The sequence below is a fragment of the Ammospiza caudacuta genome, chromosome 4 (genome assembly GCF_027887145.1).
Source record: "Ammospiza caudacuta isolate bAmmCau1 chromosome 4, bAmmCau1.pri, whole genome shotgun sequence".
Classification (NCBI taxonomy): Eukaryota; Metazoa; Chordata; class Aves; order Passeriformes; family Passerellidae; genus Ammospiza; species Ammospiza caudacuta.
The window spans coordinates 7,099,225-7,243,403 of record NC_080596.1 but is presented as its reverse complement, the minus strand read 5'-3'; the positions used below and the strand labels follow the sequence as shown (position 1 = coordinate 7,243,403).

The 144,179-nt window shown below is 39.4% G+C and overlaps 1 protein-coding gene across 1 annotated transcript; it reads right to left on the bottom strand.

Annotated features, from left to right (window-relative positions):
• Nucleotides 1–32,922: 32,922 nt before the first annotated feature.
• Nucleotides 32,923–137,321, bottom strand: DCHS2 (dachsous cadherin-related 2). The gene is made up of 20 exons (XM_058803703.1): nucleotides 135,510–137,321; nucleotides 94,067–94,258; nucleotides 87,676–87,907; nucleotides 74,428–74,664; nucleotides 72,090–73,109; nucleotides 70,092–70,714; nucleotides 69,749–69,848; nucleotides 64,202–64,359; nucleotides 62,276–63,110; nucleotides 61,119–61,358; nucleotides 57,087–57,221; nucleotides 56,637–56,846; nucleotides 54,530–55,387; nucleotides 49,710–49,817; nucleotides 46,705–46,916; nucleotides 45,071–45,222; nucleotides 42,110–42,240; nucleotides 40,364–40,650; nucleotides 37,546–37,684; nucleotides 32,923–36,142 (listed from the first exon to the last, which is right to left on the bottom strand). Exons 1-20 carry the CDS (start codon nucleotides 137,319–137,321, stop codon nucleotides 33,516–33,518), a joined length of 10,308 nt encoding a protein of 3,435 aa, XP_058659686.1. The 3' UTR covers nucleotides 32,923–33,515.
• Nucleotides 137,322–144,179: the final 6,858 nt, after the last annotated feature.

The following is a 144,179-nucleotide window of genomic DNA, read 5'->3' as shown; positions in this document are numbered from 1 at the left end:
TGTGAATAAAAATATTCCCTAACAGGAGCTGCATGGATTTTAAAGAAGTTACCATGAGCACACTTCTGGACAATTTTTTTTTGTACTGAGCTATTAGATGCTAAGGAAAGTAAATCACTAAAAACTTATTATTCCTGAGTTCTCATATGAATGTCTGTTATATTGTATTTTTATGCTGCACAGTTGAATAAAGAGGGAAATTGTATCGTGTACTGGAACGTATGTCAGCAAAGCAAGGCATTGGCTGTACGAGGCATGGAGAAAGCAAAGCTACTAGTAATTTTGAGTCAGTTAAATACCTTTTGATGTTTCTCAAACCAGATAGCAAAACAGATCCTGAGAAAGCCAGGCATCTGATAAAAAATGATGACTAGAATATAATCCAACAACAATGGCCACATTTCGTCAGGGGTAACAGACCAGGCTCCCCCAGGTTACACCTACAAAAGTAAATCGAGCAGTGTCAGGGAACTTACTGTTTTAACAGTTCCTACCTGTTGTCTCAAACAGTTCCTGGACATAGAGGAGAGAGATTTCTGTCTCCACATTGTCTTGGCACATCCATATTTACCAGTGTGCATCTTCTAAAGGTGCGCTTCTTGCTCTAACTGCTCCTATAAAAAGTCTCTCTGCCATTGCAACAAATAGGTTGATGAAGAAAGATGGAAAAGAGCCTGAGATCAGAAGAAGAGAGTCTTTTTAGAGGTTCCTCCCGTATTTGCTGCAGTTTCATCTCATGGATATTTTTTTGAGAAGTGAAATTCTCTGAAACAGAGGGCAGAGAGCTGGCTTTTGTCAATGCACCCAACACTCCTGCCTCTGGCCCCACTGTGCTTATCAGCTTCCTTCAGCAGGTTTTGCAGGTGCTGAGGAGCAATAGCTGCATGTTTCACTGTGAAAGGAGCATTATGCACTGAGGCTGTGTCCACTTCCCTCAAAGCACCTGGTGGCCTTGTATGAGGTGCAGAAATGTATGAGTATTGTATGAGTAGACAGAAATGCTGCAGTGATGAGTGGATGGTGCCTATTTCCCTTGACCTGTGTTTCTGAGATGAGTTGACCAGCTGTATGACACCCCAGGACTGCACTCCCCTCAGAGCCCCCAGGCAGGGACAGTGCTGGTGTCACCCTCGCAGGGATATAGAGGATACCAAAGGGAGGCACAGCTGCTGCCATCAGTGCCAGGCCAAGGACTGCAGGGACACGATGGAACCACCTCTGACTGCAACACCTGATTCCCTGCTTGCTCACACACACACTGCACCACAAGGGACTCCAAGACAGCACCATAAACAGTCAAGAATCAGACCAAACAGTATTAAGGTTTTTACAAGCCTTACTATAGTATTTTGAGTAGCTTACAAAAGTTTCCTTCCACTCCAGTCTTGTGCCATCAGAGTTCGCTTGTCAAAATTGGAATCTTTTGTTTTGTTCCTCTGTATATGTAGGCTTTGAGTAGCCTTTTTTTTCTCTAAAAACAATCAGCACAAATTGAAGGCATCTCAGCACTTGCTGAAGTACCAATAACCATTGGAAGGCCCACCTGAAGTACCAACAACTACATGAGGAGGGCCTAGCTACCTCCACACCCTGGCTATTCAGTTCTGACACATTTGCAAGTGAAGAAATACCAGGCAGAGCTGAAATGCTGAAAACCAGCTAAACCGACTTTGTCTTGGCAACACAGATAATTGTATTCAAGGTCTGTCTTTTTGTGTCATCTGAAATTCATAACTGTCTTCATATCTAATATACCATTTGAATGTGCAGTTTACTTCTACTAAATACCAGTTTGCCACAGCTGAAGGCCCTTGAAAAAAAAAAAAACCAAACAACCCCTGTTAGATCATGGCTTACCTGAATTCTGTTTTTCCAATGGTACTATACAGAAAAGAAATATGTATGGCAAAGTACACACTGCAGCTGGCAGCAAAATGAGGCTTGCTGTAGTATTTTAGTGGTGAATCTTGGGGCCAGCCCATCATCATGTAAATCCACACTCCTTTGTTGGTGTGGTTTTGTAGGAACCTGGTACCATTAATGTCTCCCCAAGTCCAACAAAACAGTTCATCAGTGGGGAACCCACCAGTCCTGCTTTGCAAGTGAAAGACTCATCATGAAGTCTTTCAATATCAGCAGGCTATTTAAAAATGAAATTTGTGGCAGTCTGCAAGAGACTTCTGTAATTTCAATTAGGCTTTCTTTGGAATGGGCTATCTGAGAAAAGTATGGCTTTGGAAAATAAAGGCTTTATCTACTTATTAGCAAGTCAATAAAAGCCATGAAGACTCCAAACTTCTGCTTTGGCTTTGTGTGCCTTAACAGACCAAACAACCTAGCTTCATTTGAAACTGGTTTCAAATTACTTGCAGATGGCTGGATGCAGATGAAAGACTGCATAAAGGTGTTCCTTATTCTATTCTCCACTCTCCAGACTATTGGGCTATGTGCTGACACTTGGATGCTTGTTTTACAATATCATTTGACATGTGGGATTTATGTGTCAAAATTTCATTTAAAGCCAAGAAAATGTCAACTAGCAACTAGAGAGAAGCAGCAAAAGACTGTGCTTTTCAAGACAGAAGTCAGTGAGTTGGACACTGCCAAGTCTTAACCCTGTACCAAGCACACACCGACAAAAATTTCACCCAAATGCCAGCAAACTAAGATTCCTTTGGTGTGTTCTGCTGAGATTCCATTACTGCCTTTATCATTAAGAAAATAATGTAATAAAATGAGACCTTTTCCCTGAATGCATTAATAAAGATAACTTGTTGGTCAAGCTCCAAAACCACTGGAGCCACATTTAATTTACTGCCTTTATGGATTTAGGATTTGGTTTGCTGCTATGTTCAGTCCACTGCAACAATATAATGGGAAATTGTAATGGCATGTTTAAAAGAAAGAGTTTATAATTTATCACTGACGCTTTAAAATGTCTTGTGCAGACATCCACAATTAAATGCTACCAAAAATGGGCTTTTCACTTGGTTTCACCACAGCTCACCAAAGGGGAAAGTGCAGAAGAGCCAAATAATCATCAGTATAGCTTTTTATGCCAGTTTGGTGCAAAGAACAACTAAAATAGCTTTTGAGGGCTTTGCAACTCCATTTTGATTCTTCTTATGTCAAGAGTAACTGTGTATTACTTCATAAAATATCAGATACCATACTGCTTTATTCCCAGTTAATAAAAAAAATTAGTTATGTAAAGGTCCTTCTGATATCTTATGAGTAGCTGCTCAGATAGACACTGCTATTTTGTCCATGCCTAGTTTAGACAGTGGAGGCTTTGCCATCACCAGCACATGAAACACTGAGAAAAGCAGAGCACCTGTGAGGTGAAGCTCCATGGGCATTACATCATGACAGAGATAAAGGTGACATAAAAGACCTGTATCCCAGTGTTATCCACACAGGAAGAGCATTTGCCTGTGTGTTCCTCTCCTCCTCCTGGAGCAGCAGGATCCTCCTCTTTCTCCTACTCAGGCTTCATGAGATGACAGCAGAAGTTCAGTCTTCACATGGCTGAGCAGTCTCTCATGACACCATGATGTGATCCAACCCCTGGCTGAGAACACATAAAAGCCCCTGACAGAGGGTGGTCACCAAACCCACACAGTTCATTTGGATTAATTTTAAGATTGCAGAATATAGTAAGGAATATCTGAAAAATTCTTTCAAATTGTCCTAGGAAATGCACCGAACTCCTTACTTTGGGGCAAGGCAGAAAGGAATTTGCCAATCTAAATTTGCCATCAGGACTGATTAAATGCTTTGTAGGTTGTGTTGGATAAGGCATTCTTCCACTCAGGTGGCAAAAAAGGCCTTACTTAGAAAATGCAGCTTGTCCAGAGACTTGCTCTTAGTGCAGAATTAAACAAACACATTTTTTATTTGCATTTAAGAGTTTCCATTTCTGCAGCTTTTGCCAGAAGACTGAGGAGGTCTGTGATGTGTAATTTACTGCTCAGTGATTTTAAAGATGAATATTTGGATTCTAATTGATATTTTGTTTTTGTTAGCTCATTTTGTTACTAGGGAGGTTTCCACAAGCAGCTTTATATAAACTCAATCTATTTTCTTGTTCTGTCCTCGGGATACAGTATGTCTTGCTTCAGGAAGAATTTGGAAACAAATGCTCTGGGGTTTTTTGGTTTCCTTTGCTTTTCTTTCTCTCCACAGCTCATGCTTATACTTTCTATAAATTCCTTGCTGAAGGTAAATTCTTTGTTGCTGGGATTTCTGTCAGTAGTTTTGGGATTCCTCCTCCTCCTCACAGACCTTGAGAGCCAGGCTCTCCAGAACGATGGGGTGCCTTGCCTGCATCCTCACTTTTCACATCCCAAAACCCACCTTGAAGCCTGTGGGCTTGTGTCTCCAATAGGGGCCCACCATGGCCAGTGGGAAACAGCTGAGACCCCAAACAGCCAGATCACACCAGGGCCCTGGTGAAAAGCTCAGCTTTATCACCGTATAGGTGCTGTAAAATCCACCACGGCCAAAGCAGCTTTTGGAACCTTTTAAGAAATGAAAGTCCACAAAAAGTAATGAGAGCCATAAAATCAAACTCAAGTTTAGAAGTTGAAATCCAAAATATGAATCCTGACAGCCCATGCTCAACAGGCAGCTGACCCTTCTGGGAGCACCAGGACTTGGATGGCCCCTTGGTAAGGGCTGAGCATGGTTCTCCTGCCCACACTGGGTGTTGCCCAATCCTTGGCAGCTTGTCAAGCTTAAGCCAAGTCAAGGCCCACAGACAAGACCCACTTAGATGGTCACTCCACTGGATGCCCAACGACATGCCTCACAGGAGTTTTCAGAACAGGACTTTTCAAAAAATCCAGCAGCAATGCTATTGAAAGGTGGGCAGGGGGAGGCGACACACCTTTGCACAACTGCCAAACAGCTGGAACGCTCTGCCAAGGACCAAGCAAATCCACTTCATTTCCTCCTCCCTGTGGAAGGCTTACAGCTCACCAGGTTCCCCGATTGTGTTTCACCTGGGCACCTAATCAAACAAACTGTTCATGAAGTAAGAGCTGACTGAGCAATATTTCAAACCCTGCAGCTCTATGTACAATAGAAGTTGTTTTAAAATTACTTGCCAAATTAGCTCAAGCGAGCCAGAAGCATGAACTCCTAGCCAAAGCCCTCAGTGCAAGTCTGAAAGTTGAAATAAAAATTTTAAGGCTCTTGAAAGAACAGGAGATGAGGGAAATGGCATTCACATTTATTACAGAAATGTAATTCATAATCCCAGCGGTGGGAATGTTAATGCCTTATGATTAATGACCGCGATCTCTTTGTGAAAGCAAAAAGATCTCTGGAACAGAGGACACTACAGAGAGCAAATGAAACGCCCTGTAATCATGGCAATGATTCAGAAAAACAGATAGGTATGTGCCCTACCTTAAGTACCTGCTTCAGTGCTTTGCTGCCTAAGGCTGTGCTTGAGTCAATGTGGTTTCTCCCTGTACTAACGTTTGTCTTGCCTTTTTCTTAGTGAATGCATTCTGTTTCTTCTTAATTTAATTTTTAAGAAAAATAGCTTTCCAGAAATGACTAAAAAATTTCAAATATTTATTCACTAATGCTTCTTATCTGCCATTATTAAAGCACACAAGAACTGCCTCTACAAATTAGCACTGACTTCAGTATGTCTACCATCCCAAACAAATTTGTATTCCAACAAAATACCTCTGAACTCCTCTCTTGACATCAGATATTTTCACCCAACAATTAATTAACCTGTAATTGATTTCTCCTCCCCTTTTTCTTCACATTTGTCTGTAGTATAGAAAGGCTGTGACAGGCAGAACAAGACAGGTGCTGTCCTATTCCATGGGTATTCCACCATGGCATATGAACCACTACGTATCTGTTGCTCTGCTCATAGAAAGTGAGGTTAATTAACTGTCACAGACACACACAAAAATAACACTATAGGAAGAAAAGACATCTAGCAAAGTCTGAATTACAATCTTATGTTGAAATCCACACGTTGTGCAGTTTCCTGTCATTGTTAAATCATTGAATTCTTATGAACAGGTAACTTAGCACTGAACATATCCCTGTCTGAGAACTAGATGTTTTCAGGGCCTGAGGTTCTAAACCTACACCATCTTTCAGTCAGTCTTGTACAAGAAATACAGTGAATTTTAATTCAATGGGAAAATTACTAAGAGGATTTTCCATGAAGTTTCAAATGTGAGAAGTATATGTCATTGTTCATTTGGAGAGAAGGACTCCTAACACCTGCAACTAAAGCCTTCAAAAGAAAGTGCCATGCAGAAATCTAAGCTGAGTGATTTCAGTGTCATCTCTGGGACATCAGCAGTAAAGCAAACTGTGAGAATTCAGGTAACTAAAATTCATGATTCCTGTAAATTTCTCCGATGAATAAGAATGCTTTCAGATTAAGAACTGGTAATTTATCTCAACTTGCTGCTCCACTGTGGTTACTTCAGCTACACTCCCACCCCTCGGAATCATAACAGGGGGTGACTGCTGGTAACTGACAGCTTCCCTCCCCCCAGTTTATTTATTTACAGCAGGGAGTGGGCAGGGAAGAGAGGAAGGAATATAATTGTTAAAACATAGGTTGTACTCAGAAATTGTTGGGTTTTTTCCCCAAGTAATATACATTGGAATCTCAAGTAAATGGAGTGTGTAATTCCTTGTGAAATGGACACAGAGTTGACACAGAAACAAGTACTCTGAAACACAAACCAACACATGCAGGGAAAAGCATATATATCTGTTTTGTACTCGGACACACACAGAAACTGAGATTGTTTTTATCCAGTTAACTGTATGTTTCCCCCTAACATCTTACTTTCTATACTTTCAAACTCTTATTTTTAAATTAAGAACATTTTAAAAATTAATTTTTTTTTTTTTTTTTTTTTAATGACAAAGCCACAGCAGACTTGTGGTAGGCTTCTGGAGTGCAATTACCCAATTCCACAGCACCAGTCCCTTTTCTTTTTGGATGGCAGTCACAGACTCCAGATGCCAATGTACTGAGGCTAATTTTTTCCATCAGCAACATCTAGCTGTTTGGCAGACAGCTCTAGAATTTTTGCTGGCTGCCTCAGAGCAGTTAAATGGCAGCACTCTCCATATATTGCCTGGGAAACTGATTTACCTGGGTGGTATTTTAACCAATGTTTTACCTTACCCCTACATTTTATGCAACGATTTCCTCCCAATAAACATACCTGTGAATTATCTTCACATTAAATTTCCGCAAAGATGTATTTTTATTTGTAGTCAGAGTCCTCTGCTTAAATGTTCTTTCATGATTCACAAGCTCCTGTGGTCACAAATCCAGGATAGCAGGATTCCTGAACTCCTGTGTGGAGGGACAGTGGAAGCCATGCACTTAATCTCCTCAATTCACCAGTCAACCTGAGAGAGACAAAAACTAAATGGTTTCAGCCTCTGATCCCAATTTCAAGTTGCATTTGTTTGCAGAATATTTCCCTTCTCAGCATTACTTCCACTGAACTAAAATGTTCCATCTGATTCAAAACTTTTAGAACACACTAACTTCCAAGTAAAAGGCTATTAAAAATCTATTTTTTTAAAATTTACTTAACAAATGTTGAAAAAAAAAAAAGTTGGTTTTTTTTTTTTTTTTTTTTTTTTTTTTTTTTTTTTTGTTGTTGTTTTTGTGAGTTTTTTCCTGACCAGAAGCATTCATGGAGTTTTTTTATGAATTCACAAGAAAAATTATATGCCTGTTATCTTAATTTCTTTTCCATAACATGTCATGAACTTCATATTATAACATACAGATCATACACAAATAAATATTGGTGCTAAGTTCACATGTATTTCTAAAAACACATAAATGTATATATAAACATAATGCATGCTATGAGGTGCCCAGCTTGAAAGTACAGTTTACTGGAAAATATATAATGCCTAAGCTGAGTGGCACAAAACTGGACCTCAGTAAAGGTGAGTAGAGGGCACAGTTCCAGCTGGGAGAAGGGCAGTGAGAAAGGAGAATTGAGGCTCGTGGTGCCCATGTGGTACTGGATCAATGGGACAGACCTGCACGTGGGGATGCTCAGGCATCAAGATAAAGGTTTTTATGACATACTTAAAATGTCACCCAAACTTGTCTGTGCAGGAGTGAGATACTCAAGATCAGACCCAGGAAGCGCCTGCTGGAAAAGGTTTGGGTTCAGCTGATGATCCAGTATGAAAGGGAAGAACATCTGGGTGGTTCATGAGCCCACACCTCCACCACAGCTCTGTGAGCCTGCGACTCCAGGCTTGCTCTCCTGACTGTCCTCACCTCTTTCTTTCACCAGTCTCACTCCCTTACAAATGAGAGATGACAGGCCATTGCTTACTTCCCCTGCAATCAAACCATCCGGCACTTTCCAGGGAATGATGAACTGTAGTCTTTCCTCAAAGGAAGCCAACAATCTGCTGCTGTTCAGCTCAATGCTGGATGTCTTTCTGTGAGCTGAGTCACAGTGATTAAGCCTTCTGCTGGTTTGTCTATTAAACCTTTGCATTTTAATTAGGCATCTGGGAGAAGGACTGTTTTCTTTGGAAGAGGAAGGATGTTATTTTCATTTTTCCCTCTGGTTTTCCTTCCTCTTGGGAAAGTTCCCCTGTGGAGCTTAAGTGTCGATAATTTGCTGTCTGCGTCAGGAAAAGCATCATGCAGAGCGGATATTCCAGTGGGCAAAGTGACCCTTGGCTGCAGGACAGATGCCTCAGAGCAGGCAGGCATCCATGGAGTGGTGGGCAGCTGCTCTCCCCACTGCTCATGATGGCAAGTGCTTGCCCTTTTCACTTGCCTGTGCACCACTCCAAGCAAAAAGAAGTCTCCTACCTATCCCTCTAGGAACAGGGACTTTGTGCATCTGTGCTGTGTGGTTGTAGAAAATGTCACATTTAAGCACCAGTGACCTGATGCTCATATACACTCAGAGCCTTCCACAACTTTCCATCACTGCAGTGTTGGCTTTACAGATTGTGATGGGCTCCCTCCACATGAGAAACAGGTTCTTCACAACACTGTTCCTTCTGTGCATCTTTTCCTGCAATCCCAGCTGGTTTCGGTGCTGCCAGAGCCTTCACAAGAGCTGTGCCTGCCTCCCCTGGAGCTAACGACAAGCCACATGAATGACCACAAGAACATTTTGTCTCATTCCTCTGCCTGAAGCCTTTCTCCTCTCGACCCCAAGTCACAGACTTACCCAGAGCTGGGGAATGGAGATGAAGAATTAAACCACATTTTGCTCTCTGCCTGAAAGATACATAGCAAGCGTCACATTTTGCAGAAATGTAGTAAAAAAATTTTTGTAGGACTGGATGCTTCAGAATGACAAGAAATACCTCTTGAGCTTTCTCTGAAGTTACATTTCATATCCATTACTGACATGGTTATTTACAATATCCATCTTTTTACCAACATACCATACTAGGAAATAAGATAATTACTGGAACTAACTGTAATTTCTACTTTAAATTTGTGGAGGACAGGTCCTCTTTAGGATGAAAAGTCTTCCTCTTGCCTTCACCAGGGATTCAGTTTTAGTGTGCTGCACTGTGCCCAAGTTGTGGCAAACCACCTGCAGGCTGATGTGTGTCCTTGCTGGAGTTGGAGCTGCTGGGAGGTCCAGGACAGTTGCTCCATCCATTTATCAGTTTCACAAGGAGCCTGCCAATAGCTTTAGGCACCTACATGCCCCTGTAAAGCTGACACCACTGCCAAATATGACTTCTTCTTGTGGTGTGAAAAATGTATAATTTTTTTTTCCTTAACAACAGAACTTAAGAAGCCTCATACCCATGCCAAATGTGATATTGCAAAATTCTGAGGAGCTATATATAACTTGCAGCCTGACCTCCAGATCTGCTTAGCAATCTCAATTCCCATGTAACTCAGTTGAGTCACCTCATTCTTCAGTGTCCTTGGCTAGGTCACATTGTCTTACAGAAGATAAATTTACAGATGGAAGCTCAAGGGTAAATTGCATAGGGTATAAAATCAAGATAAACCTATGGAGGCCTAAAGAAGTCATGGTTAGATGTCAGCTGTTACCTTGTGCTGGCATTCTTGGGTTATGCAGAAATGTAAATTCCACACACATGCTCTGTTGACACTGCTGTTTGTCCCATGAAGTGTTTCTCCTTGGACAAGTCGGATCCTGGGACATATATCCCACTGCTATGTTATCACTGACTGCTGCCACATGGAAGATAAAACTTGCGACTCTCCCTGCCTTGCTGTCAGCCCTTTCTCCCCCAGCAGCTTGTCAAACACTGTGTGCAGATTGCACAGCTTTCATCTACCCAGCAGCCTGCCTGCCTCCTGTGATTCCCCACGCTCACAGCTGCCAGCCACAGGGAGGACTGAGCACCATTCAGCCCCTGATGCAGCCAACCACTGCCCCATCCTGGAGCCCATTGGTAGGCCACTGGGAATAGGAAAATCCAGCATTTATGGTGAGCAGCAACACTGACATTGCAATGGTGCTGTGTAATTTTCAAACCTGAGGCTGCGGCTTCTCGTGTCCTTAGCCAGGAACAATTTGACAGCTGCCTTCATATCAGCTGGGCTCTAGCTCTGCAAGGCTTCACCCTTCCAAGAGCAGCAGCAGGGAAAAGGAAATACAAAGAAATCAGAGAGAAAGGTGTGACAGGTGGAGGGCTGTGCTCAAGTGTGGCAGTGCCTCATCCTTTATTTTTACTGCATTATCTGTTACAGATGTCTGTAGGCTGTGGCTTCCCAGTCTCCTGTAAGATCAGGCTCTGAACAGGAGACACCAGATGAAGGTCTTCAGGAAGAGAAATCAATTACCATGATAGATGGGTTGTAGCAGTTGGAGGTGAGGAAAAGAAAAAGAGTCAATGAGCTCTCCTACAGCACACAGCAATGTAAAGCAGCTGTAGTTCCCCTTCAGGAGGTGTTTCCAGCCACGTGAAGCAGCCACAGCCAGCAGAGCAAATGCCCACCACCAGCCATCTGTGCTGCCAGGTGCAGCTCCTGCAGACTCAGAGGCTTCTGAAAATTCAGCCTTGAAGAGATCCTCCTGGTATTTGTGTTCTTGTATGGCAAAGTGCTTAGAAAGTAGTCATCCTTCAGCAAGGAGAAGTGGTGGTGAACAAAAGATTTTCTCCTTTGATAAATCTGTTCACTTAAAAATATTTTTTTCATTAGTTTTTGAATGAAAGTCGGTAAAATTAAAAAAATAATGGCACTGAGGGCATTGCATCTTAGGTGTTCACATGAGAGGCTCTGACAATGTCTGGTTTTCAGAAGGCATCAAGAAGTAATCTTCTGAAAATGAATCCTTTCTAAAGTTATTTTACATAGGTATCCAAGAAAAAAAGTTATTTTACATAGGTAAATAGTTACATAGTTATTTTACATAGGAAAAATGCTATTTTACATAGGTATCCATTGCTTTTAAAAAGTCTTTGTAAAAACTTGGAATCATTCCACTATAATTTTGATGTACCAATAATTAATCAATCAAATTCTGTTGGAATATTTGTACATATAGTCATATATGAGATCTTTATTTTCTCACCTCATTATATTAATATTCAATTGCTTGCATAGAACAAGTTTAGTTACTGTTTTAGGCATAGAATAGATTTGTTTTATACTAACCCACCTGCTTATGTCCTCTACTTTCTGCCCAACAGAAGATCTAAAACACAGAACTTTTTTAATATCAAGAAAAATACTATATCTGACTTGCTTTTTCAATGAGAAAAACATGAATAGTGGCCATGTATTAGACAATGCTGCTTGTTTAATTTGCAATCATACACAAACTTAGCAGTAAACAACCTCAGCAAATAATGGGCAATTGATGGAGAGCATTTTTTACTTGAGACAACAAACATGAAAGTCAAGATGAATCCATTGCTTCAGTTTTACAGAAAATGTGAATTAGAAACAGGCTGCATAGATTCTGTTTTAACTTAGAAAATAAAAGGTTCTCATTGTCTAAAAAACTACATTAATTTTCAATAAAATTCAGAAGTTATTTTACTTCCTCCTAGTGGTTCTTCCAAAAATTTCATAAGCAGGGATAGCTGTGGTAAATATGGTAAATTAATTTTATAACTTAGATGTGAGACAGCAAATAACTGCCTTGCTATTACTTGATAGCTACAGAAAAGATGCAATGGATCACCTCAGACAGCTCAGATGAATCTTTTTGTGTTTCACATTTCTTTTGAAAACACGATTTTGCAAGTGATTGATGTGAAGGAAATTGGCTACTGTCTCCTTCTGCCCTATTAGCTAGAAGTGCCCATATTTAAAACTTAACACATCCCCACAGACATAAAACATGCATGGGAAAGAATGCCACTGCTCAGCAAAGCATGGGGAGAAGAGGCCACTGGGAAGAGCACAGAAGCAGCAAGAAGGGGATACTCCAAAACACAAACAAGCAGGAGGATGGTAATCAAGCCTCAGAAAAAGTGAAAGGAGACAAAGAGCAGATGGCAGTGAATAAATAAAGCCAGAAACATAGCAAGGATTATAAAGAATTTTTATAGCAGAGAAAAAAGCCTATAAGACTGGTAAAACATTATTTATTAACTCCCAGTCTCTGCATTTCATGGTGCCCACCTGACTGGCAGGTGTATGAGCCGAGTTCCCACAAAGAAAACTCACTTTTCAGGTGCACTGCTCAATCTGGAGGGGCGTGTTCTGTATTTGTTTTGATGTGGATTTTTGCCTACATCCACAGGCTGTCATTTTGCTGGGAGTTCCCCAAATGCTGCAGAGAAAAAGCCTGCCACAGGCAGTTCCATTGGGAACTCTCTGCCAAACCTTTCTAAAAAATGATATTTCTCAGTTCCTCAGAGAGGATGACTATAGATGTCGCACATGGGACATTCGAGTTAGAGGACGGAATTGCATGGAGAACATTAGGGGAAAGTCTGAGCTCCCTAAAACTGGAGAATATTCTTGGTCTGGATAAAAAGAGAGGAAACAAGCTATACTCAGTATGCTACGTATTTCTACAACAGAGAAGATGAGCTAATAACTACGTCACCTGATAGCTATTTATGAAACTGCAAAAATGTGTTATTTTTACCAAAGCAACAACAGTGAGACACATGGAAGGACAACACATCCTGGTGACTTCATACAGGGACATTTAGAAAGAAAACTACCCTGCGGTACAAATTCTATGTTAGATCCTTTCATTTCTGTATGGGATGGATGGATGGATGGATGGATGGATGGATGGATGGATGGATGGATGGATGGATGGATGGATGGATGGATGTACAGTCCCCTTCAGGAGCCATTATATTATTTACCAACATTTTTCAATGTGCAGTGGATCGAGCACAGAACAGGCTAAGATTACCTATCCAAAACTGCATTTTGTGGCAGACTGACTAAAATCATGCCTCCTTCCTTAAAAATGACAAGTAAAGAATTGTAAGAGCACAATAAAGCCCCAAAGGCTAGGTATGAAATGGATAGTGTTTAATAATAAAAGACAAGTTGTTGAGTCATGTCTGACTAAATTAGATGCAAACTATTTCTGTTTAGCTATATTCCCCTCTGGCAGGGGGATTATAGCAGTGGATTCACAAAACCTCTTTAAAATGAGAACACAGTTTTTGCAGTAGACCAAAACTGAGAGAAGCTTGATTCACCTCTGCCCCCTCTGAGGGAGCAGGGATTTTTTTTGGCCATCAACATTAACTCTTTCATTTGCCAGGGTTCATATCCCTGGCATGGGTGATCAGCTTTATTTGTTCCATCTATTCTTTTAAGGAAATAGTAAAATGTCTTTCCTTGATTTTACAATTTTGGATATACTTCCCTCCATGGCAATCAGGAATTCTAAGGAAATCTGATTCTGGCAGGTGGGAAGTGTAGTCCCAGCTGGCCTGTCAGCCTCAGTGACTTTCTAAAGCCTCTAAACCCCAAGGCATGACTGCCCACCATGGCCTGTACTCTCTCAGAGCCTGGATATTTTTGCAAATATTGCAAGGTTTCTCACATCCAGATGATGTGTGCAATTTCTCAAATGCTGTGAAAAATCCTTCTGCAGATACCAAATCTCTTCAAGGCCTGTATTAATTTTCTAGACATCTGTGTGTTTGTCACCTGGAGGTGACTGGAAGGCATTGCAAAGGCCCCTTTTGGCACTGTCAGGATGTTACTTGTGCCAGTTAACATGGGCTTCCCACAAATACAAACCTTTAGCTCCGGAGCCACAGCTGTCTTCTTTCTTTAGGAGGTATTTACTATAGAACACTCTAAGGTGTTTGTTGGTGTCTGCAGTGCATAATCTTCTGATCTAATGCTTTAGGTTTAAAATCAAGTAGATGCATCAGTCTTAATAATTCATTTGCAGTCACAGAGGAAAATTCCCAAACATACACATCACCTGAAACAACTCCTTTTGAATGCCACAAAGATAAAGGAAGGCCTTTTCCCAGAGTGCACGATGATTGGTGAAACACATTGTCCTTACCATATGGAAACCAGAAGTTTAAAGGAATTAAAAAAGAGATTAGGGCAGTTAACAGGAAACAGGGGAGTGCAGTGGCTCTTGAAGGTAGTTTTGCCCCTACACCTTGTAGCTTACCTTGTGTCACAGTGGATGCCAGGCCCCCAGTGGACAACACTGTTCTGGTTGTGGCACTCTTCTCCCAGATATCTGTAGTTGCTTGTGGCTGGGGCAGAATGTGGGATGGTTCCTGTGATCTTCACTGCCTTCCTTAGGAGCTGTGGATACAGCAAGCCTCCCTGCAGCTGCCTCTGGAGCAAAGTTAAGACTCTGAGAAGAGGTCACCAAGGCATTTGAGCTGTGTCCTTGGCAGCAGATGCCCTTTGCTCTTTCTTCTCATGGTACATACTCCTGCTCCAGAACCATCACAGAGTAACAACTGGGCTAAATACGCACAAGGTGCAAATAAAAGGTTTTGCAAAGCCAGATACTACCACAGTCCTGCCACTCTGGGACTATGATGAATGTTTATGCTCACAGCACTGACTGTTCATTAGCAGAGGCTGTCATTTTTTCATCTGAGATCACTTAGCTGAAGTGTTTTGGCAGCAAATTTCTGGCACCTGTCTTTGTGAGGAATGCCACACAGCAAACTGCTCACCAGCTGCTGCATCTGCAATTCTAAATAATTGACAGTTCAATTTTGTTGATTTTTACAGACATTGATGTAAGTGACAGTTCCTCAAGAGATGTCTCTGTGCTTAAACTGATGGCATATCTGAAGAAACAGCAGACTGGAGATGCAATACTTCTTTTTCCTCTTCCTTCTTAATGTAAATACCTTCAGCTTGAAATGTCAAATATAGGACTCTGCCATATTTTTATTTCTCTATGTATAATCAAAAGGAAACATATTTCCAAAGATGACATTTTTATTGTGAAATAACCTGTTGCTTTTTTAAATAATGTTTTAATTGTGGTTGTCAAGAGGTTTGGAGACTAGTTTTGTGAATGGCAGTTCTGAAGGCAGGAAAGAGGGAGGTTTTGCTGTGTTTTCTCATGGGAACCACTCTATGCTAGCCTGATCTCTGCCAGGTTCTTGTGACTGAGACATCACACAGCGTAGTTGGGTGTGCTGGTCTGCAGTGCTGCAGCTCTGCTGGTAACACTCAAACTGGAATTCAACCTTCTAATGTAGCTGGGACTACACTGATCAACATGGTGGAAGACTGGGACCTAAGGCCTGAGCCAGAATCCAGAGAGAGCTGAAGGGCTGGAATGCAGGCCCAGCCTCCTCTCCACATGGAGAAGGCAAGCAGCCACGTGCTGCAATCACCAACATCCTGTCCAATGGTCACACATCTAAATATCCTACTGGACTCCATGGCAACAAACAAAACCAGGACAAAAATGCAGAAATCTTGCAGATCAGTAGATGTGCTCTGAGCTCTTGGATACTAGACCACTTGGATTAAACTGTCTAGCTTCATAATGTTTGTGGGGCAGGGAAGGGAGGGACCTTAAATCCCTCAGTTTATTATCATACCTAAGCTCTTGCTCACATTTTCAAACAGATGGAACAGATATTCAAAAGAGACTATCACTCTCTGATGGGGTCTTTACACAGTTTTACATAACATATTAATGAGTTTACTTGGCTTGTTTATAGTGCTCTGTTGACTAAAAATCATGACCTTTTTTTAGAAATGCTTTTCTCTAAAAGAAGTTTGTTTAAATCAGTCAAAATTCTTTGTGATTTAACTGATATTTTTTGGCCAAAAAAATTGGACCTTCAAACAATTCAGAAGCCAAATGTTTTGATTTGTCATTAAGTTGAACTGTTTTGCCTCCTGGTTTACTAAGGACTTAAAAAAACCACAAATGCTTTTATTTGAGCTTTCAACTAAATCCATTTTTGGTGATGGTTATGATTTTACAAGGACGTAATTCATTGAACCTTATTCACTACTTCTACCAACCCCAAAAACTTACTGTCTTAACACCTCTCCCATGCAGGCAGCCAGGGACAACCATTTGTCCTGCTTGCTGAAATTTAGAAATGCCTTCCTAGTGAGACTTGCTGCTGTACAGCATTAATGCTCCCTAACCCTTCGGATCCATAAGGAAAGAGTTCATAGGGAAATGGCAATGGTCAAAATTATTTTGACCATATATTCATAGCAATGGTCAAAATGCTCAGGGAGTTTATGATCACTGCATGGGCGCTATACTCCAAACCTGGGTGCACAATCACAGTTTTCCTAAAGCTGGGTCTATTTTTACCTACATGGGACTGTCTGTTGTGTCTAGAGCTTTTACTTCATTAAATGTAGCACACAGGAAGTTACTCCAATTAAAGCCCTCTTGGCTCTACTCCTCATGCCAGGAGAGGCAGCCTCTCCCCTGTGAAAAGGTCTTGTGCTATTGCCTCCTCCTAAGGCTTCAGTGTTTTACAATAAGCAGTTCCTTGGAAGGTACAGGCCCCAGTGAGCAGTTTAGATACCTTTCTCATTTGACTGGATCTGGATTTATTTGGATCTGGATTTGTTATCCTTATCAGCAGGATAAGTTCGGCAGAAGGAAATGCATGTCACTTATCTATATTGTTATCATTGTCATGCCTCAACTCTAAACCCAACCAATATGCAACATTTTCTTGAATAACACGTGCTAGAAAAGGACAGACTTGGCACAGGAGTCTCTCTGCAAAGTACAAACATGAGAAAGTCCCCACACAATGTAAGATCTCCTTGATCACAGATGCAAGGCTGAAGGTCAGCTCACATTCACTCAGACAATTGAACAGGTAGCCTGAGTTAATCCATTAGCCACCATGATTCCCAGCTCTCTCCTCAGACTGCAGAATACTGTGACAAATGTGGCTGACATTGCACCAGGACAGAGTGCCACACCAAAAGTATCTGATTGACCCTGTTTTGCCATAACATTTCCCTTGGGTGCTCTTCATTCACTGGTCTCTTGGTTAAACTGCAACTCTACTCTTCGGGCCATTGATGAAAGGTAAGAAACTGCACAGATCCAAGATCTGATCCTGTTAATTTCATTGTCTAGAGATCATAGGGGTTTTACACTCTTCTTACGTCAAAACTAAAACAGTCAGGAAGAACAAGTAAAATACCAGGCATCTTGTATCAGTACAGCAATCATTAGCAAGTAAATTCAGAAGCTCATGACAGGTTTTGATGAGGTTGTGAATTTACTTCATGAATTATATTGTAAATTATACAATATATGCAGAACAAAAATTTTCTACTGAATTATATTGTAAACTATCTTTTCCCTTACCTCACCTTTGTGAACTGACATTAGGTACTTTATTGCTGTTTAATTCCCTCCTGAGTCACATTTCCAACATTTTGTTCAGCCAGGCTGACAAGCCCACAGTAATGACTCCAGTTGTCTCAATGTCAACCTTGACTTAATATTTACATTTATGAGCTTCCCATGGTGTGAGGGACAGCCACATCTAAAAACCAGTCCCTTCTCACATAGCTCTGTACAAGCTATTTATTGAGACCTGTGGGTTAATCTGTTTGAGTATGTCAGTGGAAAGCATTGCATGACCAGCCAGAATAAGAGCATCCCTTGCTTGCCTCTTCTATCTGTCACCTCCAGTATTTCCCTAACAGGAACTGCATCTCTAAGCTTTTCTGCTTAGCTTCATCCACTGGGGCTGACCCAGCTGGATCAACCAGTTTGAATCATTTAAAAGCAAAGCCAGCTGCAAAAAACAACTCCCAGCTCCTCATCTTCACCAAGCCATAAGAAGGCAAGACCTTTCTCCAGCCATCCTGTGCAGAGGAGCACCAAGAACAGACTCAGTATGTCTGTCTAACTCCAAAGTGGGGTGCTAGAAGCTCTCAGGATGTTTGCAATGACAGCAGCCACAGCAGGAGGGTGAAATCTGGGGTTTTGTTCCATGGAACTTAGGACAAAGCAGTAAACATTCAATCTTCTCACAGGAAGCTTCTTTTCACGCTACTGTTGTTTTGTTCACCCAAGTCTGAGTGAACTTGATCAAAGCTCCGTCTAACCCAGAAAATCTAGTTTTTTTCAGAATATGTTCCCAAGTTCCAGCCACTTGTGGCTGGAGGATTTCCTGAGCCAGAACAATGTCTTTCTATGAAGGTCTCTGGGAAGGGTTTTCTTCCACAAATTTTTGCTGGACATTTTTAAACTTTGCATACAAATACAAGCCTATATATATAGGCCTATAGCAGCACAATTTTGTTGCTATTTATACCTTAGTTCAGAAGAGACTACATATCACTGGTAAGCAAAGTTATTGTTAGAATAGCTGCTTCGTAGGGGCCAAATAGTTACATAAGCAAAATGAATCCAATTAAAAGTCCATTTTCCCCTCAACCACAGTCTTCTGAATCACTCATTGTTCAGGCTGAACTTTTCCATGCCTAAAGAGAGGTTTTCTTAAACCCTTAAAGTCAAAGCAAAATCCCTGCAACCATTTTTAGGTTATGGGAGAGTGATTCTAACAAAATTTTTTCCAGAAGAACTACAGTAAAAACAGATGAAATTTGAAACTAGGCCATGACTGAGTAATCAATGAAAATTAGTGCCCTTGCATGCTTTGAGAGTAATTTGCTTTAATTTAGCAAAGTTGTTGCTTTTCACAAACAGCATGCTGTGTACTCATGGCTAAGATGTTGTCTACAGGTGGACCTACTGAAGGGGTGAGTGAGAACATGCACTGATTTCAAGATCTCTGTGTTGCTGCAGAGCCTGCCGTTCACTGAAGTCACCCTGTAGAAGAAATAATTGTCTTTTATAGGTATGGAGATCTGAGCTAATCCAGCCCTTGAATTTCCTCCAAACTCCACCAGGTGTGAGGGCCATGTGCTCAGACGTAAGAATAGGGTAGCACAGCTAAATGGGAAGAATCAATAAACCAGCTATCTTTTCTAAGAGCTTTACTAAGTTTGAAAAAAATCTGCTTCTTACTGTTCCCTGTTTTAAGAAAATCCTTGCATCAGCTCAGCTTTGAAGATGGGAGAGTCCTCCCTCAGAAAAACCAGTGGTCACCAGGAAGTCAGGGATGTCCCTGAGACAAAAATGTTGGTAGTTAGAACTCCTTAAGATAGATCTTACCTCATAACTCTTAGTTCTTGGATGAGAGCTTTTACTCCTTTGCAGCCATGGAACATCAGGAGTTCTGGGTCAACAGAGGCAATCTGAGATTCCCACTGTATTCTGTGCATTCACTGGGACAGTGATGACAGCCAGGTCATCTTCTGAGCATGACTAGGGAGCCAACGAAGTTAAAAGCTGATTTCTCAGGGAACATCTCCAGAGGCACCTGTTGCCTCAGTAGGGAGTTCACTGACTGAGTAAATAATTCAACATAGGCAAGAACCTTGGCAAGACCAAATGCTTAGGAAATTGATAAGCCAGTGACTAAGCTAGCCTACTTGAACCTCCCACTCTGCTTTTGGAGGAAATATTTCCTTCAATGGTGGCCATATCTGATTGTTTTAAAAGTCTCATTGTGCTGGAAACAATATAAAAAATCCCATAAGGTCACAACCAGCAAAGGAACAAACAAAAATCAGCCTCAGCTTTACCCAGTCACATTTTCTGAGAGTTCTTCTGAAGTATCTCAATATCCCTACACATCACTCATCTGCACCTCTGTTTACATGAATAAATGTTTCCCACAATGTCAGAAAGGTTTCAATTCTGGCATTAATCTTCAAAGAAATTCTTATTAAGCAATTTCCTCCATGTCAATTTTTAGCACTTCAAAATAAGATTCCTCTTCTGGGAATCATTTCCTTGGACAACAAATTAAAACAGAAACTCTTGACAGAATTTATAAATGCAAGGATAAAGAAAATAACACCATTCTGACTAATCTGAAAATTACTGTTGTCTTTTACCTGTTTTTAAAGTCTTTAAAGCATTTGGATGATACACGACAGACTATTACCTTGAACTTATGCACCACTGGAAAATGCCATTATCCACCAGGCAATACTGAAACACAGAACTCTAGGAGTTATTTATATGATTTACACCTTTTGTATATTCTTCGTTTTTTTGTTTGTTTGTTAAGAGCTTATCAGTTTAATATATTTATCTATTGTGTCATTCATCAAAGCACACAATTTTCTCTGAGCCCTTTGAGAAAATGAAGTGAAGAAACAAGGTTGGCCAGGTAAAATCACATATAAAGTTATGCAGAAAAATTATGCTAGAATCACGTTCAATATTGAAAACACTATCACAGGTGACCAGGGAAGAATCAGATATGAAGAAAAAGTCTTCAATTCTGCAAAACATTAAGTTTTCACTGCTTTACAAGCTTCAATCTATCTGCAAAGTTGCAGCTATAACTGAATAAAACCTGCTATATAAAATCAAAGAGAAAATATCCATGACAATTCATATATATTTGAAAACACAGAATTCCTTTCAGTACTAATTTTAGCAGTATTCAAGACTGAAGTGTGAAAGGTATCTAATACAAAATAAGCAACTTATAAGTTCTTTCCAAAACATCAAAGATATTTTACTGCTGCGTTAATCAACCTCTAATAACCAGTGAAGGACCAACTGGAATTCTCCGAACCATCTCAGCACAGGCAAGCAAGAACCAAGTCAGACCCAAGAAGAGTAATTTTTAAAATTCTTTGGCAACATAATAAAGTAGTTTCTGTTAAAAACCCTAAATTACCTTTTCTTTTATAGCTCTCAATCCCTATTATTGCCACTTGCCATGGAAAGACTTTGATCATGTAAATGGTTTTACAGTGGGCAGGAGTGCAAGTGGCAAGATGCAGAACAAGGAAATTATCCTCAAGAGTTTCATTTCGATGGGTTGCCTTTGATCCCACAAAGACCAGATTACAAATTTAAAGTCCATCCTAGCAGTGAGTGCATCACCTCAGGAGCCCACCAGAGAACAAAGCACATTCCAAAGACAGAAATTGCAGGATCTGGCATAAAACTCTTGAGCTGCAATTCAGGAACTTGACCAAAAAAAGAAACCTCTTACTTATGCCAAGCCATCTAACAACTACAGAATTTGGGAAAGTGTTCAGTTCACTTCCTTTTTTATCTGTTTGTCCAGTCTCCAGCTTTCCCCTTCAAGATCACCAGGTTTGTTGACAGCAGCCACTGTCAAACAAAGTTATTTCTTGAATATTGTACTGAATTTTATTCTGTTTTGCCTAGAATTTTATTCTGTTTCGCCTATACCTTGTGCAAATGACAGGAGCTGTTTAACATTTATGGGAATGCAACAGAGAAAAGAATTTGAAATGCTTCAAAACTATGCAAGATGAAAAACATAAAAAAGCATTCAGAATGTCTACAATAAAAGAAAGAGAAGGAGACAAAAGAAGTCAAAAGATTTGTTTTTCCTTTGGTGAAAGCCAGCTAGGAATTCTTGAAATTCTTCAAGCTACATTGAGCTACATCTTCTAGATCTAAATGTGAAGCTGCACAGGATTTAAGCACATGTTCCCACAGACTTTTCAACCACTGGAAATTTTTGTTCTGACACAAAGACTATCTCTTATCTTATTGGGACTCTACATCTTTTACAGCCTATTTATTCAAGTTGCTTCTGACTCCTAAATTTGGTTTCTGAGTAGTGAGTTTCGTGAAAGACAAAAAGTGTTAGATTTAATGCAGAAGGAAGCATAAAATGATGTGATTTTTCATTCTGTGAGCACTCTTCCACATATCTAAGAGAACTGTCCTGGTTGAGAATTCCCACTGATGCCTTGGGAAAGAATTGGATTCAAATGAATAATTCCCAAATGGCTAAGTTACAGTCTGATACTTGCAGGAATTAAAAAGAGGGAAACCTTGTGGCTGATGTCTAGAAGAGGAAAAGACATTAGAGAGAAGGAAAGCAGTGGGACTTCTCTCTCCTGTGTCCCCTGACAGAAAATGGCTCTTGCCCTGAAGTCCATTCGAGAAAGAACATCATATTGCATTTGAATTGAGCACTCTGACCAGGAGGAACATCCACAGGAAAAAAGAACTGATTAAACCACCAGCAATTAATTTAGAACAACAAAGCCTGCTGGGAAAGTTCCTAGGGAGGAGGTACTACTGTTGAACTTGGGGCATTTCCTCCAAGATTTCCACATAAAATTATACAATTATAGGCTGAAATACATAAAAACCAGAGATTGTTTCAGCTACAGATGATGCTCTGCAGAGTATCAGCAGATAGGAACTTGGGATCCAGCTGTGGTAGTTGTGGATGCACAGAGGACTCAGACAGACACCAGTCCTGTGAGCAAGGTGATGCCTTCCCCAAGCTGACTCTTCTCTTGCCAAAATAAACTATGAATCTCATCCATGGAATTAGCCTGCTCAGAATAAAAACTACTGATAAGCCTAACGACATGCCTAGGCTGCAAAAAAAAAAAATTTAGTTTAATTAAAGAAAACAGGAAGCTCTTCCTACCTGTCTATGGTAAAAAAAAAAAAATCTGTCACTGATCATGAGATATTCTGCTTTAACAAGTGCCAAAAGTTCTGAAGATCCTTTTTAGAGGTTTCTAAATGCATTATTTATAAGTTCCCTTCCTCTCACAGAATTCTTTATAGCAGGAATTGTAGTATTAATGGAGCTTGGCTTTACAGGCAGAGACAGAAATAGAAACAATAAAACTTTAAAAGTTACTAAAATATTTTATGAATAAGCTGCTGTAAAATATCAGGCATCTACAGAGCTGTGGTGTGAAATGCATGGCTTCTTGGAGATGACCTACATAACTCACCCACAATATCTTCACTCAGAAATACTGAATCTTTCCAAATGCACACTGCAAAACTTTCTCAGGCCACATTCCAAAAATGTTACAATTTTTATATCTATCCCAAACACAAATCTTCTGTACTTACACATCTTTAAAATGGAGTGAGATGATTCAGTAATGCAACATTTGATAGCAAAATATGCTTTCAGCAACCTGACTACAGCTGTCTGGTTTGACTTCAATTCCCAAAATAATTTTTGGCAGGAAGAGATATTGGGGGGTGGGGGGAGAAAGAGAGGCAAGGAAACAGAAAAAGAAAAAAAGAGGCAGATTTGTGAAACTGGAAGCTTAAGGAAAATGTGCCTGCTTTTGGATTTTCATCCATTATTTATTAAATGTGAACATCTCCATTACATTTCAAAATACCTTGACGAGCATTCAAACAAAATATTTTGAAATATTTGAATCTCTGGCCAGATTTTGAAAAAACTCAATTGGTCCCAAACTCTCATCAAGAAATGGCAGTTCTAGATAGCCTAATGGATTAAACGGAGCTCTTTGAGTTATGGTACCCTGAAGAGTACTGAAGCCCATGCCAATATGCACATTCTCTCTTTAGAACTTGCATTCATGTTTTATGCAGCCTTTTCAAATGATAGTATTTTCTTTCCCTGCACAAATAAAGGTAAAGTCTTTCTTCAAATACAAGTGTGTGTAAAGCACTGTTAATTCAGAAGTGTTCAATACTTCTTTCTGGTTTGTTCTTCTGAAGGAAGAACGCAAAGAACCTCCAACATTATTTATGGATTATAATCATTGTCCAGTCCATTAGTAAGTGAAGGAATGGTGATATTATGAAGGTCAGATAACACATAACAGGATGAATATGGCTGAGTCAGAAGGTGGAGTACTTTGCATACAACAATCAAATAAAAATTGGCTGCAAATACTTCAGGTCTACAAATATAAAGTTGCAATTTTCAGTATTTAAGAATACTGGAATAACAACTGAATTAAATATATTTCAAGGTGTTGAAAATGTAGGTTCTGATGACAGCCACAAAAATTTCTCAAGGATTAGAGAAAATGACATATGGTGTGACAGTAGAAAAGGTTATAAAGATTAAAATAGATACAGTTACAATGAGCCATCATATCAGGTGCTCTTTAACCTAAAGCAGAAAAAAATATTATATGATCCAATAGTTGGTGGATGAAATTTGACCAATTCACATATGAAATTATTCCAAATTCCCTTTTTTAAACTGACCAAGCTCTGTTTCAATCCGGCATGTTTCTGTTGCTGACTCTATTGGAAAATATTAAACAGTCCAGAAAAATCTATCTGTCTCTACCAATGACCTCGCTCCAACTCTATTTTTCCCTGCCAGTATACTCTGCAATAAATGTATCATGTTGCAGTTCTAGAATTAACTCTTACTTGGCACTGTGTCAAATGTCTTTCTGAAACTCAAATACATGAATTCCATTGAATTTATGCATTTAGCCATCTTCTCAAGGAGTGCAGTGTTTGGGCACATGATCTACCCTGAAATTAATGCACAATACTATTGCATCCCTGTGTCCTGATTTTTCCCCAAAGCTGATTCCATTCTAGTGAAAGTAACTGTTGGAGAGCTGGGTGAATCCTTTTATTTTCCCCTTCTTTGCTAGGGGACTCAACCATGACTTCCATAGGCACACTTTTATCCTTTCCTTGGTGAAAAGCCACAGCATTTCATGCCTTACCATACCATGCTGTTGGGCAAGCTAGCTCTGCACCCACATACTCCAGCCTTAGGACAAGAACTATTATTTCCCTTCTATTTGAGTACAATGTCTTCACCTTAGGGGTTGTCTCTTTTCCTTCCCTGCCCTTATTATTACCTTTGTCCTGTCATTAATCTCGTGATCATCATTATCAGTAGCTTCACTGCAAATTAAGGTTAAAAATGCCTTCACTTTAGCTAGAGGAGATTATTTTTAACCTTTACCTTGATTTTCAGAGTTCCAACTTCTTTTCTTTCTTTTTATGAGCAAAAAGCCTTTGGCAGTTTGCAGGAATATTCTCAAGTCCATTCACTGAATTTTTGCAATCCTTACACATTGTCCCCTTTTAAACATAAGCACTTCTTACTGGACAGTCCATACCCCATGGGGATTTTTTGCCCTGAATAATCTTTGCTCTCCAGATAGTTCCAGTTAATGTTCACATCTTTGGCTTGATACAATTCTAAACCTCTTGAGCATTCAGACTGCTGTGTCCCAATGCCTTCACCTCTATATTTATGAAAGCTTGTTCTTTGAAGTCAGTAATCCTAGAATTTAGCTTATACAACACAGTAGGGAATATGATCAAAGCCTTCGTGGGTAGCGTAGCTGTGTCAGTGTGATGTTCCACTTGAGCTAGTGAACTTTGAGTCTGTTAGCTGGAGCAAAGAAAGTGGCAGAACAGCTTCAGATATTCAAATTAGCCCATTCAGAAGTAATCACTTTGCTAGGTAGTTAATGTTGTATAGAAGTAATTCCTAGTCACAGACCTATTTCCTCCTTTCTTTGGAATAGGCTTTTAATTTTTTTTTTTTTTATTTTAACCAAAGTAACGTTTGGTTACAGATACAAGTTTGTTTTCCACAGTAAAGTTTTCTATAGCATGCAAATTTTTATGAAAATAAAAATTAATACAGATCACCTTTTGTCAATAACTATGTGAATAAGTGTGTTAGCTCTATATAATTGGCAGTATCTGTTTACCAGCCATATATATGTTATTACAGAAAATACCCCACCAGTACAGTTACAGAAAATCCTATGTGTCCTTATATATCTGTCCCTAAATCAACCTTAGAGGCTACAGCAGACTCTGTAACCAACCAAAACGTGCTCTACCTGGACAGTGAGCATTTTTTGAACTGAATAATTACAATTGGAACTCATCTCACCTCCTCACCTGACTTTTCTCTTCTATTTAACTCGACCAGGCTTGAGAAATCATATGTGTGACCTTCTCCACACGGTCTTCCCCTATTCTTTCCCTCTGCTTGGCTGACCAGCAGAACTCTGCTGAAGGTCATTGTCATGCTGTAGGAATGGTGTTCTCCAGTTTAGTGCTCCTACACTGCTGCTCACTCCCCTCTCCACCCTCACTTCTGTGTTGGGACAGAGAGGAGAATTGAAGGAACTAAAGGCAAAAAACAAAGGTTGGGATAAGAACAAGTTACTGGAAAGAGCAATAGGATAAGAAAAGGAACAGTAACAATACTGGCAATGGAGGGCATAAGAAAAGAAACTGTTCACATGGAAAAAAACCACCTGACAATTGACAATATTGGCTCCTCCTGGCTACTGTCAAAGTTAACCTTGTCCTGGCTAGAACCAGGACAGTCATCTAGACTGCAAGGTCCTGAGGCCCCAGCTTTTCATCACTATCCTTGACAGACTCCAGCAGATAGTGTCATTTGTCAGGAGACTGCAAATGAGTGAAGAAGCTTTTTGGTTTCTCAGAGCACAACATTAATTTCCAAAACAGCTGAGCTGTCAAGTACTCAGTTCTCTCTAGTAGGGAGTCCTCACTAACAGAGATCTTCTCTATGTCAGTTATGTATCTTTGCTCTTCCATTCAACTCCAGTTTATCCCATCTTCTCTATTGTAAACCTTCATCTCTCCATTGCTGACACTCACAACCTCTCTGCTGAGGAGAGTCACCCAGTAAACAAATACATATATATTTCAAAGGAATTTAATCAGCAGTCTCTTGAAAGATTTTGCTCAGATTCATAATTAATTTCTTTCTTAGGAAATATACCCCAAAATCTCTCTTTTTATTATTTATTTTAGGCAGGTTTTTTTGTAAACTAAGAAGCTCAGTGAGTGACGGGTTTGATGGTGTTGTTTCAGTTCCCATTGTTGCCATAAGGCATCACTAATTCTGCCATGGGATACAGTATCAGGCACTTTTGTTTATACACATGAGAATTATCATTGCTACAAAACAAAAGAACTGTAACAAAGCACTAACAGGCCTGCACTCCTCAAAGTATTACCTTGCAGTATCGACACAAGATACTCCTAAGGAGTCAAGGTCGCAAGGATGTGGGTTAACTGGATAGGCCTTTTACTCACTATCATATTTTAAAATTTGGTTATCAAGATGTCCTCCTTGCTTCGTCATTTCACCTTTGCACTAGTTGCAGTAATCAAATCTCCTTGTTGCTTTTTGTCTTTGGGCTATAAACTTCACTATTTAACTCTGCAAATCACAGAAGACTTCATTAAACCCCACACAAAAGCAATTGGTAAGAGGAGGCTTGTGTTACTAAACCTGCATTTATCTCTAATTATAATGATAGAACACACCACATTCTTTTAACAGGAAATATTCACAACTTGGCTCCACACCTTAAGTGCTTAGGGATCAGAATGCTCAATTTTCAGTTATTAAAACTAAGTTAAAAGAAGTATGTGAGGGCTGAAAATGGTGAACAGTGAAACATTTTAGCTACATATGGAAAAAATCTGAAGGAAAAGTGGGGAGTTCAAACATATCAGCGATCAAGCCTAGAGTTTATGACATTCAGCAACAAAATTAAATACAGTTTACTGCAATTCTATTGCCAGAGAAAAGAGTAGGCTGCTGAAATTTACCAATCTCTACCCAGTGAATATATGATCAGCCAATGGCACGAGATGCTCCATTAGTGTGACAGAAGACAGATTTGAAAGTTCAAAAGCTGTAGATTTCAGCCTAAAACTGAAAAAACATGTGCATGTCTCAAAAAACACAATCAAAAACCAATGCCACAAAATCTCCCAAAACCTAGATAAATCCCCAACAACCACTCAACAATTCCCAAATCCTTCCTGTTTACCTTAACAGTAACTAGGATAATTTTGAAGACTAATTCAACCCTGTACTAGATCTCAAGTAGACAGGTAGAGAAGAAAAGTAGAGAAATCTTTGTCTGAAGGTGTAATTATTTTGTGTATTCAGTAAAATCAGTAGCAAATCCGGCAGCCAACCGTAGTTTACACAAAAGAAGAATAGGGAAACAGTAAATGACCTTTCCCTTACAGACCTTCCCAGATTTCTCTAAAAGTTGCTCCAAAATAAGCATATAAAGCAAGGTTTGCATCAATCACCTGGAAGCACAGAGGAAGCTCCCCTCCAAATCCCAGCCCCCTGCCCCATGGCTGGTTCTACTATTTTTTAGGCTCTCTATTTCTCTTCTCTCAATGCTCCCTCCTGAAGTTTTACAGCCCTGCACACTGGGGAGCCAGCTCTCCACTGCCACTGACTCTTGCAGGAGCATCAGCAAGACATATGTTGCTCATTTCTTCTAAGTGCATTTTTTATTCAAGTCCCAGTTAAATCAGTGGAAGAAGTCTTGGGATGTTGGATCAGAACCCAGTATTTAAAAAAAACCTCTTTTAAATTAAATAGAATCTACAGTTTGTTAAAAGGGAGATGCTGGAAAGTAGTCTGCAGCCAGCAAGATGGGGCTTGAGACAGAACTTTCAGAGGTCAACAAAACAAGTTTGACTTGCTATTCTTTTTTTTTGGTTATGGCACCAGTAACACCATTTTGGAAACTCTATTGAGTTTCCCATTTAAAAGTTTCCCACAAAAAGTTTCCAGCAAAATGGTGGAGGTGGATACAGGCAACAGCCAGGTATTCCCCCAGGTTGAGTTAGTGAGTAGGCACCATCTACCCCCAGCCACTCTGAAATGTCACTTCTATGCAACAGTTAATGGCAGCTGAACAGCTCTCACAATCAACAGCTTAACTTCCATTTTCTGAGTTTTCTGAGAGCTTTCCATCGGCAATCATCATGAAGTTTTAGGGAAGGTGACCCACATTATGTAAATACTAACTTTCAAAAAAAGTGTAAAACATAAGACTATTTTCAAGAAGGTAAGGGTACACAGATGTGACTGACAGTTTTCAGTGTGGTTTCTGGGGCAGAAATACCTTGCTTTAACATGATAGTCAAGAAATCTGAGTTTTCTAATTGTAATGAGATTTCCATTTGAAGTTTTGAAAACCATGATAGATTCCTTCAGCCCTTTACTAGGACATTTGCATTTTCAGACATATGGTTTGGCTCCTAAAGCTTCATCCAGTACAGGACTTACTAGGGTCAGTTAAACATTTATATAGTAACAAGGCAGCAATTGTGATTTTTGTGACTATCATGAGCTAAAGGATTTGGTACTTTCTTCATTGTTCAAATAACTCCTAAGTGTCAAGAAACAGAATAATTCTGTAATTCTAGCGTACCCTGCTGCCCCTCGGTATTCCTTACAGATGCTCTTCTATTATGTTTTACACATTACAGAAAAAAAGCATCTGATGTTTTATGAGGAATAGCCCTAGCAGCATTGTAAAGTGCAAGTCTTGACCAGAAAGTTTTAGATCTTACTTTTTTTCCCTTCTATAAGGCCCCTTTTCTTTTGCTTAGGCATCCACATTTTTTCCAGTGTTTTTTAAATGTTGTATGTATTTATGGAGGAATTTTCAAAGCCACCACAAGGATTTTGGTGTCAGACTGCAGCTTTTTGAATGAGTTCTGAACATACAAAGCCATGCACAGACTGAATATACATTAGGCTTTCCATACGTGCTAGCAAACAGCTAACAGAACTAGCAACTATGAGGCACCCAAATCTATACTCAATTTGATTCTGCAACACTTTATTTATTGCAACCAGATCATCTACAGGCAACTGAGCCACATATTGCCATGGTGAGTCGGTTCTGTTGTGACAGACATTAAGAGCAAGAAGCTCCAAAGTGATTTCACTTGCCAAGCAAGCCAAATCCTAAAAATAAACCTCCCACCACAGTATATTCAATTACAAAGTCACAACTGCCTCCTATTCCAATTAGTGCTTTTACAAGGTTTTAGGGAACACCCCCTTCCATTTGCAGCCAACCAGTGCAATTCCCTTCCTGCAAGGATTCAATTCCTCTGTGTTGTTCACCCCCAGAGGGCTGATTTTCAGGGAGCAATGTAGGCATCGCCATTGGAGGAGGTCTAATCCCACTGGCCTCACACATGCCTATGGTGGCCAACTGGATTGTCAACTGGTCTTTGTGCTGGAGAAGTATAAAGCTATAATATATTATTGGGCACAATTGTCAGTCTGGTACTAGCTGATGTTCTAGTAACTTTTTTTTTTGGTCAGGACAGCATGTTTGCAGTTAATAGATGTCCCAAAGAGAACAGTTAAATATAGTTTTCAGCAAGCTACATGTCAGTTATAGAAAAGAAGTGACATGCAGCACAGAGGATGGATGGCTACCAAATGTAAATGATACTGTTGTCAGTGCAATAGACTTAGCAACAAAGGTTCATTTTTATCACAACTATTTTAACCTAAAACTGCTTTAGAAATAATATTTGTCGCCAGCTGAAGATAAAATACAAAATAAATACAGACTTGTGTAGGTAACTGGTGTTTTTAGTATCATTTTAGAAAACAGGCCTACAATGTTATAATCTGTAAATAATGGGTTCCCCAAAAATATGAAGGTTTTTTCCCTTTGCACAGAAATCTGCTTGAATGTCTATAGAACAATTACTACCGGTAGATGGAATTTTTATATCCATTTGGTAGTGATTTACACCAGTGTTTTCAAGGCTGCCAACAAGCAAATCCAGAAGGCAGGCAGCCAAAATTCCAGAAGAGACAACAGTCTTTTATTTTATAGCTTATGCTTTTTGAGCTTAATATGATTTTCCACTAACAAGTTCTGTACCTTCTCCAAAGTGCTAAAACTGGTGTGCAGAATTGCAAAGTAACACAGCCTCTTCAAGGCAAGCTAATATTAAAGTCATGGTAAATTATAAAAGTTATACTGTTTACTTACGGAAAAAAACAGTAGGGTTAAAAGAACTGTGCATGGTTTATTGCAGGCACTTGTTTCAATGTTCAAGTTTTGGAGCTTGACTATATATGACAAAACAATATATCAGCTAAGCATTGTTTCCCATTCGATAAAAAAGAAAACCAATACATTCTTAAGAAACAATGAACAGATTGCTGTAACACTTAAATGGAGCACAAAGTTTTCATTGGTTATATCATGCGCTTGATAAATAGGATGCAAATCATATCTAATCTTCTTAGAAAGGCATCAAAAACAAGTTGAATTTGAAGGAGCTAAAAATGCACAAACAAAATTTTCTTGTTTTTCAAGAACTCTAGGAGGTGGGCACCCATTAGCAAGGTGAGGTCCAAATATTTTCCCCTAAATATGATTAGTGATGCTTTCTAATGATTTCTAATGCTAATAGCATTAGAACATTTGTAAGAGCCATATTAGCAAAGAAAAAGCTACTCATCCATTAGCCTAGACTGTATACATGAAATGAAGGCCTTGTTACCTGCTTCATATCCACCAATGTGAAGGATGAAACAATTTTGCCGTATAAAGCATTCATTCTTCCACTGATCCCATGCTGAAAAGGTGACCTCTCTAAGAATGGCACGTGCTCACTGCTCACCAGAGCAATAGCTGCCACTTGTCCATGACCATCTGAAACTAAAATCAAATTAGTGAAGTTGTTGACTTCACAGAAAAGGTAGCTCTGTGTGCCTCCTGATACTTTAACTGCACAGAAGTCAACAGCCAAAGGACACCTTTCAGTATATTAGAAATTACTTTACAACTTCACACATATAAGTTAAAGCCAATCAGGCTGTATACAACATAATGCCAACAGGCAGAGTGCTGACAGCAGAGAACAACATTCATTCTGAAATTATGTCCTTTAATTGAATCTCTGTGTTTAGATATGAACAGGTAATGAATTCCTCTTTTTTCTTTCTTCTCCCTAGCACAGTTTTTTGTCTGAGTACAAAACTTACCATCCCATCTTCTTTCTTAGTAAAATTTGTCTGTCCTAATGAATTCCTAAGCTCATTGCCAACTCCATGGCAGTACAAAGAACAAATGCCAGCTTTAAAAGACACATAGCATCGTGGATCCTGTTGCGTGTGCAAGATGTACAGTGACAGTGTAGCCTCAAAAATAGGATCTTATTCAAAGACTGGTTATGAGCCCACAGGCTGCAATTGTTGACATGCATGCTTGAGGAAAAGCAGCCACACATGCTACTGATCCCACAAAATCACTCAGCCTAACCACATTGCATGCTTTCCCTCCTCCTGTTATGACCTGTACAATATACAACTCTGTATACATCCAGCTTGTAGCAGCAGACTCCTATAGGTACCAATTACACACGTCTATGTGTGATGCAAAGGACATTGGAACATACATTGAAGAAAAACCAGAGTTATTCTAGATGTATTGTCTGTGTATTTTATTGATCAATATACAAGCATATACAGCACGTGTATGTGTCTGGATATACATACGTACACAAAATGCCATATGTATGATACATACAACAAACAAGGCCAGATTATCTGGTCTTGCAGAGATCTTTGGTCCAGCACAGAACCAAGACCAGGGTGGAGGCATACCCAACCTTCAGGACTGTAACACTGTTCTTACAGCTGCCTGAGCCCCAGGGTACCCCCTGTAATGCAACAAAATAGTAATAGAGAAGATGATTGCTTTTATCTTTTCACTGATTATTCTGTTTTCCAAAGGTCATCCATTATTCAGATTATTGTGACTTGCTGGCATTAAACCAGGAGATAAAACAAAAGGTGCACAGAACCTGGGTTCCACAAAGATAGCTAAGAAAGCCCACTGAGGAGCCATTGCCACACCAGACCAAACAGATCGTTGGGACCCACAGGCTGAAATGTGGGAAACCCGGGTAAACACTAGAGAAAGAGCTCAGTAGGTACCCAAGTTTTATCCTTTTTCCACCCCCACACCTGTACTGTACTTGCACATCCCTCCAGTACTCTCCTCTAACACCACCACAGAATCAGTCAGAACCCACCAGTATGCTAACAAATGCTTTCCACAATAGATAATTGCTTCCATTTGTTTGTTATTCATGTATTTTATAAGAAAAATGGTAAAATGGGTCAAATTGGTTATCAGGCACTTGGCTGTGTGTTTTACATAGAAACCAAAGTTGTGAACTGAAAGAGAAGCCTCATGGTCTCTCAGTGTATTCTGGGAAGAACAAGAAGTATAGTTACCAAATTTCTGACTACTTTATATTTTAACTTTTTAGGCTCATGAAAACAGAAAGAATACTGGTGGTGAAGTTCTGACAGGCATATTTTGCTGTTAAAAAGTAACAAAATACATTTTAAGCCATATTTTTTACCATTAAATACTGTCAGTTAATAACCTAGACCTGAATTTCTTCTTCTGTTGCAAGTTCGTAGCTTGGATCAATAAGACATGTTCCTATAATTTTCCCATCAGACATTACTGGAGAAGCAGAAGGTGTCTGCATGGTAAGTAAAGAGAGAGTAGGAGAAAACCTGGGGGTCATGGTTGGTGGAGGGTATCCATGATAATGGATAATGGGAGAATAAGGGCATTTCTTAAAAGCTTGCCCTGATGTTATATTTGGCATTCTTGGTGGCACTGTCCTTATGCCAGGCTGTGCTACTGATGTTATCAAGGGAGGAGGGAAAACAAGAGATTTCTTCTCCTGAGAGAAGCTGTGAATATGAACATTTTCATCTTTCAGTTCTGCAATATCATTAAACACTGAAGCAAGAGGTTGAAATCTGGGTTCACAGCTGAGCACATAATCCCAGTTATAACCACCTCTGAGATCCTCATCTGAGGTGCCAACAGTTGCAAGCAAATCATACCCAGAGTCTTTCCTATCTGGCATGAGGACATAGTCTCTTGTGAGGTCTGTCATCGTGCCTTCCTCTTTTATTCCAATTTCCGTAAGTTTTTGAGACAAGATTTTGTGTGCATAGGCTGTGTCACAGGCTTCTTCTCTGCTTTCTCCTTCAATGGTCTGCACATTCTCCATGCTTTGCATGGTTGCTGTGACATCTGTTTCTCCAGAATGATAGGAGAACTGATCAGACTGCCTTGGGATCCCTGAATCTGGCATCTGCGAGCCGTGCTTGCTCAGTGCTGAGCCAATGCCTTTTCTGCAAGGACACTCAGAGATCCGTTTGATTTCCTCGTCCTCTGCAGTCTCTCCTTCAGCAGAACCATGGCCACTGGAGTCTGAATGCCTGCAGGAGACATCATCATCTTTCCCCTCTCCAAGTCCTGCTAGGCTCAGCCATTTTGCTATAGCACCCATGGGAAGCATACTGCTCTCCGTACTTTGGATTTTCTGGCAGTCCTCGTCTTCTCTTATTGAATTCACATCAGCAGCTGAGGAGGATACTGGGTTTCTTTTCACACAAGCATTCATCAGATCTTTCTGCTTAAGTCTCAGAGTAAGCGTGATAAGAGTGATGGCAAGCAGCAGAAACACCATCAGTGAGATGGAAACACTCACTGTCAGGCTGTGTGCTGACACTGTGGGATCACTCTCAGGAGAATTGGAAACATTCACAAAAACAGTGCATGCTGTGAACCTTGACACAATTTTAGGGCTATGAGCTCTTACCAACAATTTCAGAGTATCATCATTCCTTTTGATGCCATTTTTCCTTCTGTGAACAGTCTGAGTCAAATAAATATGGCCACTGGTTTGATTCACAGAAAAGAATGGAGAAGGTTTTAGAAGGGAGTAATGAACAACTCCGTCCAGTCCACCATCACTGTCTGACGCTGTCACTCTACCGATCAACTGGCCTGCTTCATTCTTCTCAGGAAGATTAAAGAAATAATGTTCTTGTGTAAACACTGGATCAAATTCATCTCTCCCCTCAATATCTACCTGAACTGTAGTGGTAGCCAGTGCATCACCTTTGTCTTTTGCTTGGATTATGAGACAGTACGTATTTTGACTTTCATAGTCAAACATTTGCTTTGTATGAATATCTCCTGTTAAAGGATCAATGAAGAACATGTCATGGTCTCCAGCAGCTTCACGATGAGTCAAACATGAAGACTGAATGGAGTAGGTAAGGTGCCCATAGGAGCCTTTATCAAAATCCAATGCACAAACAGCACACACAAAAGAAAAGGTAGGCAGATTTTCACTGACAGTGCAGCTCAGACTGGGAAACAAAAAAAGCGGGGCATAATCATTGTCATCTAGGACACTAACAAGAATGACAGCAAAAGCCATATTTTTTACATCAGTTCCTCCATCTGTGGCTTGGATAACCAAAGTGAATTTCACGGTATCCTCATAATCCAGCGTTTTTGTCAAATTTACAGATCCTGTTCTACCATCCAAGTAAAAATGCCCTCTGTCATTTCCAGAGATGATAGCATAAGTGATTTCTGCATTAGTGCCTGCATCAGAGTCTTCTGCTGAAACTTCCATGATATGACTGCCTATGGGGATGCTTTCTTTGACATGAACATGATACTCTGGGCTGCTAAATACTGGAGGGTTATCATTAATATCCAGCACAGTTATTAGCACTGTAGCAGTTGAATTCAAGGAGGGTGTTCCACGATCAGAGGCAAGGAGAACCAACTGGTGACAAGCAGCTGTTTCCCTGTCAAGAGCACTGCTCAAAACAAGACTGCCGACAAGTTTGTAGGATGTTTCTGACCCCATGACACTTGTTTCTACGGAGAATAAATTCTCAGCATTGCCACCAATAATAGAATATTCAACAAACGTGTTGTCACGTGTCCAGTCGCAGTCGATGGCTGAGAACAGGAGGACACTTTCTCCAACTGAGGCATTCTCACTCACACTGAGATTGTACAGAGCCTTTGTGAAGCGAGGGGCACAGTTATTGACATCTTCTACCTGCACTTCTATGGAGGTAAGTGCACTCAGAGGGGGACTGCCACCATCTGTGGCCTCTATCAGGAGATGAATAATGGAAATATTTTTCAGCTGCATAATTAGTTCCGTGGAAAACAGTGAACCTGAAAATAAAACAGAATTAACAAAAGCCCACACTTCACAGGCAAATAAATGAGATTCCAGAAGCTGATTCTAAACAGTCATATTTGAAAATGACCCCAGCTGTAATGGCTGTACACAACAAAATTACTCTCTTGCATCTGGAGAGTAGTGGGTCAATGTCTGGATGAACATCAGTGACAAGTGGCATACCCCAGGGGTCTGAGACCAGTACTGTTTAATACCAGTGACACAGACAGTGGGGATAGAGTGCATCCTCAGCAAGTTTGCAGATTACACCAAGTGAGTGCTGCAGCTGACATGCTTGAGGGATGGGATGCCATCCAGGTGGACCTGGACAAGCTGCGGAAGTTGGTCCATGAACCTCATGAAGTTTAATAAAGATGAGTGTAAGGTCCTGCACATGAATCAAGGCAACTTTTGACTTTTGGTATTGACAGGGGGTGGGGGAGGAAGGGATTGAGAGCAGGCATGTGAACAAGGACTTGAAGGTACCAGTAGGTGGAAAACTGGACACGACCCATCAATGTGCACTTACAGCCCAGAAAGCCAATTGTATCCTGGGCTGTACCAAAAGCAGTGTGGGCAGCAGGGAGGAGGACATGATTCAATCCCTCTGCTCTTGTTAAAGTCCAGCTGGAGTGCTCCATCCAGCTATGGAGTTCTCAGCAAACAAAACACATGGACCTGTTGGAGCAAGTCCAGAGGAGAGCCATAAAAATGATCAGAGGACTGGATCTCCTCTCCTGAGAAAAGGCTGAGATAGTTCAGCCCAGAGAAGGCTCCAGAGAGACCTTATTTTGGCCCTAAAGGGGGTTTGTAAGGATGGGAACAGACATTTTAGTAAGGCCTTTCATGATAGGACTAAAGATAATGGTTTTCAACCAAAAGAGTGTAAATTCACATCAGATCTGAGGAACATTTTTTTTTGATGAGGATGATGAAACACTGGAACAGATTGCCCAGAAAGGTGGTAGATGCCTCATCCCCAGAAACATTCAAGGTCAGGTTGGACAGGACACTGAGCAACCTGGCCTATTTGAAGATGTCTCTGCTCATTGTAGGGGGGTTGAACTAGATGACAATTGGAGATCATGTCCAAACTATTTGATGATTCTAAGAAATCACAATGCTGTGAAGGCAAGATCTCTCCTCAATGATGCAGTATCAAATACACATACTGCATTTAGACCAGAAAAAATATGCATGGTTTGGGGACAAACTGAGAACTCCAGTCTTTGATGCAATAGTCCCCCACTGATAATGGCAGATTTAGCAAAAACACAATGGACTTCGGCCACCACAAATTCCCAGAACTCAAGTAACCACTGGCAACAGGTGAGAAAGGAATAGGACTCTTTGATTTATACTTAAAAAGCTGAAATAATATACCATGCAGACTCACCATTCTTGTGATCAATGGAAAATCCCTCACAGGAAGAGAGGATTTTGTAGGAAATCATTCCATTATGTTCAGAATCCCTGTCTATGGCAGAGAGTGTCAGAACAGTAGCATTCATAGAAATGAGCTCTGGCAAGTTCACCTGATACAAAAAGCAAAAATAGAGCTTAATAGAAGATTTTAAATATTAAAAGAATTTGCCTTTATTTGAGCTTATCAGTAAAACCTACACAGTTCCCAGCTTTGGAAGAAGTTTTACCTACCCATTTTCTTCTGGGACAAAACCAGAAAGAGTTGAGATATTGAAAACTATGCCTTCATTATGGCCAAAATTCATAGTAAGCTTTTAACAGTAGTAAAATCCATCTAGTTCATTATGACAGCAAGTTCAGAAAATAAATGAATCACTTTTTTCAAGAGTACACTTATGGACTGCAACTAAAAGCTTTTCCCTTTGCTTTCAAAACCCCCTTCATTTCCATACATGGAATACAGTCTGCAGTATATGACTGAATGCTAAAAAAGTCAATATGTGCACCCTGAAAAGTCCAGCACTAGACCACTTAATTACCACTGGATTATTTCTAGAATTTGACTTTTCAAAATACTTCCTTTGTTTTCTTCTAGGAAACCAAGAAAATCCATTCCCTTTTTAAGAATTTTCATTGTTTCAAGTTTCATACAGCACTTTTGTGACCAAAGTTTCCTTCCACCTTATAAATCAAATTTCAAATTAACAGTATGCTATAGCAGCTACCTCTGTCATAACTCGAAGAGTTAGTTTAATTTAAACAGAGAGATTATATGTATATAATAATCACATACATATATTAAGCTATATATGAGGAGCATAAATATGAAAACATTTGAAGGAACAATAAAAGGGTAAAAATACAGGATGATGAATATGGAATTACACACATCATCAACCAAAAAAGAAGCAGTGTATCTTACTTGCCAAGCAACACATCAAAATATCAGGACTGTGGAAAGAGAAGCTCAGCAGTTTACATTAAAATAGTAAATAAAGCTACACAGTTTTGAATCAATTAATAATGCTTCCTACAAGGTCTGCTCCAATCTACAAAAAAAAAAAAATTCTGGCACTTGTACAAGCAAGTACTTGCCTAAACTACTCTCCAAAATTAGACACATATGAGGATTGAGGAAAATAAAAGTCTAAATATCATTGAGTAACTAATAATGCATTTTTTCCAGAATGTGGATTTATGATTTTTAGTGGAAAATTTACACAAATTCTGTCCACTCAGGCACCCAAAAGTTTCACAGGTGTCTACAATTTGTCACAGAGGTATCGAAGTGACTAAACTACTGTGCCTGCAAATGCTCAGAGGTAGAAAAATTCTTTACTAGGCCAAATGTTTAGACTTGTTTCTTTACTCAAACTGTCTGAGACTTACAAATGGAGCATTATTAAAACCAAGTCTTCTGTGGTGCCTCATATTTTTGGCTCTGAGGACATCTACCACACACAAAAAGCACCAAGTCAAACAGCTCAGTTCCAGAATGGCTGGGGTTGTTGGGTACCTGCAAGGTGTAATCCTTGGTCAGAGTAGGGTCACCTGAAACAGGGTGCCCACGACTACATACTGCTGAGTTTTGAATCTCTCCAGAGATAGAGATGCCCCAACCTCTCTGGACAACCTGTGCCAATGCTTAATCACTGTCGAGTTTGAAGGAAAAAAAAAAAGTTTCCTGATGTTTAAACAGAACTTCTTGTGCATCCATTTGAGCCTACTGCCTCCTGTCCTTCAACAGAGAAGACTTTAGTTTGCCCATCTTTACTTGCCCACACTAGTATTTAAACAGATTGGTAAAACTGAGCCTCCTCTTCCTGAGGCTGAAATATTTCTTTACATAGAGGGTGGTCAAGCACAGGAACAGGTTTCCTCAAGAGGTGGTCAATGCCTCAAGCCGGTCCTTGTTTAAGAGGCATTTGGCCAATGCCCTTAACAGCATGCTTCAGCTTTTGGTCAGCCCCGAAGCAGTCAGGCACTTGGACTAGATAATGTTTGTAGATGCCATGCATCCCAAACTATTCTACGACTCAATGATTCTATTTTATATATGCTCCACTTTCTTTAATCTGCACTTTTCTTTATGGCCCACAGCCATCCATAGTCACAAAAAGATTTGCTTTCACTGTTGCACAGTCTCACTTCTACAACAGTACCAGTTCAAATGCTTGTCCAGGAGTCCAAAAGCAGAGCTCTGTACCCTCCTCAGTCTCAAGGGATGTTGGGGAGGTCAAAACTCATATCCTTCACTCCCTAGGTGAGTGCCATAGCCATAAGACAGCATTACACATTGCAAACTTGACATGCATCATCTACCACAAAGGCAATTACTACACCTGTGGAGCTGTGTAACTGAAAATGAAGAAATTCATGCCCTAGTAAGTGGGCCAGTATAAAGGTACCAAATTGATTAGCATTCTCTCAGAAGAAAGAAGTTCTGAACACTGGACTCTGCTCCCCAAACTGGATTGGGTTGTATCCAGTAACTCCTACTGATTAATGCATGGTTTATGAGCTAGCATTCACACCAATTGCCTTCTGAAGACAGAGACCACAAACATTGAAACTAAGCAGTTTCCTCAGTGCTTTTAGCAGAATTCTTAGGAAGGGGCTGGAGGTCCCTAAAAGAGCTCTGCTCTGTTTCTGCTCAGTAATAGTTTGCAGAGACCTTTATTCTCAGTGCTCACATGCATTCAAAGACAAATATGAACAAGCACTCCTACTATTTATCATCCTATATGGAAAGATACCACATGCAGATTGTTCATTTGCCATGTTCCCACCTGATAAAAATCTTGAATAAACACTGGAGGGTTATCATTGATGTCCAAAACAAGGATGGTGAGTTCTGCTTCTGTTTGATGCACAGAATCTGAAACTATGATATGCAGCGTATACACAGCAGTTTCTTCAAAATCTAATGGTTCCACCACTATGATGACACCAGTATGCTGATCGATGGCAAATTTCATTTCAGGACTCTTATCATAAATAAAACCAAACTGAAGTGCTGGCCTGGAGTCTGCATCACTTGCTGACACTTGAGTCACTATAAAACCAGGCAGGGCATCTGAAACAATCATTTTGAGAATAAGTCAGAGTTAAAAGATAATGTTACCATTTCTGAAGATTTTGCCTATTTCAATATTGGATCTTGGATAGATTTAATTTTTCTGTATAGCTTATGGTATATTCCGACTTTGTGTATTACAATAATCACAGTATCCAGAAAAGCCATGGAAACAGTAGTATATTTCTTCAAAGATATGCACTGTATCCCAATTTTAATTTGGATTTACTTTAGACTTTCCCAGATCCAGTGTAGTCATAACAGTTTCTTCACCAGGAGCAGGAACTTAGATGGTTTTCCACAAGCATTTACGTGACATGTATTTACTGAACAATGCCACAAGAATATTTAACTGAGGCATTAGACACACTGATCTGTGTAGAACCAGCAAATGCAATTCTGGAGCTTTTCCAAATGAAGAGAAGGCCACTAGAGAGAAACAAGGCCTTCAGACAGACCTACATGGCACAAAAATATGAAGAGATCAAGGTATAATCCTACAAGATTGAGAAACTGGATACAGACAGCTTTTGTCATGGGCCAATTTGACAGTACCAGAGATTGCAAACTGAACATATTAGTGATCATTTCATAAAGCCTGGAACTAACAGAAGCAAAACCATTTCTCATTTACATGCCTTGGGCATGAAGCCTCAAAAATACTGTGCCATGTCCTAAAGCAAGTTCTTATGTGGAATACAAAATATTAATTAAGTAACCTGTAGTTTAGAGCTGCTGTGCATCTATGAATTCTGTACTTGTCATTACCACTGGCAGGTAAACTTAGGAAAGACTAATATATCAGAAAAGACAAACTTGATATCATTTGTTAAGAGGAGTACTGTTGTTTATAATTTTTCTGCTGTGTATCTTAATGCATTCACTTGTAAGATGCCTGTATTTGAAAATTACAGGCCCAGGACTCAAGCTGTGCAGATTTGAGCTAATGTCACACAACACACAAGATGCATGCTGGGTTGAGAACTCAGGAGGTTCTGAGTCCTTCTCTTAATGATCATCAATTGGACTTAGCTATAGAGCTTATGTAACACTACATTCAAATTTATAGGAAGTATTTTTTCGTAACAGTGAAGTTCAAAACGTCTCATTTCTAGCAATGCTGGTTTTAACACCAAACATTTTTAGTGGAGAAGAGCAGAAATCAAAGACATACGAAGAATACAATAATGAAAATTAACAGATTCAAGTTGTATTTCTGCAGATTTTTCACTCCTTTTAAATAGCCTATGGTTTTATTCCAAACTATCCACAATATATAAAGATTAAAAATAATGACTCTGAGAATAAAAGCAGATCAAAATTTGCTTTGATATTTCAGCTTTAATATAATTTTTACTGCAGTTGTTTGGTTACACAAATCACCAAAAGCACTAAATCACTATCTGAGAATTCCTAGCCATAGGAGTTAGGAAGGAAACAGCTGTACATTCACACTTACTTTCTGGGACCTCGACTTCACCTAGTGGTTGTACAACTGGAGCGTTGTCATTAACATCTAACACTTGTATCCTCACAATAGTTGTAGAAGAGAGTCTGGGGTTTCCTTTATCAGCAGCTTGTACAACCAACCTACAATTAAAGGAGGCACTAATTGTCACTTTTGATCAGAAATCACTGAATTATGCACCACTATTATAAGCACGGGAAGTTTTAAACCCAATAAGAATAGTCACTTCTGTTCCTCACTGCAACTCTTAAATTCCATCTTTATTTCTTTCTGTAAGGTTGACTGTGCACCATTTTACGTTTTGGTTTTGCAGGAAAAATGTCCAGGAGATTCTACATGGAAAAAGAATAATAAAATCATACAAAGAAAAGGAAGTGTTTGTCTGTACTAATTTAATCCAGTTTCATACCAAATGTAAGTGGCTGAGCAACTCTTTCAAATAAGACACAGTTCTTCCATTGGTAATTCAGAGCAGGAATTAAAACCTTAGTACTAACTTATCATTTGCAACAACTTGACTCTCTTTGTTGTTTATAAAGGGGCAAAAGGGATGTGGAAATTGGAAAATACAAAAACATCCAAAATGGTATTCAGCCAGAATGCCTGCAGACACAGAGTAGCCCTTCAATTACATTATAAATGCGAGTGATAAAGTGAAAACCCTGAATACGTGCACCATTTGACAATGGCAAAGTTCCCACTGATTTTAATGGGATCAGAATCATGCTGTCAGATTAGAAGAGTTTTGACTTTAAACTTCCATTTCACATCTAAATAAGGATGGGTTGTGTATTCTGTAAACAACCTTTCCACAAAAAATGAAGCAAATAAACGGTGAACAGCAACATGATAAACATGGATAAAATGTTTACTCTTTATGGAAAGCAGCTTCTGAACAATAAAAAGCAAATGTAAACTGAGATTATTTGGAAGACTTTACCACTTCCTAGTGGGGGAGATTCCAGAAATGAATTCAAAATTAAATCTAACTCAAGAGGTGATCTTAAAAAGAAAAAAGAAAAAAAGGAAACAATGAGTTAGGCTAAAGGATATACAGGTCAAAGTTGAGCATCTTAATTAAATGTTTTATGTACTAACAACTGTTTTCATGTTGCACCACTTTTTTTTTTTTTTTGCCTCCCCAAAGCTCTTCTGAACATCTTATTTCTCCATCTTTCTTCTAAGTAACAATTAAAAAGTGTCAAAGAGATATTTTACTTCCTAAATGTTCACTTGACAATACAGAATGCCAAGGCTGTAACTCAAACTGTGGCTTACAGGATTTCCATTCCTTGACCACACCACCACTACTCTGGGTATCCTTGTGGTTTCTGATCCAACAGAAGATAACTTAAATTGCAGGCTAGTATTCAATCAGTGACCATGCATAATTCCATATAGAAAGTGTATTTTTTCTAGAATGAAAATTGGTAGGTATACATATGGAAATATTTTACTAAAAATAATCACTTTCTAAGGTTTCAGGAAAAAAAGCCTCTCATAAAAACATTTTAGCCGTGGCATTAAAATTAAGGTTCTGTCAACACTTTCATTATAAACCATGTTGTAAGGGACTTAGAACTTCTGGGGATGAAAATGTTCAATTCAGATATATAAACAACTCCTTGCAAATTGGAAAAAAACAGTAACATTTTGACATCAAACAGGAAATACTTTTGAAAGTTTCTTTTGCTATTCACTTTTCACCTAACAATGTCCAGATTAATAACTTGTTTTAGAGAGAAGGAATATGAAGCCACAGATTCCCTGAACAAACTGTCAAACTGACAGTCTAGAATTTTAACATAGATAGGGAAATAAATCAGGCTCCCACTTAAAGTGAGATATGAGAATTATTATGCTCCCATGTTGAACATTTCACCAACAGTAAACATCCTTCATTTGAAGGACTTAATCCAGGTGTTCTTTTAAAGTATTAGTTACAAATAAAATGCATTAAGTTTATGAAAATCAGGTTTGATGTATTTGATTCAGTGAAAAACTGAAAAAAATCCTCCAAAATAAGTGTCCTTTGTATTAAGTTAAAACAAAGTATTTTGGGGACATTCTTATCAAATCAGCCTGATACTAAAAAAACCCCCACATACTCTATCAATATTCTTGAATGTGGTTTTCTACAAGTTATTCTCATTCATAAGAATTCTTACTTATGAATTATGAGTTTAAAACTTTGAGGTCCCACAGGACAGGAAAACGTGCAAATATTTTAATTGATACCAGATGGGAAAAAAAAAATAATTTTTACTGACATATACACAGAAATACTACTTTTTGTGGAGACTGCAGTACTTAAAATCAGTCTGTTAATGAATCTTCATAGTAATATTTTCTCTTCAAGGCATTATTTATTTGCTTTCTGATTCCAACCATGGCGTGACCCATAAAGGAAATTTGTCATGTCCACTTGGCCATATTTATTCAGAGTTTCAGAAAAACTGGAAAAAGTTAATACTTAGTGCAGGACAGGTTATAGATAGAAATAGTTTAAAAAGAGTCTTTATCACATTATTGAATAGAAACTTTTAACTCTCTATCAAATAAAAATGAGAAAATATCCCTATTTCTTGGATTTGATTTGAGTGTTTTCACTGTGTCTTTATAAAGTACATTTCCAGAGAGGGAATGGTTGTACAGTTATTAATAAACTAAAATCCAGGAACTGTCATTGTTCCTATAGTGAATAATCACACTTAATCATACGTGTTGTCATTGATTAAACTAGACTATATTTCTTTCTCTAAATTTGGTAACTACACAAGAATCTATAGTACAAATAGGCAGCTTTAGAGCTGTTCTCAGTGCTGTCTGGCTTTCACCCAGGTTCTGTGGGTAATGGATATCAACAGGAAACTTTGAAATATGTAACATTAATATTCTCAAGTTAGACTAGACAAAAAAAAATACATTTTTATGGGAACCTTAAATACAAACCTGTAAGATGAAGTGTTTTCATAATCTAGGCCTGTATTAGTTGCTAGAATTCCTCGTGCTGAATCAATTAGAAATGTCGCATTTTCATTACCAGATACAATTGAGTATTCAGTTTCTCCATTCAGCCCACTGTCAAGGTCAGTTGCAAATACCTGTTTGTGAGCAAACCTGAGGCTTAATTAAAAACAGTAGAACATGATTTCAGAAGGAAAACCCTTATACTACAGTCAGATATTTCTGATTACTTTCCTTTCAACTGCAAGTATTTAAATAAATTATCTTTGTCCCCAGTTTGAGTGTTGTGTAAGGTCACAAAATCTGCTTGTGAACTGCAATGGGCTGCACATGAATGAATAATTTGAAATTCAGCTACATAAAGCATTAGGGCTGAATGCAATCATTTTACTATTAGGTTGCTGTTAGAATGCTCTCCCTGCTGAGCACATAAAAATGCACTTTTCTCAGTGGTACAGAACTGACCTTTAAAGTATTGCTGCTATGCAAACAGACAAAGGATAAAATAATTAAACTACTATATTTTCAGAGATTTCATAGAATAGTTCAATAATTACCTCTTAAAAATACCAACCAGAAAATGTAAAAAGGGCAGAGGCAATCTGTAAAGATTTGCCAACAGAATAAGGAACATTCAGCAGCAGTGAACAGGTTACTCAGAGTCCTCTTATTCTTTGAAGAGTCATCTTTGTATTTTTTTGTTGCTGAACAAGCATTATAATGAGTCTGGGATCCAAAACATAGCAGAGGCAACAAGTCAGATTGAATAAAAGAAACATAATAGAATGTATTCTGTCATAAAATTTTGATTACACATCTGGCTTGACTGCCTTTCAATTTTTCTCCATTCCTGGACATATGTTTCTCTAAATAGAATGTCCATCAGTTTCTAATCACTTTGCCCTGGAGGCATTTGTAGCTTTTCATTTATTTATTCTCTAGAGAGGGAATATCTTTAGTACCTAACATGACCCTCACCGTGACCTGACTTGCAATGCAAGAACACGTACTGAGGAAATTATATGTTCTTCTAGTCCAACTGATGTCTTCTTTTGCCTTAACACAGCCAGCTGGAAACATTTTGGGAGAATGGACCCATTCAGAGGAAGAAGTGTTTGCACATTTAAATTAAGACAAGCTGCTCTTTAGGCAGCAGATTTCAAATTGAACACTTGGGTTTGACTCTACTAGTCTGATCAGTAGAAAGTATTCTTTTTATTGCTATAGTCCTTTCAGTAGAGGCATTAATACAAGACCCAGCCTATATTGTAACCAGAACCACAGATTTGAATGGTATTTTTCAATTGCTTGAAGATAGAAACAGAATTTTTTTAAAAAGAGAATTTAAATTCCAGGTGCACAGTTGCCCAGAAGATACAGAATTCTCTTTCAGCTCAACAGACCTGATTGAATTATCTGATCTGAAATATAGTCTAGAAGAAAGAATCATGTAATATTTTAAATATCCAAGCAGACTAGTAGCAACACCAAGATCCTTACTCCCAGTTTTTAAGACAGAATGGTCCAAGACAGAGCTAACAGGATTGTAGTGATTAACAGATCAGCCAAACTTCTTTTGAACTACAGCACTGTGCTTGGGAAGATATACTTTCACTTACCTGTATGATGTCTGTTTTAGGACTCTGGCCTTCCCATACTGATGCTTTGTAATAGCTTTGCTCAAATTTAGGTGTATTGTCATTCACATCTTGAATCAAAACTGTCACTCCACAGAACACTGAACGGAAGCTATTTTCAGCCACAACTGTAAGATGTATTTTACATTTATCTTCATAATCAAGGTACTTTGGGTCTTTTACTGTGATTGTGCCTGGTTTATTATAAGAAGAAAAAAATCTCAAAATGTGACATACTCATTCAGGAAAAAACATGTACAAATGCAGTTATGTCCAAACATACATGGTCATGGTCACAGGACAGAATTCCAGCAAGCTTGCCATTGTGTCCTTTTTCTACCTACTATCACCCCAACATCCTAGGAACTGAATAAATCTTGGATAGCTAAATTTTTACCAACCACTGCTACAATGGCATTTTCCAAAAACTAAGCCAATTTGCTAGCAGAAGAATAGAGACAAAGTGTCTGCATGATGTTTCCTCCTCAGCACACGACAGTGAGACAGTCACATCAGGAGAGACTCTTGTCCTTCATCTGACAGTGGCTACATCTTGTCCTCCACCAAAATCCACATCAGGCAACAGCTGTAGCAATTTCTGTATCTGACTGACACACAGGCAAAACACTCACTCCTTCTGAAGCAGTGAGCCTCCTTCCCCTGAGCTGTTACTCCATCAAAAATAAACAAAGAATGAGATTTATTGAGATGACAAGCACAACTGGCCACCTCCACGTTAAACATGAAATGTTTTTGGAAATCCATAGACAGTTTCAATGTTCTAGAAACATACTCATAATTCTCCATTACATCTAAGCATAAAACATACTTCATTTGTATATTAATTTTAATTAGAATTCAAATTCAGTTTTGCATGACTTTTCAGTAATGATGTCATGAATCTTGTTATCCCAAACTTCGGCTATCTTAAGAATGTATCAACTGTGGCTCCCAAAACTAGTGCATTTTATTTTTTATTTTCTAGGATAAGTAAACTTTAACTATTGTTTATAGACCTGTGTCTTGAACATAAAGATTTCAAAGGTGTTTTATTTTCAGCACAACACTTCAAAATATCACATTCTGTTTACAGAGATAAGAAAACAGACAGTGGTAGAAGAAATACATTTCCAGATGACAGAGAACAAACTGAAAGGCTCTAGTGAAGACTGAAACAAATAATCAGTTTATCAAGTTTGAGGTACACCACCTAGGAGGAACATGTGAAAGAACCAGAACATTCTTCAGAAGTGCACTTGAAGAAAAAACAGCGTAACAATCTTAAAATATGCAAATAAAAGGGGGGTTGCCTTTGTCTTAGGTCTACTCTTACTAGATTAAGAAGTAACAAGTTTAAAACATTTCAGCAAACATTCAGACAAGTATGAATAAAAACTTTCCAATTGTCAAGACTTTTGCAGACTTTTGAGAGGGTTTGCAGAATCACTGTCCCTGATGGTTTTTAAGGACAGTACAAATTCCTGTCATATTTTGGCACAATCGATTCCCCTCCTGCATCGGAGGGACAGACTAGTTCATGTCTTTGAGTCATCTCCTACTCTTTCTACAACTCTACATCATAATAAAAAATTTGAAAATGGTATAGAGTCTTCTCCAAAGTGTGGTTAATTAACATCAGTGCTAGAAAAGGCAAGTAGAGCAGATCTTTGGCTGTTCAGAATATGAATTACAGACAGGGAAAAATTTTGGTACGGCTCCTAATACTTCTGCTGTAGAAGCAAGAGGTAGAGAATTACTGGCGTCAAAATTATGTTATGCAAGCACTGCTCTTCAAAAGTCCTTAAAGGTTGAACTTCAACTAATTTTTTCTAAGAAACACAAGAAAGGCTTCAGAGGAAAAGAAACAGAAGAAACCACAATGGATCAAAGGTCTCAAAAGAAGGCTTGTGACATTCACTGCTATAGAAATTCCACTCCTGTTGGTGAAGACAGTGCTTATGAGACCCTTCAAAGCATCACATAACCATTTTTCAGCCCAGCTTGATAAAAAAAGAGAAAATACCATTTGAATTTTCTTTTTTTTTGAGGTGATATTGGAAAAGATCCACTTCCTCAGTAAAAAGCCTGTCTGGGTCTAAGATGTTCTTTAAGGCCAATCTCTCTAGTTTTATTTCAGTGAAATAAGAAAGACTTGAAAATCAAAAGTATGCACTTCAAGCACCCCTCATCTAAAAAAATTATTCTAGTGGTACGCCATTTGTTGCCTGGAGAAATCATGATAATCAGAGGTAAAGTCTTCAGAATCTCAGGGATAAAGCTATTTATTAAGGGTACAAGTATTTACACTGTTTCTGAGGAAAAGTGCTTACACTGTCTATATGCCATCCAAAAAAGAGAGACTGCAGCTATTCAGAAGGCAAACATATTGCAGATGTTTAGGAGCTGAGAGGTAACCAGGGTAGCTGTGCTCTCTTAGGAGTCTTAGAGGAGAAAATATAAATGCACACGGGGAACACGTCACCCTCCTGCACCTGGAATTCCTGACAAAAGAGCAGGTGAAAGCAGAACTGCTGCAGAACACAAGTACAATCACAAAAAAAAATAAACAGGCTTGACTTTAAAACATGTTGATGTTTGCCTGAAACAAAGAGCATTAAAATCAACAAGAGTCTAATGCTTCTACTTTAGAAGTGTTTTGAAGGATTTTGTTTATTGAGTTTTTGGGAAACTGTATGATGAGAAACAAGTTAGAATCTCAGCTTGAATGACAAAGCAGTAGTTTATCAACTCCCAACACTTGGTGATCAAGAGTAAATCAGAACTGAGTGTTTTAAACAGGTATACTGGTGCTCAATTCCTTTTTACCTCAAGTCTACAATAGTGCCTGGATTTATTAATGACCTGCTCATTGCTACAGAATTATTACTAGGGAGTACTTTTATGATATCTAGCCCTTGATCTTGTGGTAGGAACTTGCTAATGCTCCAAAATACACACAGACACTCAAAACAAATTATAAAATGTACCTGTAACAGGGTGTATGGAAAATATTTCCTGGTCATTGAAGATGATATATTTTATGTCTTCTCCTGTAAATTTGTGTTCATAGGCTTCTACTGTTAGAAGTGATGTACCTATGGAAGCAATAAGACATTTTCATAGTGCTAACCTAGAAGGTTTTGTTCTAATATTATAGTGTTGATATAAATAGCAGAAACACAACTTCGTACTAGGTTAGGTGCTCATTCATTAGTTTAGTAGACAATAAGTCTCCATTATTTTTCCTATATAACAAATTCATAGACAAAGCACTGTCTATACCTTCTTCCTCAGTAAATTACACATCTGATAACAACTTTACCTGCCTAAATAAAATGATGAGATTTAACTTTTCCTAATTGCAAACTCACAGGAATCATTTTCTCTCTTACCTGAAGTCATATCTAATTCTTTTTTGGTTTGTGGTGCATCATGTCACCCACAAATGACAAAGTTTATTTTTTTTCTCCATTTATCAGGATTCAATTTGGCTTTTTGAACAGTACCTTAAATTAAATATCCTTCAGAATTTTAATTAGCCACCTTTTGATCAAGAGAAAGAAAAGATGAAACTATGTGCGTAGCTATGTGTCAATTCACAGATAATCCAAATTCCATTAAAAGACCAATAATTTAACATAGAATGCAGGAGACATGATTTAGAAATCCTGTTTGGAGTAAAATAAAAGGGGAAACGTGGAACTCAAATTATCCTGCTCAGAACCAACACATTTAACAAAAATATAGTAAATTCAAAAGGCATTATCACAACTTCCAAATAATTATTATTTTCAAGTGATTTAAAAAATTGTCTAGCATATATGGCCATTGATTTTAATGTTTTTAATTATTTAATTAAATTGTAATTGTTTCCATGCAGCTGTAATGGAACGAGGCATCATGAGCTCTTTCAAAATGCATTAGAGGTAACTAGTTATTTTATTGTATCACAAAGGTCATAGTCAGTGTTCGGGATGCCACAGGAAAAGACTTTAGTATAAAAAATGAGAGGAAACCTTGCTATTACAATAATCTGATACCTTTTTTACTTCAGCAGTTACATATTATATTTTAGAAACCAAAATTTTTCTATTAAGGGTTTACTATTTGCTTTCAAAATCTGTCTGCCGAAAGAAAAAGCATGCCAATTTTGACATGTGATTTTCTGTACTTGTCAATATACTTGTAAGATATTTACTAGAAAAGCTCTGGAATCAACATCTATCTGTTCAATATGTAAAGAGAGATATATGAATGCTGGCCTAGAGCTTTTTAGGAACTAAAAAAAGGGCCTGTAGGTTGAATTTTCATTGCCAAGCAACTTGGGTTTACTACAGAAAGCTGCAAGGACAATCATTCACACCATCCTCACAGCAGAGTTAGAGATAAAAAACCCCAAGGTCTGAAGAATATCCCTCTTTATCTTTTAACACTCTCCGCATCTTTTTGTTTGTTTGTGTGTTTAAGAATAAATACTATCAGAAACAAAGGAAGCAGCAGCATTTCTACTTGTATCCTTGTTTTTCAGAGGTTAGGTTAATAAACTCTTTGTCTGAGTCCTCCTATCCTAATCTTTAAGCTCCACATTTTTCAGGCAGATAGAATTGTTTACAGCTTCTTTTTAGCAGAGTACAAATCTCTTGCTCTGATACCCTTCACAGAAAACAATTACTCCCAACAGTGAATTTTTACAGTTCATTGTCAGAAAAATATGACCAAAGTGTGAGGTCAGCTGTGGCATAAACAGGCCCTATACAGATAAAGAGCAATAGAAAATGTCCATCTGCTGAACCTGCCATTCCAATCACACCCAATTCAGACATTGCCTCAAGCAGAGGTCACATCATGTAACTCTTAACAGAGAGAAATCAGTGAAAGGGAGCTTTCTCTCTGCAAAACACATTCAGCACTGAAGATAGAGCAAGGCAGCACGAAGATCAGGTCTGAAAGCAAAAGCAGTCAGATTGGCCTGAAAAGCTAGGCAATTGACCTCTGAATTAGTAAAAAATATTGAAAGACATGAAGAGTGATGTAAAATATGTAAAATCCAGGGTTTTTTCAATGTTTTTTTTCTGCATACCTTCTGACTGCATATGAAAGTATCTCAAACTGTTTTATACAGCCTAGATCCCACCATTACGCCTGCAGACTCAAACCCAAAATATGGCAGAGTGAACAGCATTTGCCTACCTGGCCAAATCAGCTCCAAAACACTTGCTGAATTCTTTGTTAGGGCATATATGTTTTATATATAGGGCTTTTTTTATATATATGTCCTAACACCAGCATCACACAGAGCTGCTGTATCACTGTAGCACTTTCTTCATTCCTCATTATAGTAGTCTCTTTTCACTGTCCTCTGCCATCTAACCTGTGTTCATCCTTGCCATTATTTCTTCAGACCTCTTAATTGCCATGAAATGAAAAGCTGAGCACGGAGATAACAATTCAAGAACCGTCTGGACACAATCCTGTGCCATGCGCTCTGTGATAACCCTGCTTGAGCAGGGAGGTGGCACCAGATGACCCTTTTGGTCCCTAACCCTAACCCAACCTCAGCCATTCTGTGATTCTTTGACTTAAAGAATGAGAGGATACATATCTGATATCTAATAGAAAAAGAAAATAGAGGAGTCAAGAAGTTTTACTGGTGAATCCATCTCCAAGTGTTATGCAAACAACCATTCAACTAAAAGTTGGGTAAATAATAAAGGTTTTTTACCCTCTGAAGAGCACAGTCACTTGATTATTTATTGATTAGCTTCTAAGTGCCTGCTGTAGAACAATTTATAGTATTTAAAGACATTAAATATTCAATATTAAACAAAAAAATATTAGAAAAGTGGGGTTTTCTAAAGGTCATTAAACTTGGAAGTTAAACACTTAAAGAAAATGTGACCACAAGGACCAGTTCCTGAGGCACTTGCCCATTTGATGGGTTTAGACTAAATTAAAACTAAGGACCCTTGGCTTTGGTTTTTTGTTGTTTAAATTATTCACATTTTTTATTCTTTTTAAAATAAACGTAGCATTTTTCCCCTCCATCAGTTAAGGCAGAAATAAAATTATGAAGAGAAGCCACATTTATTAATACCAGTTCTACAAATAATCAGTATGTAATGTAAATCTTCCCTGGACTGAATACACTGGTACCATTCACGTTTGTAGGGGTCCCAGGATCACGTCTATCCTATAAGCTAACTTCTATGAGAGTTTTAATTACAATCATACTTTTCTTCCCCACTGAAATGTAAAATATTTGATATTTATTTATACTTATGAAAAAAGGAAAATAGTATAAACAAAGACAAGCGGTACTAGTATTTGGTAAAATCTCTTATATTCTTAGAAGAGTTTGATCTTCTTAGCAAATAAGAGTATTATTAAACACAAACTAACATTTTGTGATCAAATCTGCCTGTTTACCCTGAAGCTTTGCTAAATTTCCGTTAATCAAAACAACTTAAATTGAATCTTAATTATATTTCTATAGATTGAATGGGAGAACACATTGGCATTCTGATACCACAGTTCCTTGGGGCATTTCTCTGATTTCAGGCTGGCTTTTTAGCCTGATCCAGGAACACATCTACACTTAAAAAAATCTAGGATCAGAGCAGTTTATCTATTGCCATAAAGCTCTGATCTTTATTTTCTTTCATTAAATGTAACAATTAAAAAATTTGGCTTGTAGTCCCAAACAAGCACAGAGGAAGGAATGGCTGAATAATCACAGCAGTAATTACTGCAACCATCAGTTGCATGAAGCCATTTTCACCCTTCACTCTCTCTTCTGTTTGTAATCATCCAACAATATTGATTGGTTTTCCAAAATTACTAACACACTTCTTATTTACTGATTCATAATCCAATATATAGGCTGTTACTCAAGATCTAGGAATCCACTAGTCTCACAAAACCTTTAGGATATAAGGGAATACTGCTTTTGTTTTACTGAGTGAAGTTTGAATTATAAAAGAGAAATTACTTGTTCAAGGTGAATCTCATGGGCTGTTTTAATTGAGAATATAGTGCAAGTCAGATCTTTAAATACATCTGGCCAGTTATATAGTGAGATTTGTGGACAGAAATACGCAAAAGCCATTCCTTTCTGCCCCTCATCGGGACAGAGCCAATCCCTGATGCAGGAGAAGATACCACATCTAATTGTCTGGAGGGATAACTATTAATGTTCTTTGAATGATAAAAAGTAGCGCAGTAATTGTCATCAATATCCAGAACAAATCCAAATAAATCTGTAAGCACCTTGTGACTGAAGCTGGTTGGTCTGTAGCTGGCATTCCATAGTGCAGTCTCTACCTAGAGAGACACTGTAGAAGCATGTCCAAGTGACCACGTATCAATAGCCTCCGACCTTCTCTACCCCATCCTACTCCCCTTTCTCCTTCTTCTGCAAAGTCTAAAACTTCAGCAAGGTATTTATGAAAGCTACAGTTTGTGAAGGGTTTTGTGAAAACAAGAAATGTCAGGTTGCAACTGGTTCCCAACACCCAGCTCCTCTGAGCTTGTGTGCACTGCCCAGCAAAACAACAAGTAAATGCTGTCCACCCATCATTAAAGCAATTTTGCTAAATGAATGAACCCACTGATGATGAGACAATGCCTCCTCCATTGCATCTTTTTCATGCTGGTGCATTTGAAAGGGGCAAACGGGTATTGGCTACATCCACATTAACTTTTCCCTGCTGCTGCACATAAAAAAAGGTTTCCCTATACTATTCATTACAATTTCAATTCCAAAAAGAGAGGAGATTGGCGACTACAAGAAGACAGATTTCATGCCCACCTGCTGCACTGTTCTCAGGCACACTTGCTTCATACAGGCTGTGGCTGAATGAGATCACCTCCTCTTGCTCTTCTGTAAAGATAATGACCACAGCTGTGGCTGTTCGAGGTGTGATGCCTTGATCTGAAGCTGTCACTAGCAGCTGGGTACTGAAGTTCTTGGAAGCCAAGGGCTCCCGAAGAATGATGTCACCTGTCTTCACATCGACCTGAAATACAGTTTCTGCCATCATCAAATTAAAAACAACAGCTCCATTTGATCCCAGATCCACATCCTCTGCTCTCACAGTGGCAACTGTCTCATTCACAGCAGTTTCAGCAGGCACAAAGACCCTGATCGGATTCTGCAAAAAGACAGGATTGTTGTCATTGACATCATTAACATGCACCACAACACTGACAGTGGTGCTCCTCGGAAAATGGGGGCTGCAGTCACTTGCCACAGCCCTAAAAGTGTACTGGGACTTGGTCTCCCTGTCCAGTGCCTTTGTAGTAACAATGGATCCTGTGGCACTATTGATGGCAAATGCTCCATAGGTGTCATCAATAAGGGAGTACATAACTTCACCATTCAGGCCAGCGTCTTCATCAGAAGCAGACAGGTCCAGGATGGCTGAGCCTTCCTCCAGGTCTTCTGTCACAGAGATTTGATACTGGGTCTTCGCAAACAAGGGGCTGTGATCATTTTCATCCAAGACTGTTAGATAGAGCTGTGCAGTGGAGCTTCTCGAGGGACTGCCTAGGTCATGGCACTCAATTACAAGAGTGAAATTGCTGATGTCTTCTCTGTCTAAGCTACGAGTGACCAGCAGCTTGCCCGATGTGTTATTTAGTGTGAAGTATTCTCCAACATTTCCACCTTTCAAACACATAAAAAAAGAAATTATCACTAACAACTACTTTTAAAAAAGAACCCCTTGTGAATGCTCTATACTAATTGCAATAACAAGGTCCAATACTCATACAGCTGGTGAGCTCATGTGCCTTTCACATATTATATTTCTCATACAAATTAAAACCTGTATTTCATTTAAATCAGTGAGAGGCAATGATAGCAAATGCAGAAAGTCATAACAATTTACAGACGGGCCTTTTGGCCAGCTGCATATCTTTTTTTCCCAAACCAGACTACCTTATAAAAGGTCATGCGTCTAGGCTGCTCCATGAAGTGACCTCTTCCCAACCTTAGTTACAAATTCCACAAATCTATGAAGCATTGCTGACAATTGTAATTGCTTGCTCCTAATTCTCTTCTACAAACCTATCTCTTGGAATTCAAGAGCTGGGCAAGGTCACAATTCGGGAGCACTGGGAATAAATATGAAGCAGTCAACTGAAAAGTCAGCAATTTTAGTAACAGTGAATGGCTTACATACTTTATAACATGCAAAAAGACCAAAGGTAACGAAATTAAATGTCATAGAGATCACAACATCAAAACCAAGGAAAAAAAGGAATTCATAACTGATTCTTCAAAGAAAAATGTGTTGGTTTTTACCACAGTAGCTCTCTGCCTACATTTGAGCTATTGCTGAGAGCCACAAACCAAAGTAAGCACAGCAAACTTAGCAAACTAAGCACAGCAAAGTATCCAAAGATACTACAGGAGGCTTTGAACAGCTGTGGAGCTTACATTGGCATAGTGGACTCAGGGAGAGTTTGTCAAGATGGAAGCCAAGTATGACATTATTAATTGCTGGGTGAAAGAAGCTTTCACAAAATAAAATTTAATAAATAGCATTAAATAAATAAATTTAAATTAATTCTTGGGTATATTTTCAAGGGAATATTTACATTCAGACTTCTACAACTATAACAAAAAGGACAAAAATTATGCCTTCATGATTAATGCCTCGTTCCAGCATTTGGTATTTTTTTTTGTTTCACTGTTCTGCACTATTTCAAATCCAGAACGCAGAATGAAAGTATGCCTGGGTAGTGCTTATGAGTGTTGACAAAAGGGTGAAAGATCTCTCTTTTCTTTTCCACTAAAAAAGAAGCATGGGAACTCAGGAGGCCTGGTAAAGTCAAGACTAGCCTAAAACTTGGATGCTGCTGTTTAAATATTTCCCTGATTTATACTAACAAAATGATGGAATATAACTTACCAGTTATTTTGTATCTTAGAGCTCCATTATTGCCAGCATCCATATCTACAGCCCGGATAATGTAAACAACAGAAAGCTGTTGGTTCTCTGGAATAAATATCTCAGAGGGAGGAAGAAGAAATGTGGGAGAGTGATCATTTTCATCCAGCACTGTGCAGATTACTGTCACTGTGCTTGACAGCAACGGAGTTCCACTGTCCCGAACCAAAACTAAGATCAATAAAAAGAAAGCAATTTTCATTCAGTGGTTGTAACAATAGATGTTCTTTAATAATATCAGAGTAGAAGAGTTATTTGTGCTATGCAAAAAAGCATATGCTCTTCTGTACTGGAAAATCCTACCACATGCATTGAATTCAGAAGGCATGAAAAAAAGTAATGCTGATAGTAACACCTCACTCACTCTCACTTCCCACTCTAGAGGCATTCACAGATATTTCACACTGCTACCTTTAATACTGAAAACCTCCTGGGTTTCCCTGTCCAATGATGCAGCTGTTACGAGCTCTCCACTGTCCAAGTTCATCTTGAATTTCTCATAACCAGCTCCTGGTAAGATTTCATACTGAAGCAAGGAATTCAGCCCTTTAAAACAGAATAGAAACCTTAGTAAAATATGGCAACTCTCCTCACATTCAGGTATACTTATTTCTCTCTTTCTTTCCCCTCAAGATTCTTCTGAATGACAATTCTATACAGTTCCTGATCAGACCTACCAGTTGCATATAGTGCAGGGATATTAGCCTTCCCATCTTCCTCTAGGGAATAGGTTAAAACTTTTAAATGTTTTAGAAACCTTTCTTTCAAAGTTGCCCACCTTAGTGAACAGGAAATGAGACTCAACATTCTTACCTATTATGGTTGTAAGATAATTCATTTCATATTTCTTTTCATTTCAATATCCTCCCAAGGAAAGTATAATGTCATCTCCATCACACCTATATTATTGCCTTTAATTAGTTTAATCCTACATTATACCTGAAGGATTTGACTATTGTACCCTAATTTTTTTTCTTTTTTGCAATTTTCTTACATTCCAATCAACAGTTCTGTGTTTTTCCCACACAGAATTAGTGCTTGAGTAGGGCAGGGACAGTTGGTACACCTGAAAAATTACATGACACTTCTAGTCATTTGAAAACACTGCCTGCCTGTTCTCATCTGCTCCAGTCAAGCACAAGACAATCTGCACTGGAGCTGATGGAGAAATACAATGTGAGAGAAGAAACAGAGTCTACAGGTTTTAACATACTCGACTTCATTTACTTTTGAATAGCTTTGTTAGGTGGCTGACAGTGCTACTGAAATTTGATTAAGAGAATGCATTAACACCTAAACTAAGGCAAGGGAGGGAGGTATACAATACACAGCAGGAGGAAAAATGACTTACAGAAATCCTTTCAGCTTTACAGAAGAAGGAAGAAAAATCACATCAGTGAGGACAAGTCAAGGTAAATGTCTTCAAAGTCTCAGGTTACTAAAATATATTTACCTGATCTGCCCATATCAGATAACATTCAACTAAATTTTAAAAGCTATTCACAGTTCTGCTTGTATTTATCTATCCTTTATTACCAATATGCTACAGATGAAAAAACAGAGACACAAAGCTGCAAGTCTGATAATATTAGCTTCTTGCCTCCTGCAATTGAGCTGCTTCAACCCAGTTCCTTCTCCAACAGATTCCACAATGGACACTATTCACAACCAGGGCTGAAAAAACATGGGTGCCATCCAAGCTGACTGTTCACACAATGCTGAAGTCAAAACTTTTAACCCTTAAAAAACACAGATATGTGACATCTTGATTACATTTATTTACCAAAGATTTACTGACTCCTTTCCCATATCCAACTGCTAGGAGTGTAAAGTAGCATTAGGAAAAAGCTGCACACCCTGCCCAGGAGAGGAGCATGATGACTCTACATGTGAACACAGCACAGCATAGCAGCTAGCACATTTGCACTCAATCCAACCTGCTGGTTAATTATTCAGTAGCACTGGTCACACTTTAGGAGATGAAATTGCAAACTGAAATAAAAAATGTCCCCCCTGCCCCAAATCCAGATTCAAGATCCAGATTTCATCTTTATAGGACTTTACAATAATGTCTAATGGATGGCAGTAAGCCCTGTCTCATAACTCAAAGTCAATGGTTTCTATTAACCTTTTAAGATTTTTTTCCTAAGGCTCCAGACATAAATATTGAACCACAGAGGTGCACATCAGATTAAAAGGAGACCTTGCCAAATGCTAGTTTGGTTTGCTAGTTTAGTCTTCTGCAAAGACCTACCTCAAGAAAAAACCCTGACCTATCTTAAATATGCTGCTGGTATCTTTGCTTTGTCATGTGTATTTTTCCAACATGCATATTTTCAAATGTTATTATCTTTTGCACTTCCATTTCCTGATGTTGAGCGTTCAGATGTCAGCTGGGTAGGGATAAGGGCATGGCAGGATCCCTAAAGGCTCCCAAATTAAGGCAACATAGAAATGCAGTAAGTGCAGGTGTTGTAATGTCCAGGGGGGAGGTAGCTGAACAAAAGTTTTCAGAGATATTCATGTGAAAGAAAACCATTCCAAAGTCAGAAGTTTTACTTGTGATTTCCTCAAAAAAAGACCCTCTTCCAGTCACAGAGAATGAAGAAGAAAGGAAAAGAAAAAAAGTTGATAATGACTGGTTCCTCCCAGTGGTCACTCAGGGAACATACAAAGAGAACAAAAAAGTGTGATGGGAGAAAGTTCTCCACTGAGACTATGCAAATATTAATGGGATGTGAACTGCAATTCAGAGTATGGAAAAACAAAAAAAAGGGACACCATGACAGGAGTCATTTTATTCCAAAACTGTGTTCCAAAAATGTAAGAAAATTGAGTAGCATTATATTTATATGACTCCTATACAAATCAAATTTTCTTACATTAGGAACATCACTTCAATATTAATTCGAAACAATAGTATGACACACCCACGACATGGGGCCAAATCATGCAAATGTAAGAAAAAGACCCAACAGAAGGACTGTGGTTACTGGAAAATGTACTTCAAAAAACTAGCAGGAAGGAACAATCAGCCACAACAGTGCTCCAGCCCAAAGTGTCTGCACAGGCAGGCACACACTGTGCCACCCAGTACACTTGGAATGCCCTTCCTCTCCACACTGCCAAGCCACCCTGACTCCCTCCCACTAGCTGCTCTGGAAAGCTCCTTTCTGCTGTATTTCCCACAAGATGTGAAGAAAATATAAGGGATGGAGAAGGAGGGAGAAGAATTCAAGTAAATTCTCAGTTGCCTCCTTTATCTTAGAACCTTTCTTCAAGTATCACCTTTTTTGTGATCCACAAAAGAAAGAAAATATTTGAAGAGTGAGATACAGAGGCAGACTACAGTACAGCTCAGCTGTTTTGGAGATCATAATAGACAGGGATACCTACACATTCCTAATTTCTAAATATTTTACATACTTGTGGGTAAATGCCTTTTTTATATAATACCTCTACTGAGCCCACATCAGCCTTTTGTAATCAATATGTATTCTACATTAAAATTACCAATCTTACTGAATGCATAAGATTATTTTGCTAACAAGTTCCATTATTTGTTTTTAAGATAGCACAATCTGACACAATTCTAAAGAAAGTACAGAAAGTGAACCCACAGTAAAAATTAGGTCATTCACAGAGCTGAGACTACCTTTGGGCCAAAGATGGCAGTATTGTAATATTTAACTCTCTTTCCAGATTTTATTATTTATCAAATAGACCTTGTATAAGTGCTCCAGCACACGGACTAACTAACATCATATGCTGTGCATTTTAGACAGTTCAAAAGAGCAGGTAGTTGAAGAACTGGAGGGAATTTTTTGTTGCTTAGCAGACTCTCTCAAGTTTAGTCCTTACATGTGATTCACTGAGGAGATGAACCATCCCCACATCTTATTTCTCCATTCTGTGTACTTTTGAAATGTATTGCATTAACACTCTATAGCATGTAAAAAGGCTCTTTAAAACCCGGAGCAGCTTCCACTATCCCTTCACAGCTCAAGCAGCTTGAAAATCTTGGATGACAGTGCCCCTCTCTGGTCAGAAAAGATAAGCGCACATTTGCAGGCTCTGTTACAAAACCAGGACTCTAGACTAACTGCTTTAAAACTATCCAAAATGTTCAGATATTAACTTTGAGTTGAATATTGTTTGCTGATTTATAACCAGAGAACATTGTCTTTCTTCATGTGAAATCTACAATATGCTGTGTCACACAAGAACACATTTTACATTTAATATATCCATCAGAGCTGAAGCTACCCAAAAGTGCAAGTCAGAATAGCTCCAAGCTCTAACTGAAGATTGAGAGTCTGAACCAAAACTCATATTTGGAAACTCAAAAGACATACATTACCTTGGGAAAAGCACAGCAGCTGTACACACAAGGCATCAAGATTCGATTGGTCTGTAAATTATGAGCAGGAGGACACAAATTACCTGCATCTCGGTCCACAGCCTCCACTCTTATGACAAACTCCCCTGGATCTCGGTTTTCAGGAACTGCAGTCTCATAAAGTTGCTTCAGGAATCCCGGGGCCTCATCATTCACATCAAGAACAATGATGGTTAGAACTTGTGTGGCAGAGAGAGCTGGGCTGCCATCATCAAGAGCCATGACTGTCAAACTGTAGCGCTCCTGAACCTCGCGGTCTAGAAACTGGGCTGTAGTTAAGAGTCCTAGTTTAAAGAAGAAAAGGTTTTAAAAAACTATCCTGCTCCAGGTTAGGATCCTAGCTGTTCCAGCACTCACAGCTCCAATGTAGCATCACTATGCCACTACTGCAAGGCTTCTGGACTTGCAGTCATTCATTACCTTTGATTCCCTCTACAGTGCTAATTGGCCCAGAAATACTGCCTTTGATATCCAGGGAAATTGGGATTCATGGAAAATTCAATAAGTTCAGAGATTGCTTTTTATTTAACTTTGGGCTTAACTTCTAAACTATATTTAACTTAAATATTTGTCTTCTTTTGCACATAAGTTATGCAGTTAGGAGCTCCACAAACCAGTGCAAGCTGCATCACCTAATAGATTCAAAATCAGAATGAGAACCAGAAAATACTACAAAAATTAAAGTGATATTAGCATTTGTGAGAGCATAGTATAATAGTTAGAAAGCAGAGAATTACAGAGAGCTGAAGAATGAAATTCATCAGCACTTTGAGCCTCCACTGAATATATTCCATCCACAGTATAATGCAGACTCTCTGATCTTAACTTTGCCTTTCTGCATGTGCATATATCGTAACGTACATGTGTGCACATGCTTTAAGTATGCATCATGCCAAAATCAGAATGAAGTATTTCACTGCTGCATTTTCTTCCCACCTTCCTCAATACACCATTGGAAGATGCCCCAGTACACCTACACAAGACAGTAACAGTGTTATGCCAAAATTTTTGAGCTGAGTCTCACAATGCTTGACAACTGTGCTCTGCACTGCTCTGCTCAAGGCAATTACCCCTGAGGACAATAAGTCACCCAGGCAGAGTGGCACACTAATGTGGTATTTCACCATTGTATGGTATGCACTCCCAAATGTTACTGTGAGAATCACAACACAAGGAACCCCAGAGAAGAGAAGTCATGTACCTGTGATTTTATCCAGTACAAATGCTTTGTTTTCATTGCCTGAAAGAATGTGATAAGTAACCTGTCCATTTGTTCCCTCATCAGGATCCTTTGCAACTATGTGGTGTACAAGGAAGCCCACCTCCACATCCTCCATGACATAGGAAAGAGGTGAAGACGTAAAACTGGGACTGTTGTCATTGATATCTAAAATAACAATTTTGACAGCCAGGGAATCCAGCCGACGATCAGTCAGGTTTATTGCCTGATCTTCTGCAAACACCGTCAAGATCACAGAACGAGTAATCTCCCTGTCCAGTGGAGAAGCTGTGGTCAAGGTGCCATACAAAGGGTGAATAAGAAATGGATTTTCACCTGTGTTACTTATTTCTAAGGAATACTCTATTTTGCTGTTCAGAAAACTGCCATCTCCATCCTTTGCATTGAATGTGTAAACTAGAGTGCCAACAGGTACATTTTCTTCTATGCCAATCACTACAAAGTCATCTTGAAAATGTGGGGAATGATCATTTTTATCTTCCACATCAATACTTAGGAAGACTGTGCTATTTTGTGGAGGATTATTATAATCCTTTATAATAACTTGCAAAAGAAAGTGTGAATCTGTTTCATAGTCAAGCTCCTTGGAAAGATAAAGGTCTCCTGTTAAGCTGTCTACTTCAAAATGAACATTATCATCTTTAGCAATACTGAAATGCAGTTTCCTGTTAAGTGCTAGATGGTTACTCAATGCCTTCAGAGAATCCAACACTTGTGCAGGTTTAAAATTTTCAGGTACGACAAAGTGCTTGAAGTTCTGAAAGAAGCCAGATCTCCCGTTGGGAAGTGGGATCACCTGCAAGCAAAACACAAGGATTGCAATATTTTCCCACTGTTATTATTAATATTGTAATGTGTAGTGGGCTGACCCTGGCTGGATGCCAGGTACCAGCAAAGCTGCTTTTTCACTCCTCTCTGCCACTGGACAGGGGACAGGAAACATAATGAAAGTTCATGAGCTGAGATAAGGACCAGGAGAGGTCACTCAGCAAATACCATCACAGCCAAAACAGACTAGAAATAGAGATATTAACTAAACTTATTGCTAACAAAATCAGAGCAGGATGAGAAGTACAATAAGAGCTTAAAATATATACCTTCTCTCCATCCCTCCCTCCTCCTCCAGGGGTGCAGGGAGACAGGGAATGGGGTTTACAATCAGTTCATCACCCGGTGTTTCTCCCGTTGCTCAGGGAGAGGAGTCCTTTAACTCTCTTTAATTGTAGGAACAGCATTTGCCTTGCCCGGACTGAAGCTACAAGCTATCCAAAATTAACCATCTTTAGGGTGACTTGAAAATAGCAGCCTCAATAACATTCAGCCTCTGACAAAGGAGTGCACAGTCGGCCTGGACAAAGCAGCTCCACTGTGGCTCAATGAACAGCAGGTGGCTGGCTATGGAATGAGCACATGCTGCATTTCACACTCCCATGAGGAGCCTGCCCCATATAAATCACCACAAAGAAATAAGATATCCTTATACAAAGTTCTAGAGACAGAATTTAGAAAAGAGAGCAACTTAGTGAAGGGAACAAATCTACTCTCTTCCCACTTTCAGTCCCACTTGATATTTTTCTCTCTGCCTACCTGGATATTTTCCTCCTATTTCCCAGTGTTTCCAATGATGTCCTAAAGCACAAGCATCATCTATTTGCAAGATGATCCCGAATGCTGCTGTGCATTCTTAACAAATCAAAATGATGTGCCCTCTCATTTCCTCCCTCAACAGAAAAACAGCTAAAGAAAATTACCATGAGACAAGGTGCTTACAATTTTGACCTTCTTCCTTTTTTCTGTCTATTTCCCAACCTTCTTCCAATTTTTTTTTTCTTCAAAGAAACTAAGCATTTAACATAATTGCTCTATCTGCACAAGGTAAATAAGTACCCGGATGTAAACAGCAGCATGGCCTTGAAGCGAAGGCATCCCCTGGTCCTTGGCTATCACCATCATTCTGTAGTCAGATCTCTCAGCATGTGACAGAGGCCGGGTTGTTCTTAACTCTCCACTGACAGCATCAATCTGGAAGTATCCTATATCCTCTTCTGTGGGGTAAAAATGGACATGTGTTATTGAAAATCAGTAACAGCTTGCCTCCATAGTACTGAACATTGTAATGAACAGTGAAAAAGAGCAGGACCCAGAGGATAGGAACTTGCAGCGCTCATTTGGATCTCTCTGGCTTTTTTGGTTCACCTCCTCTTCCTTCATTGAGTACTTACTTATTATAAACCACTTAATGTGGATTTAGAAAAATATGGAGAGAAACTCCATAGAGTACTAAAGCAACTGCCCAGTTTTGTACCAACTTTACTCACGCCAGCGGTGTGTGCATCAGGAGCGTGACAGACAGCCCAGGCCTGGTCCTCCTATTTCTAATCTTGCCAGACAGGGCCAGAGAAAGAATTAAGTCTTAGTCTCCAAAACTGGCATGAAGGGTAAAGTATTTCCTGTGACTCACAGATTACAGGGCCAGCAAAGAGCACTGTTGACCCCTATGATACGCCGTGACTGCAGCCATGCCACCTGCCCTCCCTGTGCTCTGTACCAGCAGCCAGATGGGGATAGCCACAATCTTACAGCAAGCTGTTGCAGAGCAACATGTGAATATTGGAAATTATGCTCATATCTTTCACCGAGGACTGGTGACACTCTAATAATAAGTGGCTTTTAATTAAAGTTATTACTTGCAGCCACATCATTTATTTGAGAGTTGCAAAGAATAATTTTACCACAGATTAATAAATAGCTCTTCTTGACTTAGAATTAGAGAATCATTTAAGTTGAAGAAAAGATCCTTAAGATGATCAAGTGGAACCTTTAACCCAATACTGCCAAATTCCCAAAACCAAGTCCCTAAGTACCATGCCTACATGTATTTTAAATACCTTTGGGGATGATGACTCCACTACCTCCCTAGGAAGCCTGCTCCAATGCTTGGCAAACAATTAAGTAAAGAAATTTTTCCAATCTAAACCTCCCTTGGGAAAAGAGACTGATACATAGCTCCCCCATGTTCAAGAAATAGAATACAAATTACTTTCAAATTTTAGTGGGAAATATCTACTACTCTGTATACATCACCAGAAACTGAGAAAATCACAATTGTTGTAAGTACTTCTCTCTTAGAATACTATCCAAACAGCTTTCTGTTATGTGAATTTTCAGTAAGGTGCGCTAGCAGGTTAAATAAAGTCCTGCAGCATAACAGCCACTACTACGTAAGCAACTGTGGAAAAATAAATTCAGTGCAGATGTAGCACACAAAACACACATAGCTATAGTTCCATAGACACCTAAGTGAGCATGAAGCTGTTTACGTTCTCCAAATCTGCACACTCAAATTAGTTAACTGCACATATAGATGTTCACTTTTGTATCCAATTATATCATCTGCAACTGTAAAATATTTGCACCTGTAACATTTGAAGAAAAAAAAAACATTTAGCAAACAAATTGGAAAACTGGGTTTTCACAACCAATAAATAGGAGTTTTTTCAACATTGTTCTGCTATTTTTGCATGAATATAGCTTTCTAATTCTCCATCAGTCCCTTCCGAGTTGAGTCTTGCTGTCTGGAACGTTACCACGAAAATTGCTAACAAAAGGAAACAATATATAAAGACAATTATATTGAATGAGACAGTCTTGCATTTTTCATTTTTCATGGTAGTTTCAAAATATTAATGCTATATCACTCTTTTCATAAATAGCTTTTGGTTTACTTTCCTGGTGTAGGTCCCAACAAGATGTCTACAGTCATAGATCTGCTACTTTGCTCCATACAATGTTTAATGACACAAAATCCCAGCTAGGCAAAAGTCATAGGACATATGAGAAACAGAACACAATGTGAATTGCATGCATATATTTTCAGTATTTTGCTAAAACTTGGAGTTACACTAAAAATCAGATATTGCATGAAATAGTTTTGTGCATATTTTGGTGGTAAAAAGTCTGAAAATATTGGAAAGAGACACTGTACAGAAGAAAAACCCCTTGGGACTTCCATTTTTTAAGTGTTTCATGTTTTCATTTTTTTATCTGATTACACATTATAAAGACAGTCAAAACTGAAATGCCTCATGTCTGGTTTTTTTGGTATTTTTGTCAATATATTTTTAAAATACTTTTATTTAATATTCCAAGTGTAGCCATTTGATTGAAATTCAGAAAAAAACTTTTACACTGGGAAAAAAGTTTAACACCTACACAGCATGTCAGTCATTGGTCTAAAAGCTCATGCTTGCTGCACTTCCACAAATATTTCCTTAGCTCTCATCTCCATAAGTTACCTGAATTAGACAACTGCTGCTTATATCGAACACTCTAAATATGTCCTTTTGCATCTGAGGGGAAAATGAAGGAAGTATATGAGAAATGGATAAGAAATAAGGAAAGTGGAAAGAGCAGATGAAGCATGGAACAGAAGAAAATTGACTCTCTCAAAAACTAGACTCCAATGGCTCCAGCCTCTTCTTGAGCTTGCAAAAGTAACCTGCCAATAAATATATATATTTTTACAATTAAATTTTTCAACTCTGCCTTGTCCAACTGTTGGCCAGACTTTCATTTACATGAGGTTCTCCAAAACTCAGACACTCTTTCAGCTCTGTGGTCTCAAAGATGTTCAGAGAAATTGTAGTTTAGAACCAATAAGAAAAAACCAATGGTGCCCTGAGAAATACCAAGCAATGCGTTGGTCTGAATTTTGGCTGGCTGAACATTCAGGCCTTACAGAAACTGGCATTTAGGCAAAATGGCCCAGAAAGCAGACAGAAAATAACACTAAAGATTTCTCAGAGATTAGTGACCTCAGCACACAGTCATAGTTAGCTATATGTATTTTTGAACAACTATTTCTTTCCTAGGCGTTAAAATACTTAGTGCCCGGACCATGTCCTTCTCCTTTGAGATCATGGACAAGTTGTTTCCTTTAATGGAAAAGAGGAAGGCAAGGCCATGGCGCCCAAAGAACCTGAACATGATGAGGGCTTGTGCAGAAATGCAGCCCTCTGCAAGTCTGTGAATGCTCCCTGCACGCTGCTTGCAAGTCATTCTGGAGAACAAGGACTTCTTCACAGACACGTAGACAGCACTTGCCAATTTGTGCATGTTAGCAGTGTAACTAGGCCTCTCTTGGCACTTGTGTAGTCAAGGGCTAATGTTGCATTCACATAATTGCTCCAAATATAACTGTAAAAGCCTCTGTCAATGCTAGACTCAACACACAAGGCAGTAGTTCCAGATGCCCTATAAACACACACTAATTTCTGTTATAAATGCTATACTATATCCTATTGATAGTCATAAAGAAGACCAGGCAACTAACTTTCTGACTGCCAGCATCACTAAGGAATAAAGAATACACACAGCTGGGATTAACTCCAAGTTAGTGATAACACAGAAGTGGAAGAAGGGTCATATGACCATCCACTTTGACGTATATACATTTTTAAAGCATGGTTTGCTTTGATTTTCTAGGAAGAGGAAGGGGCATTTTGAAGGAAACACTTCCCTCTAACCTAAAATTTAACTGGTGCATAAACCTCATAGTTCTTTTACAGATTTGCTCTCATGTATTTTGTTGGCATTTATCATTAACATTTCTACATAGCTCAATATATATTGCTCCTATCTTGAAATTTCTTTAAGATCTCAAGAACACTAAAAGTTACCCAGCAACATGTACAAGCTTAACAGCTGACACTGACACTCGCAGCTCTCCATGTTGCGTCAGCCCCATGACTGAAGAAGAGAGCACTGATCTGCATGGAGTTCTCTAATTAATCTGCTGTCTCTCTGTTTAACAAACATGGCTGTAAATCAGATCATGTTTCTTCTTCGTATTTAAGTGCTGAACAGTGTCCCAGAACAAGAAAATACTATTTTAAATATAAACCAGGCAGAAACTTCACCATGAAACAGAAGACCAGATGTTAAAGGTTGTGAGCCAACTAACAACAACAAAAATTAGTATCAGAGAAGCTCAGCTGTTTCTGGATTTGTTTATCAGAAAAATATCTAGTTCCAAGGCTGGGAGGGATTTTTAGTGGTGTTTTGCATTTGATGCAAAATGGGGGAGATGGAGTGTGTTTGCTGCTGTTTTTATGTTTTTGTTCTTTCCAGAGACAGCTTTTGCAAGACCAGTCATACTTTGTGTTGCTAGTAATTTTTATAATTTGAACTCTTACTTACTCCCCTCTGGGGGCTCTACAGTGAAGCCAGTAAAAAAATCCATTGTGCTGTTTGAAGGAAGGGGATATAGTTAGATACATGAACAGGCAGAGACCCCTGAAAAACACTTACTATTGCCTGGCCATCACTCTTCAAACAAAGGGTTGCACACTGCTCATCCCCTTTTCACAAGGGGGAACTTTTTTTGTGCAAAATATTCTTACTCACTATGCAGAAGTCTAAGATACCATCCAATTCCCTCTGGAATAGGCAGTCATTTCTATTCAAATTAAGGGAATGATGTTTTCTTGCTCCGATGAAACTGTAAAATCTACATGCAAATTACCATAGATTACGAATCCCAAGCTTAAAAAGTATCGATTACATAAAACTGGTAGAATAGAACAGAAACCAAACAAAAAAGAAATAGTCCTGTTCCTGGGAACTCTTACTGTTTTGAAGCAATAGTGAAGGAAAGCAGGAGGAACAGACCTGTTTTCCTTCCTGGTTATAGATGGAGTTCTCACATTTATGGAAGCATAGCAAGTGGTATGCAGCAAATCCAGACATCACATCTATGTCTCCTACAGTATTAATGTCCCAGTCCCACTCATGTTCTAACTTGGGACTGCTCTGTTATTAATTTCACTGCAAACAAAACTGGATCCTACCACTTACCCCAGAAGTGAACTATCACATGCAGGAATTCTAGGGAAAACTAAAGGGAAGTGTTTTTAAGGGGCCAGGCTATGTCAGGTTAACACACTGTTTAACAAAGGGTGAAACCCGAAATAAAAACCACAAACCTCATTGTTTGTCCAGATTATCTGCTGATCCCTCTGATCCCCGTCTCAGACCGTCACAAACTGTTATTTTAGCAGGAAAATTTTCAAATGGTCATGAGAAAAGGGAGTTCATTTTTCCTTTAAGATGTTAAACCGACTGAAATACTAAACTGTACAATAAAAGATCAGGGTCCTAGTCTTTTCTGAGAGCTGCTTGAACACTTTCTGGACAACCACAGAAGCAACCAAACCACATGAAAGATGGGGCAGAGGGCAAAGGGAGGAAACTCAGCTGCTTACACTTCCTTAAATACTTTGTAAGACACATGGTGGTGCTGATTCCTATTTACAAAGGCAGCTTTATTCTACCTGACACAAAATAAACATAAAATCTTGTATGATACATGGCTTTTCCAAAATGCTAGTTATTTTAATGTACCTTTTTGTATTAATTAACCCTTGAAATTCTTACCTGATTCTATTGAATATAAGACAACACTGTTGTTTCCAGAATCGAAGTCTTTTGCAAAGATGGTGGCAACAAGTGTCCCCGATGGCTGCCCTTCCAAAACCTGTCACCAAGCAGTTCATATATGATTTGAAATTATACACGGATAAAGTAATCTTAAAACAAATCCCTTGCCATAACACAAGAGTGTAGCTGCTGCACTACTTTCCATTTCAGTAATATTTAGAGTGTGCAATGAGCATTTCAGGAGATAGTTAAACAACAGAGTTCCAGCAACCCTCTGTCACAGTCTGCATAGAACACTAACTCGAACATCTTTACTATGGCAAACTCAGAGATCAGAAACCAAAAGGGATTCCAGTGCACACGTGAACAGAGTTAGGCTCGTGCAACCCTTTAGATCTGGCAGCGTGCAGCGCCCCGGTTTGGGAGGACCCGCAGTGCGCAGTGCGGCCGCGGGGTGGCGCTGCACGGTGCCCTGCCCCACCTGCCAGCACAGCGCCCCCTGCGGGAAGCGCGGTGCTGTGCCCTGCCCCATCTGCCAGCACAGCGCCCCCTGCGGGAAGCGCGGTGCTGTGCCCTGCCCCACCTGCCAGCACAGCGCCCCCTGCGGGAAGCGCGGTGCTGTGCCCCGCCCCACCTGTCGGCGCAGCGCCCCCTGCGGGAAGCGCGGTGCTGTGCCCCGCCCCACCTGTCGGCGCAGCGCCCCCTGCGGGAAGCGCGGTGCTGTGCCCCGCCCCACCTGTCGGCGCAGCGCCCCCTGCGGGAAGCGCGGTGCTGTGCCCCGCCCCACCTGTCGGCGCAGTGCCCCCTGTGGGAAGCGCGGTGCGTGGTCATTGCGGTCGCGCACGGTGATGTGCACAGCGGCCGTGGCACTGCGCCGGGGCCGCCCTGCGTCCGTCACCAGCACCCGCAGCTCGTGGTGCACCTGCTCCTCGTGGTCCAGCGCCACCCAGTTTATTATTTCACCTGACGGCCAAAGAAAAGAGGGGAGAAATAGAGTTAGGTGTTTACTGTGTGCTAGCACTCGTCTTAGTGTGTCCAATTATGATTTAATGTGAAATAATGATAAGTGCCCTCTGATACACCTGATCATCGACATGAAAACCTCAGCTTTCCAAACCCCATCCTGCAGAAACGTTCTGTCAATCACAGTTTTGCATATGCACTTCAGTGTCCTATTGACACATTTTACTGTACACTGTGTGCCTCAGAGCAAAGGCATCAAACAGTATGAACCAAAGTGCTGACCTTCCAAAGAAATCCATCTGGCCTTCACCACACTCCAGGACAGATAATACATGAGCACAGGGGTTTAAGTGCTGACAAGGGGCCTTTATTAATTATGTGCATTAATCATAAACACTTACGTCTCCCATACATTCTGGTAAACCCAGCAAATAAATCTGACCGATATTCTCCCTGTCTGCTTAGCCATACCCAATACAGCCAGAGATTTGTGGTTGACCAAAGCTTATCACACAGGTAACCACATGGTTTTTAAAACGTTCTTGGTTAACTCCTAGTATTCTGTTTGCCTGTAAAGTTCCATAAGTGTACTCAAAAGCTGTTTTTATTTTGAGGTTCATACAGAGAAATTCTGGAAAAGCCTTTTCACTCCCCATGGGGACTGGACATCTGGAAATAGGAATTTTAAACAGCAGATCATCGCTTCCTACATAGCATTTTGCAAAACTGGATTATTTACGGTGCCTGTATCCCTTGAAGAATTCCCTTCCTTTAGGCTCTCCATGTTCTGGTCTCTGGTGTTATACTGTGTAGACATAACCCCTCTTACTTGAGGCATTTGGGACTCACTGCAGAGTACATCCTATGCTGTGAAAAATTTCTCTTAGCCAATTTGACTTCTTTGATGCCATGTACAACATGAACTCAGTTTTGATGTCAGTTACAGAACCATTCACAAGTATTTTAAATCACTTTGTCTAACTTCATAAGTACATTTATAGTTACTTATGGCTGATTTGTACTTTTCAACTTTTCAACTCTACTTGATCACAGGCAAAAATTTTTCTCATATGAACTATTGAAGATATAACTTAAAACTTCTTCTTTTAATTTGTTTCAGCCAAACACCAAAACTTATGACCAAGTGACCTGAACAAATTCATGAAAAAAATTCCTAAGGGCCAGTCCATTCTTCATGAAAATATATTGGGTTTATTTCATTCCCCAAATTGTGACACTCTGAGTTAAAATATTCATATATCAACCCAAAAGATCCACAGCAGTTTCTGGAAGCTTTATACTTTACTTCCATACCCTTAGGGAAGGCTGCTTTCCAAAAGTAATATTAGGCAGATTACAAATCATAAAATGCTACCTGTGTTGGAATTCATCTTGAAATACTTTCCATCAGACAAGAGGAAATAGGAAAGCTGTCCATTTCTTCCTGAGTCTTTGTCAACAGCTCTAATGGTGCCAACCACACCACTGGGAATCAGATTTTCTTCAATTTCAAAGAAGTAGCTCTCACGCAAAAACATGGGAGAATGATCATTTTCATCCAGGACGTTAACTATTATAGATGTACTTGCATTTTGCCTAAGGTTTGCATCCTCAGACGTGCTGACCAAGGCTCTAAAACTCAGCATCTGTGCGCATTCATAGTTCAAGTGTTTCCGAAGATAAATCCAGCCAGTATCAGAGCTGATTCCAAATGCAACGGAATCAGTGCTAGGCTCTAAGGAATACGTCAGATTGGAGGTATCACTGTGTGTATCAAGGGAGTGGGCTTGAACCTGAAGGATTTGGGCACCTGGAGATGTAGCTTCACTGACTTCTACTTGATATACCAAGCTTTGGAAGACCAAAGTAGGGCCCATCTTCTGCTCTTCAATAACCACTGTCAACATCAGCAAGGAAGTCAGAGGAGGACTCCCGCCGTCTTCGGCTGCTATGTGTAGAGTATATTCCTGCTGCTTTTCCGCCACCACTCTCCTGGTAAGGTTTACCACTCCGAGACTTGGATCAATGCTAAATGCATCTGACTGCTTGTTTGCAATACTGTATTTGATTGCCCCATTTAGGCCACTGTCTTTGTCTTCTGCATGAGCAATGTAGACAGCAGTGCCAGGAGGCTGGGTATGTGAGATGGTTACCTTATCAGATTTGGAAAGAAACACAGGGGGGTTGTCATTGATGTCTGTCACAGATATGTTGACTTGAGTGCTGCTGTAGATGGGGGAGTCACCCAGCTGAGATTGAACAGTGAGCACCACAACAGACTGAGCTTCATGGTCAAGCTGTTTCTTGGTGCGGATAATGCCAAACTGGGGGTCGATAGAGAACTTCCCATGCGGATCACCGGAGCAAATTCTGTAAGAAACCCCTTCTATAGAATCTAGAAATGGAAACAGCAACAAAAAGTGTAACAAAAAAAAAATGGAAGTGATAACATAAACATTGGCAAGAACATCTGGGGAGAATGCATGCTGTTAAATTCAATGGAATAAATGTAAGCTACACAGATGTTTGACATTCTTGAACTTTTTATGCTTCCTTCTTCCCATCCCTGGAGCCCTTCAGTAAAATATGAATCCATACGGTTTGTCCACTTCTGCACTCTTTGATTTTCATCACACTGGTATTATAAAACTCCATAGAGAAAAATCACATAATAGCCTCTTGTTTCTCCCTGATCTAAAATACAGAAAAAACACACCTATAAATTAGTCTTGTGGCAGCAATTTCACTACACACAGGCATTCATTACAGCAAGGAACGAAACAGGTGGCAGTTCCCTGAAAAAAAATGTATTTTAACAAACTTGCTGTTCATGGGTGACCATCAGATGCTACCTTAAGAACAAGCTGTCTAAAGATTCAGGCTTTCTATCAAGGCCACACAGTGGGTGCTATCTCCACTCTGAGGACAGTTCTTCCCAAAAGAAAGAAATGGGAGGACCTAACTAATGACGCTTGTACGAAACCTTGCCATCTAGCACCTTACATTTAGAGATGCATCATCAGGCTGTTATGTGGACTCACAAGTCCCACTGCTCTGCATAGGAACCAAGTATGTACAGCTCTCAGGACAGGGCTCTTTATGACCAAGGACTGTCAGGAGCTAATCCATTTCCATTTAGAAATGATAACAAAACCAGATGGATTAAATATATTTTCCAAAGGTCCTGCAAACATTCATCTGGACTTCTTCACTTCATTTGAGACAATGTGGGGTTGTGTTTGGTTGGTTGGTTCTGGTTTAGTTTTTTGAGGGGTGGCCAGGAGCACTTCTTGCAGATCCTCAAAAACTCCTGAATACTCTCTGATTTTAAGTATTGCTCTGAAATTTGCCCTGCATGGCTAACACTTTAACCTGAGTTAAAGTCCGTCACACTTACTTAAACTTTCACAGCATGCTTCCTATCTCCTCATTTACAATTATAGAAATCCATCAGGAAGAAAATGGAGGCCATTGCCAATCTCTGTGGACCACCAAGGAGAGTACCAGAAATCTCCAACTGTTCTAAAGAGTATCCCAATAAATCAGCCATTACACCAGTTGCTGTAAATACCAAAGATAAATTCTATTTTATGCTTGACAAACTGAATTAATAACACAGAGGTTTATGGGAAAAAAAAAATAATCTACAGCTATTTCCAGTTAATGGCCACAACAAAAATACAATATAATCTCTGACTGAGAACGTGACTTACTTGGAGGCCCTCTGGCCTTTACAGTGCCAATCACGCTGTCTTCAGGTGCATCTTCTGGAACAGAAAAGCTATACCAGGATCTCTCAAATATGGCAGGGGCCAAAACAGTCTGAAGGACATTTACTGTGACAGCTGCATTGCTGGCAGAGGGAAGGCCACCCCCATCCCGTGCAGAAACAGTCAGGAAGAATGCAGAATGTGCCAGGTGGCCAAGAGCTGAGGTCAGGTAAATAATTCCTGAGAGTACACAGAAATAAAATAGCACTTAAGAGAGATGTAAGATAAAATTCAGCAGGTTGTCAAAATAGTTTCAACATGTATTGCTACTCTAAGAGAAGGTCAGACCATGTAGAAAAAAATCAGCACTCCCAATTCAACTTTTGAGAGCCAAGCTCTTTTCATACTATGTGATCTTTACCGTTCACTGAGCCACTGAAAGACAGCAAGTTCTGTTTCAAAACACCGTATCCATAATTGTAATTTAGAAACATTTTAGAAAATCTAATTTTAGACTCAGTTAAATCTTTAACAGTGCTAAATTTTACTACTACTACTTAGTCAATACCAATTTGGAAATGCATCTGGGTGGAAAACAAGTATTGTTTCAGAAGATTAATTTATCTCTGCAAATGGTAAAGTTAATGTTATTTCAAACATGATGTAGAGACACTCCACTTAAGTTAGTCATGAAATAAAACATACACACAAAAGGAGTCAAAGTTCCAAAATATACATCTTAGGAGCAGGGGCTCCGTGGAAAGTATTTGGAAAGAAATCGCCTGCAGTCTGATCACAATTTTCTGTCAAAATACCCCTTAATAGTGAATTCTAAGGTCCATTGAATTTGCAAGCTGCTAACAATTACATTTTATATGAACTTTATTAAGTAATTATTTGAAAAGAAAATACAATGTCCAGTCCCAAAATACAGCACTTTGGAAGTACATTCCTCAGAATAATCTATTTGTGAAGTAAATTTTTCAACATGAAAATGAAGATGAAAGGTTACCAAATGCAAGAAAATTTTTCTTAGCTATGAGTGTGTCAAACTAAATATACACTAAATGCTAGAATCACAGTGTGTTAAGTAGTAAAACTGCAGTAAACTCAAGTAATTCAACTAACAGGGACAATCTTTTTCATACCTATAGATATTTTTAAGAAATCACCTAGTTTTTTTGTAGAAGCTGGTGAAGACACAGAAGGTCTGGCAGCTCAGTAAAACCAAACCTTTAAACTTTGGGCTACCTTTATAATTTCCTGGCTGTCAAGACAAATTTAGTGGGGATGATATCTGCCATTCAAGTTGGCCATTTAGTGGTTAGACAGGGTAAAACTAGAGTTTGCTCAAAGTGCCTTAGGAGAATCAAGGGATGATTCAATAAGAATATATCTTCTCAGAATTTAGGGTGAATTTTCTACAATCCATTTTTAAACAGAATAATGGAAAAGAAATAAAATTCTTATAAATACTCAAATGTGCATGCAGTATACTTTCCAAATATACTGCCAGGACACTATAATAAACTGTCTTGACATGCTTAAAATGAAGTAAAAGGGTCTTCAGGATCAAGGGAAAACACTTTTCACCAACAAAAGGGAAGCTTATTCTAGTGTGACAAACCACACTAAAAGCTCAGCAGTGATACATACAGATAGATTCAGGGTTCAGTACTGATTCAGCTTCTTTGCTAATCAGATGCAACTTAGAATTACAACTGATGCAATTCTAAGAAACAACCTTATTTTGGCTTTTAAATTTTTTTTTCTTCTGATGGTTGAGTTCTATGATTACTTCAGCAGCTCAACAAAGTAGTCCTTCAAGGACATAGACTTCTGGTATTTCCTGAGGTAATCTGAGCAATAATAGCTTGGTGGAAAAAGGGGTTTAACTATATTTCTCCAGAGGATAAACATGTACACATGGATTTTTAACTTAATTTCTGCCCAATTAATTTAAACCAATCAAATGGGCTGCATGTTACCAATTTTCCAACTGGATATTTTTCTATTGACAAGGATATATATATGTCCTTCTCATTTTAGATACTTCAAGAGTAATGTGGGAACTGGAAAACTTCTACAGAAAAGCATCAAACTGAAAATCTTACTCTCAGAGCAGAAACTAAAGACTCCAGAACATCCTTTAGCAAAGGGTGGAGCAAACAGAGCTCCACTCCAGGAGCTCTGAAGACCTGTTGAACAGAAATATTTCAGAATCAAAGCTCCTTCTCTGCTGAGCTAGACACATTGCAGCACACTCCATGCCAGTTCAGTCACAGAAAGCAAAAATAAAATTAATAAAAGATTTTGTTTTCCTTCTTCATTCTTTTGCTGTGTCATAGGGAAAAAGGGGAACAGGCAAGTATGTCTTGCCAATTCAGCTCTCTTTTGCAGGACTAGGGACACCATGAGAACAAGGGCAGAACCCAAGTAAAAAGTATGTGTTTTCCATATGGTTCCCTCCAACCCCAAAAACTGTAGTATGCAGAAATTTAATAACCCATTTTGACTTTTAACTGTGTGCATTTTGTTTCTTTCAGCATTTGTAGGACGGGGCATTAGCTTTGCATCTGCTGATACATAATCTACAGAGACATTTGAGATAGCTCAGCCATATGTTGGTGAGCATGCCTCATTAGGATCTATTACGGCACCACACGATGGGAAAGAAGCTGCAGAAGAAAGCAGCATCTGGGATTTCACTTTCTGTATGATTAGGTAAAACAGCACACTGTGACTGAAATGGACAGTCAGGACCACTTGGGCCAAAAGCCGCTGCCAGCACACGTGAGAGCAGGCTGGCTGGGTGCATTCCATCTGCTGCAGCACTGTACAGGAGGTGCCTGAGTACTACACTGCAAAGGCAGAAATATGGAGGAAATTTCAAGGAGCAGGAACTGTCAAAGTCACAGGTTCAGTGTGCAAAACTCAACAGAGGTATCTCTCATTCAGTAACTGGCTGAACATGAACCATGGTTTTCCTTTCTTCCCAATTTTGTAATTAAGATTGGAATTTTGTTATTGTTATTGCCACAATCATTTGCAGCCTGTAATTCAAGGCTTCAGAGAACTTGAAAGACAATCAGGTTGCTGCAGTACAGAATACGTTCTTCCATTATGAAAAATAGTTTCTATAAAAATTGACAATGAAAAGGGAGTAATGAGACAGCTCCTCATCAATGAATGTTTTACCAAAGCTCCCAACAGGGGACCACAAAGAGTGGGTCAACTTCAAGAAAAGGGACACATTTCTTGCAGCTTGACTCACCATATAAATGAATATCTGCTGCCTTTAAAAACATTTAATTTCCATTTATCAAATTAATATTTATATCACTGCAGTGCTTTGAAGATTTTATCCCTAGTTAATTCCTTATTCTGCATGAGAGAGAGCTGGAATCAATTCTGCTTCACAGGTGAACAATCCTATAATTACACACTGGAAGAAGCATTAACACCCAGCCTTATTCACACCTAGGCAATCTCATTTTTTTTACTAGATCCACATGAGCGTAACTGATTGGAGATCCTGACCCTTATAAATCAAAAGCATGACATACAGACTGCCTGCTGCCTGGATATGATCTGGATACAGATTTCAGGCAGAACCTGCAATGCTGGATGCATGTCAGCAACTGCCACTGCAGGTTGTGGTCTAGGAACAGCTCTGCTCCAAGGCAGGTCAGCACAGCCATGCTGGAATCCACAGATGTTTTGCTGCAGAACAATCTCTGCTCAGGGGCTAGCAGAAATCATTACCATGGTTTGGAGCACTGAATGTATGGGGACAAACAGTACTATTGAAGGCAAAATCATGACTGCCAGCTCTTTCACCTGCTTCATACTTCCTCGCTCACTGTACATGGTAGGGCAGGATCTTCCAGGAAGTCTTGCTCTTCACTTTGTGCCTATTTGCCAAGAAAGTGCAAATGCACTAATGAAGGACAGGACTCTGCCACCCCCCATCCTCTAGCAATGGCAAAATTTCTCACGGGATTTTATTGTTCTTATTTTTGTGGAGGTGCATCCTATTCCATGAGGGGGTTAACTGCCATTTCTCAACATTTGAAGGCAGGAGACAGGAACACACATGTAATGATTTTTAAAAATACTTTTTTTATTATATTCATGATCCTGTGTTCAGTCCTAATCTAACCACAGTATCCAGCACCAAAGTAGGCTCACTCACCAAAATAACTTTTTGTATGGGAAAATATCATACTGGTAAACCCAATAGGATTTCCACACACATCTCCATCTGAGCACTTTGAAAATCTGCTTTGCACAGGGTTCTCCCATAAACAAAACAAAAATCAGCCCTACATTTATAGGCATTTGTAGATAAACCAACTGTTTTCCTCATTTGGTCAAGTGCTGCAAAGACAAAAATCAGGATGCACTAACTTCAGCAACAAAGTCTGGATTGCATAAGCGTGCATACTTAAATAGCTTCTAATATTATATAATTGTTCATGAAATAAAAAAAACTTTAGAACATGACAAGAGGAATCAAATCAACAGTCACCAGTGATTTTACCTAAGCCCTTGAAACCAAACACCCTAACAAACTTGAAATGATGGCACTATTTCTTCAGTAAATAACCTAGGATGAGCCAGCTGGCATCACCTGACACAGCTCAGACAACAAGCAGATGGTCAAAAGGTTCAAACGGTTCCTCACCCCAGTTCACCTTCAAAGCTGGCCACTGTACCTGCTGTTCACTACTGTGCAGGTCAGAGCTGACCCACTGATCTGCTCAGAGCACCCACCCTAACTCAGCAGCTTCCCAGTGCAGGGGTGCATGCACAACTTTGCTTTTTAAATGTCAGAAAAAACTCCAATATGAGCACAGATAGGGTGATCCTCCAGAAGACCAATGCAGTTAGGAGGTGTAAATTTTGCATTAACATTAAAATTAGCATTTTTTAAAGGAACCATGATAGTGTTTCTGCTTGACATTTCTATTTAAATTTGTTCCACTCATTGCCTGTGCTGTCATCTTGGCACTGCATACAGGTTCCAGCTTTAGCATTTCACCTGTACTTAAAATGCACCTTTTTTAGTGAAGCTGCATTCTTGATAGTAACCATAGCAACACTGCCAAATACACTGAATAGCTGGTTTAACAATGGCCAGGGGAAGGAAGGAATTAAATTGTTATTTACAATCTACCTACTGTAATACACATAGCTTCACCTCACATGAAAAGTCTTTAAAAAACTTAATTTAATGGTTCTAATGCTGGTTTGCATTTCAGCAAAGAAGAGGACTCCTTCAGTTTGAAAATATTCATTGTTTGAATATTTTTGTGGTAAATAACTGATTGAACCTATAGCAATCATCTAGCTACATTTATACTTTACAGGTCTCATACCCCTGCACTGCAGATGCTTTCAACACCAGCCCCTCTGTAGAAAATTCTTGTGCTCAATTCATAGTTTGCCTCTTAGAAAGAGAAATAGCTATAAAAGGACTTAGTGTCTACAACCAATACTACACAAACATACTGTGTTTAATCACAAGAATTTGCTTAGCACATGAAAGTCTGGCCATGGAGTATGCACATAACAACCCAGTACCTGGATCTATAAACTAACATAGGCAGTTTTAACACTGCAGCTCCCCCAGAAGCATGACGCTACTGTTTCAAATACTATAGGTTACAGAGAGTTTTAATGAGCTAAGAAGTATTCATCAACACATAAAATACAAATTTCTAATTACAGCAGTTCCATTAGTCACAAACAGAACACCCACCTGAGCATCAGCCTCTAATATCAAGTAAAAGAAAGCATGAGTTTAGCACTAGAATGGTTTTGTATCATCTAGGCTGTTTTCTTTTACACAAGTGCTTTTTAAACAAAGTCTTGTAATTAGGATGTAAAATTTTACATCCCTAGAGACCACAGTTTGCCAGTTTAGAAGATCAGGTGCTTCCTAACTCTATTTTGTTTTGTTACATATTTAAATAATTATTCCCTTAAAAAAAAACACAAACAAACAAGCAACACCACAAAAACCCCTTCTGAAAATTCTACTTTTTCAGTAGAACAGATAACTGAAGAAATAGAATTCACTGTTACAAGGAGATTTCCTTTGTTTCTGCCCTGGTTTATTTCCTTTCACCTGACCTAATAGTAACTCAGAGTGTGTTTGCTGTCTGACTGTGTACAAAGCAAACACTCTCACACAAGCACGAGTCCATCCAGAAATCAAAGCTTGCATCAGTAAGCAGGCAGGACTTTGTCCTGGTGAATTGCTGTATTTCAAAGACAAAGGCAGAGACCTCCCCCCATAATCTGCTCAGCTCCAGCCCTGCCACACCTTCTCAACAGGTTCCCTTTCCTCACTTACTTATCAAAGTTTTTCAAAAATGTCTATTTAGTCAGGGACCTTTTCAGTCAAGGACCTTTTCAATCAAGCTGCCAGCCTCTAGATCCAAAAAAAGCTCACTGCACAACCTGGTAACACAACTCAACTGCCATGGTAACCACAGATGGTTAAAATCTTTCTTTGAAGGTACTGTAGAAAAAACATCAGGACAGACACAGAATGAAGCCTGCTATAAGCTAAAGAAGATATATTTACTGTTCTTGTATTAAGAGCATTACAAAACATTCCAGATGCTGCCCTTCATTTACATGGGCTGATTTTCTGCTGCACACACTTCCCTGCTACATTCATTCTAACACTGTACCACAGCTGTCTGCTCCCTTGGTGTGACCTGCCACTTTCTTCTTTTCTTTAGGTTAACTGAGAACACAAAGTACAGTAAATATATCCTGTGCTCTGAGACCCATGCAGTCTCTAGCAAAGAAAAGGGTTGATCATCTAAATTTTAGTGAATAAATGTCACACTATTCACCTCCACAGAAATGGGCATAATTTTTTCCTTTTCACCACTTTTTTTTTAATCAGCCCACAACATTTGTATAATGCCAAGAAAGTTCACTCTTTGCCTCTTCTGGTGGGTTCTTCTGTTGACATTGGCTTAACCAGGACATAGGAGGGTGGGCTAGAGTATTTTTGTCAATACTTTGCATTCTTTCATGCACAAATAATCTCACATACATTCCACTATTGCATGGTTGAGTTTTTGGCACGTAGCTTGTAGGAATATTTCTCTTTGTAGATAGTTGATTCTATTGGCTTTTATACATAAAAGAAAAACAAAGAGACACATAAGGAGCTAGCAGTATGAATATTTTTTCATGCTGTTCTGCTACACACCATTCTTTCAGGGCCAAAATCTGCACCCTTACACTTACTACAGTGTGTGCTTCTAGGACAACATACTATTTTCTGCATTCTTTATGATAAATTTCTCATTAGGGAAGATCTCAGTGAAGGTAAATGCCCACAAATAACTCTATTTTTCCCTGTTTGATTTAACTCAAACAAAATTCTTCAAAGGTGAAAACTTACTGTGCTAAACAATGTCTCAGACATATTCCACTGATTTGCAGCATTCCAAATATCTTATGACAGATCAAAAAGACAGTAATTGAAGAAACTGCAGTTTAAAAAAAGAAGTGGCCTCAAAATGTTCCAAAATAAAGCACTCCTAATTTTAAATCTATTTATGTGAAGCTCTTCATATGTTTAGCAAATGTACTACATGCTGTAGGAAAATGCCAAAAGTAGTTTAAAAAGAAAGTTTTTTTTTTCTACAATACCATACGAAAACATCATCAATCATCATAAATATGGGCCTTGTTTGCTTTAGAAAGGGTGCATCCCCATTTTACTTTGATGCCTAATACAATCTGTTATATATTAAACAGTGTACAATACATGGAGTTAAGCAAAGTTTTGGGGTTTTTCCCCCATAAAAATAAATGTTGGTATTTCAACATTACTTTTCAACCTGTATTGCAATAAAAATAAAGCAATTACAATTTCTGAAGATGCAGCTGTTAAGAAACAGTTCTATTTTTTAATAAAACAAATTTTTTCAGCATCCTTAACCTGAATGAATCTATTCTGAACCAAATCAAAGGTTATTATAAGTTAGTTTGCCATTAAATTGCATTTACACATGTGCAATTCCATAGTGTAGTAATTAAAGTAGTACAGCACTAAAATACACAAGGCCACAAGAAATATATACCAGTGAGGCACTGTTCTGTACAAACTCTACACAACTCCTCTTCTTGGGGCCATTACTAGGCACTGTTAAAGTGACGAGACTCTGGAATACAATTTGGCCTTTGGATGAGGTACTTCATACATTCTTAAATTTGCATGATCTTTAGGTGTATTCATCCTTTTATTCTTTGCCAACAGACTAAGCTCCTAGACTGCTCTAAATCTTTTACAGGACATTTTAGTCACATGATGCCCTTTGCTGAAAAGAAATCAGAGTGCATCTTAAAGGGAGCATCTTAAAGTCAAAATTTCCACAAAAGAATGTTCATTTTGCAGGAGTTGCCCTTCTGTGCTGAATTTTTTTTTATGTTATGTTTCTGTTTTTTAAGTGTTCAACTACTAACCAGCTCTTGCAACAAGGCTTGTCTGCTCTCCTCACAATGTGGTTTTTGGCGTAAATAAGTAACAGAAAGTATTATAACAGAAGGGTAGTCCAAGTATCTTCAAGTCAATGGCAAGATCAAGTATCTCAGTGCACTGTGTTTATGTGGCAAGGGTTTGGCCATGTGGGCCCTACAGGAGTGGCTGTGGCACTTTGGCCATGTGGCACTACAGCAGCTGTCCCTCTGCAGTCTATGGAGGTCCACAGGGGAGCAGAGATCCACCCTCAGCCCATGGAAGACCCTTCGCTGGAGCAGATGGACACCCAAAGAAGTCTGTGACTCCATGGGAAACTCATACTGGTGCAGGTTTGCTGGCAGGACTTGTGACCCCAGAGGAAACCCACATTGGATCATTCTGTTCCTGAAGGATTGGACCCTGCTGAAATGACCTATGCTGGAGCAGAAGACAAGTGTGAGGACGAAGGAGCAGCAGAGACAACCTGTGATGAACTGCCCCGTTCCCATTTCCCATCCTCCTGCACTGCTGGGGCCAGAGGACATAGAGAAAATTGGGAGTGAAGTTAAGTGCAGGAAAAGCGAGGGATGGGGGGGAATGTCTTATGATGTAGTTTTTATTTCTCATTACCCTCCTCTGATTTGATTGGCAATAAATTAAAGTCATTTCCTCAAATTGAGTCTCTTTTGCCAGTGACAGTAATTGCTGAGAGATTTCTCCCTGCGCTTTTCTTGACCCACAAGCCTTTTGTCATCATTTTCTTTCCCTGCACAACTGAGGAGGGGAGTAATAGAGTGACTTTGGTGGGCACCTGGCATCCAGCCCAGGTCCATCAGCCATATTGACAGACACATTCTCAATAAAATACACAAAAGAAAGGTCATAGCCTTTGTTCTAGGCACCTAATTTAGGTAGGAATCACAGAAACATGAGCCTAAGTATCTTATAGAATTGAAAGGAACAGAAGCTAAATTAAATGCTTATACTGCTGTAACATCCAATGAGTGAATGATACTTTCTCTACATGGTTTTCATGCTAGGTTCAAATAACAAATACATTCATCTGAAGACAAACCATAGCTGCTGCCTTTTGCTTAGCATCCATGGAAGTTTTCTCTGCACACAGGGACTAGCTAGGGGATTTGTTTTAAAATCTATGAACAATCTATTTACCTGACGACTGACACATGAAGTCACACTAGTCCAGAATAATTTTCAAGGATTACAATTTCATTGGTTTCAAACAACTTCTCTGAACCAGAACAATGATCATGATGATAACCATCTTTCTACCAATCTCTCAAAAAGGGTATCACTAAGATCAATGGTAAAATTAATTACATGCCCTTGGGTGAAGGTAGGTATTAAGGCAGTTATTGTAATGGAAGTTTACTAATTCAGTTGTTAATCCTGAAGTCTTAAAGTCAAGCACTGCATAGGTTTTCTGCCACACTTATGATTGCATCCTGTGACTTACATTTTTAATTACCAGCTCAGCCATAACTATAAATACACTGTCTTTCAGATAGCTTTTTAGGTAACAATGGGAAAATAAACAAACATAGCTCAAACAGTTTCTTAGCCAGAAGAGCTCTTCAGCTTGCCCTGTTCTAATCAATTCACGAGTACGGTTCATAGATCATGCATGGATCAGATATCTACAAAAGGCAACATAATGAAGCCAAGATGTTGTTTACACCAACACTAGAAACAAACGATAGCAAGAGTCACGAACCAGCAGAAGAGCTGGTTTACAGTTTCCTATCCATACATTTTTCTAGTTACACAGTTCTTAAAGTGGTTTTTCTTGTGGAAAGTCTATCATCAATCAAATGAAAAAGACTTCGACTTGCTCAAAAATGGAAACATAATAAATGTTATTTATGAGGACAAGAGCATATCAAAAACAATAAATGCAGCGTCTGAAAGCTAACATAGCAAACAAATATAACTAATAAAATCTTGTTTAGAATTGAAAAAGAATTCAGTGGAATGTCAGTCTGGTCAATGAAAGGATGTTCCTTCTCGCTCCAACTGAATTTATCTATTTACAACATCCACATGTGCCAGTGCTTGAAACAAAAGATGGAGCCCCTTCAAAGAGCCTGGATGTGCCTCAACCTCATAATATCTATGTATCAAAAGCAGTATTGTTATTTTGTATATAGTGAGGAGTTGACCAGCTGGTAGGATATTTTGAACACAGCTCACAGAAAAACTAAGAGCTTTAACAAACAAGAGCCAGAAGCAAGACATAGCAATGAAGAATTTGGTTTTCAATTGTTATTTTACTGTTTTATCCATTTATCTTCCAAAAATTCAAAAGTCAACTTTTAGTGAATATTCTAAGTGCAGCACTCAACAAACATCCCTGAAGAAAATTACAGTGAGAAATTTTCATGGCAAGAAAAAGGGAAAATGCAAAAAAAGAGAAAAATTACATACATCATGGACAACAGCATCATCTTGCATATTATGTTAATGTATCACAGTGTAATGTGACACACCATTTGCCACTAATTATTCTAAATTTCATAATACTGAGAATATCTCTGTCCACATAAAATATTAAGGGCTAAAATGAACATAGTAAGTCAAAATTACTAATGCACTGATTTTCATTTCTCCTTTCTAAATTCTCTATCAGCAAGAGAAAAAATTATTTGAAAAAATAAAACTTATCAGGCAGCCAAATCCACAGAATTCTCCAACACCATCATTGTCCTTCTGTTCAGGTCCTCTAATAATGAGAAGAGCAGATAAAACAGAATATGCCATACATACATAAAGTGGAAAAAATAAAGAACACAACAGAAACAGACTGCACATCCATAAAATCAGAAAAACAGAGGCCAAGCTGTAATATCTCATTTGGCTTTCTGGTTTGAGCACCCATCACCTGGAGAATGCCTATTCCTTCACATACTTGTCTGTTGCCCTCTGTCCACAAAATGCTGCCCAGCTAACTAGATGAAGTCCCCCACATAACCTTCAGACAGGCACAGCTAAACTAGGCTGTAAATCAGAGCATATAAAGACAGCTTTAGTACAATGAACACTGGAAAACGTCTCTGTTGTAACAAGAAGGAGGAAGAGCTCAAAATCTCTGTGCCCTAACAGTGTGCCACTTGTTTCATCTCTCTCTGAATACTGGACAGGTTTTCAAGCTTAAAGATGGCAAAATTTCTGTGTGACATATAGGCAATTTTAATGTTTTGGGGTTTTGGGGGCATTTTTTTGGGGGGGGTGGGGGTTGGGGCTTTTTTTTGTTTAAAATGTTTATTTTTTCTTATAGTTTAAAAATCATTTGCCTCACCAATGACTGAGCATAAGCCCTTACTTTCAATAGGTGTGGAAGAATATAAATGGAAAAAATGTATTCAGAAAAAAAAGAGCCACAGCATTAATATTAATAAGTTAAAATTAGACACAGTCTGACCTTGTGAATTACCCACAAGATCTGATTAAGTGCAATCAGATTCCAAGCACTATAATGCTGGGAATAGTGTCTGACCTAAGAGCTTTTCTCATCATGAAATGTCAGCAATAATAACCTCAAGCAACTTCACCCTGAATTTGGTCTGCCTTTGATAAAATACCATGATAGATCCATGAGGTAATAGTAACTTACAAGCTTATAGAGTCTTCATCATTAAGCAAGACATTTTTCCTATACAAAGTGCCAAACTGGAAAGAGAGGCCAAAAGGTCACAATCCAAGGAAGAAACCTTTCAAAAGGCTTTCTTTCAGCAGAGGGTTGCTGCAAAGCCAGTGCTGCTAATGTGATCCACAGGGGCTCTCGTCAACAAGCCTGATGGGACAGTTTTAAAATGACCAGTTAAATGCCTGTGGAGATCCAGCTCCCTAATTATTGACTGACCTACGTATTTTTGACATCAGTTATGCCCCTGAGAACCTGACTTGACAGGTAGTTAAAAGTCCATAGTTAAATAAATTCTGAAATAGCCCAGACAAGCAGCCTAACTTCCTAAGAAGATTAGTTTTTCTGTTCATCAGAATGTTTTGGGAATTGTGTAAAAATAGACACCTATTAGAAAGAATAGAACCTTGCAAGATTTTGAATGCCAAAGACCTAATATATACACAAATGTATCAGAGCCTAAAAAGATCTTAAACATATAAATAATCTGTGCCATGACCATCTGTTGATCAGGATACATTCACATGCAAGGGCTGGCCCTCAAGAAAAATGGCAATTTCAGTTTAGTCAATAACTTATTGAAAAGCACAGTTATAAAGCTAAACATTGAATCAAACAGGGAGGCAAATATGCCTTGTAAGACTGAGCAGAATGAGGACTTATCCTTGCACAGTACAGAGGAAGATTAGAACAGAAATAGAAAAGAAATAAAAGGAGGAACATTGTGAAGGGTGTTTTATTCATCTTCAAGAGTAAGCCCTAAGAATTTTAGAAATGCAGATATTTTTGTAAAAAAGCAATATTTTATTATTTCTTACAATGATCTATAGATTTAGGGCTGAAAATAGTGGATATGTGGCATGCTGCTTGTCCTTCATTGTGCTGTCACGTACCATGCTTTCCATTTTCCTGCTTATTCCAGTAAATGCAAAAGTTTCACATTAAACCTAAATCCTCCATCTACCTCTAGAATTATCTTCCATCAGAATCTAAGTTTCACCCCTGTGACATAACTCCAAATACAAAAAAGCAAAATTAAGGAGAATATTTATCTTGTATAATTATAACCTTTCTGAATCATAGACACATACACTACCTGTGGATGAATCCACTGTGAAAAAAGAAGAAAATTCTCCCGGGACCAGTTCATATGTGACAATGCCAAATATTCCTGAATCTCTGTCTGTGGCAGCAACATTGATGATTTCTGCTCCTGGCTGTGTGTGACTGCTGATACTTGTCACATAGGTGTCTTGTTCAAACACAGGCTGATTGTCATTAACATCTTCTATTTCAATGCGAACAAAAGCTTGGGCACTCAGACCACCCTGTTGGATAAATAAGAAATAAAAGAATAAAAAACAAAAGAACTTTTAAAATAGGATGGTACACAGCTGGCTTCAGTCCGTCATTAGGAAGGGGAGCATGCTGCAACAATATGGATCAATGAAAATGTCCATTAAAAGCAAATTAGAGTATCTGCAATACCCCAAAACACTGCACAGAAGTAAGCTATGTTGCTCAGCACAACACCAAGGGCTGATGGAGTGCATAAAGAAATTCAGCTTCTCTACAACAGCAAGGCCTGAACACAAAAAGTCAGTTTAGGTAATGCTAATGACCAACACACATCAAAAACTTTACTAGTCTAACCTCACATGCTTCTGCTGACATCTCCAACACTCCACTTATTCCTTTACAGATAAAAATCAGGGCTTTATGCTCCAGGAAGACATGCCCCTCAGGTGACTGTGGTGCTCCAGCAAAGCAGGAATAACTTCTCTCTATGAGACTTTCAGATGTAAAAGCGTGACTACCATAATGGTGAACATGAGGCTTTTTCAACCAGGGACACAAACAAAAAGCAGGACAGCCAAAACCTGACCTGTCAGGCTGCTGTCTGCAATACCTATGCTCAATTTACTGACAGATGCCCTACAAAAGCCCACTAGAATACCACATGGGACAACATTTAGCCTTGCTCTGGAGTGAAACTAGAGAAGAAAGGAGCAACTACAAGCTGGCTTATAATACCATACTACATAAAAATACTGATTTGCTATGACAAAGCGCTGAATTTTCTGACAATCTGCAAAAAAGACAATTCTCTTGCTACTGAAGTACAGACCCCACAGGCACCTGAGTGAAACTAGTGGCAATTTACTTCTCAGAGGACTCCCCCCATTACTTTGGAGGGGTTCATTTTTCCAGGACTATTTTGTAGCCATAGGAAGTACAAGCATTTTTAAAAGAAAGCAGGTCCACTGTGGCAGAGATAACAGTGGGGCACTGGCATGCTCAGAGGCACAAAACAGCACAAGCATGTACAGTCTGCACGTGCTTTAAGTGGTACATTAAAATACAGATGGTGGAAGAATCCTGAGCTCTTCAAAGTCCACTGAGCATGCTGTGCTTGTAGCAGTCACTTTGAGAAACTGCTGACACAGATCAGATGGTCATGCACACACAAACTATGCTGAGCTAGTGCAAACTTCATTTTGCAGCCACAGTAGCTGTGATACAGAGAAAACCACACCAACCCAAAACCAACTATGTTGCAAAATTCTGCAATCCAATTGTTCACATCGATTATTTTTAAACCTGACCTTCATTAAACTATCCAAGGATTCAGACTGGATATGACTCTTTTAGACTTACCCTACTATATAACAATTTCCCACAACACTATTTTTGAGTGTTTGCTTAGTGTGTCCTTAGGTTCAGACTTATTTTTTAATAAAAACAAATATTATCAGCATTTACCTTCATATTTTCATAGTGATTTTTTGGTTTAGCCTGGTTTGGCTTTTTTTCTGTGCTGTAAATGTTTCCTCTATTGGGTAAGGTGACATTCCCATAAAAGCTCAAGTCAGTGGAAAATTAAGATGGTCTTATGCATCATGTGTCTGTGTTTCACCCACAAACAAAGAGATCTATCCCACATCCTCCTGGTGTTCTTCTGAAGAAAATAAGGCATGGCATGCTTCCAGGGCTCATGCTGCTGCACAGGCAGCCAGCAGCCAGGACTCTAAAGGACAGTCATCAATCAGCCTACAAATTACTGGGACTGCCATGAAACCCATGCCAATATGGAGAAATGGAAATGGCAGTGAGCCCAATGCCAACACCTCCATTTCAGGGCAAGCCCCTTCCCCAGTACCTTGATTTCCATGATTAGGGATGCACAGGAGCTAAAAAAGGAAAGCAGGGGAAGGGGAGGGAATGTGCTCTGCTCACTGTCAGAATATGCTCTGTGTGTTCACAGCTTTCAGGTACTTTAGAACAGAAATCAGAAGTATTTTAAGGGAAAAGGACTAGGGAAGAAGTGAAGTCAAGAATAAAAAGTATCTAAAAAAGATGGTTGGAACTGCATGAAACCAAACTCACAAGAGCTTGTGTTAAGCTGTTTCTTTCAAGCTTCATTATTGCTAAACAGACATGCAAAATCCCCAAACCTCATTCTTCAGCCAATTTGTATTTGTGCTACACAGTTATGTAAAGACTGAAAAGGCTTTTGAAATTGATTAACTGTAAGTATATAGGGAAATTTCTATTCTCTAAGAAAATTGACCAAATTTAATGATGGAGACAGAATCTTTCTTTCCTGAAGAAGCAGTGTATACTTTCACATGCCAAGTATGACATTTACTTAATAACTTAATGACATTAACTGGTTATGGCCCAATTCTTGTGCTGACATCTGAAAACAAAGCATCATTCCAATTGAGAAGGAACTAAAACTCCTATTTCTAATGATGTGGATATATTTCATCTGCTCAGAAGCAAGCAAAACATTTATCTTCCAAAACATGAAGGCTGATTTATATAAGATCTATTGCTGACAGAAAATTACACTTGTCAAAACATGTTAACAAGGAGCAGAAAGCCACAGCTGTTCATTTTAAAATCCCTTATCTCAAATATTCAAATACTTTTCACTACTGTTGTACTCTCTGGTGCAACAAAGTCACTTCTACAAACACCTGTCAGAGTCCTGAGGGTTGTGTACCTCGTGCAAGAGGTACAAAAGGGGACAAACTACCATCAAGTCAAAATAACAACAATTAATGTTTTCATTACTTCAGAAGGATCAAATGTATGTAAATAGCTAAAGCTAGTAGACCTCTTTATCAAGTCTTAAAAAAAAATCCTGCCTTGGGCAGGGGAAACTCTGTCTTAATAAGTAAAAAATTATGCTATTTTGAGCAGCTGTATTTCTTTATTTTGGTGCTGTAAAATGCTTAAAACTCTATCAAGATTTTCATCACAACCTTCCAAGTTTTTGTCAGTGAACCATGCTATCAAATTTTTGTTCCAAACTGAACTGTTAGATACAGCATCTCTGACATAATGACTTTTTTTTTTTGTAAACTTAAAGGACATATCATCTTGAAGTAATGCTGTCAAAGTGGAGAGATGTCTGCAATTATTTCAAAAGCCTTAAGTTCTTCAGAAGCTTTGCCTGTGAATGTCCAGTGTTTATATCTAGATTTTAATTGCTCCAATGTAAAAGACAAAATTGGATAGGCAGGGTGGATTACCAAAAAGCAAGGGAAAAAGTGTCTCTCTGCAGAAAGGCAGTAAGGGAGTCACTAACACCCCTGCTGATGGTGTACTGAACCCTTTGCAGTGATGATGAAGCAGGTCAAAAACTGAAGATCTACAATTTCATATAAAAGAGACAAGGATACTTCTTTCCATCTTTGCTTAATCAGTGAGAGTGCTCCCACAAACTCTCACAGGATGTTTATTTAAAACCAGTTTAACAGAAGCTCTTTCCCACCTGCCTCTCCATGGGCTCTTATGTACAATTCAAGTTCACTTCTTACATTTTCTACTCAATGCATTTAAGACATGACTGACAAGTTCTAAAGCCATGTAATGGAGTAGCCAGGAACAGGTGGAGGAAACTGATAGTTTAGCTGTAAGATAAATTGCACACCACCTGGAAAATACTTTATTTTCCTCCTCATTTCTAATTAACTGGGTTATTTTCTTTCCTTTTCATCTCTCTAACCTTCTTTGTCACAAGTGACCTTTCATCCTTCCTCTCTCTCTTTCTGTGCACATTTCTCCCCTGATCACAGCCTCCACTTTGAGCCCCATACCTAACATCTTTAATCCATCAAAATCAGCAGCAGAATGTCAGGAAATAGGATAAATATCCTACTACAATTCTGCTTTAAGGGTAGAGAGTTGGTCAACACAAGTTCAGATGCACTGAAAATTTGAAAAGCTGATATTGAATTTAGGTGCTTTAGTATTTAGGTCTCAGACAGGCAAACTTCTACAAAGTGCTGACTTCCAGTAAAAAGATCAAGCCTTGCCTGTCACAAACAAGGCAATAAAAAATTGAACCTTTCTCCCCATTACTGAACTTCTGAAAACACAAGGTCCATAAATGGAGATAAATGACAGAGCAATTTAAAAAATAATACCCTATCGTTTCAATGCATTGGCTATTTTCCTTTAAGTTAAGATTTATCAATAGAGCAGTAATTTAACTAAAAAAATTAAGGCATGAAGTTTTTGTTCAAGCAAACATATTTTCTTTCAGGTTTTCAAATTAATTTTCTATGGCTGACTGAGTATCTTAGAAAATTTTCAGAATTTCACTACTATTGTTCAGCTCTCACATACCCTTTATTAATGATTCATCTTGATATTCCAAACATGTGTATGTGTCCTTTACATTTATACAGCTCCAAAACATGTGAATGATAGGAAAAATGAAATTATGAAGTATAGCAGAATGCCCAATTTTATGCTGTTATACATTTCCATACAGACTGCTTTACTCTTCAAAATTTTTTTGGATATATGTATTCAAGTATAAATTTTGAAGGCAGAAATCCCATACAAGTGAAATTCCAAAATGGTCAGAGAGAACTGCCTCTGCTATAGACATTACAGGCACTGTCCTGGAAAAACCCACTCTTATATCCTTATATTAAAATCTTAGAATGGTTTGAGTAGGAAGAGACCTTTCAAAGAAAGTCATCTTTCAAAGACACCTTTCAAAGCCCCTGCAATAAGCAGGGTCAAGTTAATAGACATTAAAATCAGATGAGTATGGAAACAAATATACCAATATATTTATGTAATTTTTTTCTGCTCTAAAGAAATCTATGAGGAAGAAAAAGCACACTGCTAAAGGCAATATTAATTAAAGAATATTTCTGCAGCCTCTGAATTGAGCACTGAATTGGGACAGCTAAAGAAAAAAACATTGTTTAACTATTACACAAATATCTGAATTCAACAAAACAGATATACCCTCAATGGCTAAATTCTCAAAATGAAATAATTAATACTACCATCAACTGCAGCTGCTTAAGTGAACCTACTCATAGGTATAGAAATCATAGTTCACTAAGTTTCTTCAATGTACAATAAAACAACCCCACAGGCATTTTAATGAAAAATACAGCATTTCTAAGACAACTGCATTTTTTAAAAGTTATATTACATACATTTAGGACATGACCTTAAATGCAAATTTAATATTCAAAATAAGAAATAAAAACTGCTTAGTCTGAAATAATTGAATTTCAATGTTTTTTGGGACAAATTGTACCGCAAAATGTGACCTGAATAACATTTCAAAAAGTGTCCTTATGTTAAAATTAACATTTGAAGGCAACCAATAACCTTCTTCAGCTTCTTCACGATTTACCATTAAGCTGAAGAAGGTAAAGACAAGTACAAACTGGGCCTTATAAAGGAACAACCTCAGACTGCAAACCACAAAAATATTTCATAATGAAAATACAATTAATAGTTTTGTCCCATTATTTTTTGGAGCTTACTAGCAAAATATTTTGTTACATGGCATCAGGTGGGCAAGGCGTCCATCCCCAGACATCTTAATATGTTCACACCACAGAAATGTCTCCTCACCTTCCTTGCCAGGATCTGCTATGGACTATTTCAGGCACTACAACTACCCCGCCCTTGCTGTACCATGAATGCTCACTTCCAAGCACCAGATCTTGAGAAGTGGGAAAGCTTGCAGACATGCAGCTGCAGGGAGGCTGCACCCAGCCACAGTGGCAGCAATGGCACCAGACAGCTAGAAAGGACAAGGAACTTCCCCAGGAAAGTCACTGTCACCCACAGTAGCCATGCAATTCCAGCCCATGGTACTCTCTTATTACTGCTGCAGTGATCTTGAAAGCAGGGAGCAGAAGTAACTTGGAGTCCATTGGTTTCAATAGGAGGAGGAAAATTAGCAAGGACTAACATCCTAGAAACATTTTTCCAGACTTTATTTAGGAGTCATTGGGTATTTCCCAGCCAATTGTATTAGTTTGTGTAGAAATTCACAATTCATGAATAGAATTTTCTGCTCTCTTTAAAGACAAGACATTTTATTCAAATTCATGCAGTTTTTTACATAGTTGCTACATTCTCATTTAAAAGTATATCAGACATCCAAATTTGCAAATGCATTCACAAATCTGGCAGTGTAGAAAGGTGAAACTTACCCCATCTGTAGCTTTTGCTAAGAGATCATAAGTGGTTGGATCTCCTTCTCTGTCAATGTCTTGAGACACAAAGATCTGACCAGTGTGTGGGTCAATCTGGAAAGCTTTGGATTTTTCATAAAAATTAAATCCATCATAAAGAGAATACTCAATTTCTGCAAACTGGTCAGCATCTGCATCTGTTGCTTTGACCTGCAAGGAGACAAGAGATAAAAATGAAGCCAGTGAAACAATTACTCATTAAAACAAAGTGTCTGGGATTTTTGAACCCGTTTGTGTTGTAAAAGCAATTGTTTGTACCCAGAATAAATTCTGCTACCTAAGCTGGTTGCCAGCAGTTCATAAAATGTCTGAACTACTGACAGTGTAAATATCAATCCTCTTCATTTCTCAAGACTGGAAAAGCCATGCTCTTAAGCCATACCTAAACTATTTTCCCTTTATGTTTTTACCAGTGGAGGTAGCTCTTACAAAAAAATCAGAAAGTTCTTATGTCACATGTGGATCAGAAAAGTGCTGCAGGACATCCTTACCTAATGTATTCTATAAAAGACTTCCCAGATCTTAATTTAGTTTTCACTTGAAAGAGGGCTTGGTGGCACTCATGCTTTTTGACCCACAGGTGGTATTTGATAAACACAGAAGTTTTGTACATTGCTCCTTCAATTTTATTCCCCTAAGATCTTTGATAACAAGTGTTTTGTGCTGAGTTTGGCTCTTCTCTGGCACGCTCCATTGTGATATTGTTATAAATTATTTTCTACCAAAATGTTTCTAAACTTAAGTGAAAGCTATGCATGCATTAAGAAAACCAGGATTTTCAGTTCTCTAACTTGCCATTATTGGAGATACATAAAGAATTTCTTCTTTGCAATTGGTTTCCTTTTCCCCTTTTTCTTTGAAAATGGTAATTTCCATGGGTTCTCCATCAGCCTGTCTGTACAAGCACAATGTAACAGAGAAGACCTTAACAGAGCTTTGGAAACGTTAGTATCACAAAGCCCAAGAGTTAGAGTTTGTGGGAGCCCAGAGAGACCTGTGCCAGTCAGTGCCTGCACCTGACACAGGCTGATGAGACCCACAGCAAGGTCAGAGGTGGAGATCTGCATGTGCCTGCCTGTACAGAAAACCATCTGGCACAATTTTAGGTACAGTTTCAAAATAAACAGTCCGGGCCAGGGAGTATTCCTGGAAGTAGGTTTGAATTAAGTCACCCTGCTAGGGTGATATAAATTAATTTAGTTGCATGGACACAAGCTGTGCCAGGTCATTTGGCCATAGGACCCAGAAGAGCCTTTGGCTGCTGCTCCTACCAGGACAAATGTGGCCATAAAGACCAGTGAGTGCCTGCATCACAAGCTCCCTTCTTTGCCCACACAGGAATTGTTCTGGCACTGAGATACTTAGCTGGGACTGAATTAAAACCAAATGAACAAAGCATGTCTTGGGAAGCCTGGAAAGCATGGAAGTGGGGAAAAGGAAACCACATAAAAAGTGCCAATTCAAATCATAAAGCTAAAACTTACTCTAGAGAAGTTACATCAATCAGAATTTTAAAGTGACAGCCCAAAAGATATATGTGTTATTTCAATTATTATTTTTTTGCTTGTTGTGGATTGGTTTTTGCTTGTTTTTCAGACTTTTCCACTTCTTCATGGAAGCGCAAGATTTTTTGCATTTCAGAAGTATCACTGTGACTGCACCACATGCTCCACAACATTTTCCCTCCCATAGGAAGGTTTTCCGCAATGCCAAAGGCCATTATACCAGAGTTTACACAAAAAAAAAGCTCCTTTAGGGGAGCCCTGTGCTCGCAGAGCCCTTCGTGCCCTTTTCACACCCTTGCAGGTTTGCACCCCACAGCTGCAGCAGTGTGCAACGCACGGCCACTCCTGACCTGGGTCCAACTACTTGTTCTGGGCAATTTAAAGGCAAAAATCACAATCACACACAGCTAAACAAAGATCCAGTCCTAAAAATGCTTTACAGCTGTATGCAAATCAAATCTACAACATGCACATTTCTCCAGCCTCGTACTTTATTATTTCTGTCATAAAAAAAAGACCAGAACACACATCTAGTGAGCTCTTAGTAATCTACCACCCTAATGTTATGGAGCAATAATTCACTTCACCCTTATAAGAAAAGTATTTCAATTTGTTTCTTTTGCCTGAAATCCAACAGGGGTGACAGTACTGAAAGGTTCTGTCTGACTGTGCCTACATGCAGTTACATGTGTAAATGATAATATTTTTGTCTGCAACTGAGCATGAGTGATTGATTGCAGGTAAAATTTGAGGGTATTGTTAGAAGTTTAGCTCATGACGTTTGGTGACTTGTTTTCTTTGTTGTAAATTATGCAGTCTTCAGACTTTGAACAGTACATGTAAAGGCATAATGAGTGATGAATTTAAATAAAAATGCTTCAGTTCAAGGCTATGCAAATTTAAAGGTCTAATTGTGATCAACTTAAATTACTATAATCAACTTTCAGGCAGCAGAACTAAGTGGCATCCATTTTTTGAGAAAAAAATAATCTTTCTTCCTGTTCAAGCACCTCACATCCATTCAATTTCTACCCACTTAGTAGTCCTTTTGTTAATCACTCACCATGGAACCTTTGATCTGAAGAGGGAAGATCTGGAATTAAAAGTGAATGAAAAATTTCCTGTAGCAGACAGATCTGACACAGAATGGCACTACAATTGAGGTCAGGGAAGCTATTAACTATATGATCATAGAATCATTGAGGCTGAAAAAAGATCCTTAAAATTAATAACTAAATGCAAGCTGATTTAGAAGGAGGAATTCAGTGAAAACATGCTAACAAATTCAAGTTTTTTGACACAATTAAGTGACTGCATTGTTAAAGATTTCAGGAATTAAAGCACACAGTGGTCACTGTCCAAAAAACATTGGGTTGTGATAGCCTACTGTGAGTACCAATCCTACAGAGTATTGCAGCAGTTAACTGCCCAAGAGCTGTGAGTTACAGCAGCCCAAACCGGAGGAAATGAAGGCAGCAGAAGGAATTTTCACAGTGGACTGATCAAGAGAGTTGTATGTTAGCAATATCACAAAGGTGATAGAGTTGAATGGATTTATGTGCCTTGAAGAAGTGGGAGGCAAGAGAGTACCAAATATGTAACACCTCTGACAAGCCTAATACAAGATTGGAATCTTGGAGAAAAATAAAGGGGAAGAAAAGGAACAGTTATGCTCCCAAGGTCTTTCTCCTTTTACTAAATTTGTTTTCAATGCAGTAAGTTGAACATCCAAGTTTTTAAGGAGTGCAAACTTGGGAATAAGTTCAGGACAAAGTATTTCCCCAAGAAACATTTTTAAAGCCAATAAGAGTCAATGTGTGCATAGCTCCCGGCTGGACTTCTCCTGTCAGTCATGCTTCCTGTAGCCTACATCCTGTGGTCAGCTTGTACAATGTCTAGACTAAAAATCTGTCAGAGAAAAAAAACCAGTTTGTTCTGTCCTGTTGACACTACCAATGAAGTGGTTAGACTTCAGATATTGTCTCAGGAGGAGAAAACAGGGGGACCTAGAGAAATGTTGTGCAGAACAAGTAAAAAAATCTGATCCACCTGTGTGATGTTCAGACAGATTAGTGCAAGAGGAAAATAAATGGTGTGAAGTGGTAGATACTAAAAAATGTAAGAAGATAAATAAAATTCAACAGTGTTGGAAGTGCAGAAATCATCTTATATTTGCATATGGAAAGAGGGGATGACCTTAAAGAATCCATCATTTTAGAGGTAACTGCCCTAATTTCCTCGCTCACATGTGCACTTCAACCCTGTAACACATTTCCAGGTTTAAATGGAAAAAAAATTGCTGGCAGTACATGTAAATAAGAGGGAGCAAAACTATTTTAGCACTATGCTGAGAAAGCAAAGACTTCAGAGCTTACAGAAAGCAAACATCTGGCAGATCTTCAACTCCTTCCATTCACTTCAGTGGATTGATGACAACTCAGCAATGGGCAATGCCTCCATATTTTACAGGCATTGAACTAATCGTAAGCAAGATTATAGAGAAATAGATCTGCTACTAAATTCTACATTGCTTTAAACATAAAGTCATTTTAAGAGAAATCTCCCGTTATATATATTTTTTTTTCATTTCCACTCATTTTTATCCTCAAAAAATTAAAATAAAGTCCCTGTGGTTATGTTTACCTTTATTTTCCTTCCTAGATATTATTTCCTAACAAATGAACATAATTTGAAAAGCAGATTAAATATTTTACATTATATGCAAAATGGGGAAAGTGTCTTGTACTCACAAAACCACAACAAAAAAGACAATCCTATTACTTCTAGATCAAAGATTCAGAACCTATAAAAAAATAATTCTTAGGATTTAGAGTATGCAGCCTTAAAGATGACTGACTGGCAGTGCTGAGTTTCACATTTGAGTGGCCAGGATTAATTTCACATCTTTCAGATAGACCAGACCACTGGAAAGACCAGGCCATTCAGTCAAGTCATCACCATGGTCATCTGTGATAGCAATTAAATGAGACTAAGAAATATTAAATCAATTCTTCACAGCTTAAGAAACTACAAAAAAGAAAAATAAAAAAAAGACAAAATTACCAGGGAGCTGAGAAGGTTCAGTTAGACCAATGGTGTAAAATGGATCTATCCAGCATCCTTACATTTGACATACTGAAGGACAGCAGGCGTGTTCCAGGCAGTACAGCAATACCTGACGGCAAACCCTCACCAGAGAAGTGTTTTAATTCCTCACGTAGGCAACCCAAGCACCACTGGAATGGTTAGCTACTTGTGGAAGCATCTGCTCTGCCAGACCTTCATGTTGTCCACGACCACAGGGAAGGAGAGGAGCAGTCTGAGTTGGTGGCATGCTGTCAGCAACACGTGACCATAGAAATATTAGCAGTGAAGTTACTGGTAGAAGACATTTTTCAAGTTACTTGGGTGTATCTGTATGATAGATTAGCACGCATGCTGCCACAATCGCACATCATCAAATGTCTTCAAGCCAGTGCTCTGACTTAGAACCCTGGTTAGTGAGAAAACAGCATATCAAACACAAACCAATGATCTCTACCTCACAGCTGCCTCAGGCAGTGCAGACAATAATGCTGACACCAAACCTAAAGAGTGCAATAAATACATTACTTTGGAATTTTATCTATCTGCCTCAGCACCCACGATTAGCCTGCTCCCTAGTGCAGCAGGTTTAACATATGGAAATGGGAATAAAGCTGCAGATCCACTTGAAGTCCTAAAAGCATGAGCCTTGACATCAAGAACAGGAACTTTTTGCCTGAGGCCTTAACAGCTGGTCCTTGACAATTGCACTGACAGCAGAAAAAGCCCCATTCTTCATTCTCAAACTGGGCTGCATCTGGAAAGCCACAAATCAAAATAAAAAATGAAATTTAAGCTGCTAATTCAACTGGTATTGATGCTTACTTTGTCAACCACCACAGTACCAGATACTCAAAAAATCCCCAACAAACAAGAAAATCCTTAGTCCTCATCCTTGCTCTGATACAAAAAAATTTCACTGTGCTGGTCAGGTCAGTGGACTTGACTAATGCCAATTTTTCTGCATTCCTTTGATCTGCTCTAGGAAGGAGATAACCACAACTGACAATAAGCACTGCACAGACACAACCTTGCTAATCTGTACTAAAGCCGATGCTGATACCTCCAGCCGATTTCTGATTCACTCTAGAAATTGCCATCAGTTTTATGAAGGTGCTAATAAGAAGCAAGTCCCATCAAAACACTCAATAATTCTCAATAGCCTTTCAAGTGAAAAGAGAAAAGCCTAAATGCAGAGACACAGGCCAGGCACACTCTCTGCTCAAGGACAGCATGTGAAATGTGGTATTCACTGTAACCTCAACTAAACATAACATTTCTTAATTATAAGGCTATTGATTTTGACTTTTCAAACAACTACATCTGTTTGGGTTTTTTTTTTCCACTTGTGCCCCCATGAGTTGTACAGAAATTCCAACTAACTACATGGTTTTAAAATAAAGTAAAACTAACCCTGCTTCACATATGAATCTCTCATTAAAAAAAAAAAAAATCACACTAATTTTTACCTTCTTTATAATACACCATTTTTACAATATTCTCCATCTACCCCACAACAAACAAATGAAAAGAAATTTAATTTACATGATGAACGATTATGAGATCTTAGTTTTTGCCTTCTCTGCTCTTCTGTGTATCTAACTGATGACTGTGAACAAACCTGCCAATAAAAAATATTGACAGATCTTTGATTTACTGCTTTCACTTAGTCTACAGAAAGCAAGAAAAATTAAAATCACTGGAGGAGAAAACAGCCTAAGTACATTACAGCATCACTCTTTCATTCTGAACACCAGACACTACTCAGCAAGTGAAGTCCAGATCCAGGAAGAACTAGGCATTTCGGACTGTATTGTAATCTGCAAATCCTGCTTTGATACTAGCCAGAGCCTGAATTCACTCCAGTTTAATGCAGCTATTCCTGACATGCCTTAAGTTTTGCTACCATGCCTTGTGTGAAACAGCACAGGCAGCTAGATCCCATTGAAGTGAGCCAGGATCCAAAGGTGTGGGAGGCAGGTCCAACCTGGAATGTCTGACCTTATCACTCTAATTACCCTGGTTGGATTCGACTGCTACAAAATACATTGTTAATGTCTGAATTCATAGCAAGCAGCTGTACTGCTAAATGCCTACTTATTACATGATAGAGCAGGGGTTAAAAAATGTCTTTTTGGGAGTACAAAGCCTGAGTTCCAACACAGAAAATGTCTGCTAAAAGCACCATCTACTCTGTCAGTCTGTTTGGTCTACATTGCCTTCCTTCTTATTGTGCAAATATAATCAAAACCAAAGTAACTTAATTTTATCATTAATGTAAATGTAAGCTGAAAGAACAGAAGTGAAAAGAAAGTATTTCTGAGGAAAGAAAAAGAAATTAACAGCAACTAGCAAATATTTGCATGACTAATGCCTTATTTAAAGACAAACCCCTACTTTTCAGTGAGAGCAGCTCCATCCATTTGCTAATTCTGTTCACATACTCTGCTATAATTTTAGATTTTATAACATGCTAAAACCTTGCTATGTGCACTCGAGGGTTTAAGTACAAATTCATTTTTATTCATTAGTAAGCTACAGAGCCCCAAGACTGAATACCTCTGTCAAGCAACAGCAGAGCACAAAAATTTCCTTATTCTGCACTAATTGCATAAAGCAAGGAGCAATGGGTTTTATAATTGAGAATATCTATCTCAAAAATAACTATTCATACTGAACATGCTATTTTAATAATTGTACACTGGAGCATGCTTTAACTTTTTGTGGCAGGATTATTTTAGAATTATATTTAGTAAGTTGTTTTAGAAAGCAAAAGTCAAGGTACTAGCTGTCTTGTTTAGGGCAACTTAGAATAAAAAGCAAATCAATAGTGTAACTTATGAGTAGCATGTATTATAGGATGAATAAAAAATTGTAATAATAATTCTATTGTTTTGCTTAGATCAATTAACTTCATTACTATACTCATAATAACAAGTATAGACTTATACAGCTGTAATGCGATCTATTATTTAACTGATTGAAGTGAATATCCTAAACTCAGCATATGTGCATGATCTTACAACACTAATGACAAAATCTTTTGATTATAGTCATATCTGTGATAGACAAACTGCAGAAGGATGCTACAAAGGAGAGAAAGAGCTCTAAGTAGAAAAGAAACCATGCACCCAACTGCATTCCTTTTGGCACAGTTTTATGCAAATGGATTTTGAGACAGGTCAAGAATATGATCCAATTAAAGGTCATCATAAAAACTTTGTAATTGGCGCAACATTTGATTTCAGCCAAGTCAGTTCCTGATACAACCAACCTGAGGCAAATGGTAAGAAGGTGGTAGGAAAAGTTCAGTCCAGGTAGAATCTGAACTCTCTTTAAGCAGTGATATAGTCTTAAGAGAGGCTAAATCTGAACAATTACACACATTTGTGTAAACATTTTCCAAGCCCCAAAACCAGTCTGAGCTGCAAAATCATGCCTGCCAATCACAATGCTCTAACCAACATTCCTAACTGGACTGCTACAACAATTTATGGAGCTTTGTTGCAAACAAGATCACTAAGAGTAGTGGTCCATTTAAAGAAAAAGAAGACAGAATGAAACCCAAGAACCTTTATTTGTGTATAGTCAGATTACTGAAATTTTTTTTTCCTAGTTCTTTTCCAAGTCACATTAGCAAGTAGCAGTGAGCAGCCAAGATTAAAAGCTCAAACTTACTTTGCTGTCAGCCTGAAAGATTTGTATTGCACCTTTACAGTAAGCAAAGACTATATGTAGGCTACCTGAATGCCACTTACAAGTAGATTTGTAAATTTCTGCACTCCTTGGGTAGATCTGGTGGTTTAACACCAGGGAAAGAGTAGTATGGCAGGCCAGCAGGAGGCCTGCTGTCACTGGAGAAGAAACCTGTCCAAAAAGCCCTAGCAGAAGATTAACTCAGAAAACGTAGTTTTGCTCAGGTCCAAAGATGTCAGAGAGGGTCAATCCAGATACAGGTGTGGGTATTCCATGCAGTGTATGTGGGTGTTTGCCAGAGCAGTGAGCTGACTGGTCACCACCTTTCCATAAATCAGGAAGAAATCCTCATTTTAAAAAATAAAAATCCTCAGAAAAAGCAAGTTGATCAAAGTTAGACAAATTCTTTTGCTTTCCTCATGGCATCAGCTGTTTCAGTTTATTTCTTCAAATAGTGGTAGGCTTCCTACTGCCCACACACTTTTTTTACAGATCTTTATTTACCTTTCAGACTGCTACTTAAGTCAATGAGTTATACAACAATGGACTTGTTTACCTAATCATCCACACACACTTGAAAGGCAGGTATTTCTAGTTCATCCATGAAAAATCAGGGTTTAATTTTTGTCTTATATATCAAGAGTTGTATTATCATTATAGTACAAGGATTCCATATCACCAGAGTTTCATACCTCCTTGATGTTTCTCGCAGGCATCTCCTCTATGCACTGACTATTCCTGGTCCTCACAGTAGTCATCTGACTGCAGAGCCCACCAATCTACTCTTTTATAACACTTGTTCTTATTGGCTACTGGTGTGGCCTGTTAAGATCAGGCCTGCTCCTAATCTTTAGTAATTGGTCCAGCTGCAACTCATTAGGGGCCAAGATTACATTCTATACCACCTTCATTTACCCACACTGTATCCCCCTACATTTAATGACTACAGCAAGTGTACTACTGTAAGTTAGATAAACAGCAATATATCATCATCATCATCTGTCCCATTTTACTTTGATTGCCGTGGTGAGGCTCAACAACACCACTTCAAGGCAGGCTTTGCAGAATACATAAGTAAATGAAGGCAAAGGCTTCTATCACTTTGCATGTCTAATGCTCAGAATCTGAATGTTCATTTAAACGGACTGCCAAATATTAACAAATATGAAACTCCTTCCAGAATCCCTTCAGAAAGCTGGCCTCTTCTGTTCTGACTCCTGAGTATCTGCTAATGTGCTTATGTCCAAAATCACAGTATTAATAGCATATTCTAGCTTGGCTTTCAGAAATATGGCCTGCACTACTTTCAGTTATTGCCTGCAAAATGTTGTGTTCCTAAGTGTTAAAAGAAGAATAAACTCTCTTCTAAGGAAAGCATACATTTTGTGTAACTGGAGTCTTATAAATCATGTCTAATTTATATTTGGAAGTAAGCAGATGAGGCTCTCTTAGTTCATTTCAACTTTTATGAAAAATTTAAAACATGGCCAAACTCACAGCTTGAATATTGTATTCACAGCACTTGAGAAAAAATATTTTTATATTTTGTTCATTGTAGGCTAAAAATTAGCAAGGGATCTTATATATCTCCTAAAAATTGGTGCAAAAATGAAGCCTGACACAAAGTATTGAGACATTTCCCTTCTCCTTCCTTCTAAATCAATTTTTTCATAAACATACACCAATGTTGTTTTCTCTCTCTCCAACACTGCCTGTCTATATTTCTAGCTATTTTTGCTCTTCAAAGGCCTCACACTCACAGAATTTAGGGGCTAGCAGTAGACAAGGTGTAACTATAAACAATCCCCAGAAAGAATAAAAGTCAGAAGGTGCAAATGTTAACCTCAATTGCATGACATGAAGCAAAATCTGGGATAATGTCTAACAAAAAAAAAGAATCCTTTAGTAATTTATTTGGTTTGAAATACAAAACCCACTGAGTGCCCAATAAACGTAACTAAAGCAGCAAGATCTTCAATTTAAGTTAGCTGTACATTTTACAAACATGATTCAGATGGCCCAGCTTTAAATATGTGGAGGTGGCAGAGCCACTCCCAAAGAGTTAAAGGGTATCACCTATGATCCATGATGTTTGAACGATATGCAGAAGCATGACAAACTCACCACCACTCTAAATTTAACACAAGACACAGCTTTTAAACACTCTAAATACTTAAAACTCTTTTAAACACTCTCAATACTTAAAACTGAGCTTACCATAAAATAGTTCCCATTCCCAAACTAGAAGTCCTGATTAGTATTATGGGAATTACACTTACTCATACAACAGAAATTCTGTTTGGTGAAGGGCTAGTAAAATTTACCTGAAACACGTTATCATGCCAACTAAGTCATGCACATCAATAATAAAAATAGTTGAGTGTACACTCTCTTTCACAAGCTACAGATCTTCAAATGAACATAGTGACATCTATGTCATTCAGAATGACGGGGCCAGAATGACTCTGCCCTTTTCAGACCAGGCTACATGTCTGAATGAAACCACGAGATGCATCCTTTCCTTCTACATTCAGTCCCAGCTCATACAGCCTCCACACACAAACCCAACTACATGGTGGCCACAAGACCAGCATGTTATATGTGCACAAGTCAGGATACACATCCAGACTGTGCACTGAGTGAAAAATATTTCATTTGTCACTGTAAGGGATGCACATCCATCAGATGGAAACCCAGGCGAAGACTGTCCCGCCGAGCTGCACACACCACACAGAAATGCAAAGTTACAAAAGCTTCCAGGCCAGAACAGTCCTGAGCCAACTAACAGGGCCAAAGAGAAAGCATCATGAATCTGCAGCACAAATAGACAACCCCCCTCCCACCCATCATTATAACAGATGCATTACATACTCCGATTTCTACATTAACCCTTTGTTCATGAGTTCAGAAGGAACATGCTGAATAGCATGATCCAGTACCTGACAAACCTTAAGACCTTTAGAAAATACACCCAAGCTACTACAGGAACTACAGAACATCATATGAGGGAACAGTTCAAGCAAATAGACAAGCACAGAAAGTAACTAAGTTTCATAGTGTAACATTTAAGGAAAGCACACTGTGTACTAGCAGCAATTTTTAATTTGCAAAAAACAGCAGATGTAGTAAGTTTGGGAAGGAAATGAGAGAGGCTGATGGTATAAATTGGCCGCATCAGTGATACAGACACAAGCACCCCTTTCATTTGACTAGGAATTCTCCTCCAAACAGGGACACTGAAGCCCTATACTGTTCCTATACTTCTTGCACACAAATCAGCTGTTTTGAAGTGGGAGATTAGGAAAATCAGATGGTTAGGTCCATTTGCTCAGCTCCAGAATTCTCCAAAGTCTTTTGTTTTCTCTTAGGAAAGGACGTACTCTGTTCTGGGAACTGGTTCTGAACATTTTGGATTTAGCCCCTTCAGTTATCAAAAGGGCTAACTGGAATGAATTTCAACCTCAGCAATCAGAAGAATGAGATCGCACTGGCAAGTAGAGAAATTCTTCAGTATTTGCTCTTCAGAAACAAAAATTAGAAACATAGCAACTCCAAAAAGAAGTGTCCAACTTGGTATATACAGAATTTATACATCCATAATCTTTGGGAGGATTGAGGCCTCCCTGAATATTCAGAGAGTATGTCTCTAATACTAAATCACTTTATCACATGTGCTGCTTTTAGACAACCCATTCCCTATTTCCTCATTACTTTGAGAAATTTTCTCAAACTAATGGATGAGACTATTTGAACCATGGTATTTAAAGTATAAACAGACCAGATATTCTGATTAAAACAGAAGGATCCCTGCAGTTTTGTCACATCTATGTGCTAAATTTGTAGCCCTTTAATTTCCATTGCTGTGTAAATGTTCCCCCATTTTCTGGAGAAGCTAAAAAGACATTAGAATAGCAAACTACTGAATAATGAGATTCTGCTCTCAATTGCTTCCATCCTTCTTGCATATTATTGGTACCTGTCCACGATGTTAGCTATTCTCAGCTGCCTTTATTGGAACTTTTCACCATATGGCCAAAAAAAGTGGCTTGTTTTTCCTGTCCTTTGCCATACCTCCTCAGAGAGTGGCAGCTCTCCCTCACCAGCAGCTATACAGCAGACACATAGCAACAGTCTCTTAATTTAACTGTTTAAACAGTTTCTTGCTGAGACCTGGCTCCTGCTAAACAACAGAAATGGGAATCACAGCAACTAAAGTTTCACAGCAGAACTATTGTATTTCATCCACACAAGGGACCCTGGAGAGAGCACAGAAGAGAGATGGGAATATCTGGGCTCTGTGTGCTCTTTCCACTTTGCACCACTGGTTTCCACTTGGCTTGTAAATATACCACCATATTCTATTCTCAAGATCTCATTCCAGTACACAGAATCAGAGCTTATTTCCTAGTTTGTCTCACCACATTATGATCTCATTTCCCCCCGCTTCCTTCCCAAGTGAAGCTGCAGCTTTTGAAGGAACATTATAAAGATAGAAAAGTTCCAGACTGGAGCAGAGCAGCAGAACCTTTAGTGCAGGACCTGGTTACTGGACAATGGCCAGTGCCAGAGTCTGAAGAGCAAGATGCAAGAACTGCACAGTCAACTAAACTACTCTCTTCCCCTCTACCATGAAGTGTTCAATGTAAATATAATAGTTAAACAGGCTAATAACCAAAGGTCAGGCTTTTATTATTTCTTTAAACTCTTCTAAATGAACTGTCTTCACTTGTGTTAAATCCACAAATAAACAACTTTTCTCAAAAAAAAAAACCTTGCCAAGAAAATTCATGGCTACAAATCTTCTTCCCAGGAAGAATGTTCTCATAATTTTTTAATTTATGCCTTTTCAATATAATGAAGTATTTTCTATTTTTAGACAATGAGTGAAAATTTCCTAATATCTACACTGAAATATTCAATTATTTCATAATTCCATTACTCAGTGTCTCTTTACTCACTTTCTGGCCAAGACAAACAATACCAGTCTCTCTCTTCTCTTTCCCATCTCTGAAATAGGAAACACTTTACATCAGTCACAGCTTGTGTTGGGAAGCTGGGCTAATGTATCTGCAGAGTCCTATCAAAAAGCACTAAAAATTCCATCTCCTTAACAAGTGTGGAGCCAGCATTGTCCTAGAAAAATGATGGAACAGTACCAGTAAAGATCCTTTTCCACAGATAATGATCTACTACGGATTGCAGTAAGGTCCCTTTTGCCTGTGGGAATGTTGGCAATGACTAATAAATAATCGCTGCTAATGATCACTTAAATGAAAGTTGAAAAGTCACAAAGTGATCTCTTAAAGGAGTGACCTCAACCCATCACAGAATATTCTGAGTTGGGAGGAACCCACAAGAATCGAGTCCAACTCTTAAATGAATGGGATTATACCCATGGCCTTGGTGTCATCAGCACCATGCTCTGACTAAGTGAGCTACTCTAAGTTGACCCTGAATAATTCACCAATCCTCCATCAAGAAGGAGGATGGTATTGGTTGGTCTGCCTTTATCACTATTGGATCTGGCACCAACAGGCACCACTATGGAACACCTCCACAACAACTTCTGACATTTAGATGCACTTCACCACAAAGTATAGAGCTTGCTTAATTGCTATACAGCATTTACTGTAGCACTTGAAGCCTTGAGTGTGCTAAGTGAAAGGTAGGATGCAATAATGGTGCATGGAGCAGGATGAAAATCAACTCATAGAAAGGCTAAAGAATAAAAACTGACATTATGGAATTAGAGAACAACTCATGCAGTCTAAAGTGAGCACAGCACCTCTGCAGCTCAAATTAACTCCAGCAGAAAAGCAATGGCAGGGAAAGGGTCATTCATTTGGAGGACATCCACTGTCTTAAATGAAAAAGTTGGAAAAAAACAACCTTGACATTTTGAAAAAGTCAGTTCCACAGATGGGGAAAATACCCAACCAAAACAAATAATCATGAATATACAAATGTGCTACTATCAAAGAACTACTTTCCAAAGCGGTGAAACCTAAAAGTGAAAAAAGTAGTCTTCACAGGAAAACTAAATACAAGAGACTATTTTTAAATGCAATTTTTTTCTACAAGATGTTACAAAATACAATTCAGAAGTTTATGAAAGAATTAATTATGACAAGAGTGATGGAGCTTCGTGGGAAAGCAACTGCTCCATCACAACACAAAGTAGGCATACTCTTATGGCCCACCAGTTCTACACATGCACACTTGGAGAATTAAAGAAGCCTGAGCACTTTAATAGTCAGGTACTGTAAATGCAGATGCAGTTTTTTGAGACAGGAAACAGAAACATGATCTCCACATAGCCACCATGCTCACAATTCACAACTCTGTCATTTGAGCTGTTTTCACACCAGTAACCTAATGCCTCAGCCTGGACACACATCTGGTAATGTCATGCATGTAGCATGCACAGGGAGCACAGGTGGGCTCACATAAAAATGAGCATGTTTTGAAGCAAATGCAGAATGGATTGGAAGTATATCTAGAAATAATTGAATACAGTGACCATAACAGTAGCAACCAAAGCTCATGAACAGTGAGATGTCTTAAATAATTCCTGGTAGAGCTACTTTACCATTAACACACAAGTAGCCTACATTGAAGAAGAAAACTGCTTCTTCTTGACAGTAACAGAGCTAAACAGAACTACAAAGCAGGGGATTCTCGCCAACTACTTTATTATAATAGTTATCTGCTAGGCTGTGCAATTTGCTCAAAAATAAGCAAGTAAAAGTAAGCAAGGGAAACAGATTTATAGAAAAAATAAACAACAGAAATGATACTTTGTATTCTCATTATGGGCCAAAGCTTTCTGTGAAGTTACAATACATTCTCCGTCTGCCAGAGAGGCAATTTCCAAAGGCACCATAAGATGGAACAGTGAGATTTACATTTGTTTTACTCTCACTAATGGCAATTGAAAATGGCTTTACTGTCTCTGAAAACTGCCCAGTAGTGGTGTAGTATTCTTTACTCACAAAAGATTGTCATCACCAGGAGAAAATATCAGGCAAATAAAGCACTGCTGCAGACATGCACTGCAACTACTTCTCTATTATATGAAATCCATGCCATTAGGGCAAGGAAGTGTCTTTTGCATGTTATTGTGCTTGGAACACACAATTACAGAGAATGGGAGTTGATTTTATATACATATATTTCAGTGAAGTCAAAGGAGATAGATTCATGAGTTATGCATAATTTAATCCTTAAAAGACCCTTCCCATCCTCCTCTGATTCTATCACTTGTCCAAGGCCAACATCATGGTGTCATTTCCTGCAGCCTACTCCGCTGCAGGATTTGGTCTACTTCTGCAGTAAATTCAAAAAGCTGGAACTACAAACTGATCCTATACTAAATCCTGTGGGCATTCACCATGTTTTTGTTCTGTGAAGAAGTACTTACTTCATTTCCACTTGGTTCTATAGGCATCTTCCATAGGCACAACTTCAAAACCAGGAGCTGCTTAGTCATACTTTGCAGGACAGACCAAGATTTGGGTTACTACAATTAGTGATAATGAATACAAGCTATGGCAATATCAACTCATGGGCTGAGTACTATGATACAGTGCTGTGAAACTGAATTACAGAAGCAGGAAAGGAGCAGAGGGCAAACTCAGCACAAAACTCCTGGAAAGTGAGATGATGACAGAAATCCAAGTTTCCAGCTTTAAGAGAAAGAAGCAGGTGCACATCATGAGTACCAGGTTGTACAGTCCTTTGTGCTAAAGCTGCCCCCAACAGTAACACCCTACTGGCTACAGCATCTGACTTTTCACAGCCCACAATGCAAAAGTCTACTTTCTGATTCCTTGAAGATTCACTTCCAGCAAATTAGAGAAATTCTCCCATTCATAGCAAAGAACATGAATTCTCAAGATAATTTCAGAGCCAAAAACCACTCTCTCTGAAGTCACTGTGGTTCCTCCATGTCAGCCCACCACCAATTAAAAAAAAAAAAAGTTCAAGAGAAAAAGTAAGTTTAGGAACCTAATCTAATTACATTAGAAAGATACCTTTAAAAATTAGAGTAAATTAAAGAAATAAAAGGGCAAATTCCATTCAGATTTTGTTGTTGTATAAAGAAATAAAACAACTAAAGGGAAGAAGAATAAGCTTTCATGTAAAGACAGTGATACCAGCATTATGCATCATTCTTGCTTGTCACAGCTTTTCCAAGAAGAAGTGCAGCTTCACACAAAATTAAAATACCAAGAGCAAATTCCAGCTCATATTTATTTGGTAAACATACAGCCACAGGCAAATATCTCCTAAATAAAAGAAGGTAAAGGAAGGAGAGGATAAGACCAACTAAAGAACAGGAAAAAAAGAACTGTAGAAACTATCTGAAGAAAAAAAAATAAAACACTTCATAAAACCATGAGACAAAATAGGAGAAAAATGCAGTTACAGGTGGGGGCTTTTTTCCTCAATTTTAAGAAAAGGCAGGAAAGTAGTTCTGAAATTCCACTGTGAAATTAATATGAAGTTATACTAGACAAATAAAATTGGCAAAACAAAATTACAGGTTCTATTACAAAGATTTTTTTTAAATGGCAACATTGCTGTGAATTGCAACTGTTCTGCAGCACAAGGAATTCAGGATTTTAATAACACTATCACATTAGCATGCAAAGGCATTTGCAAAATGTATGTCAAAATCAATTTCCCAGCACAGGCAGTATTCTCTATTACTGCATGAATTCCCGAGGGACTGGTTTGAACTGACCATGGCAGCATCCAACACATTCTGAAACCAACCCCGCTGTCAACACCTGTGGGTTCCAGACAAAAGAAAAGCCCTTTTTGCAGGCCAGCATGCAGAAAAAGATCTTTCTCAGCATCATTTTTTACCCTGCAAGTGTCTCCTTTCTGTACTGCCATCCAATCTACAATCTGATGAAAAATAACTATTTGCTCTAGCTTCCCTCCAGTCTAGATGACTCCTTTAGTTACAGAAATACATCTTCAGTGTTTGATTTAAAATTGTTAAACTAAGAATTTTCACAAATAAAATCTTATGCAATTTCTTCTTCATTCTGAAATTAATAAAAATAGATTTAATACCTAATTCAAACCAAATTGTGTCATGGCATATTTACCCTCCTTTAATAATATTTCCCCTTGCAAAGAATTCCACTACTTTTTAACGTGATAGCCATGGACTGGGAAATTTCAAAAATACTACCTTCAGCCTTATAACATTATCATTTTGGCAATCAAAGGTGCAGACTTTGTGCTTTTATTAAGGCTCGTTTTACACCTAGTATAGAAAATAATGTCACTCTGTGGCAAGTAGTGCCAGTGACAAACTCTGAGCAAAGTCATGCTGGCATGTATTTATCTGCAACTTGCACATTGAGATAATGTACCCAAAGAAAATAAAAATAAATTGCTGATAAATATTGCCGATGTTTGGCAAAACAAAAAACAGGATAAAAACAAATTATAGGAAGACTTGAATGTTTGATCAGGTTTTTTGGACTGCAACTTCATGACAGCCCAGTGCTTCCAGCATGACTGTTCCTATAGATGGTAACACTACAAAGAGCCCTGCCCACAGCTCAGGCTGCCAATGCCAAAATATTGAATGCCACAAGGAAAAAAAAAGATACATTTCTGGATTAAACAGACTATACTGTTCATGCATTAAGTATGAAGTCTCCCACTGTGAAACTGAAATCAAAAGCAAAGATGGTATGTTATTAGTAAATGGGATAATTCCATGACAGAAGTGATGTCTCTCGCTGCAAAATACAGTGAAACAGTCTCTTCAAGCAAGTAATATTACAGCAGTCCTTAACAATATATTTAAATCCTTAATACCTGCTTATCATATAAGCAGGTTTTTCAGAGAGATCTCACCATGAAATCAAACTCATTAATGCAAAAATCAATAACTACATCTCCGAAAATGACATAACTCAAAAGATCAAATGTAGAAAGCCACACCCTTTAGTTAACAAATACTGTGGTGAGCATGCATGTACTATGCCTGTCTGTTTTACTTTATATGCAGCTCCTCTGCATTCTTTGAGGAATTATGCTAACTCTAAAGATCATCTGGCTTCATCCTTGGGCCTGCTGGTCATTGACAGACACAATGACAATTTTTAAAAGCTTCTCATCTTCACATCTGTTACCAGCAGCAGCTGGGAAAGTAAGCTGCTTCTGCTGCTTTGCAGATAACAAGGATTTACAGTTTTGAACTTTGAATGAGGGGGAATCAGAAAAACCTGCTTTTTTAGTGCCAAGACAAAGTTCTGAGGTGAAACAGGATTTTTCTACACAACTTTAAAGTATGAATAGTATTAGATCCTCTCTGGTGCATGCAAAAGCAGCTCATTATGTGGACATAGTCTCTGTATGAAGCTGTAGCAGCTGTCTCACATTAACATGCTTAGCAACATGAATACAGTTACAATATAAATGCAAAATTACAAATGTTGCATTAATTTTAAGCTAGTATATAGTTGATACTAGCCCCTTTTTTCAGCGAGTGTCAGAATCCCTAAATCTGAGCTACTGTTGAGGTCTTGGTCCTTATTTTCTTTGGCTGGGTTATAGCTAAACATATCTACTCTCCCTCTTTTTTGAGCTTTATTCACTCAGTAAAGCAACTATTATTATTTTGTCTATTGGGTTAACCTGTCCCAAATCACATACTATTTTTATCAAATTTGAAAGGTCACACAGCAGTCATTTTGTGTGCAACCAGATAATGTCATGTGAACAACTGCATTTGGACATGTTAATGTCAACAGGCTAATGAAGCTATTAATTTTGTGGGAAACTCTCACATATTTCCTTAACATGCATTTGGTTCCCATAAAAGTCCCAAGCAGGCAGCCCTGGCAAAACAAAAGCCCTTCTCTACTCTGACAGGAGAAGTTCCTGTTGGAGTATATCAGCACCAACCACAAAGAAACCCACTTTTAGTTCAGAGATGTCACTATCTGTACAGCTTAGGGCTGTTTTGTTTCTCACTTGGCTGCCAAAAGGACTAGTTTCTTTCACAGTGTGTTGTGTAACAAATGAAGCAGCAGTAAAAAATCCCAGTCCCATTCATGAAGAATAAGACTGTACAAAAGTAAGACTGTTCATTTGTTACATGCTACAAAGCTCCTCCTAAGAATCTGGGTTTTTAAGATCAGGGTAAATTTCTTTTCCCTCTTGTTTTTCAGTTATGTCATATTCCCTGTTAAAAATATTTTGAGAAGGATCTCCTTAAAAGCTCACAATATTTAGCTATCCATTTATTCAACTCACTTATTTACTTACTGTCTGTAAACTCCCAGTTCCCAAGGAAGCCAAGTGAAACATTTGACAAGAATTGCCTCCAAGTCTATTCAGGAGCTGCCAAGAAGTGAGATTCCTCCCAGCTGAGGATGTTACTGCCATAAACACCTCGCAGGGGTCACTGGGCTTGTGGTGAGCTGGTTTTAGAGCTCTTTTCAGAAAATAAAAGTGTTCCTGCTCCTCCTCGCCTCAAAACCACAGGGGAAAATGAAATATAATGGCTTACGTACTGCCAACATCCCTCTTCACTATGATATACAAGAGCATGATTTCACAGGTATCCAAGATGTAGGATATGCAGTGGACAGCTGATTGAACCCTAGCAATCCTAAGATTGCCCTAGTGGAAAAGGAGAGTTGTTATAAAACCCTAACACCTTTCAAGTATCCTTCACATCAAATGTAATCTCCCTACAGAACATTAGATTAACTGCTTTGGTATTCATCTGAATTTAACATCCTTCCCAAACTCTCAGAAAGCCAGAACACCTGCGGGGGAGGAGATGGGGGTGGGGTCTGTTCCTTCCACAGCTGGATTTCATCACAATGATCACAAGTTCTTCCACCTTTAGGCCTCACAAGTTTGACTGCAACAGAGCAGATAACTGAACAGACCACAGCCTCAAATCCTGGAAGGGCTCCTACCAGACTGAAAGGCAGCACAGCAGCTGCTCAGCAGTCACAGTCGCTCAGCACATTTATGTTCCTTTGACTAACTCCCCTCCCATTTAATAGCAGATCAAATATTAGGCTTGCAAGAACCGTGGCTAAAAGCACCACTAGATTCTGAATGAGTAAGATGTGTCCTTGAACAAAATCCTTCCCTTGAACAAAATGAAAGTGTTCCAGATGATTACTGAACTTCCCTTCTCAACAACGCAATGAACACTGAAACAGCTGTTCAGTGGGAAGAATGTTCAGCTGTGGTTCAGTCAGGTCCCACAGTGCAGGAATGAAGGCTTTCAGAAGCACTGGATTCTGGAGAGTCAGAAGGCCACTTGGTGATAACACAGTAACATAAACAAGGAGAGGGAAATGAAAGAACATAATCACTGGAGGGAAACTACAGTAAAAGAATTGCTATAATTTGGGGCTGAAAGAAAATATGTTGTTGACATCCATTACAGGAAGGAAATCTGACAAAATGTTGAGGAGGTGAAAGAGCATTCTCACATTTTCAACCCTATTTATACAATTCTATCTGTTAAGTTCAAATATTCTTGTCGACAAACATAAAAATCCTTTCACTTAAAAAACATATGAACGTAGTTGAAGAGGAGACCTTAAAAGTTATTAAGGTAATACTTCACACACCTTTTCAATATGGCCATTTCAACAGGCTAAGCAGTTATATAACTACTAAATGAAAACCACCCAAGGAGGGTTTATGAAAATAGTATTTTTATAGTATCATCCAATGTGCTTAAGAAAAATAGAATTCTTTTCTCACACTAACAAACCCCAGTGCATTAACAAGTTTTATAAATTAGACTTAATGGGCTCCTTTTCCAGTCATTAATGTCACACAGTAGTGCCTCGTTTTGCACTTTAATGACTTCTTTGCATATATCATCTGGCAGTGCTCAGCTTCCCATCCAAGGGTCTGAATAAGGAGGTAGCACCAGAGCTCTGTTCTATAAACTCTCAACTCCCAAGAAGCAGCATCTACAGTCCCTGCTTTTGTCCCAGAACATAATGCATACAACTCCTTTACTGTAACTGCATCTGCCCTGCTTATAGTTCCAGCATGAAAAAAAAAAAAAGTACTTTTTACTGTTTATTTCGAGTTCTGCCCAGTGGACTTTCTTTCATGTGTTTGTTATGCAGCCATCAGAACAAAGTTATTTGTGAGAACAAGTCTACTCACACCTACTCATCCAGTCAAAGCTGAGGACAAACAGCCATGGAAAGAGTTATCACTCCAGCACAAAGAAGAATATCCAGGCAATGGAAGGAATGAGAGTATTTTCAAGCAGTTGGGATTTTTGCTGCCTAAAGACAACGACCACAAGCCTCATGGAGGCATGTGAGCCTTCTCAAGAGAAATTAAAAGCAGCTGTTAAATTTCTCACTCTCCTTTGAGCCCTGATTTCACCGTGAGGAGTCAGTATCCTGTTTTACAAAGGGAAGTGGGCTGCTGATTTCTTTTTCACAATAGAGCTGACCTGTTGGTTCTGGAGCTCCTCAGATGAAGGTAGTTGGACACACTACAGCTGCTCCACTCCGGAAGAAAGCAAATTTCAACCTGTAATAAAATACTGCCCATGGTCATCCTGAAGGTATAAAATGTATGGCTTTAAATTTGTTTTAGGACTGTTGTTGATAAACTGTATCTGAAAGATACATAGGCTATCTACACAGCTAGAGTGGAATTTTTCTGCAATAAAGACATCTGGAAATTCGACAACTACTGTCAACTAAAAAATCTCAAAGTTTTAAATTCCTGCTGATACACTGCTATCAAAGAATTCAAGCCTTGATTCTTATGTCAAGCATCTCTGGACTCAGCTGGTTTCAAGCAGCTCTTCATTTATAGATACATCTAAAGATGGACTGCAGAGAATCAGAAAATTTGTTCAAAGTTGTGATACTCTTCACAGTATCACAGAGATACAGAGAAAAAATTCACAATACAAAAAATTATTATGTAGAAAACATCAGACAAAACCTCAGAGAAAGTTAAATCTTGTCTTCCTTTTTATATTTACAAGCCAGGTGACCACCTAATTACAGGTACTTAAATGTCACAGTAAAGTCCTAGCTACTGGACATGTTCATGGGCATAAGACAGGAATAAGCTGAAAGACAGGGTTTTTTTCCATCGTGTCCAGAAACACAGGAGAAAAATTTACCTTTTGACAGAAAAAATAGTAACATTGACAGAACCAGAGAAGCTTGGCAGTTAATAATCTAATCTTTGAAGCTTGGAAAAGTTTGCTAATGTTTGTCAGCAATTCTCTACAGGAATGAAGCAGACTGACTACTATCTTGGGTAGGACTATTTGAGATTTATCAACCACAGCACACAAAGACAAGAAAGAAACCAAAACTGCATCTTCTGTTGACTTAATTAGAAAAAGAGAAACCCTGCCAACACAAAAAAAAAGCATGAGAGAACTAAGTGTTCTGCATTTGCCACATAGATATTACTAAAGTGTTCCTGATTGCTAAAACATGGAAATGCAAATACTGCTGACAAACATAAAAGCCAGCTGTATTATTAAAAGCATGTTTTTTATAGGAGAAAATTTTTAGCACACAAAACAAGTCACCATTCTGGTTCATGCTATGAAAGTTTCTAATGCTCTATTGCACTGATGACTATTATAACACAAAAGCTTAACACAAGCAATTGGAAACCCCATGTAATAATAAATAAAGTTTCTTTGTATACTTGGACAAGTTTTTCTACCACATTCAGTCTTCACAGTCTTTATGTCTCACTTTTCTATGCTACAGCTCACAACATGAAGAGTTTCACAGGATAAAGCACAGGGCAGCAAACTCTGTGTTTTATACAAATGAATTTGGGAGGAAAGTAGCTGTCCAGACAGATCACACAAGACACATGTAAGAAGTTGAAACAGCTTCAGTTACAAATCAAATAAGAAAAACAAACTAGTCACATGATCTAGGGTTTATATACTTGACACCTTGGTAAAAAAAACCCCTAAAAATACAGAAGAAACAAGACTAAGTTCTGCAGTTAAAGCAGAGGAGTGGGAGAAAAGTATCCTCCCTCCTATTCTGATTTAACCACTATCATTCAAGCTGCTCATTAATATAGTCGTACCTGAAAGCACAACTGGAGAAGAGCCTCAGTAACCTGAGGCTTTAAAGGAAAAAAGCTTTACACAAGGCTAAACATGGTTTAGAGCTGGACCAGAGAGGGAAAGGTAGCTAATTACTTTTAACTCCCCTTATTACAAACATCAGCATCACCAAGAAAATTTAGTGCACTGTTTGGCACAACTCTGATAGAAAATTCTGATATCTAAAATTCACTAAGGACTTTTTTTAAAGTACCTGCTGGACTTTTAAAAGGCAATATGAGTACTACCTCCATTAAGGTGTTAAAAAACCCCTAATTTTTGCTGTGGAGGCTTACCACAACCTGGTATATATATGTAAAGGGGCCTTTCCAATCAAATAATAAAGCTTGTTGGTGGCAGAATAGTTGATTACTTTCATCTGGTATCAGGATAACTGTAACACATTGTCCTAATGATCTTCAGCCAGGGAGTTTTAAATTGGGCATGCCCTTACCACATCTCAGTTTCTTAACAATACCTTTCAGATACTAGGAAAATTAATAAAGACAACAAGATAACAAAGATATCTACTGTTACTTCTTAAACCCATCCATTTGTAATTGCAGGGAACAACAGCATAAACTCTAGTTAAGCAGAATTCACAAAAAGGCTGTATTTGTCAAAGAAAAACACAATCTGTGAGACTTTCAAACACCTAACATTAATAAAGACTTTTCCCAACATACAGCTACCAAAATGGAAAACTTTGTGACCAGTGGACATTCAGGATGCAGTCTACACTTACAGAGGTTTTAATTGCAACACAGAGGTTCTGTGTGTTGCAATTACTGTGTCCAGTAATCCATTTTTCCTGTTCACAGCACATAACCAGGGACAGACTAACACATAGGAAACAGGTCAGTGATAGAATAGTCCACTAAGTGGCGAGTGAAGGCAAGGGGTACATTAAATGCTGAACAGGTGAAATTTCTAGGGAATGGGAATGACTACATGAGTAATCTCTCCTGCAGAAATTAAATCTATTAGGCAATTAACTGCCTGAAGTGCTATATCCCCACTACAGGGATCACAGCTGAAACTGTCCCCCTTCAGATTGTTAACACCTGGACAAAGCCATTAGGCTTGGAAGTAAATCATTGCCTTTCCCTGCAGCTGAGCCTGCAGAAGCATTTCTGAAGACTTTCACGTATTTATATCCATTTCTACAACTTCCCTGCAGGTCCCTCAAAAGTCAATCACTGATATTCAGTGTTTTCCACTTTACATTGAACTAATTAATTCAAGATAATGAAGTCAGGCTTTCAGTATTAAAGAGGCCTCTGGGGGAAATAAACCAACAGCAATGGTAGGGCAAGAGCACAAAGAGAACTGAAATTTCACAGTAAATTCTCCTTTATGAGAGAGGACCTTGCTTTACTGTCCAGGACTTTTCTTTCTCTTTCCATTTTCTTCTCTTAAGTCTTATTTCCACAAAATGAATTTCACGTCCTGGATTTATTATAATCAGTTTCCTGGGAAACATCCTGGCATGCTACAGCATCTCACCAGATTATATCACAGTGATTCCAAGCACAGGTCTACAGCTGTGATTATGGAAAACATATATGGAATTTTTTCTGGTTTTAATGAACAAGAAAAGCTTTCCCCTATACATATCACACACCCCTTTTCAGAAAAAGGAAAATGGGAGCTTGATTTCTGCCTCTGTCCCTTTATGAGTGAATTAAAAACTGAGCTATCAGAGGGGAAAAAAAAACAGAGAAAAAGAGATAGAACATTTACTTTACTAACTTCTTTGCTTCCTTAAGGATCAAAAATATACTTTATTTCCAATGGATGTCAACATTTTTTTCAGCCTGCAGCACCTTGTTAAATTCATATGTTCATATTTAATAGGAAATAGAAAAAAAAAGCAGTGAAACAAGTTTCAGGATCATTCTAAGTGAAAGCTTGTATTAATTTTTCAGCTCAGAAAAGGCAGGATAAGATCTAAAGCACTGAACCAGAGTAAGTGTGATAAAAGAGCCAATATAAGTCATATCTCTGGGGATTTGAACCACAGAAGATAACAACAGCCTAATCTTGCTACTACTTATTTTGTGCTGCTGGTCTAAATGTCAAAACCATATTAACATCAAAAAAATCCACTGAAAAAAACTTCAGACTAATGGTACTGGAGTGACTGGAAATTGACAAAATACTCCAAAACGCAGATTGGAAGAGCAAATTAAGGACGGCTCCACCAAATCAATGTTAGTATTTTAAGGTTTTGAATAATATATCACATAAAAATCATCCATATTCATTGATGCTGCAGCTAGATGTGATCAATATACTTACAGCTTAGTAACCCTCTGAAGATATAAAATCCTTCTGCAATTGTCACAAATGCACACAATGTTTCCAGAATCTAAATCTGTGTACTACATTACGGTTTCCAAGGCCAGCAATGACTGTACATATGAAGAGAATGTGAACTAATCCAGTGAGATGAATGATTCTAGAGGAGTTCTATGGAAAAAAACTGTTCTTAAAGTTCACATTTTAAATGAGAGTAGCCAAATAATTAGGACTCAACTTATGGTTCTGTATTATATTGAATCCCATTTTTATTATAATTTAAAGAATAAGAATTAACAGTACCACTTTATTGCTGCAAAAGGATATGGCAAGAATACTGAATGGCCTTAGTACTGTATACTTGGTAAAAAGCATTCAGATATCTGAAGAGAAATAATTATTCTAGATTTATTTGGTATTAAAGGGTGCTATCCACCATGATAATGACACAATGCCTCTTTTTTCCCAGCTGCTATGAAGGGCAGCTTAATATTCCAGTCTCATCTCTGTATTTTTTAGTCTGCCTCCTTCCTATTATCTTAAAACTGTTTTTAAAACCTTCCATCAGGACTTTAAATTACCTGTGTAATCTTTTCTCCCATTCCATACATGCAACAGCAAACCTATAAACAAAACTAGGCTGAATTATAACCACAATTATATTATGCATAAGAACTTCACAGATTCAAGAAGAATACAACTGAGATTTTTATTCTTCCAAGTCAGAGATCCTATCTCTTGTTTATAGTGATGTATCTTATTTAATTCAATGAATATTAATTTTGAAAAGGGATTACAGACATTCTAAATATTCAGAGGTCCTGAATTTTCTAGAGGATTTTTAAAAGCAGGGTGAGGAATATGACAGATGACTGTCTCTTGAGGCTCTGTGAAGGCTTCATTAACAATTCCACTCAAGAAAAGCAATATTAGTACAGCATGATAAGAATATCCACACTCACTGTGACAGTTCATTAATCCTCTCTGCAAACAATTCGTTAACTTTGTCTGACATTTGGAAATTTTTAAATAAATATTGTTTTTTTAATTGACTCTCATACACACTATTTCCAATCATACCACTCGAACCAGACAGAATGACTGGCCATTAAGAATAACAACAGCTTCACTGAGAGAGATTGATTAAAGTCAGTAAAGAGTTTTCTCCTGCTTGTCCACAAGGAGGAAGTGCAGAGAGCAGAGAACACCCAAGCAAGAAATATTCACTGAGCAGATAAAACATAACCTTAAAAAGCTTTGAAAGAAAAGCCTGCAGAGGGGGCAATCTGAGACATTTTCAGAGAACAGAAAGAAGGTGGTCTTATTTAGTTGGAGACACATAAGTTCACGTGGGAACAAAATGTCAGAAAAGTTTTGTTATGAAGAAAAGCCGGAAAGTGCAGAAGCCAAGAGGAGCTGGGCTGAATCCCAATAGTCACATGAAAGATTTATGATATCTTCAGAAGGTGCTTAGAGACCCCACAGAGGTTCAGATTCCAGGGGCTCAAAGAATGAATGGCCTAATGAAATAAATCCCTAACACATAAGCCAGTGAAATGTCCCACCAGAGAAGGAACTCTACTGGCAACCCCAGTTAACCTGTATGTTATTAAAAAGAAAAAAAACCAGAATGAATTCATGTGCAAGTCCATGAGCCAAGAGAAACATAGATGGTTAGTCCTCAGAGCAAGAAGATGAGATTTTAACAGCTGCAACGCGTTGAGCTAATGCTTCAGAGGATATTCTGCTGTTTGGTGGATTCTTTCCCTCAGCATCACATGGAATAAAGCTGAGTATCTGCTCTAGGTCTCCTTGGCCCCAGGACTAGACTTGAAGACATACAGAGAGAATTACCATGCTCTTGGAGAAAGAATATCACCAGGAATCATTTCTTTATAAGAAGCTTTGACTTCTCAGAGACTCATAAGCCAATGAAAACAGCCAAGACATTGGACTTGAATGTTTCAGACCATATAATTACCACTTAAGTTTAAATTAAATGGAGGAATGAACAACAGTTAGCCTGTATCTCAAAGTTTATGTGATAAATACATAATGTTCAAATGAGCAGTTAACACAGACCAAAAAATCCTGGAGGGTTTGAGAAATGTATGAGATATGAGAAAAGCCTAGCACTTCAATTAATCACTGAAGTGATATTTTTTTATATTAAAAAATATAGGTATTTCTGGACAGAAGAAAATGAAGAGAAATATGTGTCTCAAGATGAAATGAGAGCATGCTGTTAAAACTGACCATTTTAATTGGCCATTGGGGAAGGAGTACCTTCCCCACTTCTGCTATCAGCAGTGACTGTGGCCAGCATAACTACAGTGAGGACACAACAGGTCCTCACAAATAAAATTCAAACAGCATTCCAAGTGGGAGGACCCAATATAGAATGATTATAAAACAGACATATCAAACAGCAAGCCTGCAGCTGTAACCATTCTAGATCTTAACAAAACAATCTCTCTAAAAAAAATCAAATGGAGGGACGACTAGAAAAGGAGAAAAACTGAATGTGGCAACTACAATCCTATCAGCCTGACTTAAACAGACTATTAGAACAACTTTCAAGGAATAAAGACAGAAAGGAAGACAAAACATTTGTCAAGTACTTCAGTATCTTTCCAATAACAGATTTTCTCTAGGCACAGAAGAAAGCTGATTTGTATTTAATAAAACAACCAATAGATATCACATTTCTTTACATACTACTTAGTAGAGACAGCACAACTTTTAGTCAAAGAGTTATATTTTATAAAACTAGGTAAAGAAGGAACCAAAACAAGTTGTCTCGAGAAAGGGAATTAACAAATATGTTGTATTGATAACCAGCTTGTTAAATCTATTAATTAACCAGAAAAAAAAAACAGAACATAAGCAACTCAATTAACATTCGCTAATTCCTGAAACTAGAAAGCACTATCAGTGAAGGAGATCAAGAGGATCTTTATACAGAAGAACAAGAAGACTGAAGTAATAAATATAGAATGACAATATATGAAATTACATACCAACAAACAAACTAATATCTCTTGCTGTGACCTAGGAATTTATTCACTGAAAACTGAAAAATATAACCCTAAACATGGATGACTATAAGTTAAAGAGATCCAGCCTAAAAAAAGATAAATGCAAACTGATTTAGGTGAAATGTTACCCCTTAAGTACTAACCTTCCTCTGCAAATAACTTGTCCACGTAAAAAACGCTGAATATAGATGTTGGAGCAGAGAGGTCCTGATGCTGTTGAGTCAGGGAGGGAAAGAAAGACTCCAGTCTCCAGGTGGATCAGAAAGCAAAGGCATTTAATGAAAGCAGCGGGTCTTTTATAATGTGACTCGCTAAGGTGATACTGGATTGGTCTCAAAGTAGAAACATCTCACACTGTTGGTGACTATAAATAGCACACTGGGGAGAACCATATCTATAAGCAATTGTTACAGAAAGAGAGATAATAATTGTTTTAATTATTTTCCTCTAAAATTTCCAGGCTCAGCCTGGGGAGAAATCATCTCTGTTCTTTCTTCGACTGAACTGAGAATATCCACAAGGTCCAGTGGTCTGACTAGAGCCAGTGACCCGATGAAAACACCTGCCTGACCATGCATTTCAGGAGGCACAGAAGTTCTGATATGTTTCCCAGAAATGTGGGGTAGGCAAGGGGAGGTTTAGTCACTGGGAGCCTCTGGGGATGGTGGGTACTGAGATTTGCACTTGATAATCCCTATCAATGTTTCTAATTTTCATCCATACTTTCAAGGAAAAATTACCATGATTAGTGCATGCTCATAGGCCTGAAACATGGTTTCCATTAGAAGCAATTAGCAAGAATGATGGCATAGCATGAAATCAAAATCTCAAAGAGTGCATGATAAATGGCCTCCAATAAGATGTAATAGACATAGAAAATATTTGTGCTTCCTGGCGATTTCTGAACATGGCATTTCAACAACGTTTACAAACCGAGGGATAACTTGTGTCCCACAACCACAATGTTCTGGAAATTTAACACATGGTCTAGTCTAACTCCCAAATACTGGCTAGAGTCTTCCTTTCAGACAAACATTTCTGAAAATTAAAAGCAGTTAGCCTTTCAAAAAGTCTGTTCCAACTGTCAGGTCTTTCCCCCATCCTCAGATACAGGCACAAGTGGATATTAAAATAAAATTTTAAAAACCCAACCAAAATTTTGATTAGTTTTGAGAAAATGTAAACATTACTTTTTGATTGAATATTATAAACCTAAGAGACCTAGGGTTTGTTTTTTATCAATGGAAAGTGAACACAAAAGCAGTCTGGTATCATAGCAAAATCATTATAAAGCTGTACCCCTGCCAAAATTATTGCTAAAGACACCAACTTCAAAGACAGCTAAAAAAGGAAAAGAAACAAATTCCAGGATATGGAATTTTACTTTCATAGTAACAAAAAAGAGCAAACAAACAAACAAGAGCCAAATACATGGGAGGTTGCCATTCTTCTTTCTTTTGAAAACCAGAATGAAATGCTCTCTCTTAGATCCTTTAAAAATACAAATACAAATCTAAAACTAAAGGAGAAAGAATTTTCTAACTTGTGACTTCATTTTCAATGTAATCTTTTGGGGAAAATAATTATTCTATTACTAGACACAGTAACACATTGTTTTGAAATGTGTTACATTAAGAAGGGGTTCTGGGCTCTGGGAAAGCAGGTCATATTTAGTTTGTTTAGTATTAGTTTGTTTCATCCCCTTGCTCCTACAGGGCATGCACACAGCATTCTCTTCCTCTCAGAAACCCACAGATACACATTAAACTAACTGGGATTTTAAAAATGCAGAAAACCTGAAAATCCCCCCAAAGCACAAGCTGTGGCTGATTTCATTGCAGAATATGTTCCTGAGCTCCCTGTATGTTTGAACAACTGAAGTTTTTTGAAAAGATGCTCCCAGTTCTCCCCACTGTCTCTCAACTTGTCCAGCCACCAGCTGGAGTGATGTTGTTGTATAGTCTTACTATAGACCTACACAAGCACAAGGCAGAGGCAGGAAACACCAGGTTTTGTCTATTTTAAAACCCATCATTACCAAACCTTGTGGTCTGATTCAAGAGACAATGTTCAATTCGAGTAATTTTTGCCCCATCCTTCTTTTGCACCATGAGCTGGAGACTAGATCCTGATGGGGCTCCAAACACCAAGTGACCCTTGGTACTACTGGTGCTGAACAGCTACCCCAGAGCTTCACTGGAATAACCACAAGTGTAAGCACAGTATGCTCCAAAACATCCAAAGTGATTTATTTTCTCAAAATGCTGTAAATCAGGTTCTCTTGCATGTCTTCATGAGCAGCAGCAGCAGTACAGTACACAAAACAGGTTTTGAGTGTTTTGTGTACTATACTGAGCAAGTGCTGAGTTGGTGCTTTAAGGTCACTGCTTCCCTTCCCCTGAATTTAACTGCAAATTCTAAAGTCTAAACCCTGATTGATACATGTATGTAGATGAATGTATTTTCCAGTGGTACACCAAAAACCCTGTCTATACCACATGCACTTATGGTCCCATGCATGGCTTAAATATTAACAGAGGGATAATCCCTCTCTCCTAGAGATTATTCTCTTCCATTTGGGAGCATCTTAAGACAATCTTTTCAGAAGAGAATAACAGACATGCTTTATTGAGTCCATGTCCATGTAAACACACATTAATCCTACAGAAATGTCAATTAAGCATCTTAGTGATCAAAGTACCAAACTGAAATGTATCTATAAAATGACCTAATTAATAAAAATGCAATAGCCTATCCAATGATTAATGAAACAACCCTAAGTAAAAATAATTAGGTGTCTATGTATCTATGCAGTGTTTAATATGTGACCTTACTGGTGTAAAGAAGCAGAGATGAAGCTATCAATATATCTGTGACAGCCTATGAGAAAACAGTTTCATGCAAATGATAGGTTTAATATTAATGCCACAATAGAGAAGGACACATGGAAGAAAAGGCTTTTGTAAATCATTTCTCTGGTATGTCTGGACATGAGCTCAAAATCCAAAGCAGGAAAAACTGAATGTGTAGGATAAAATTCTATTCATTGGGGGTTTATGCAACTGAAAACAAAAGGTCATGTAGAAGGTAATGCACCAGAAGCAGAATGCAGTCATCTCCACAGTTTCTTTGATTGGTAAGATACATCCAGTTCCTTGGACACTGCATTAAACCATATGTGTTTGTTTATAACTGTTGAAAAAAGAGCATACACAAGTTGTTTGTCTCACATCTGTTTAGCCAGACATTAGCAAAAAACTGCCCTTCCTGTTGCCCTTTCCTAGTACCAGATGTAGGCACAAGTCAGTGGAAGTGGAGCAGACATAGGCATGACAACCTAATTCGCTGCATGAAGGAAGTAGCTGGGGACAAGGAGGGGGAAGGGGAGACATAAACACTTTACACAAGGTCAGTGCAGGAGATTGAGACATCTGTCAGGGCTGGAAGTTAGTACATTTGCTTTTATTACAGCCAATAATGTTAGTACTGCAATAGTTTATGCTGAAAGCAGTGCAGCCTGTGAGCATAACTACACAGGCACAACTACCCTGATTTTTTATTTTAAATCATTTCCCCAGGAAAAGGAACTAGTAAAGTCTGGCATAAATGTAATGCTTGTTTTCATTTAGTTCAGAGAACAGGAAGAGAGAGAACCTAGAGCTGCGTCTCTAACATACTTTCAGTAATAGAATGAAAACCCACTTCTAAACAAAGCACTTCAAAGCATTTCAAAGTCCATAGATTTGACCCATCCAGAGTAACCCAAGTTATCAATGGGAAGCTTGTGGAAGTGAGGAAATAGGCACAAAAAAGGATTGCAACATAAGCATTGTCCGTCCCTTAAAACAATGTTCTGCTAACTCTCCCTGTCAGATGCTACAATGAAGCTTAGGTTGTACTGTCAAGTCCACCCACTTAAAGAAAGCCCAGTTAAAACTTTCTTTATCCTATTTCATTTAAATAGGATTAACTGAGGAATATGATTTGACTCCATACACAACACAACCAGTAACCCACCTACTTTGGTACATATTTCCTGCCTCCACCCTAAAAACACTTAACAAGTATTCAGAGGAGTCAGCAGAGATTTTATATCCAAGCATATCCAGCCATCACACAGGTCCTTACAAAGATCCCTTCTGCATTAGAGCGCACTAGTAGTTCCTGTAAATCCTTACAGTTACTACATTTGGTCAACCATGTGATAGAAAGAATACCGCTATTTAATCACCTGCAGATTATTTAAATATAATATAAAATTATATACACAAGTTTATATAGGAGAGTAGCTCAGTACAAAGAGGTGAGAAGTTGCTGCACATCTTCTGTTGCAGTGCTAAATATACCACCACTCTTCAGGCATGACAGAAATCCCTTGCAATTCAATATTCTGAGAAGAATTATTTCACCTAAGTGCCAATGAAATTAATGATTTTGTACAGCTTCTTATATACTTGTCTCAAAGAGCTTAGAACTGATTGAATGAACTGTGATTTATGAGCATCATTTTAAAAATCCATTTCTCCTCCTGAAAGAAGTGCCTTTTTACACAGATTAGTATGCTTTTCTCATAGACTGAGCAAGGCACTGTCTTCTATGAATTCTGTAACATGTGAACTTTCTTCTGCTACATTTCCTTCATAAACAACACTTAATTTTATATTTTCACCAGTGGCACGTTTCAGCATTTGGTGTTAAAGAGTAGCTGCTGGCCAGATGCTTTTTATTTTTTTCAGCTAACACGAAGGAGTACTGGAAATGAATGGAGAGGTGATACAGCAGATGTGAAATCAAAAGGAGTTGGACCAGCATCCTCTTTGTCTCTAGGTTGAGAGCAAAAGGTGCTTTCTCCTGGAGTAGGCAGCTGATTGACACATCCACCACCACCACATGTTAGGGTCAATGATACTTGGGAAATGCTGACGTGAGGGCTAGGTAATTTCATTAAAATTAAAATGAAAAAAATCCATTCAGGGTTACAAATGTGCACAAACTACCTTGCCTGGGATGTCCTGAGACCGAAAATGGTCAAACACCAAGAATCCATGAGGGAAAATGTCACATTTGCCCTGCTCTTGCACTCATCCAGGGTGTATGCTTTTAGCTTCTAAAACAAGAAGGATATGGGGCTAGATGGGAAATTTATTGGTCTGATACAATACATATAAAGACTGCTGCATATAACACCTGCCCCAAATGAGCTGTGTGATATTTTACCCCAAGAGTTTTGTTAGCTGATATCTCTGCTTCCATGCTGTTCACACCTGCAGCAGGATTTGAACAATCAGCTAGACAGAGAGCCCCATTCCTCACTACAGAAGTGTTCACAATAGTTTGACACTCAATGTGGAGTACAGATTGCTCAGACAAATTTAAAAGAAAAATGCAGACTCTGGAAATCATTGATTTTTTTTCAGCATGCAACTAGAAGTTTGTTTTCAGGAATGAAATGAGCCATGAAGTAAAATTAAAAGGCTCATCCTGCTGCATGTCAATCTGCTTGCATAGTAAGGTGGAATTTAGGGATTCCTAACTCATCTGTTTCCCAATGCTTTAAAGCTTTCCAGGAAAGACTGAGCATTCTGCTCACCCAGCAATTCATGAAAATCTGTGAGGACGATAAAATGCCATTAATATTTGATAAATTGACAGAACCAACCATATCCATCCATTTACAGATTTTTAATAATTTGCTCTAGTGTATTATAAGACAACTGCTGATGCCAATTCTTTGTATAAAAGTGAACGCCAGCAAAATCCATCCATTTCTGAATTGAGATGACTTCCATCTAAAAAAGTAGTTCAGGACCATTACTCCAGAAGGTCAGTGGCTATAAATGAACTCTTGCTGGACACTTAACAGAAATGTTATTCATTACGCTGCATAAAAATCTAAAAATTTAACAGCCAAAGGTATTCAAGAACTCTGTCTTTGCCACAGGTGCTCTGAGTAGGCTATTAGCTAATATTTTAATACACAGCTCTCTGCAATATAAAGTCTATGATTAAGACTTTTTAATATCATTACTCCTTTTCCATAGTTAGGGACACATCTAATTTCTCCAACAAGAATATTAGATATGCTCACATTCTATCACAGCTATAGACTGAAGTATGCAGAAAATTTTGGACTTACATAAACTTTCAAAACTTCCCTCTTTCCAGACCCAGTTTGCTGACATCAATTAAAAGATTTTCCTGAGAACTGGGAAAAAAAGGTAATTTACTGCCACAACTTTTTAAAAGTTTTTGTTCTTAAACTTTAACATAGTTTTTAATTCTCAAATAAAAGCCAAATGTTTCCGTGTGAATGTGTTTTTGATGTTTCAATATTTCATATGTTCTCAAAATCATGGATTAAAGTAGCAAACAGCTGTAGATTTATTACACAAATGGGGGGCAATTACCTTTGGAGAACTGTTTTTTTGCAGGTGTTAGACACTGAAAATTTAACACTTGCCACATTTAAGAGTAACCACAAACTAAGTGAAGCAAAGTGAAAGGCTTCCAATACCAATTTCCCAGGATCAGAGCTTCTTAAATCTACAAAGCACCCATTTGATGTCAGATAAGGATTGCATCAAGGAGCAGAGTCTCATTCTTACAAATCCTTTAATTATTAAATGGAACAGTTTTTCTATTTTTAAAATGCTAAAAGGCCACCATAAGAGAATTCTTAAGCAAAAGTATTTGGAGAGTTCCAATTCACCTGAAGTTACCTAATGATTAAAATTATGTATTTTGGGGGTTGATTTTTTTTTTCTTCCTTCCTGCAATCAACTCAGCATGGCCATCTACTACCGCTGCACAGATTCAAAGAAACATCTATTTATCTTCGAGCCCAGACCACACACACTTCCTAAAGCTACATATTAACAGATCACAAAAAGCTGTGCATAGCTACAAAAACCGATTTTATATCCACAAAGCTATGACAATATACTGAGAATCTACTGAACAGCTTCTGGAGTGCAAAGAGATAGTTGTTGTGAATTCAGAAATAAATAATTGCTACAAAATTACACATCTAACCGATAAATAATGACATGTTAACTGCTTTCAGATTCAGTATAAGAATAGAAATTGGATGAACAAGTAAATAGTTTCGTGTTATAGTTACAGATTAGATGACAAATTTCTTTGCTGTTGCTGTAGTTTAGTCTGGGGTTTGGTCTCTCTGTTGTCAACTGCATTAGTCTTAAAACACAGTAGCATTTCAAGTCAACAAAAAAAATCTGTCTTTTTTGCAGCTGACTTTAAATTGAATACAGTGAAAATAGGACCTGGAGAACTCAAGAAGAAGAGGAATTCATGGCATGACATCTTTAGCTTCTTTCTGGCTTACCTCTAACAGGGATGAGTTGGATTTCATAACTCTTTAGAATTTGCATGAACCTTCTTTGCTGGCTTCATTTCTGCTTTTGGTAATTGCAGTGGGGCTTAAATGATCCAGAACCAAAACCAAGAGGGAAAGGACTGCCCTTTTAGCTCCTTGTTTCAACATTCAGGGAAAGAAAAGGAAGAAAAATGTGGTCTACAGCCAATGCTGGTGCTACCGTCTTAGTGTCTCAATGACAGATTACGATCTCTAAGTCTCCATCCCTCAAAGCAGGGACATATCCTCCATTCCTTTTTGTCCTCTTAGTTTTCTTTTTAATTTTGCAGAAGGTAGAGAAAAATTAGAGAAGATGCGTGTTATACTGTCTTTTTAGAATTCTCTCTTTCTGCAAGTAGCTCTTGGAAATGTGTATTTCAAGAAAGTACAAATAACAACTCTCAAATATACTAAGCACTTAAAAATCCTCAAACCACATGCATCCTTCTTACATATATTATACCTTTAAATAGTATTTTCTAAAGTCTCACTGATTTATTATTCCATAATTCCTGGCATACCTAGATTAGCTTTAAGACCTTCAAACAAAATCCTTCTTTGATGTCATTGTATTTACAAACCTCCCACAATCTCAGCATCAGAAAGTCTATTATTTTTAAATAAAAGGAATAGAGAAACTACCCAGTAAGTTGAAACAGCCTCCTTAATGGATCAGAAAAGTACAAGTTCTCATAACACTGGAATGCATGTGATTCTCTATCATTTGCCAGATAACATATGTTTTTTCTCTTCCTCTGCTCTTTCAGCGATTACTCTAAAGCCAATAAACATGAATTTTCTAATACACCATAAAAGAAAATAAATTAACTAAAAAGTTACTGACATGGCTGTTACTAATTCATGACAATGTTCTCTTCAATATGCAATTACAGGTACATAACTTGTTAGACTTTTCATAAGAATGCACGTGCACTGTAAGAGAATGACCATCCCACATTTATACACTACAAGCTACAGCACACTCTGGCAGTGGAAGCAAGTTTAACCTACAAGCCCCAAACATATACAGAATGTACTGTGCTATATAACTCAAAACAAACACCTTCATTAAGTTCAAAATTTGAGTTGAACTGACAGCTGTCACCATCACCAAACTGTTAAGCTTTGCAGAAGCCAGTAAGGGAAATACTCTTTTATGTAGGAGTCCATGGAGGATAAGAAAGAGAATGTGGTGTTTCCGTCTCATCTAGGTAAAAAACACCAGGCAAATTGATGCCAACATGTTGTGCTGATTTCTCCTAATTCAGATAATGTTGCAGCCTGCTCAGAGACAGAAAGAGAAAGAAATAATATTACCTTTCAATACTCTACTTCAGCTAGAAGACAGGAAATCCTGACAAATCTGGCAATACAGTACTATAATTACGAGATATATTGTGCTAAAGAGAACCTTAACAATGAGTATTGAGAAGCATTGCAATCACCAAAAAGAGCTTGAAAATAAAATTTGTAACCAGAATTAAACCTCTGTTATCAAGGCAGGTCTATGACAAAGCTTTATTTCTTAATTCAGGATAAGTAAATGGCTCAGAAGAGAGACATTTTGTCACACGCCCTTACCCTTAGGCCACAGAGGTGCAGTTATCAAAGAGTTACACATCATCAGATGCTAAATCTACCTAAAATTGTCAAGCTCACACCAAAGAGTGCAGAAATAGGACATAATCACCACCATCACTCAACAGTCGATGGACATTTGTAATCACACTGGTCTTTGAGAAGGTACAATAAGAAAGACAGGAGAGCACCCAATGAGTTCTCACTCGTTCCTCCATCTTATTCCATTTCTGGGTCATGCTGAAGATCTTCAGGAAAATAGATTCTTATTATGCTGAAAGATCATCATAATAACTGATTAAGGCCAGTGGCCACTCAAAATTAACATGCAGTACCTCTACATGAAGAAACCAGGATGTTGATATATCTGCAAAAATCAAAGCATTACTAAAATGTCTGCAGACATCACAAGACACAAAGAGTGCTTCTGCTGCTTCCCTTTTAGTTACCGCAAATTGCCTTGATCTACAATTTATTTCTGGTTGTGTTCACTTTTACCTTCCTGTACCTTTTTTTTAGGCATGCCACCAGTAATGCTTAAATTTTAACAAAGGTGTGTCTATAACAACTGATAACAAACCAGAAGTTCAGTAACAAAAATAGGCCAAAGTTAAACAAATGCTGTTAATGACTTCAAAATTCTACTTAGGTCTTTCACTGCATACATCTGCTCTACTTTCTAAAGTCTGATAACCCACTATTTTCCCACTGATTTTCCCTTTTCTTCATTTAACATTCTCCCATTTGTGGGCTCAGATTTCTGATCTCACCCTGCATTATCTACCCTGAGGATGCGATATTTTATATGCAATATATTAATTAATGGCAATAAATTCCATTTATTTGTCAGGATTCAGCTTCTCCCTTACTGGTCAATCTGCACTGGAAGGTTGAGTCTTTTGTTCACAAGGAAAAGCCCAGACACATGCCCAGAACAAAGCAGTACTTCCGGAAGTGGTTGAAAAATATGTCTTTTAAGTAGATGGTTAATTCTTCTAATTGGTAAATTCCTACAGTCTAGGAGGAACCACTAATACAGACTTACATGCAAGTTGATCCTTTTCACAGGACTAGCCCCTGTTATGGGCTACATCTGTGGAGAGTAGGGGGGAAATGGAGATAACTTGAATGATCACCGTAGGAGTTCAAGATTTCCCAGAAGGAAAGAAATCCCCCATTATCCACATGCAGTCAAGAACATATGGGAACAAGTTGTGCAGCTATTTAATGGCTGGGCAGAGGCACAGCAAAGCACTAAGGCAGAAGACTCTAGACAAACAGTGTACGAGGCAGTGCTTTGTCACCAGCTGGTCCCCAAACAAAGGTTACTGATGAACATGACTACTTCAGTAATGCCCTCTGCTTGCAGAGGGAAAAGACTAGAGGGTTTAGAAGACTTCTAGGTATCATGATTGTGACTCAAATATAAAACAAATGTTCATCACCACCTCCCAGGCTGTGGAACAGAGGCAGATGTGACATGAGTAGCCTCCTTCAATATCTTGGTTTGTTTCCTATTCTCCAGGAGCAGCAATAACACTACCATGGTTACCTCCTTCTCATGCTAGCTCTGAAGTTCATGAGCCCACCTGGAGCTGACTCATACCACAGACCCTGAAAAACAGCTTTGGCCAAACCAAAAACTATTTTCTACATTCTCATCACTCACTCCAACTCCTGGAGCAACATAAACGAAGCTGCCTGCTTCATGCTCACAATCTTTGAGCAGAAGATTTCCTTTCCTGGGGGAAAAGGTACAAGGATTATTGTAGAAGGTGGACATGTTTAAAGTTTAAGCCCATTACAGAATGTAGAATTAAACTTGGACATCACTACAATGATCCTGGATTAAGCTGCAAGTAGAACCAGCTTCCTCTCCTGGCAGGCCATAGCATACTCACCTGCTATTCTTCCTGTGCATGCCTCTCATGCCTCCTTCTCAATCATGTTTGGCTTTATTACTCCTGGTTCAATCATCACCAAGACATGACTATTTCTTTCTACTCTCTAAACAGGATTATGGCAGCATGGTGACACTTCCAAAATTCAGTGCACCGTGAGTGATATCCACGCCCATGACATCACAGTGCATGACAGGTGCAGCCCTAGAAAATCTGCGCTATTAATGCACCAAAACATAAAAAAAAAAAGTAAAATCACAATTACAAGCTATTCGCTTTGAAACACTCAGGAACCCTTCGGGAGGCTTCTACCCGCTCCAGCCAGAAGCAAACAGCCGCTGTCCGCCAGCCGGGCCGCGGTGCGGGGCTGCGGCAGCGCTCCCTGCGGCCCCGCCGCCTTTCAGCACCACGGACGCCCGCGGCGGGGCCGGGGCTGCCGCACGCCCCGCACCGCACCGCACCGGGACATCGCCAACTCCTAAAATTATATCGTTATTCTTCTCCTGGGCTTTTCTGGGGCCAGCGGTGAACGATGTTCTGGGGTCTTTTTGGGGTTTGGGTTTTTTATCCTTTTTTTCCTCCATGGTGTTGAAAGAAAAAGAAAGGGCAGTGATGGGATTTTCTTTCTAGCTTGGGATACCAAATGAAAAGCTCCATAAGCTCAACCTGCCCAAGGTTTTATAGATTAAATTGTATTAGGGCTGTAAAAATTGTGCCCTTTTTGAGCTCCGAGTACAATTTGGAAAAAAGAGAAAAAATGATATAGAGAAGGAAACGCCTTTTGTTCCAATCAGCTATTGTCGGACTCAAAATATCACCAATGACTCCTGACTTCAAAAGAAAAAAAATAATTTAGTAGGCCACCCGAAGATAAAGACAGATTGAAGATAAAGACAACCTGAAGATAAAGACAGATTGATTTTTCATCAAATGTACTGAGGAAACACATTGCAGTTCTCCCTAGGTTTCCTCTTTAAGTAATGGTTTTTCCCAAATTCATGTAAGCTCTCCACAAACTCAGAAGCATTCACAGGCCCAACTGCTGTGAATTTTCTTCTGATGGAAAAGACTTTGTTCATTTCTAAGGTATACATTCTGCAATGCTTTCCCAAGCTAAAAGCAAAAGGGCTCTCTGTCAATTTTGGCTCTCCAAAGCCTCCCTTCAACTTCACCTGCACAGACTAAAAAGGGGTTTTTATGAACAAGTAGAACTTTTTTCTCTATTAGAACTAATCAGTTTCTTCAAAGGCAGGGTGAGTTGATTCACATCGTTATCAGAAAGCTCAGGAACCATCACAAAGACCCTGAAGTGTATGTTAACTGTGTGTTACACTGGCTGCCCTTCTCTCTGGCTCAATTTGGGTCATGCTGGCCCTTCTCTCTGGCTCAGTTTGGGTCATGCTGCCTTCGGGACGGGTCCTACCGGCTCTCTGAACACCATCTCAAGTCCTCAGAAGTATCCCAGCTGGTTTAACTCCCTCTGAGGTTTAACCAGAGCTGACACTTGACTCCCTCTGAAGACCTGAGCTGTGCTCATTACCCACGCTGCAAGTGTTACGGGACAAGGAACGCGTTCCTCAGAACGCTTGTGAGACTGGCGGTACGAGGGCCGCGATGATTAGCTGCGCTCCACCTGCCGCGCTCCCTGCTTCCCGCGGAAGTGCTGGAGCGCGGCGGCGGTGCCACGGAGCGCCGGCGTTCCAGGGCAGCGGCCCCAGAGGCCGGGCCGTGCCGGGCCGAGCGGGGCCGTGTGGGGCCGGGCCGTGCCGGGCCGAGCGGGGCCGTGCGGGGCTCACCTGGAGGAGGCGGCGGCCGCGCGCGGCGTGCTCGGGCATGCGCGCTCGGTACACGGCGCGCTCAAAGCGCGGCTCGTTGTCGTTGGCGTCCTCCACGCGCACGCTGAGGCGGCACGCGGCGGCGCGCGGCGGGACGCCGCCGTCCCGCGCCACCACGCGCAGCTCCAGCGCCGCCTGCCGCTCCCGGTCCAGGCGCGCGCGGGTGCTGACGGCGCCGCTCCGCGCGTCGATGCGCAGCAGGGCCAGGGCGGCCGCGTCGCCCTCCAGCGCGTACCGCACCTCGGCGTTGGGCGAGCCCGGCTCGTCGGCGTCCGAGGCGCTGAGGCGGAGCACGGCGGTGCCGGGGGAGGCGGCCTCCGAGACGGCGGCGCGGTAGTGGGGCTGCGGGAACGCGGGCGTCTCGTCGTTGAGGTCGGCGACGCGCAGCAGCAGCGGCTCCTCCGCGGAGAGCGGCGGCGTGCCGCCGTCCGTGGCCACCAGCCGCAGCTCGTACAGGTCGCGGCTCTCGCGGTCCAGCGGCCCCGCCACGCAGAGGAAGAAGACGCCGGCCCCGGCCGTCCGCAAGGCGAAGGCGCCGTCGCCGCCCAGCAGGGCCAGCACGATGCCGCCGCCGTCGCCCTCCGCGCCCTCCTCGTCGGCGTCCGACACGGAGACTCGGGCTACGTAGTCGCCGGGCCGCGCCCCTTCGGAGACCCGCGGGCCGCCGGTCTCGGTGAGGTAGAGCAGACGAATGGAGGGCCGGTTGTCGTTCACGTCCAGCACGGCCACAGAGACGAGGACGCTGGAGACCTCGGGCTGGGCGCCTCCGTCCCGCGCCTCCACGACCAGGCGGTGCAGGGCCCGCTCCTCGCGGTCCAGCGGGCGGCGGAGGCGCAGGACGCCGCTGCGCTCCTCCACCGCGAAGTAGCCGTCGGGGTCGCTCTGCCGGCGATTGATGGCGTACCGCACCTCGCCGTTGGCACCCAGGTCGGGGTCGGTGGCCCGCAGGCGGCAGACGGCGGTGCCCGGCGGCGCGTCCTCCCGCAGCCGCGCCCGGTACTCGCCGCGGCTGAAGGCGGGCGCGTTGTCGTTCTCGTCCAGCACCCGCACCGACACCCGCAGGCGGCCGCGTCGCCGCGGGCTGCCGCCGTCCCACGCCTCCACCACCAGCCGGTGGACGTCCGCCCGTTCGCGGTCCAGCCGCCGCAGCAGTACCAGCTCCAGCGGCTCCGGCCGCACATAGCGCAGCTGGAACAGCGGCGGCTCCCCCGCCGCGCCGCCCTCCTCCAGCAGCGCGTAGCCCTGCGTGCCGAAGCCGCCCGCGTCGGGGTCGCGGGCAGCCGGCAGGCGGAAAGCGGTGCCGGGCGGGCTGAGCTCGGAGATGTTGAGCTGCAGACTGTCCTTCGGGAAGCGCGGCGGGTGGTCGTTCACGTCGGTGACAGCGATCTCCACCTGCACCACCTCGCCGCGCAGCGTGGCCGCCGCGAAGCTGTAGCGCGCCCGCCGCTCCCGGTCCAGCCGCCGCGCCGTGCGGATGATGCCCGTCTCCGGCTGGACGTGAAAGTCCGCCAGCACCGCCGACTCGCCGCTCCCCTCCGACAGCAGGAAGCCCCCGGGAGGGTCTGAGCCCGGCGGCAGTCCCGCGCGGATGTCACCCACCAGCGTCTCGGCCGGCAGCCCCTCGTCCACTGCCAGGCTGAGGTTATACACCGGCGCCGCGCCGCCGCCCGCCGCGCACAGCCACAGCGGCAGCAGCAGCGCCAGCGCCCGTCCCGTCGGGGGAGCGCCGCCCTGCCCGGCCCGGCACCTGCCCGCCCGCAGCCGCCGCGCCATGCTTGGCCGCTAAGCCGGCATCGCGGGCAGCCCGCGCCCTGCTGCTCGCCACACGCAGGTGCCTCCGCCTCGCCGCCGCGGGAGCGACTCGGAACGCCGCCGCCGGGGATGGGAAGGACGAGCGTGTGCGAGGAGGCGGGAGAGCGGTCCCGCCACCGCCGCCCCGCGCAGTCCCCGCCCCGCCGCGCCCCCGCAGCCCTGGGGGCCGCCGCCCGCCCACCCAGCGCCCGGGGGGGCGGCCGCGTTCCCCGCGCACGGACGTGTCGGGATGGGTCGGGATGGTGTGGCGCTGCTCCGGTGCCGGCCAGGATCCGGAGAAGCCTTCGCCGAAATTGATTACTGGGGGAATCAGCTGGCTTCCTGCTGGTGGGACAAAGCATGAGTAGCGCGCGGGCTGCCTCTAGATGCAGAGGCATGGCTCGTGAAGGACAGGAATTTAAATGAAACAGAAATCTGCGAGGATAAACGAGTTTGCACAATTCAGCAAGGATTTGTCTTGCCTTAATATTCTGGTCCTCATTTTCCATTAAAAGGCTTGCTTGTTATCCTTGCACTGGGTCAGTAAATAGCAACTCAGCATGGCAGGGAAGCATTTACCAGAAGTAAAGCTTTAAGTAGAAACTTCTATCAGTTTCAGCAAGACTGGAACTTCTTTACTTTACCACTATTCCTGACTCCAGTATCTATCTCAGAATGGTCTAAGAATAAGTGTTTTTCAATTACACCAAGAATACACAGTGTCATATAAATGCTAAGTACCAGCCATCCATCTATCCATGAAAGCCAAGTACAATACTTTAGTGGTTACTCATCTCTTGCTGTTCCCACTGATACTTTACAAACTTAACTTTAGCTTTCAGGCAAGATTTAACAGCTGTTTAGAGAAAAGTAAATTCATACCAGGACAGACAAGTAAAATCAGGGCAAAGACAGTAAGTAGCAGGAGTTACTGTAGCTTAGTCCTCTTCTATGAAGGGGCACTTGACAGGGCAGCTGTTCTACTATTTGCCTCTTTTCCAAGTCATGGAAGAACTACCCAAGTGCACTGCCAGAGCACTCTAAGGAGGGAGCAAACTCACTGCAAGTGAGGAGAAGATGAAGAGCATTTTTTCCCAACATTTTTGAAACCTACATAATACCACATATCTGGGTTAAGAGAGAGAACTAGGTTCTAAAGAAAGTTTAGAAGTCCTACTCCATATGTGTAGTTGCATGGACAGGAGGGGGAACACATGAGATCACATCCACTGTATCTGACTTGCCTCCTTACACAGAGAAACGGTTCAGAGCAAAGCTTAGGTCTTGTCAGATCTTCTTAGGCACATTCTGAGAAAGTCTCTGTATATTTATACACTGTGATAATTACAAGCATAGAAGCAAGAAGGAAATGCAGAGACCCTTGCCAGCTTAGTTCATATTCATTGAGAAAACACATGGATCCTCCCCAAGTCACAGATGTTCAATATGAAAATGCCTGAATTCCACTGAATCACAGCAAGTTTGGAAAAACGGCCATGTCCCTTGCAGCCCATACTGTCACTAAGAAAACATGTGAATCATGTTCAGTCAGGCACATTCACCAAAAAACTAAACAAAACCTGCTGTTGACACGGTCAGGCAGTGCCCAAAGAGCAAAATTCTGTCTTCAGATACAGCATGCATAAAGATAGCAGGGGAAAAATGAGACTGACGTAGTTATCTGTGGTTCTGGCAGCATCCATGTATTTTGTGAATCTAGGACACTTTAACAGTTTTATATGAAGTAAAGTCATATGAAAGCACTGCCCAACTACAGCATGTTTCCAGAAATACTACCTCTTTGGGACACTATAGATGTTTTGCCTACTGTGAGCATGAGCTTTACCTCTTAAGTGTTCCTCTACCCTCTTTGCATTTCTGCCTTCTCTAAGTCTATTCTTTCTTCCGTTCTTTTCTTAAACATTTTTCTTCCTCTCTTTTGCCATGTTCATGACCTCATTCTTTTCTTCCACAAATCACAAACAGAAGTTTCTAAATCTTAAGGAGATGTTTGCCATCTCCTGGATATATTTAGCTGCCCCTGCTGTTCCCCATCTTCTCAGTGACAGGCTGACCTACACAAAAAAGAGAACTGACAGTTCTAAGACATGATGGGAAGCTGCAACAATGACATTATCCCAGGGGAAGCAGGGTGTCAAAGTTCTAGTGCACTAGCCACCTCTGACATGCTCAATAGATCACTCTCATAGTGAAGACACTTGTCAGCTCCTCAGATCTACGAAGTATTCCACTGTAAAAGTTGAGCAGGAGGAGATGCATATTATTTGAAGATGAGTTGGTTAGAGTACACAAAATGCCAAAGCATTTCAGTTTAGAAGGGATTGCCTGTTGGTGAGCCAGCCTGCTCAGTTAGATAGAAGAAAGTTACTTCTCCTGCTCCTACTTCTCCATCCCATTCCTGGAGGTGGCCACCTCTGACTTTGTAGGCAGGTGAACAGCACAGGAATCCACTTTCAAGCCACAGAAGTTTTGAACTCCGTGTCTTCAGGCAACCCTACGTGAGCATCCCTCTAATCCAGTATGCAAGGCAGTGAACTCTGGTGCTCCCAAGCAGCTCCACATGCCAAATTCAGCTGTCCTGTGGCAGGGACCCAACCTCCAGGAAAGGAGCAAGGAAGGAAGCTGGAAGGTGATAGCTGTATCAGCTGCTCAAATTAAATCAGCTCATATTTGCAAATCACTATTTACTATAGCTTAATCCTCCTTGGATTAATTGGAAATTCTTTTTCTTTCAAGGAGAATTAAACTATAGCAAACCAAAGTCGGGTATGACACTAGAGTGCAAAAGATCACTGAAACATAGATAGTGTTGCTACAGCCACGAAGGTCTATCAGTAACAGAGTTAATTCTGCCTACAAACATTGCCTCACCCACACAACAGCTGTGGCAGCTGAAGGTGTGACTCTCCCATGCTGAAGACGTGGCTGAGGTGGTAAAGCAGGATGACCACTTCCTTTCCTGCCACTCGCTGGCTCACTGCAAACCATCTTCAGCAGCAGCAGGAGTTTAAGCCAAGGCACCTGACTCGGGCTGACGCAGGGCGGGAGCGCTGCAGGATCCATTCCAGCGCTCATTAGATGGGCGGCAGCAGCCAGCTGAGGGCAGAGCGTGGCTGAACTGCTCCAGACAGAGCTGAAGCAAATAAAATAAAACCTGAAAAATTTTCCATGAAGTTATTTCCTGCTGTTTGAAAACAGCATGGTCTCAGCTGCTTGTTACTGCCTTTCAGCCAGTGGGCACCATGCTTCCATTTCTGCCTACCAGGTGGTGTTCCCTGATCCTCTGTGGGTTTAGTTTAAGGACAGAGATCAGTTTAAGCAATGCTGAAACAGTGATTTCCATTAACCCCAGTGATTTTTTTTTTCCTATGTTGGGTTACAGAACGCCCATATAAATCAGCTTTCTGGCAAAATGGTGGTGTGGGGAAGCACTAATATCTTCAACTATTGCAGCTGGATCTAAGAAAGGATGTTTGTCTCCAGCCTCACTGGCTGGGGTCACTATGGATATTCAGCCTCTAATATGTGATATATGGAGAAAGCATTAACTTTGCAGAGCATCAGGTGTTTCATTATTTATAGTTCCCCAGGCACACATATATTGATTTCAGCAACACCTCCTTGAAGGAGTGTCAGCTGCACAAAAGATTTTCTGGTGACCACATGGAGGCTGGTCACAGTTACTATAATAAAAAGCTATGTAGGCTCTGCTCTTCTTATAAATGCAGAGAAATGTAATTAAGATTATTTTTTTTCTGGTAGCCATCATTTAACTCTTACTCACACGCTAATTTGCCGAACTCCTTTTGCTGTGAAATAATAGATGCTTTGCCTTCTCTGTGGAAAAATCGTGTAGTTGCCAGAATCTGATTGAAAATAATATACCTGAGTTGGTCTTCAAAAGTAGGACAGACTTTATACAGATAGTATTAGTAGGGTGTTTCAGTTTCATTCCAGATATACCACAATGCCTTCACTCCACCTGTAGAGCATGTTGCTGCTGCCTTCTGTGGGCAATTACTTCAGAATTTGTCACTCAGATATAACCATTTAAGGTAGGATTACTGAGATCAATATTTTCACATTAACTTTATTTCTAGTCCACTTATCTCATATGCTGTCAACTAGACTTAATCGTCTGTCCCAATTTTGTGTTTCCATTTTATGGATCTTCATTAATCTCTTTGCTGTCAATCCCATTCTGTTTCTACACACCTTCCCAGCTGCAAATCCAATCACTTTTCAAGATGATTGCTCAAATATACTTAGATTTGCCTGAAAAGATTGGTTTTGTCCTACACGTTAAATTTATCCCATTATCCACTACAGGATGAGGACATTTCTTGTTATGCACAATATATAACTGATCCTTTATTATGAGCAAAGTTTACAGGAAATATCAAATATTTATTAATTCATTTATTAATTAATTTAATTTTGTTAATATTTTAAAATATTAACGTAATTAATTTAATTGTACTAGGTAGGTGTTCATTCAGATTTTGACATCCTAACTAATTTTATATCTATACCTATATTTAGTTTATAAACTTGGTCACTGATTTAATTAATCTAGCAATGAGATTTTATCCAAAAGTAAAAGACCCCATATTTGATAGCTGTTCACTGCCTCGTTTGTTATTAACATGATATGGGGTTATCTTTAAAACAGAAAAAAAAGGCTTATTTCTTTAGCTGCCTGTTATTCCAACAAGCTGATGCAGATTTGAAGAAATCTCTTTAGGATGACAAAGGGTTCACCCTTACAGGCCAGGAATAAACACGCAAGAGCTTCCCACTACATGGGTTGCAATCCACATAAAGCTGCCCTTTGCCATCTGCTTGCCACTGCTGAATCCAGACCTTGGTGGCCTCTCTAAAACCTGAAAGGTAGCTCCAGAAAGTGTGAAAAAATATATCCCAGGCTGGATTTAATACTCCTTGGATATAATATCTCCCTTGACCACTATGTTGAATTTTCACACAAAATTTATGAGATTATCTACATTACCAACTTTTCTCACACAGTAATAGATTACAACCTGCAATCAGATCCAGTAGTCAAATTCTATGTGTGTAGAAGAATGAAAGAAAAAAAGATGCAGATGTGAGAAACAAAATGGGACCAAATCCTGTTGTTGGGTGTGTTTGTCTGAGCTGCAGCTGATACTGAAAGTATGCAATGAGGAAACACATTTGCAGGAGCTCCAAATCCAGATAATCTTCACCTGAATGCAGCCTCTTAAATCAGCGATGTAAGTGCAGCATTATGAAAGTTATTCCATATCTACAGGAGATTATATCCTAGCACTTACTATGCTTCCCAATCTGTGTTTCTCTAAGCTTTGAAGCTTTAAAGATCAAGAACTGTCTGAGAGCATGCAAAACAAAACCATTATAACTAATGTATCTAAAGACCCAGAAGTCGTCAAGCAGAGGATTGCTCTGAATTAGCTCTTCCCAGATTTCCCTTCAGTGACGTCAGTTAGCTGATGTGAATGTTGGCCCCTGTGCACAGCACTAGTGGTGCCAGCAAGCCAAAATACAGTAGTTGGAAGTTAAAAGTCATTTAGCAGAGTTCAAGCTGCAAACAAGATGCAAATAGCAAGAATGATTGCAATGGCATGCCATGGGATAGGATGCATTTTCTGTCCCTTGCAGTCTTTAAATCAAGGTTAGACAGCTAACAGACTTGTTCTATTTCAGCCACAAATGACAGGGCTTTAGGCAGGAATTACAGAGTAAAATGAAGTCAGGCTAAACGATTAGGCTGTTTCTTTCTGGCTTTTCCATCTATGAAAATCCAGCTTCCCCGGGCAGCTGCCCTGATCACAGAAGAGCAGCCCACACAGTGTGCTTGAGACTGGAAACCTGCTGCTATCACTTCATCAGCTGAGGTCCCCGCTGAGGACTTGTGGCACTGAGAGGAGGGAGGGTCTACACATAAAGCTGTATCTTAATATGCTAAGCCACTCTGCCAGCTGATTCCCTTGCTGCATTGAGCTAAGTAATTATTTTAAATAGCTGTAAATCAGAAAAGAGCTTTGCTTGTAAAAGTGAAATATACTATAATCCACGTGTGAATTAATGCCCCTGGCTACTTTCTCTCTCTCACATGTACAAACACTAAAAGCAATGAATTCACCAGCAGTTTTGAGCCTTTGTATTCCTCTTCCAGATTATAATTTCATAAAGAGTTTTGATGCCTGAATTTTGGCTGCTGTGCTGCAACTGACACTACCACAATTGCATTCCTGAAAGGTTCACATGTTTTCTTAAACAGTCTTTTAAGACAAAGCTATAAATACACAAGAACAAAGCAGTTTTCCTTGTCCCACTCTAAGTGCCCTGACCTGCTGATTTTCAGGGCACACAGTATTATGCAGTACTACGTATTTCTTTGGGAGGTGACAGCTGGAGGTGTGGCTGGATGGGGTGAAAACACCCCAGCAGCCGTAGGGGAGCAGATGTTTGTGTTACCTCCTGTAGCAGGTTTGTTTCTATTGGCAACTGTAATACAAATGCCAATGTGTACAATTACTGGGTAATTCTGCTCATGGCACTTTGGTTGGTGGTAGTGGAGCACCTAGCACCTTCTCCATAGGGACTCATTTTTACTAGATGTGAAAACAAATTTATCCAAATCTTAATTAATAAATCCTATTTGATTGAAAGTACACCAGATGAGTGCTGGAGACAGATGATTGCCTGTTTTAATTTAGGTCATATAAGCTGCATCTAAAAGCAGCTCTTGACAGCTTCCTCGAGCCTCTTCATGTCAGCAGGGGGAAATCCTACTTTTACAGTGCTGTCACTGAA

Coding starts and splice junctions, on each gene's coding strand:
- DCHS2 (XM_058803703.1), bottom strand. CDS start 137,321: ATGGCGCGGCGGCTGCGGGCGGGCAGGTGCCGGGCCGGGCAGGGCGGC. Junction 49,818..54,529: donor GCCTGAGAACAGTGCAGCAG/GTGGGCATGAAA, acceptor TTGCTTCCATAG/GTACATCACTTCTAACAGTA. Junction 45,223..46,704: donor CTAAAACAGACATCATACAG/GTAAGTGAAAGT, acceptor GCTCACAAACAG/GTATTTGCAACTGACCTTGA.